This window comes from Xyrauchen texanus, chromosome 8 (genome assembly GCF_025860055.1).
Source record: "Xyrauchen texanus isolate HMW12.3.18 chromosome 8, RBS_HiC_50CHRs, whole genome shotgun sequence".
NCBI classification, from domain to species: domain Eukaryota; kingdom Metazoa; phylum Chordata; class Actinopteri; order Cypriniformes; family Catostomidae; genus Xyrauchen; species Xyrauchen texanus.
This window is the reverse complement of record NC_068283.1, coordinates 1,753,308-1,875,203: the sequence shown is the minus strand read 5'-3', so window position 1 is coordinate 1,875,203 and position 121,896 is coordinate 1,753,308. Positions and strand designations below refer to the sequence as shown.

Sequence of the window (121,896 nt, the reverse complement as noted above, 5' to 3'; positions counted from 1 at the left end):
AGAGGTCAATGGACTCTGGGAACTTGGGAGGTGAGACAGGAGAGTCAGAGTGTAAACAGGTGGTTTGACAAGTTAGGCCCCATTGAATAAGGGATCCGGTTGTCCAATCAAACTGTGGATTATGCAGTTGAAGCCAGGGGTGACCAAGAATGAGTGGAAATTCCGGGGACTGGATGAGATGAAAAGTCAGCTTCACTTGGTGATGATGGACTGAGAGAGAAAGAGGATCTGTGGCCCGGGTGACGCCTTCCACGCCTAGGGGTCTTCCATACAAGGCTGTAACTGCAATGGGTACAGGTAGGAGTCCAGATGGGATTCCATGTTTGCTGGCCCAGGTGGTATCCATGAAATTTCCACCTGCTCCCGAGTCCACAAAAGCCTGTAGAGGGTGACTGTGAGAGTTCCACTTGAGGGTAACGGGTAGAAAAAGACCAGAGTTAAACGATAGGGAGGTGAGGGCAGCTCCCGTTACAGTCCTCCCTGACCTGCATGGTGTCGAGCGTTTCCCTGTAGAACAGGACAAGTCACTCGGAAGTGGTCGGTTCCGCCGCAGTACAAGCAGCAGTGCTCCCGCATGCGTCGATCTCGTTCTCTTGGGGTGATCCGGGCTCGGCCTACCTGCATAGGCTCAGGAGGTTCTTGGTCAGAGGGAGAGTCAAGTATTGGGGTTTGATAGATGGGTCTAGCTGACCTGCGGTTGAGTGCCCTCTCTCGAAGACGATTATCCAGGCGAATGGAGAGCTCGATGAGGGTCTCAAGATTCACGGCTGGTTTTCGTGTAGCGAGCTCATCCAAGATATCATCTGAGAGCCCAGAAGAAAAGCTGGCCATCAGAGCCTCTTTGTTCCAACCACTTTCTGCAGCTATGGTACAGAACTGGATGGCGTACTCTGCCACACTACGTTGTCCCTGGTGCAGGGAGAGAAGACGTCTGGAGGACTCCCGACTGGTGAGGGGGGTGATGAAAAGTCCACCGAAACTCATCTGTGAAAGTCTGGAAACTAGCACAGCAGGGGCTCTGTGCCTCCCATACAGCAGTGGCCCAGTCCAGGGCAGTACCAGAGAGCAGAGTGATCACATAAGCAATCTTTGAGCGATCAGTGGGAAAACTGGAGGGTTGAAGATCAAAAGTTAAGGAACACTGTGTCAAGAAGCCTCTACATGCACTCGGGTTACCTGAGAATCGTTGGGGTGGAGGTAATTTCGGCTCAATGGCAGACATTGGCTGCTGGACATTGACTGACGGAGGAACAGGGGCAGAAGGAGCAGGCACTGCCAGCCTCTCAAAAACTTGCTTTAGAGCAGGGAGAATCTCAGCCAACAGCTCTGAATGTTTGGTCAGCAGTTCCTCTTGATTCACAATCTGCACACTAGCTTCAAGCCAGTTGGAGTACTCAGAAGTGCTGGTTGTCTCTGGATCCATGTTGACTTGGTTTTCCTGTCACGAGCCGGTCTCGAACCCGGGTCTCTGGTGAGAGAGTGGCACTGACTATCCACTGAGCCACAGAGCAGTAAGTTGGGCCCAGAAGGAAGACAAACACAGCACGTAAGATGAGCCAAAAAATTTAATAATAAAAAGTAATGTCCCAAAAGAGTCAACTTGGCACAAGGGGAAAAAACAGAATACAAATCTTCTCAAACCAATAAAGACAACTTGAAGAGGAGATATCCAAAACAAAGCTCTGTAAGTCCAGCAAGGGAAAAAACTTAGAATTCACTCCTCCTAGTTACAGGGCAGGCTGAGAGAGCAACACAAGGGACTGGTGGCTAGCACATTCGAAAACCAAGTGACAAACAAGGGAACTGAGGTAACTTAAATACATAGTACCAAACAAGACACAGGTGAAAACAATGATGATAAAAATGGCGGGAAAACAGGGCACAACAGAGAACTAGGGACATCTAGTGGGCAAAAATGGGAATTACAGGTAAATACATGACAGTATTAACTGCCGCCGGTGTCCTCTCTTCTCTAGCTTCTTCAAGACTTTCTGCCCTGTCACTATTCAAGAACTGAAATACTGTGATATTCTGCATATTTAATTTTATTCTGGAAAGACTGAAATGTATTCAGGTACGAGGGAACCGTCTGAACACCTTTAACCACTGATCAAACTTCACTTGTTTTTAAGTTAGGCAATGTTTGAACTGTGTCAAACATTAACACAATGTAGTTTGACATATATGTGGGGATATCTTGTTTACTTGCTACTATATGTCTAAAACAAGCTTTATAAATACCTTAGAAAGATTCAGTGTCAATACTGTTGGAAATGAACAGTGACTTGTTTAAAACGATGCCACCAATATTGACAAAAATATCTACAAAATTCTAAATATGGGGACAGAAAATGCCCATACAATGAGTTTTATTAATAATATCTGATATACTAACAATTGCATTGCGATCTTCTTTTGACTTTTCACTGAACTTTTTTTCCTCCTCTGAGATATTGCATTATATTAGTTTTGTACAGTATGTTAACTTAATAGCCAAAATACTGGGACATATGTGAATGAGAATAAACCTGAAATAGGAATGTGTTTCAGTCACAATGCACATAATGTAGTTGAGATGATTTAGAGACGTTTAGAATGTTACAAATGGCTATTTCTATTGAATTAAATTGAATCCTCTTGCAGAAGTGCAGGTCTTTGGCATTTAGAAGCGGCTAGTTTAGGACCTGTGAGGAGACTGTTTCTCAAACTAGAGACTGATTTACTTTCTTTTGTTGTGCATCTGGCCACATCCACTTCCCTCTATCCTGTTAGAGATATTTTTTTCAAAACAGTAATGCATGGAATAGAATAGCCTACATCTCTCTAAAACAACAGACTTTAGAAGAAATATAATTTCAGGAGAAATGTGTTTCTTTTTGTCTTTTTAAAACTAAAATTTGACTTGCAAGTGTAAAGTAACTTGAAAGAACTCAATACCTCTGCAAATGGGGAAAACCCCACTGTATTGTGATCTCCATATGGTGTGCAACCATTTTCAATTGTTCTAATAATAAGAACATTTTATTGAGAAGCAAATTAGCATGGGTAAAGAAAAAATGAATAAAACAATTATTTCAAACTGTAATAATAATTTGCAATTAAACATTTTGACTGATTTTGATTTTATTTTTTATCAATTTAATGCATCCTTGGTGAAAGGAAGGAATACATTTTTTCAAGAACAAAAATGTCTTTGTGTTCTAAAAATGGAAGCGTATGTATATATAATATAATTTTCATAAAGTAACTTCTAACTTAATTACTTGGGTAGTATTTTGGCAAACTACTTAATTACTCTTACTTGAGTCATAATATTTCTGAGTACTTCTACTTGATTTCTTCAGTAGCTGTACTTTTACATAAGTAAAAAAAATCAGGACCCTTTCCACCACTGCATAACAGGCTATAATACTGGGCTTGTTTTTGATGTTGCAGTTGCTTATTTGTCTTGGGAGATTTGGCAACACTGGCAGTAACCTCATGGATTATTCCATCGCCATGCAGCACACACACATCAGTGTCAGCAGTTCAGGATAAGAGTGTTCGTGTCATGTAAGATGTCAGCATATAACTAAACATGCAATATCTATCCATTATTTTATGATTGAAATGCTGTGCTGACCAACAATAATTTCGAGTGGTGCAAAATATTCACCATTTGGCTAAATTTGCAATTTTGAGTTAAAAATACATTGCATACAGTATGTGATTCATATGCCATTCATAATTTTGAATGTGAAACCATTAACGCAGCAGTTTTCAGCATATCAGGCTTAAGATAAAGATTGAATGTGTGTATATTGTAAAGGAATGAATGTTCAAGACATGGTTACGGTCTTGGTCCCAAACGGGATAAATCCGCCTCTGAAGGACACTTCTAATGGGGAATGATCGTGTCCGCCTTGTTGAAGGGTCGATCCAAACCGAAAGGCTCATAAATAGCTGCTTCAAAGGGCACTTCAAAAGGGGCGTTTCCTTAGGGTTCAACTGATGGACACTTCAATGCCAAGCGGACCGGAAACGGACCATACATTATAAATCTACAGGGTCATTGTAAATTAAACCAGCTGCACCTCTAAACACCCTCTAGTTCTATAAACAAACATCTGTGGTTTATAAAGGCTATATTTGATAAGAAAACATTTAAACCCCTGGCTGTCTGTTTGAAACTAACTTTTGTTTGTGTTATTTTCCTGTAAATTCGCTTGCTCTTTCATTCTAATAAAGGAGTTGAAATAAAAAAAATATACACATTGGCATTTTATTTATTTCATAATTTAACATATAGTGGTGTATATAAATACACTTGTACTTATACTTTTATATATAAAAAAAATATTTAAACATTAAGCTTACATTTCTTCAGTAAGCATTTCGTTTTGCATCCTGAAAATAGGTATTAGTAAGGCAAAATCATGTATAAAGTTTTCTGTTTAGGTGCAGGTGATGTTCATTAGAGTTGTGCGACAGCGGCTCCTTTGGCTTGATGACGCAAGTGCGTTCCGAATTACCGATATTTTTGAGCCCAACACTCTTCAATCCTCCGAAGCTCTCACACTGTGGAGGGCAAACCTCTGAAGGGATTAGGGCATTGGAATGAGCCCTTCGGAATGGAACGCATCCTCAGAGTTTGTGTGCGTTCACGTTGAACACAGAAATGCATTCTCAGCAGAGCGCCGAATCCACGAGTCACCATGGAAATAGACGCTCAGAAGAAATGCGCGCCATATTTCAGTGAAGCACATCATGAAGTTTGAATGACTGTAAACGAGCATTATTTTGTCTTCACTCGTACTAATGTTAGGGACTGCAACGGTTTAGGACTACTGAGAGTATACTGAATTAATGCGTCGTTTTTAAATTAATAACACTATAAAGTTTTTCCGTAGCTTACTACAAGTAAAAGGCAACATTACAAAGCTTAATGCAACATTAATATTACACCTCTTTCGCCAACATTAATGTTTAATAGGTCGACCGCTATGTTTTTTTGTTTATTATTATTATTATTATTATTATTATTATTTATTTTAATTAGTTTGCAGCAAAACAGTTCTCGTAGCTGCCGCTGTTTCTTATTGTTGTATAAATGTCTTTAATTGCTTCATAATTTACAGTTATCACTTGTACTGTGTAAATCATGTTTTAAGTCTTCATGATTTCATGCTGAACTCTTGAGAAGTGTAAATACATTTAAAACAATGTTTTGTGCACAGTTTAAATTAATTTAAATTCTTATTTTCATAATCATCAGGTTTCAACAGAGAGGTACACTACTGAAAATTCCGCTGAGTCTCGCGAGAAGTGAATCGCGTTCTCTCACACGATTGGTTGTGCGCTGCAAACGTCACTCATTCATGTGCGCGATGGCGTAATCTAATTTTAAAGTCAGGATTGAAGCCTAAATTGACAGAGAATTTTGATAAGCTTCATGGTACCATTTAAGACAGATTGGATTGGTTTGAATTTATCAACATGAAACCCTGAGTTATTTCAGTGACTTTCTGGAATTCTCCTCAGTGCTTCGTCACTCAGTAAATAATAGTAACATTAGCGAAATAGCACCCTCAGCTGACAAGTGTCATGTTATATCAATATAGTCCGTTTCAACCTATAGGCGCAAATTGATAAACAGAAATATTATTCTGATTGTCTGATCAAATTTTCTGCCAGACACCTCCTATTTTAAAATCCCGCCCTCGCATTATGTTTGCTGTTTACAGAGTTTAGTGACGTCACAGAGACTAGTGAGATGTTGATTACCACAAAAATTTATTTATACTCTTCCCTCCTTCTCTTATAAAAAATATAAAAAAATAATTTTTTAACAATGGAAGCCAAAAAGGTCAATTTTTGGAGGGTTTAAAACCAGAAAAGCAATGCTTATAATTTTATAAAAGCACTTACATTAACTCTTATGTTAAACTTTTGTATTATTTGAGCTGTAAAGTTGTTTAAATTGTCTTTTTAACAGTCATTCCAGTGGCCTATGTCCAGGGCCGTAGCAAGGTGCTCTGGACCCCCTGACTGGATATATACATTTTGAACAATTTATGAATACATTTATAACATTTTGCTTTGTGTTATATTACTCTGGAATTAGTTTTAAAAATTACCACAGCTGTGAGGGGGGTTTCGATTACATCTGCTGAGAGAATGACAGTAAATTAGCATCTTCTCCCATTTTACTATCGTAATCCACCTATTTTTCTCCTGTTCTGGAAAGTCATTCAAACATAATAGTGGATTTTATCTTTTGGTCTTGGAGCAAATGGGAAAGTGAAAATTATATTCGTTGTGATCTCCCATTCATTGCTGTCGAAGTTTACCCAGCAAACGTTTACTTCTGCGTTCCAAAACACAGAGCGTGAAAAAGGTCTATTGTGGTGCTACGAAATCAGAATAAGAATGGACTAACTCAGCGAGTGACCAATCGTAAGTCACTAAGTACTACAGGTGGACCATCAGCACTTTTGAGTATGGTTGGCTACCCGTGCTGAAAAACCCAAACCGAAGAGCACACCGGACTACGCTCAAGTGGAAATGCTATTTGAACCATTACTCACCGTGTTCAGAAATGGTCAGCCTGATGATGAAAAGGCGGCTAAGTGCTCCTATTTTAAAATGCACTCTCTGAGGTTGGGGGTGGCATTCTCCCATGAGGCCTTAAACTCTGAAGAGAGAAAGAAAGAACAAATAAGTCTTTATTAGTGCATACCATCTACTTATTTGTATTATTCGATAGTGTATTGAATAGATAGATTAAAATGGAGGGAACTTAAATGGAGGGAAGAAGGCCTGAAGGTGAACCACCTGTGCTTTGAAGGGTGTGGTTAGGACCTTGGGTACATAGCCTTTCCTGGGTTTGACAGTAGCTCTTGAAAGACCGGGGCCAAACTTCAGACAAGAATTGTCGACTGATAGTGCATACAGGTCACCTACCGGTTTTACTGAGGCCAGAGCCAGCAGTAGTGCGGTCTTAACAGAGAGCATGCCCAAATCAACAGAGTTCAAAGGCCCTGCGAGAGGTAGCATAATCCGCTCCTTCAGAGGGCCGGAGTTCATCTCGCACATAGCGTATTGGGAAACATGCGCTTCAGGGAGATTAAGGGGCTCACGGGGCATGTGTCGGCACAAGGTCCACCTCAAATTCGTCCTGCTCATCCTCGCGGCCCCTCCTTGTGTGAATCCTCGGGTAATGCAGAAGAGGTCACCCACCTCTTCTGCATTACCCGAAGGGCGCGCGATATTGAATCGTTGCTCAGAATGAGGGCGATTCGTGAGCGAAGCGACTTGAGACTCATGTCCTCACAGTGAGGACAGTCTGTCTCCATGAGAGCTGACTCTGCGTGGGCGAGGCCCAGACAGAAAACACAGCTCTCATGCTGGTCTGATGGCGGGAGGTGTCTCTCGCACAATGAACACTTACGGAACGACATCTTGAAAAAGACGTGAACATGTAACTGGCTCTTTTAGATATATAGGTATATATATATATTTATATTTAAATGATTTATATTTAGATCACACAAATTACAATTGCTTTTAAAGGATACTCTACACCTGCCAACGTGCTGTGGAGAATCAGGATGCTAAGGCCCGTTCACCAGAGAAGTGTCAAGTGGTGAGGCAGTGAGATGTTCGCCGGAGCACTGCAGGGGAGCAGAGAGTCTACTGTCATGAAGATTACAGCCTCTTGTATATCGACCAGTGGGAAATTCTCAGGGCCAGGAAAGCCTTCTCTGCTGTCCTAACATGCCAAATAAATTAAGATTTTTTTATTCTTCCATTCTCAATCACCTTTTGTATTTTTTTGTATGTATTTTTAATCGCTTTCCACTCCTAATTCATCTACAAACAAATAGAGACAAACTAAAAGTTTATCCAGTCAGAATTTATTCCTTGATGCTTACAAGCGTGACAGCGGTTTCACAAATCGCATGCCCGAAGCCTGAAGCATGAAGCAGAGCATAAGTCTGAACTCAACCCCTCAGGCCTTCAGAATTTCCACAGAATCCCTCAAAAGTGCAAATGAATGCACATATAATTTCAGATTGTCAGATTCATCAGCCAATCATATTTGTCCTTGGTGGGTGTGATCTTTAGGATTTGTCCCGGTCGATTCCTTCAAGCTGGCCTTGAGTGACGTAGTCAAGCGATGCACGTAATTTGAAAGCGAAGAGGCGAGATCTTGCTGACGAGTCGGCTTTCATCACTGACGCTATCGCTGTTGAGAAAGAGATCTTTATGGATTTAAAAACACAAGATGTTCTGCATGACCGTGTGATTGCTTAATTAATTAGACATGAAAGGAGGACTGATTTTCACTTCGAGTAAATTGGTAAGTGCTTTTTGCATTGTTATAGCAACATCAGGAGTTTTCTAAGTGTAAATTAGGCTGCTTGATCAGTGTCAGATCAAGTTTTGAAAAGTAGTGCTGCGTTCCATTCATCTCGGAAAGTTGGATTTTACAACATCCTACTAGGAAAAGTGCAATGGAATGCATCTTGAAGTTAGAATTACAACTTGTAGCCTTGTGCAGAAATTCTCAACTAGATATTCAAAGTAAGTGATAAACATTCACTTTATTAAGTAATATCAATAAATGAGTTTGTTTCCACATTACATGATATTAAAGCTTGTTTAACAAACACCTGCAGAAACAGGTGTATAAAACATTATAATCTCTTTTGATAATCAATAACCTGAAGCACAAATGCTAGCGCTGCAGCATTGTTTATCAGTTGGGTTGCTAGGAGACATCTCTAATAAGAGTCAAACCCCTGCTAAGCTAATAGGAGCGTTGCAGTTCTGAATATCAGGGAATGGAATGCATTTATTGTTGGAGATATCAAGTAGGAATATCCCATAGGTATTATTGGAATAGGTATTATAGACCTCCTTGGTAGATTCATATGAAACATTATGATTTTGAATGTCTGTTCGGGAGACATTCATTTCACAAAACAGTCATGCTACAGTTAAAATTAGGGTTGCTTGAGCATTATTTGTCGTTTCAAGTTCTGGCTTTCGTGCGTTGACATGTTTTTAAAATGTCAATTGGTATTATTAGTTAGCTGCGATATAGTGTATGATGAGCAAAGGGTCTTATTCATTGTGAAACTGTATTTTCTTAATGGCATGAATCGCACTGAAGGCCTAGACTTAAAATGCATGGCCCACCACTGATATCAAAGGCAAAGGGTAGAGGGCTTCTAGACAAGAGATGATTACTGTCTTGAAGGAAGAAATTGAGGAAACAGTGTCTGTGCACCTGTTTTAATAGCGGACAGTTATGCGCCCAAACAGACGGGGCTCAAACACCATATCTAATATTAGAATATTGGCATTATTGTACAGAGGTTTCAACTTGGCCGTGTAAGAAGGCACTCCCATATGTGTAGCTGCACAATATCAAGTGTACCAAGGCATAAGGGAACCGATTTCGCTTCTTTTTTTAAAAAGAAAAATCTAAATTAATTTTTGTGTAAGTCAGTATTATACCACAAATGCTGTTGATTGATCTTAACTTGTATTGAACCCAGGAATATTCCTCTAACCAATAACCACTTGCTGAATTGTGAAGAAACCATCAAATTGAACAACTTAAATACTAATGTTTATTTCAACGTTTATATTTTATATATATTCAAATGATTTTTACTCTACCTTGATTCACATCCTCGTCTGTAATTTTATTAATAATACAATTCATTATCATTTATTTGTCTGAATTTCCTGTTTGCAGTTGGAGTGTTTAGTGGCTGCAGTAATTATGCTTATACGTGAGGTGGCGCATGTTGCTTCGTGTCTGCAGATGTCGACCTACACAGTAGAGCGCTGAAGAAATGAAGCCATGTTTCCAACTTCCACGCCTCGGTTCAGGGGGTACTGACTACGCAGGCTGTGAAGATCTCGAGTGAAGTTACAAGCGGACGTTAAGATGAAAGAAGTGCTTGATATAATTATCAATGCAACATATAGATTGAACATCGTTGGTTTGGTAAACACAAATGAGCTCTCATTGTCAGCGGAGGCTGATTATATGATCAGACTGGATCAGGTGAGTATATCTGTCGACAAACAGCCTTATCTAACGCTACAATTATGAAAGCAATTAATTACATAAAGGAATTGGAACGAGCTTCAAATTATGGTCCTGTTTGTTGATTTTAGCGTTTTGAACACGTGGCCGTGCTCATGAACACGTGACAGCAATATGACTGATCTCAGCTTTTGTTTGAATGTACTTGTGTTGAAAGTATTGTTTTCAAATGCACTTAAGGCCTTCTCATGTTTAATTATGTAAACTCATTGATTTATTTTTATCCATTAGAATTACTGATGTTCACAGTGGAGTTCGTCAGTGACTAAAGGTACAAGACAATATCTATTTGTGTGTGTTTATCTGGAATGATGTTTTAAACGCGTTAGACTGCTGATCAGCAATGATGTCAACTCAAATCACTGACCAGACTGTTATTGAGCTATTTTAATTTACAATTTTGTGTTAAAGCCTTTTATTCACGTTGGATTTACTTATTTTAACAGGATTAAAAGGTGGATTTCAAAAGCCCTGAATGAATATCTTGAGGTTTGTATGCATCTATGCTTTGTTCACTGTTATGTCATTGGACCTTATTCATGAAACCCAAGCAGAACAAATTTCTGTTAATCATTCATAAATCCATTAAAACAAAGTGCTTACAACTAGTGAAGTCTGAGTCGAATCAATAATTGCAACTTCAATTTCAGGGTGTTTCATGTGTGGTGATGTTGTTGTTTTTATTGGGCAGATTAAATGTACATTGATAGAAGCATCTTTAATTAAACTGTGTGGATTGAACATGTAAGTGTTGATGTAATAAACAATAAAATGAACAAGTTGGATGTCTGTCGTTTGTGTTAGTATTACATGTATCAGCACTGTCTTTGAACCTGTGGAGCCCCTTCATGGCTCAATGGGCCAAGCAACCGTGCAAAAGTAAAAGCTTGTTATAACTGGAGCCTCTTGGACTTTCCCTCCAAAGTGCTATTTTAAAAGCAAACTACACTTTGATTTGAATTACCATTTATATCTGTGCAAATGCAAACTGGTCTGGAAGTAATATCTAGCACAATTATTTTGCAAAAGCTTTTTATCAATTTTCACACAATCATGTCACAAAAATTCAAATGATATATCACAAAGTGCAAATGAAATAATGATTGGCAGAGCGCACACAGAATATCAGTTATGTATGGCAATACCAATCATAAATGGTATAACAAAATAAAACGTTTTAAAAAATAGAGTATATGTAATTTTGATTTATAGACTTAAGAAAAGAATAATCAGAATACACATATATGAAATACATCCGAATGTCTATTATGATTCTGTCATTATGTTGGATGAATTTTCAACTAATGATATGGCCTGTTAAGTTTTATTTTATCAAACAGAAACTAGCAACATGACTTAAAAGAATGCAAGTGCAATTAATCAGCAACACATCAATACTTGATAAAACAAAATGTGCCAAATAAGGTGGACAAAAAGTTTTGCAATGATTTATACATTCAACAAGCTTCTCCACATAGTTGGAAATAGAATAGCACTTGATCAGAAATGCAATGTGGTTTCTAGATCAGTGTTTTTACACTGGTTTTCCTTCATGACCCACATGCATTTACATCGCATTTTAAATGGCAACCCAACACTACCAAAATTGTACATCGCACAAAAGTAAACAAAAATGTCCCCAAACACTGTAAAGTATTATTATTATGAACCGTGTATGCCTAAAAATTTGCCAAATCAAGTATTAACGAGACACCGTCATTTTATTCCCCTTTAAAAGTTGTTAAGCCTATTTATTTTGCCAATCAATGCATGATTATGATGTTAGTTGCATTTTATTTGCGTTTAGCACTGTTTTCCTCTGTGGACCTGCAAATCGTTTTTTGGGTCACAACTCACCAGTTGAGAACCACTAATCTAGCCAATTGCAGAGGAGCAATGAGTCTGGACACAAGCTCTTAAACCCAATCCACTAGAATTGGCTGCTTGAGTAGGGAACACTGAGGGATGGGGGTTATTGTCTGGTGTCCCTCTTGAACACAGTGAAATTGATCTAATTGCATAATTAGACACCACACCGAGGGCTCAGGCAGCAGTGACTGGAAGAGGATGATAGTACTAGCACGTCTGTGATGTCTAATAAACTACTAGAAGCATACGTCAATCAATGAAATCATACTAGGGTGCACATCTTGAAAATGCTTAAACTTTTGAAATTTCTATTAGAAAGATCAGATACTTCCCTAACTGGTGTTTGCAGCTTTCTATATGTCACAAGGATGCACACTATAAAAGTTAAGACCCTCTAAGGTGATCAGCAGGCACTCTGTCTAATAAACAATCAAGTCAGACCCTCAGATTGTAAATTGTATGTGTAGACCAAGCTATTAATTTCATTGTATTGAAGTATACACTTTACCAGTGACTATTTTTTTTTACCGTCACTCTTTAAAGCATCAATTTGACATATCTCCCCCCCTCCCCCTTTTTTTTTTAATCAGCAATGTTGTGACCACATTTCCTCCAGCTCCAGAGGGAATTGTCACATGGTTTTTATGGTTTAGATGACTTGCTTGAAAAATGGGTACCCAGAACCGAATGCCCAAGAGCAAAGATGGCACCAAGCTACTGAGATGAATGGGAATACTAATTAATAGCTCTCTCCAGCTATTGTAGACCTCTTGCATTGACTATCATGCATCTCCCAGAAATTTTGATAAGATGACATGAATCAAAAGAGGTAGCGTACACTACACCCAGAGACATATATGCCCATCTATGTTCTGTGCTGCCTCTTCATTAGTTTTTAAAGTCATCTCCTGTTTGCTTGTGGTTTGTAGTGAAATGTAATTCACCTCTTTGTCCTGTTTGAGGGTCAGTAGTGTTTCTGTCACCTATGACAACTCTTATGATCCTCTTGAACAGATCAGAGGCAAGCAAACAGTATAGTCCTTTCTTGTAGTTATGGATGTGTTCACATTTTTCACAGCTCTGTTTAATGGGCAACATGGCACTTGTTATTGTCAGCTCAGGTATTGTCTTGCTCTCGTGGGACTTTAGTGTTTTATCTTTTGTAGCAACAATTCTTCACATGTCATCGAGGGATTCCTCAGGGTCCAAGAGTTCCCCGTCTTTCAAGATGTTGGCATTGGAGCGTGTGTCCATGGTAGAGTGCATGATAGGCAGCCAGACGTCATCCATGTTTGGCATTACAAATATTTTCTGTGAAAGGCAATGGAAGCAACAAAATAGTGAATACAAAAGTAAAAACTTTGCCTTAAATCAGCAAACAAATAAGTAAAACATAATTGGCAAAGGAGCATTAAAATACTGAAATATTTAATGCCACCATGATGCAAAAAGAAGTTGCATTTTGGGTGTGTAATATAACTAATTTTTTTTGCTGTTAAAATACTTTCTCCTAGCTTAGTTTACTGTAATGTGCAGAGAAAACTGCACATTACGGAGCAAAGTTAAAAGTGTGAATTTGGGGCGGGACTTAATGAAAGCTATTTAAACAATCAGTATTTGAGCAATAATTTGGTGGTGCTCAATCACACTCCTCAGCTTTCATATTTCCAAAAAATGCAGTGGTCTGTAGTCTGCTTTAACCATGGTTACCTCATGTAGATGCGTTTATCTCAGGACATGTTTCAGATTTTTGTTCATAAAACAAGCTTCTTTGTAGAACTACTGGAAAGCCTTTAGTTACCAATGAAGTACTAGCTTACAAACAGCCCTAGGTTACCATTTCAAAAGTGTACGAACAAGTTAAAGTGATATTCAACTAACATGTTCAACAAACCTGGTATTACTTCCTAGCCATGGAATTAAAATTAATCAACACCTTTGAAAGGTTTACCAACCAATTAGAATCAAGAGGTCATCATGACCAACTATTGGGCGGTGCCAATATGATTCTGATTGCCACTGAACTGTTTTCTGGTTTTGGTCTCAATAAGAATCAATGTTAAAACTACTGAAATGAGTGATCCAGATGGAGAACAACAACCATTTTAAGTGTTAGTTGGAGTAAAATTAAGTTCAGACTCAACTTGTGCTGTTGTCTGTCATTACAACTCAAAGTAGTTAATGACATCAACATAACTGACCTTGGGTCATCTGCCATCTACCCACTCAGGTTAGGCACTTTTAAAAGATGGTCATCGTGACTGTAAAGTGTTGGCATTATAGAGCGGCATGTTTTTTAAAAGGCTATTTTTACAAATGTTAATGTAAACATCCCATAACCACTGAAGTCATATGCCGGTGCAAATGAAAATGCTGGAGACAAGAAAACGAAAACAGGCTTCCATTAGTAATTGTGGAAAAATTCTGCGTACAGGAAAAAGGTGGACAGGCAGACCAAACCAGTTTTGATTTGTGCTAATTTGCAACATGCCAGACACAAATTTGAAGGTGCTGACTTGACCGATTCAGAAAATATAAATAGCATTTATTAACATTTAAATGTAACTGCTGAGCTTCTCATGTACACCTACAAGCAATATTTTGCTCCAAACGGGTAAGTATGGTATTATTTGCAATAATTTGTAACATTTTCGAACACAATACCATTCAGAGTTTTTAAGCGTGACTTAAGTTTTCCAAAGTATTCAAATATTAGTGGACCACTGTATAATGCAATCAATCAAATATTATGCATTACACAGGTTTACCTGAAATTCCTGATTTAGTTTTTTCTCAATCCAGTCTGTGACATGAGCAAATGTGACCTCTCTCTCTCCCAGTTTGGGCCGAGCTTTCAGCTCCAGATGAGGAGGTATTCTGAAACCATACCTGAAAAACATGTTTATACTGAACTCTGATTTAAATGCATTTTAAAACCAAATCCTATCTTGATCTATGGCAGCACATGGACATAAAATGTGACTACACGTGTACTGAGTTGTGACCAGCAGATGGCGTGCGAACAATGTTGAGGATGCTTGTAGATAATTCTGCAGTTATTTCAACAGGTCACAAATACCATATCCTGTCAGTTGGAGGTGGTGGGATGTTGACAGCGAGAGTTCCTCGACACTCTTGCACCTCCACCGTGAGGAGCAGAGGAGTATTAGACACCTCCTCTATCTTCTTCTTTATGAACTCAGTCTCTGTGGCTTTCTGGAAATACTTGGACTTTGTGATTTTGTCCACAAAGCGCATGATTTTACTGGGTCGGTGACCTCCAAGATAACTGTGAAGAAGATACAAACCATAAACCAGTTATTCATGCAGTGTCATACTATCCAATAACTTTGACTCATACACTGGTTCAATTACAGAGCTCTGAATGTTAGGAACTGACTCTCACATGTCTCTGGAGATATTTGCATGGGAATTAATCCATTTAATACACATTTTTTCCCCCAGTTAATTGACCATGGGGGGTTTAGATTAACAAAAAGGGAAATGTTATGTAATTACATTTTTTTATAATTTTTTACTAAAAGGCAATTGTGTGGGGAAAGACTTAAATCAAATAAACCCTTTAATTATTATATGCACTAAATATGGTTGTTGTATCTTTATCGTGTAATTCTTACAAAACCCATCAAGAAAATGTCCTGACCCTTTACCTTTTTTATAGCTGACAACTCAAAATACTTCAACAACTGTTTTTAGACCCTCGAAACTGAAAACTACATTTAATCACAAATGTGACCAGTGGGATGAAAAGGAAATGGAAGGACATACAGATGAAGTTTACATACACATAGGTTGAAGTAATTAAAACCAATTTGTTAACCACTCCACAAAGTTTTGGCAATAATTTAGGACATCTACTTTGTGTATGACACAAGTAATTTTTCCAGCACTTGTTTACAGACAGATTGTTTCACTTTTAATTGACTATATCACAATTCCAGTGGGTCAGAAGTTTACACACACTAGTTAACTGTGCCTTTAAGCAGCTTGGAAAATTCCAGAAAAGTATGGCAATCCTTTAGACAATTAGCTTCTGATAGGAGGTGTACTGAATTGGATGTGTACCTGTGTATGTATTTTAAGGCCTACCTTCAAACTCAGTGCCTCTTTGCTTGACATCATGGGAAAATCAAAATAAATCAGCCAAGGGGGCCTAGGTAGCTCAGCATGTAAAGACACGTACTACCACACCAGGAGTCACAAGTTCAAATCCAGTGCGTACTGAGTGACTCCAGTCAGGATTCCTAAGCAACCAATTGGCCCGGTTAATAGGGTGGGTAGAGTCACATTGGGTTAACCTCCTCGTGATCGCTATAAAGTGGTTCTCGCTCTCGGTGGGGCACGTAGCACGTGGATGCTGCATAGAATTGCGTGAGCCTCCACACGCTATAGGTCTCCGCGGTAACGCTCTCAACCAGACATGTGATAAGATGCACGGATTGACTGAGCAACTGAGATTCATCTTCCGCCACCCAGATTGATGCTACGCCACCATGAGGACTTCGAGCGCATTGGGAATTGGACATGCCAAATTGGGGAGAAAATGGGAGAAATTCAAAAAAACAAAAAATCCTTGGGAGCAATTTATAAACGCCTGAAGGTACCACATTAATCTGTACAAACAACAGTACGCAAGCATAAACACCATGTGTCCACACAGCCATCATACCATTCAGGAAGGATAAGTCTCATAAAGATGAACATAGTTTGGAGTGAAAAGTGCAAATCAATCCCAGAACAACAGCAAAGGACCTTGTGAAGATGCTGGAGGAAACAGGTAGACAATATTTATATCCACTGTAAAACGAGTCCTATATCGACATAACCTGAAAGGCTGCTCAACAAAGAAGAAGCCACTGCTCCAAAACCACCATAATAAAGCCAGACTACAGTTTGCATGTGCACATGGGGACAAAGATCTTACTTTTTGGAGAAATTTCCTCTGGTTTGATGAAATTAAAATTACAAGTTTTGGCCATAATTAACTTTGTTATGTTTGGAGGAAAAGGGGTAAGGCTTGCAAGCTGAAGAACACCATCCCAACCATGAAGCATGGGGGTAGAAGTATCATGTTGTGGGGGTGCTTTGCTGCAGGAGGGACTGGTTCACTTCACAAAAGAGATGGCATCATGAGGAATGAAAATTATGTGGATGTTGAAGAAACATCTCAACACATCAGCCAGGAAGTTAAAGCTCATTAGCAAATGGGACAATGACCCCAAGCATACCTCCAAAGTTGTGGCAAAATGGCTTAAGGACAACAAAGTCAAGGTACTGGAGTGGCCATCAGAAAGCCCTGACCTCAATCCAATAGAACACTTGTGAAAAAGCATGTGCGAGCAAGGAGGCCTACAAACCTGACTCCGTTACACCAGTTCTGTCTGGAGGAATGGGCCAAAATTCCAGCAACTTATTGTGAGAAGCTTGTGGAAGGCTACCCAAAAAGTTTGACCCATATTAAATAATTTAAAGGCAATGCTACCAAATACTAACAAAGTGTATGTAAACTTCTGACCCACTGGGAATGTGATGAAAGAAATAAGTCATAAATCAGCTGAAATAAATCATTCACAATCTTAAAATAAAGTAGTGATCCTAACTGACCTAAGACAGGAAATGTTTTCTATGATTAAATGTCAGGAATTGTGAAAAACTGAGTTTAAATGTATTTTGCTAAAGTGTATGTAAACATCTGACTTAAGATGTAGGAAGTTTATCTGTCTCACCCCTCCACTCCTGGAATTTCAGGCACTTCTGCACTATCCTCCTCATCAGACGATCCCGCACTGGATGACTCCTCATCACTGTCGGCCAGGAAGTAAGTGCGTGGTCTGGGTCTGATACATGCACGCAAACAGACACATAAAGGGCTCAAGCAACATGTTTAAAACTGGCTTTCTGAATGCAAGAAGTATAATTGGATATAGAGGATGTTATTCTACAATCCTGCATATTCTATGCAAAACGCTCATAGTACACACACGGCCATGAACTCTTCCTATGCTAATAGACATTAAGAAAAAGTGTTTCTTGATTAAAAAAGGACAAGCAATTTTTTAACCCTAGTGAGATACCTACCTAGGCAATATTTTTAGATATCATATGCACATTACTAACCCAAACAGGCAGAAATAGAAGGCAACATCACAGAATGCATCGCAACAAGCACAGTGAAAATTTCATCCAATATGGTTGACAAAACTATATCGTAAACAGTATTTAAAAGAAAGTAGAGTGAAAAGTTGATTGTATTTCATTCATAGTGAAAAATATTGATAGAAAACTGTTCCATCTAAATAAACGAAGCATTTCATCTAAATATTTCTTATGCTTGTTAGCATATCAAGGTGTTAGCTTAGTAACATGCTAATGTCAAACTTTTAAACTTTCGTTTGAAAGTTAGTCACTTGAGTGTGTTAAAGTGTGTAACTTTTTCAATGTTAAAATACATTCTTTTATCCCAGCCCATTAAGTAAAGACAACTATAGAGCTATGAAAGCCATTCATAGGTTGATTGCCTCGAAAACTGTAAACACTGTTTCTTTGGCACTACACATTGAAAATACTAATACAGTGCTGTGAAAAGTATTTGCACCATCCTGATTTATTTTATTTTTATGTATATCTCATACTAAATTGTTAAAAAAAAATTCAAACAAAATCTAAAATAAAATAAAGGTCATCTGAGTAAACACAAAATACAGTTTTTAAATGATAATGTTATTTATTGAAGAAAAAAAGTTATCCAATATCAATTGGGCCTGTGTGAAAAAGTATTTGCCCTTAGTTATTAAATCCCCAAATCTGTAAAAACTGTATTCATAATGGGGTGCAACTGGACTAGACACACACAGACCTGATTACTGCCAGCCCTGTTCAATCACATCAACACCTAAATAGAAGTTTTTCAGCAGCATGAAGTTGGCTGAAAGGTCTAACCCAGTAGCACACTATGCCAATTTCATTCATAGTGGAAATTCCAGAAATAATTAGGAAAAAGGTGACTGTAATACATCGGTCTGGGACTCCAAAGAACCGCAGTGAGAGCCATTATCTCCAAACGGAGAAAAATTGGCACAGTAGTGAAGCTTCCCAAAAGTGACCGACCTTCCAAAATTGCTCCAAGAGCACAGTGACGACTCATCCAGGAAGTCACAAAAAAGCCAAGGACAACATCAAAGAAACTGCAGGCCTCTCTCGCATCAATAAAGTTCACTGTTCATGACTCCACTATCAGAAAGACGCTGGCCAAAAAAGCCATCCATGGAAGAGTGGCGAGGTGCAAACCCAGAAGAACATTAAGGCTTGTCTGAATTTTGCCAAAACACACCTTGATGATCATCAAAGCTTTTGGGAGAATGTTCTGTGGACTGATGAGTCGAAAGTGGAACTGTTTGGGGTCCCGTTACATCTGGCATAAATCAAACACAACATCATACCTACGGTCAAGCATGGTGGTGCTAGTGTGATGTTGTGGGGATGCTTTGCTGCTTCAGGCCAAGGGCAACTTGCAACAATTGAGGGAAACATGAATTCTGCTCTCTACCAGAAAATCCTAAAGAAGAACATCTGGTCATTATTTTGTGAGTTGAAGCTCAAGCGCTACTGGATTATGCAACAAGACGGAGTAATGGAGTAAGCCCACCTATGATTGGCTCAAAAGAAGCTAAATGAAAGTTTTGGAGTGACCTAGTCAAAGTCCTGTGTTGAACCTGATTGAGATGCTGTGGCAGGACCTTAAACGGTCACTTCATGCTCAAAAACCCTCCAATGTGGTTGAACTAAAACAGTTCTGCAAAGAAGAGTGCGCCAAAATCCACCACACCATTATGAAAGACTGTAGTCCAGTTATCAGAAGTGTTTGTTTGCAGTTACAACTAAAGGTGACACAACCAGCTATTACGTTTTATGGGACAGTAAATTTTTCACATGTGTGATATAGGTGTTGCATAACGTTTTCTGCTTTAATAAAGAAATAAATATATATATATATATTTGAAAACTGTATTTTGTGTTTACTCATGTTGCCTTTGTTTTATGTTGTATCTTTTTTGAAGATATAAAACAACTTAGTATGAAAAATATACAAAAATAGAAGAAATCAGAGAGGGGCAAACTATTTTTCAAGGCACTGTAGTTCTCAAATTATTAAAAAAAATAAAAAATAGTTTACTCAACATAAGCTTATTTTTTTCTTTTCTTACTAGTTTAACTTAAGTTAATGTTACTCTCTAAACCCTAAAGTTGTCATTAATAAAAAATTTTGAAGTGGTCCTAATTAAACAGTACTTGGAATGTCACATTTTGGAACCATAACTCAAATATATACGTTCTTTAACCATTGGCTTTGAGTAACTCAAAATTATCAAGTACTAAATTGCCGCTGTATGGAATACCCAAAAGCTCTTGCGCTTGAATAAATTATGTATGTTTGGTCAAAACAAGAGAACTTATGTCGAAAAATAATAATCATTTAAAAATGTTGCTACTACTGTTGTTGTTTTCTTGTAGCTGGTTGATAGTTAATGATGTTTTCAAAGAGCACTTTGATGGGAGAAAAATCATGGCAGCCATGCTGTAGGGTTGTTTCAAACAGACTTTCCAATAAAAATAAATGTTAAAAGTGAGTTTCGAATGAATCTTTTTTTATTCCCAAGTTCTCACAGTGGAGGGTAAATTCTTTGAAGGGAATAGGGCTCAAACGGACAGTTTCAAACATTCCATTTCAGTTAGGATGCTGCCTTAGAAGGTCGCTGACTATGTAGACAGTAAGGGAACTCACTAGGGTTTGAAACAGAGCTACACTGCCCTACAAAGGCAAATACAATAACTATCCCAACAGCGAAACTGCAAACAATGGTGTAATTTCTTTTTTTTCTTCTTCTTTTTTTTATGGTTCAGCCAAATGTGGATGTCACACTCCATTTTTTTCTGATGATGATGATTTTCAGATGATGTACTTCTTCAACCAAAACAATGTAGGGTGTACGTTGGACACTTAATGCACTCAACGGTTGTGGCTTTCCGTACATAGCTGGAGGGACCTGGCCCCGATGCTGGCCTGACAAAACATTTGTAATTAATGTTGAATGTGGCAACTAGAGAAACTTCTGTGAAAAAAGCACCCTGTCAATGCGAGTTAAATGCTTTACCATCATTCCACGCTGAGTGTGAATATGTCCATTATTTGAGATGTAAGGGTTGAACCAAGATGGCTAATGTGGAAAAGCTAGCAGCAACACATTGTGTGCATATGAAAAACATCACATCCGTCTGCTAAAAAAATATTTGCCTTTGCAGGGCAATATAGTGAACATATGGATTATGAGTGAAGGAGGACTGTGAAGCAACAGAGCATGTGTACTATAATGATATATTTCAGAAAGCCCTGATTCAACTCACCATTAAAAGTTCACATCCACAAAGACATGAGTCCAGAGAGAACAGCAGAAAGAGGAAATTATAAATACATCAAAAATAAAATAATAGATAATCTCAGCAGAAGAACACATCATCACACAGAGCTCATTGCTAAATCTTTCGAACAAGAGATCAAGAATAAATACATTTATTGGACTTCTGAAATGACATCCACACTCTTACCCTTCCTTGCCCTGTTCACCAAAACCTTCTCCCTCCTTTCCAAGCCTGGTCAGGTTCATCTTGGTTTCAAGGGTCATAAGAAAAGAACCATTATAGGAGATCTCCAAATCAAACCAAAGGCCTACAGAGGAAGGTATAAATTGGGTATTAATAGCAGAACTGTTTTAAGATAAGCATCATCAAACATGTGCCATTTCACTGTAGAATACAACATTATAAGGAATCCAAGCAAACCTTGAGATCAAGAGTTTGATGAACTTCATCATATTTTGTCTACCGCCTGTAATTTTTCACACCTGAATTTAAAAGCTTACCTTATATGCACACTGTAATCAAAATAATGGTATAATTCAATAATAAAAAAAGAAAAAATTTAATGTCCCATTAAGAATCAAATAATTCATCATTAATATTGTTGTTTAATTTATATAATAATTCATACTGGTTTACAATCTTACAAACATTCTTTTTTATAATTATTTTGGTTGTTTATCCTGTCTTTGAAAGCCTGTGATTCAGGCTCTGTTTGCTTTATGTCCCTGCCAAAGCATTAGTTCATTCCACTAGATGAAAGCAAGAACTAGAACAAATATTTCTATACACCTTCCATCACAATATACAGATCTGAAATGCAGGTGGCGCTCCAACGCTGCTGAGCAGTCGCCATGTGCTTGTCCATAGACATTAGTCTATTATACTGTATATATATCGTCTATTTTGTGATTCCACGTACTTTCCGTGCTGTTTCGTTAAATATCTCGGCATCTCGGTGTACTAGAAGCTTAATCTACATAGCGTTAGAAAGCTGAGATCCACGTCTTTGCCATGTTTTTTTAATCATCAGTTGTCGGGAACATATTTTGCTGATGATATGTTTATCATGCATTTTAATCTGGACTGCATATTTTATTCTGGACATCGGAGAAATAACATTGGATTATTTAATAAAGCAAGCTCACAGACAAGTAGAAAATGGCTAATTTGGAAGAAAACAGCCTAAAGTAAGAGCTGATATAGAGTTTGAGGCTACTTGGGGCTTACAGAAGCAGAATGAAACATTTGTCTTTGTTGATCTTACAGAGCTCTTATTTCACTTCGAGATTCTTTTGATAATCATTCAAACTGTGGTATTATGGCATATTTTAGAGTTTTCTGAAAGAAACTTTTGTATTCATATTTCTACATCATTCTCACAAGGTGGTGCTCAATTGCTAGATGGAGGTTTTCGGGTCTTATCTTGTTATTTTATGTAACATACTATTTTCTGTGAAACATTCAGATTCTAAGCTTTCAAATGGTACCACATAGTATAACTATATATGTTTCCAGGGACTTTTACATTTTAAGTGTAAACTTATTACACACTACTTGCCCACCCACCGGTGAGTCCACAGATTGTAAGGGGTTAAAAGAATAGTTAAGACAAGTGAGATGGCCTAAAACATGGCACAAAGTTGCTCTAAAGCTCCAAAAAGGGAAAAAAAAAAATCAACATATAAATATAATAAATGTATTCAATAAAACCTGTCTGCAATATACCAAGAAAAGTCAATACAATATCTCTGAGTAAGCAACAGACCAAAATTGAAGTCTAAAATGTACCTGTCTTCTGCTGTTCCTCTCAAATTGAATTCACGCATTCACATATAGATGCAACAAACCATGTTTGGCATCACTGACAAAGAACAGATGTGGTTCACACAGAGTATGAATATGCGGCAGCATCCTTCAGGATGATTTTCAATAAATAAACACTTCCGCTCCATCCGTTCCTCACACAAAGCTATCGTATGACTTCAGAAAACTTGGTACACAAATGATATTGCTACTGTTATAATACCTTTAATGTGCTTTTTTGTGGCATTTTTGGATCCCCATTCACTTTAATTGTAAGAAAAGAAACATGAACATCCTTCAAAATGCTTTCTTTTGTGCTTCAAAGAAGAAAATAATATTAAGTAATAGTTGGTTTTGGTGATGTGCCAGTCTGGTGGGATTCATGTTATTCACCATTGAAGACAAGCAATGCAATATTTTCATGATTTGCAAATAATACCCCAACAGCACACTGTCAGTAGTCTTCACTGGGTGTGATTGATTTAATTCATGCAGGAGACGCAACGAACCCCTGCAACTCTTGAAAGCCACGCAGTCACGACACACACTTCCTCCTGAGCGAGTGAAAGGTCAGTTCTTGAGAATGCTCTGCTCTGATTGGCTGATAGACACACTGATCCTCTGAGCTCAGCAGGTCTCCTACATGATGAGCGAATAGTTTAATGAACTGGCAGGAGTCAGGACATTCACCATCGCACACACACTGAAGGGGTGCGGATCCATCATTACAGGACATTACACAATACGCAAAGCATGTATATAACGTATTTAGCAGAATCCTTAACACTTGACTAAATGCGTTTAATAGCTTACAAGGATTTGAGCACTATTTTATTCTATATCTGTTCAAATAATTGTAAGCTTTTTATCATCTTTAAGTGAAAATAAAATAAATGTACATTTATTTAGGCTCGCGCCTCCACAGTGTTAAAGTCTGCTGTTTTAATCTTAATTAGTGTTAATGGACACTTTTATTTCCTTTTTCAAACATTCTTGCCCCTCTGAGTCATTTAGGTTTATGAAGGCTACACAATGGAGTTCTCAGGGTTTGACACATTATATTATTTAACAGTCATAACTATTATTTAACTCTGGTGTCAGTGAGTGTTGTTTAAATAAATGTTTATTTTCTAGTAAACCACATAGTTTGTCATTTGTCATTCATTTTAGTTAATATATGCTGTGGTAAATGAAATTGACATGGATTTTTCTTATTTGGCATGTGTACATAGATGTTTTAGGAAATGTATGGTCATGAAAATTCGCCTCAAAGTCATGGAAAATGATTGGTAAAAATGTGTATGACCCCTGATAATGGTTCACGTCTGTACACATCTGTCCTGCTAGCTTGCGTGTTAAAGTGCGAGTTATGCATATGCGTGTTGCAAAATGGATCGTTCTGTATTGACTGAATTTCTCCACCTCTCTCGAAAGGCTATGAAAGTCCTCATCCCCTTCACCTCCACTTACTTATGAGAGTGCCGGTTTTCCGCTTTGACCCTGATAAAAAGCAAATTACCGATCAAGGCTGCAGGTGGAGGACGATTTACGTTTATTCCTTTCTACCGTGCAGCCCTGCATCGATCACCTGTACGCATCAAAAAGCCAGACTCATTGTTCCCACTGATGTAGGGACGATGAAAATGAAGAGGCAAAATCGGCTATCGGATTTTATTCTTTTTCTTTTTTTGCTTAACGTAGGCCTATATGGAAGTGATTTTTATGCATTTGATTCTGTGACAAACCATAGCTGATGCCGTTTGATATCTGATGTCGACATTTTCAAAGTTGAATTAGCTTAAGTAGCCTAAAATCTCAAAAATAGCTCTTAATCAGTTGAGATAACATTAGTAGTTAATGAACATGTTTCCAGTTTAGTTATTTGACCATCGAGGGTTATCTGTTCAGTGATCAGAAAATAGAGCTGTCCATCGTGCTGACTTCGTTCTGTCTGATTTTGTTGGCTCTTTTGTACAGGGCTGTTGAGAATACTTCGTTTAGTTCTTTGACTGTGGAATATTCTGTTCAGAAGTCTAATTTTAACAGTTTCCCAATTGCTTGATTGTGGTAAAAATGTGTTGCAAATTGTGTGTTCACAATATATTTTACAAATATTTTTTCAAAACATTTCAATCTCAAAATGAAAAAAGAAAATGGAACGTTGATAGCTTAATAAAAAGAAAATGTAGAGTGGTGGTGGTGTAGTGGGTTAAAGCACATAACTGTTAATCAGAAGGTCGCTGGTTCGATCCCCACAGTCACCACCATTGTGTCCTTGAGCAAGGCACTTAACTCCAGGTTGCTCCCTGTAATAAGTACTCTGTAAGTCGCTTTGGATAAAAGCATCTGCCAAATGCATAAATGTAGTTTTGTAGTAGTAGCCTAGAAGTACCTATTATAATAGCCTAATTAGTGGTTGTGGAGGTGTTAGTGGGGTTGTTGGTGGGTGGGTGGGGGTGTCATGGCTGTCTTCAAGGTCTCTAGGGGGAGGCTCACTTTAACCCAATTTGAAAACCCCTGATCTAGAATATAAAGTTTATATTGTATGGAAATGTTAGCTACTTAGCAAGATAATTTAACATTGACAACTCACTTGACTGTCATGGTGTCCCGAGTGGTCTCGGCACTAACATTAGGATGATATCCAACATTCTCCATGATCTCAAACCATGGAGAGTTCTTCCTTTGGGCACTGCTTTGTCCATTGTGCATCATTGTGCAATTTTTTTTTTGGACATCAGACAAATATCTCGGCACCCAGAGGTGTACAATGTTATTGATAAAAAATTATTTGTATTCAATGGTATCGATCAAAGTTCCTCCACTTCAAGATATTAAAAGCTGTTTAACAAGTGCAATTGGCCTTGGCACGCACTAGCACGCCTTCATTAGGCCCGGCAGTGGAAATGCAACTAATGATGCTGTCTCCACTGGAAGCATCCGTTACAATAAACAGATGTCCCGTTCCATTTTGCTCTGCACGCGATGGCGCTGCTACACAAATTAAATGGTTTAGAACATTCGTGTCAACGCGCCCAGGGTAGACAGGGTGTTAGGGGTTTGTTCAAATCAATTACTCTGAATATGAGCAATGGTAATGTTTGGCTTTGCAAACAACACTTACAATCCAGAAACAAAAGGTCTTACCTCGGTGATCTACAGATGGTTTCGAGGAGCTGAGGATCTTGGGCATAGAAATGCCCATGTCAAGCTCGGTGAGGGTCAGCTCATTCATGAAGTATGGCAGCTGTAACAATCAACACAAAGTTACTGTTTTGCATGAAATACTCAGTAAGTCTGTCTGGTCTGGTCAGTATTGGATAGTTCTTACCCTGATCTTACTCAGCTTCTTCTGGATCTTCTTGGAAACCACATCTGCCCAGTATTTCTCTCCAAGGAAGTCCCAGAATATGCGACCCAAGAGTGCGTTGATCCAGGCCTCAGACTCTGCCTCTTGCACATGACAGGCTGGAAACTATGAGATACACAAAGAAAGTTCTTCAGAAAAAAGCATCCAAGACACTACAGTATAGAGGGCTAGCGCTGTAGTGTCAATGCTGTAGCCACCGCACACCTTAAACAATAAGAAAGAGACTAAGCTGGTATAAAGGTGTGTTCAAAGACATCTTGTTTACTTGCTAAAACCTTTTTTCTCAAACCAAACGATTTAATGAAGAGATTGAGTGTCATAAACCTCAGAAACGTCTGTCAATCTGGTCAAATCAAAAGGAATAATTCTTCTTTGGAGGAGCTCATTGTCACAGCTTGTACCTGGTAAGGCTGTTAAATTCAAATTTGAATTTGTCAAATTTAAAATAAAATTTCACATTTATAATTTTAGATGGCAATGACTTCATGACCAAATTAAAGATGAATTTGCTAGACGAATTGCAGATGAAAGGTCGGTTTACACCAAGATGGAAACAAATAAAAATATGGCTGCAAGGAGGTCAAGCAAATTATCGAGCTGCAAATGAGCTGCAAAATAAGTTTTGTGACATGTTTTTGGTTAGATGAACAGTGTTAGAAAAAGTAAACTTTCAATCATAAAATGAACTAAAAATAGCTACTACTTTTGTCAAGTAAGTGGCGCTGTTCTGAAACTGCTCAGATAGTATCTGGGCATGATGTTATCAGGCAGGAAAGCGTTCAAGAATTTTTGTATCTCCTGACCAGAAGGGGGCAGTGTGCAAAAACTCTGCGGGTAACCTCAGGGCCTAATGGTGATAACACGTACCAAGTTTTGTCCCAACCCCCCAAAGCGTTGCGGAGATACAGCCTCAAGTTCAATTTTGTGCATTCTTCGCCAAATTTGTTAAAGTGCCATTCGAAAACAGAATGGTTTGTCAAAATTCTGTGAATAATTTTTGTTGTGAGTACCTCTAGATGATGCAGGCCAATTTCTGTGCAAATCGCACAAACCGTCTAGGAGGAGTTCGAAAACATAAAAAAAATGGTGGACAGGAAGTTTGCTCGATCATGACATAATTGGTATCATTGTTCTCGGCATGAACCACAGAATCTATCAAGACTAGTCTCATGACAGTAGGCAAAAGAGTCAATAGTTATTAGCATTTTTAGAAATAGCATTATAATTTTAGACCACAAGGTGGTGCTGGCCCAAAACCTTTTGAGTCCCTTCAGAGCACGGTGCCAAAGACATTTATGAGTTTCATAAAGTTCGTTCATAAAATTCATCATTTTATGCCTGAATTCATAATGGCAGACATCCAAATTGGCAGACATTTTCATATCGCTAGACTCACTATACCACACTGAACCTTTTTTGTTTATATATATATATATATATATATATATATATATATATATATATATATATATATATATATATATATATATATATATATATATAATCTCGTGACCACTGGTTGGCACTGTTCTGAACTGAGCAGGCACCCTCATGGCAAATAATACGTTTGGTATGAATATGCTAAAGCACAGAAGTCATCAATATTTTAAATGTGCATTTAAGCATATGGCCCCCTGCCACAATAATACAGATTTTAATGTGAAAGAGTAGTGCAACCTAATGCATCAATTATCTTGATTCGATATGAATAAAAAGAGTTTCTCATATACCTTTCTCTATAAGAAGAGATCACAAACAAACAAGCCTTCCAAAATAGTGGGCTACATTCAGGGGGATCAGATGCAGAAAAATAAATAGAACTGAAGTGAACAGAACATGACCCGAAAAAGAAGAGAGATGACACAGAGATGCATGCATGTGTGTACTGTTTGCACACATGTACTTTATGTAGTAATGTGTAGGTCTTATTTAGTTCTGTGTAGTATCACATAGTTGTGTGTTTGTTTTTATGTTGTTTTATGTAGCTTCATGGTCCTGGAGGAACGTTGCTTTGTTTCCCTGTGTACTGTACTAATCGTAAATGGTTGAAATGACAATAAAAATTACATGACTTGACAGACTCGTAGAGTTGTTTTTGTTCATGCATTAATGAGAGAGAAGTTCCAGTTTTTAGTTTCAGTGCTATTTGTGATTAATATTTATTGTAACTTTTTTTTATCTGACTGTAAAGAACAGAGAGGATATTAAAAGACACATTATTTAATGAAAGTGGAGTGCGGGATCTCGTCTTTGATGGACGCATATGGACCGTTTTAATCTCAAGCACTTTTCAACAAAACAAGGAATTTGTCCAGGTATTCCAGTACTTCAATTTCAAAAAAAAAAAATTCTGGCACTTTGAGGAGTAAAATCGCGCAGGAGGAGTAAAATCAAGCGATGGAGAGATTATGTTTCATGGGTCATTTAATTTATAATCACCTGGACAGAAAAAATGTTTTAAATGTCGAAATATATAGATTTATAATAGCCTCGATATGATTAGTAATTTTTTTGTTCGCAATGTATCAGAATTCAATTTATCATCCCATCCCTAGCAACAATGTCAAATTCTGGGCTTTGGGATTTGATTACTTGACACAGGTGGGTTTAATTGCTATTAGGATCAGATTAAGGACTAGGTCCTTCATAAAATGGATATTGTAAATGTTGTGAACCTTCTTAACAGTTCCGGGACTGCTCCCAGCACTCTGCACAGGGCTTGTGACAGGGGTGCCTGTGGACTGGCTGACATATTTGGCCATGTAGATGTTGTATTCCAGAACTTTTTGTTTGACACTGGCACCAAGATCTTTCTGTCTGGGATGAGAATGGAGAACTTCATCGAGACTGCCACGACTGCTGCTGCGACTATGAGATAAACAACCTGTAGAGAGATTTTTGTGATACGTAAATCAGACATCACTTTAATACATTCTGATTGACATGCAGGGGGTGCAGTGGATGTAAATTTGAGGAAACTGCCCCAGTGACAAGCTGTTGAACCCCTATAGGTAAAATTATTACAAATGTATCTGACAGTGTAAAAGCATTTGTACATCATTACAATACATCTCTGCTAAGGTTTATTGTACATCTGCCTAATCACACTATAACTGAACGTGTGCCCTTCACATACAAGCTTCTTCTTAAGTTTAATCTTACTGGTAGGCCGGCCTGAAGGCTTCTTGGCATCAGACTTTAGTTTGGATGCAAACAGCATTCTTCTGAACCATTCCTCTTTATCTCTACCAGTCCTCCCAAACAGGTACAGCACCGGCTCTGTGTGCGCTCTCTTCGGTTCCTCACTCGTGCCAACCGCCTCAATCCTATCACCGGCAGCAGGGGTCTTCTCCTCCACTGCCTCGATCTTATCTCCCTGGGCTTTAGCCATGAAGTCATCCTGCTTGGCCAGCTCAATGCAGATGGGATATTTCTTATTCCACACCCGTTTCCTGGCCAAACCATGAGGCACCAGGTAGATCTGATTTATGTAAGCAGAATTGAAACATAACCCCAATTAGCATGTTTCATACTCTAGTCTGTTAATGCTCAGTTTAGTCCCCTCAAGCTCTGGGTTGGGGGTACTATTGGCATGCATTTCTGCCGATAACGGACAGTTCTCAGTAGCTATCAGCAGCGACTAATATGAACTATTTATTTTACAAGTAAAAAAGGTGAATAAACATCGAGAGATCTCCTACCTTACTGTTGGTGAGGTCATATATTTTCTGGCTGATGTAGGTTACATCAGGTTTGGTCTCATTTAAGGTTGCCCGGCGAGGGATGTTGCGGTTGGGTTTAGATAGGCGCAGGACGGAGCCCTCCAGGCGCACATACACAGAGTGGGTGAGGGTGGCATGATACGTCTCGGGGTCATAGCTGCAAATCTCATTCATCCAGCCCTGGGCAAACAAGAACACATATATATACACATACAGTTGAAATCAGACGTTTACCTTAGCCAAATACATTTAAACTCAGTTTTTCACAATTCCTGACATTTAATCGTAGAAAACATTCCCTGTCTTAGATCAGTTAGGATCACTACTTTATTTTAAGATTGTGAAATGTCAAAATAATAGTAGAAAGAATTATTAATTTCCGCTTTCATTTCTTTCATCACATTCCCAGTGGGTCAGAAGTTTACATACACATTGTTAGTATTTGGTAGCATTGCCTTTAAATTGTTTGACTTGGGTCAAATATAGGTAGCCTTTGTAATGGCCACTCCAATACCTTGACTTTGTTGTCCTTAAGCCATTTTGCCACAACTTTGGAGGTATTGTTCATTTGGAAGACCCATTTGCAACCAAGCTTTAACTTCCTGGCTGATGTCTTGAGATGTTGCTTCATTATATCTACATAATTTTCCTTCCTCGTGATGCCATCTATTTTGTGAAGTGCACCAGTCCTTCCTGCAGCAAAGCACCCCCACAACATGATGATGCCACCCCCATGCTTCACTGTTGGGGATGTTCTTCAGCTGCAAGCCTCACCCTTTTTCCTCCAAACATAACGATAGTAATTATGGCCAAACAGTTCAATGTTCGTTTCATCAGACCTGAAGGCATTTCTTCAAAAAGTAAGATCTTTGGCCCCATAAACACTTGCAAACTAGATTCTGGCTTTTTATGGTGGTTTTGGAGCAGTGGTTTCTTCTTTGTTGAGCAGCCTTTCAGGTTATGTTTTAGTGTGGATATAGATATTTGTCTACCCGTTTCCTCCAGCTTAAACCTAAGTGTATGTAAATTTCAGAAATTTACAGAACGTTTAGCACATCTACTTTGTGCATGACAAGAGTCATTTTTCCAACAATTGTTTACAGACAGATTGTGTTACATTTAATTGACTATATCACAATTCCAGTGGGTCAGAAGTTTACTTACACTAAGTTAAATGTGCCTTTAAGCAGCTTGGAGAAAAAACTGAAAATTATGTCAAGCCTTTAGACAAATAGCCAGTTAGCTTCTGATAGGAGGTGTACTGAATTGGGGGTGTACCTGTGGAAGTATTTTAAAGGCCTACCTTCAAACTCAGTGCATCTATGTTTGACATCATGAGAAAATCAAAAGAAATCAGCTAAGACCTCAGAATTTTTTTTGACTTCCACAAGTCTGGTTCATCCTTGGGAGCAATTTCCAATTGCCTTAAGGTACCATGTTCCACTGTACAAACAATAGTACGCAAGTATAAACACCATGAGACCACACAGCCATCATACCCAGAGGTGTAGTGGTAAAAAAGAGGTGGGTAAACTATAAATTCTGGTGGACCACGACGTGGTCACCCGGTAAGGTGGGCCACTGCCTACCGGTGTATGTGTATCCTGATGACATCGCTATAGGCTATCATTTGATGGTACTACCAAGGGTATCACTGGTTGTTCCCTCATCATAGGTCACACAATCACTATTCAATTCATACATTAATCTAAGTTCTTGTTAAAGAGACCCAAGAAGGAATATGGTTGAAATCTATAAAGTTTACTAAATGACAAAACAGAGAGAACAAAAATATTTAAGAGAGATAGAGAGGGAGGCTTATATCCAGGGCTTCCAATGCAATGCACTTGTACATAATGATTAGGGATTTGGGATTATTTTCATAATCGATTAATCTGTTGAATATTTTCTCGATTAACCAATTAGTTGTTTGGTCTATAATATGTCAGAACAATGTGGATCAGTGTTTCCCAATAGCTCAGGAGGATGACGTCCTCAAATGTCTCGTTTTGTCCACAACTCACAGAGGGGAGAAGACACTAGAACATATTCACATTTAACAAGCTGGAATCAAAGAATTTTTGCCCGCCACAATATCAACGCTGACCGCCACACATTGATTTTCGATTTATTTTTTACTTAGCCTATTTAAAATCGTATTTGATTGCAGAGAGCCGTAGCGCATTCGCGCAGCACTAGGCTACCTCTCGCTCGTCCCTCTCTCTCTCTCTCTCTCTCACCTGTACCTCTCGCGCTCTCTCTCCGTCATGGAACACCGCTGCATAAATCTGTCCAACACAGCACTGTCAGTTATTACTTATTAGCCAGCATGCAAGGAGCCTAGCTAATAAGGAGAGCTAAGTTATTGTTAGAATACAGCTGGATTTTTGAGGTCAGCACACTGTATATAGCTGGTAGTCAACATCGATGCACGCGCATGGGAAACACTGGCAGCAGCGCATTATGAAAGACTTCGTCTTAGGTTTAACAACCTATGAAACTAATAATGAACAATATGAAACTAAAATGACATAAGCTTAATTTAAAATGGCTTAGGAACTATCTATTTAGAGGTGGATAAACGCAATTTAGAGGTGGATAAACCCACTTTGGAGGTGGGTAAACGCTATTTCCGAATTTTGGGAGGTGCGTAAACGGCGTTTACGTGCGTTTAGCCTCCACTACATCCCTGATCATACCGCTCCGCATTCTGTCTACTAGAAAAAAGTGCAAATCAATCCCAAGGACATTGTGAAGATGCTGGAGGAAACAGGTAGACACGTATCTATATCCACAGTAAAACGAGTCCTATATCGATATAACCTGAAAGGCTGCTCAACAAAGAAGCCGACACTGCTCCAAAACCAACATAATAAAGCCAGACTACAGTTTGCAAGTGCACATGGGGACAAAGATCTTTTTGGAGAAATGTCTTCTGGTCTGATGAAACAAAAATTGAACTGATTGGCCATAATAACCATCTTAATGTGTGGAGGAAGATGGTTCAGAAGAACACCATCCCAACCATGAGGGTGGCAGCATCATGTTGTGGGGGTGTTTGCTGCAGGAGGAACTGGTGCACTTAACAAAATATAGGGCATAATGAGGAAGGAAATTTATGTGGATATATTGAAGCAACATATCAAAACATTCTGAGATGCTATTCTTCTCACCACATTTGTACAGAGTGGTTATCTGAGTTACCGTAGACGTTGTCAGTTCCAGTCTGGCCATTCTCTGTTGACCTCTCTCAACAACAAGGCGTTTCAATCCACAGAACTGAAGCTTACTGTACGTTTTCTGTTTTTGGCACCATTCTGAGTACATTTTAGAGACTGTTGTGTGAGAAAATCTGAGGAGATCAGCATTTTCAGATGCCAGATGGGCTGGTTTGAGTATTTCTGCTGATCTTCTGGTATTTTCACACACAACAGTCACTAGAATTTACTCAGAATGATGCAAAAAAGAAAGTGAGCAGCGGTTCTGTGGACAGAAATGGCTTGTTGATGAGAGAGGTCAACAGAACTGGTTCGCTCTGTACAATTTTGGTGAGAAGAATAGCATCTCAGAATGTTATTCTGAATCAGCCACAACATCCGAAACAGCGCCAACCCGCATCTCAGAATAGCGTTCAGTGATGATATTCTTCTCACCACAATTGTACAGTGTAGTTATTGGAGTTACCGTAGACTTTGTCAGTTTGAACCAGTCTGGCCATTCTCTGTTGACTTCTCTCATCAACAAGGCATTTACAGTATACACACATGGTAAATATACTGTACACACACACTCGTTTTTTAAAACGAATTCTAGTGTAATATAATCCATAGTACATTGTAATAAATGTACACCAAAAAAATGCTAGATTTATGCTGCTAAATAAGGGGGTGTGAAAAGTCAGTGAAAAGGGTCCGTTGAGTTGAACTTGAGCAGTTGGTGGTGCTATAGTGTTTCAATGGCAGACCACTAAATTGGTCCAGTGTCATTTCAGACCCTCCCCAATCAGTGCAACAACTTTCCTTTAGTGCTTGGCCTCCGAAAACCTGAGTGGACAAAAATACCCCTGAAGTGCACTGCTTGACCAAGACCAGTAATAAAGGTAGCACATACAGCAGGGCATAAATGAACAGATTAATCAAAGCACTGTAATATATACATGTATGATAGAGGACTTTCCTGGCTTTGTTGGAAGGACAGAGAGTCAAATGCACAAAGCCATACTGTAATATTACACCACTCAGGCACAATGATGATGCTCAGCATTACTGCCAGTAAATACACAGCTGCATCATACATTACGACGTATGATGCAGATTTAACCAGATGAACATAATTTCTCAAACATTTTAAGTGGAAATATGACTCATCTACAGTGGTTCAAAAAGAGCTTAATTTTTACGTGTTTGTTTGTGATCAAAGGCTCCACCACATTCAGACAGTCTGCTTTAAATCTTTTCTGAAAAATCCAATTCATATTTTGGGGATCTGTATTATGTTTCTATCCAGTGTCATAATCACACGCACTCTCATTTGTGTCCATAATTTGAGCAAAGAGAAACACTGGGTTCAAGTACACTGCTGCATGTATCTAAGAAAACTCCACGACAGCAACATTCGTCAGTATATTACATAAGTCAAACATTTAGGGTCTGGACTGTTCTAAAGTTCCTTAGGGACTTATGTTGTCAAGATTTAATTCTCTGAAGCTGTACAATTATTAATTTGGCCTTTGTGCTATTATTCTGCATTAAGTTTGGTTCATTTGGTACTTGTGCAAATGAGGAGAATATGAGGACACATTGTCAGTGGCAGGCACTATGTAAGGTGAGGTCACATTTACTTTTGCCAAATTAGACTTATGGCAAAATTCCGCAGACAAAATACAGTCAATGGGAGTCTTGAAAAACACAATTGCAGATTTTACCAGATGAACTTCTGGTGATGAAGATTTTCCGTACGTGAATTTCACATGGGGTTCGAGTTTGGTGAACTCACATTGTTCACCAAAAGGAGATGGTCTGGTTTGGCAGTGACCTCCGTGAGGAAATAATTTAAGCGAGAGTTTCTCTATAACTTCACTATCCCAGAGTCTGAAGTGTAGTATAAAAAGGCTGCTTGGCAAGTAGTTTTTGTGGGTTAGCCACAAGCTTAAAATCCATGCACGCCTTCTTTGCCTGTGGAATGTCACTGCAAAGGTAAACGTGACTGCACCTTTGATTGGTATGATCAAAAATCTCTCTACTGAAACATGTAAATGACAGAAGTATTTTTAATGCAGCTCTTAATGCTAGCCTTGCACAGTGGACCAGAATCATCTTTGGTAGCAGGGTGAGACCCACCTTGTAGATGGATGGTTCTTTGATATCTAGAGGAATCCTGTTCCATTGCTCTCTCCTGCTCCAGCTGCCATGACGGCCCCACGAAGATCTGCGACTTGCGGACAACCACACCATTAGTATCGCCAACATGAAACCTGCAGCCACTCCCATCAACACCCAACACACATAGCTAGGCAGTGGCAGCACAAAGTAACCGTACACTACAGATATAAGAAGAATCAGTCCATTGTGGGGTACCCCTGAAGGCTCATCTTCTTCCTCTTCCTCCTCCCCTCCTTCAGTTGGTTCCTCACTGCATCCTTCTGTACTTCCTCGTCGGACCTGGGACGAATGAGGCTCTACTCCATCCAGCTCTGTGTCAGTACAGAGCTCAAAGTCTTCGGTGTAGAGCTCGCAGAACTCTTCATCTTCCTGACGGGCAAGGGTCGACATGGAACACCTGTCCAAACCGAGAGAGGGAGACCTTTGCAGACGCAACTCAATGGTTCCCCCATCTAAAGGACTATCCACCTCTGGGTCTTCCTCTTCCTTGATGCAGTAGTTGTTGTTACTTTCTGAGTGGCCATTGAGAGCAGACAGGTTGGAAAGTTCAGAGGCACTGGAGGAAAGGTTTCTGGACCAGTAGGAAATCCCGGTTGTTGTAGAAGTGGAAGTGTTGACACCAGGATCCTCACCAATGATTTTGCTGAGCAGCTGAAGGGGATCAAACATGACCTCCGACAGGCGCCGCTTTGTGTCTTCAATACGTGCCTCCACCTCCTGAACCTTGAAAAAGGAGCGCGAGTCAGGTGAGGCAAGGGGGGATGAGGGAGCAGTTTTGGAGTCTCCACTGGCAGCTGGAATGCGAGGTTGGGTAAAAGGTTTGAAAAGGTGTAAGTTGAGTCGGGAATCTAGGGACCGATGAGTAGATGAAGCCTCTTTTTCTGGTCGGGCCGTGTCAGTGGAAAAAGACTTAACCAGTGTTTTCATCAAATGACGATGCCTCATTGCCTGGGGGGCAACTGCAACAGCATCCCGAGATTCTACCTCAGTAGAAAGGGACTTGACCAGGCTCAACAAAGGTTTTGAGGGTAGGGCAGAAGCCTTGGCTGGGGATGAGCTGGAAGAGGCTGAATGGGTAGAAGGTATAAGGGGAGTTGACTTTTGTTCTGAGGGCCATGAGGAGCTAACAGGAATAGAAGTGGATGAAGGGTTCTGGATTGCCAGGGCAGAGCTATGGGTCTGGATGAATGAGGGGGACGACACCCCTGTATCCATATCTGCCACCAACCCTTCCAAGAGAAGCTCCTCGCTGGCCTCCTGAGCTGTGACTACACTCTGATCTTCAGTTTCCAGACTGGATGGGGTAACAGCCAGCCTGTAGAGCTCATTTTCCTCTTCCTCTTCCTCATTTCCTTTGGCAGAAAAGTGTATGGTAATGGTATCTCGGGAGAGCGAGCGCTGCACCTGTAGCTTTGGGGCAGTGGAGGGCCGAGAAGAAGGGGAAGAAGATGGTCTTAGAGTGTCTTCATGGCCACCACCCTGACTGGTCATGGCACCACTCAAAAGAGTCCACAACCTGTGGGTACAAAGAGGATACAAGTTACATACAAAACTTATACAATGGCTCAGCTGGTGACAAGCTTAAATTACATTTTAAAACTACATGCAAATACATGCAGGTTTTGGTTGGCTACAAGTTAGGTTTTCTGTAACAAAAGACTAGCTTTGCCCATCTAAAATCAATTAAGGTCATCTTAACTATTTAAGGTGGTCCAAACTGCTCTAAGACACTTTTCAGCAGAAAAGTATCAATAAGTGCTGTAATCTAATGATTTTCCTACAGGTACAAACAACTGTTGCAGGCTGTTAATCAAAGCTGGTCTTGTGTGGGCCAAACACAGCTCCAGTGTTTTTGTCCTCAAACATCTATGTGGAGCAGCCATGTACACATGGAGGCTCTCATTTAGCCTGTTATGGTCAGCTATGGCATTATTTCTTCAACAAACTCTGCTCCATGCCAGGGGAAAAGATAAATGCATTTAATTAAAAAATGTAATTAATCTGAGGCTTTTGAATTGCTATTAAAAGAATAATAATGCAGCTTCTACACAAAAACACACTTAAATAATCACATCTCAATATCCCGCTGTCATGGTTGGCCACACAAAAGTAATGCTTTGCAATTATTTAGACTTCTTCCCAGCATCAAAGTACCATGACAATTAATCACGCCATAATCCCACAAATTACACATGGCGTTGGCAATTTGAGTTCATTTTCAAAATCCATCTATTCATATCTTTGACCTGGCTGACACTGTATTAAGAATATATAATAAACACAGTCTTTTAAGAGATACATTGGGAAGAGTGGCAAGTATTCTGACAGCAGGGGAAAGATAGGGGAAGCAAAAGAGAATGCTGTAAAGAGATGTCACATCAAGAGTTTTCCTGAACTAAGAGACAGTGTGCTCAACTAGGGCACATAGCCAGAAGCAGTTCTAATTTTCATGATCCTGTTTATTTAAAATTAACTCAATGCATTCTCTTTATATATTTGGAACATTAGGCATAAGGGTATGTCTATAATACATGTTCCGATATACTGTATATTCCTTGTGGCCTAGGTGATGATAGCCCAAAATAAGGATGCACCCATACTACTCTGTAGTATTCATATCGGCTGATACTGGATGATAATAGTTGTACTTGGTATCGTTCTAATCGTTTAATGTTTCAGACACAAACTTACCAGTAGTATATGATTTTAGTTTTTCAAATCTTCATTGACCTACACTGCAACTTTCAAAAAGGTTAATGCCTAAATTAAAATTGATATAGCATGAATTATGTATCAAATGTGTTCATTTATTTGTCACTTATGACACTCATGTCAGACCCCCTCGCCCCTTGTGTGTGTGTGTGACGCAAGTTAACGAGTCCGACAGGCAGACGAGTAGGAAAGGAGATGCGCAAGCGAATTTGAGATTCTCCATCCGGTTGCATTTTTTTCTCAATACCGTAGATAAGCAAATGTACATGGTATGATAACCGTCAATTTTCAAACCGTGGTATACCGCTGCAACCCTATACTCAAGACATGTTTTCCACATATAAATCACATTAAAACTGATTTACCGATATTGGATTGGGCTGATTCGACAATGTGTTGAATCAAAGCCAGTTAATCTGCCAATATTATTATATATTTTTTTCATTGGTAGCCTATATTAAATGTTCTTAGAATTTCCTTCCTGTGATGGGGAGGGAACTTTAGAGGCAATTTCACTTTGAAATACACGGGGAACTCTTATTTTGAAATGTTTGCGCTTCTGCTTCAAGCTGCTCATTAAAACAAATAAAAGATAGAAAATGTGCACTCCTACAATAATCTACAACATATTACAATATAACAAATAAAAGTAAACTGTCACAATTCATCAAATTAGATTTCATCACACTAAATCATCATCAACAGTTGATCTTTAGTGATAGCTTGTCATAAATGTCTGATATGGCTGAATGATTGTGAACTGTTCTGCAAAAGCGCACAAGCCGGGTGCTTGGAGAAAATACAACAGTCATGTTTTCACTTTGAAGGACGCAGCACATGCATTTAAATAATTAAATCCTATTCCTATTTGATAATGACATAAGCTCATATCACAATTCATGTCTGTCCGCCCCCAAATTAAAAACCTCTTTAAATAAAAATTCAAACTTTTGTTGTATCATTTAAGATATTTAAGACTTTTTATGACCTTACATTTTTGAAAACTGAATTTAAGACATTTTAAGACTTTTTAAGGATCTGCGAGAACTCTGTGTGCACTTTAGTTCCTCTGTCTGTAAAACTGACTTATTGAAACTAAAGTGTCGATTTAATGATGCACAGCTGCTAAGGCAACTTAAACTTAAATGCCATTTATTGACAAATTTTTTATTCCCTCTAACCTAACAAACTGAAAAATATGTGATGCAAGAACTGAATATCATGGTAAATAGAAGAATGATGTGAAACAGGATTTCGTCAAAATATGTGGACTATTCCCTGCATGCCCTGAAAGAGAGGTTGAGAGAGAGAGAGAAAGAGAGAGAGACAGAGGTCTTTTATCAGCGTTAGAGCTATGATTTGCAGTATTGGCATAGATTCAGCACTCTCATTCAATTATTGCGAACATGCTGTGCCAATCTCAGCAATATAAGACCAGTGCTCAGACTCCAGACTCACTGTCACACTGACATGACGGAGCAAAAAAACCTGATTTTAAGATTACTGTAATTCCTTGCATTAAAAAAAGAGATGCAGGAATAAGGCTCTAGTGGATCAGACAACAGAAACCCAAACACTACCCCTAAGAGAAAACCTAAAATCATTTTCTAAATGTCCCCAAAGATAAGTTTTCAGATTTAGATCACTTCTGGAGACAAATTTGACAATAATGACAAACGCTTCTTAAATGGAGTCACATCTCTAAACCTCAGCACTGTAGAAAAATGCCAACCAAGACTTTGAAATGCATCAATAATGCAATGCCACAATACCAGCAATGATCCAGGCAGTCTTAAAGTCAACGTGAAATGGCATTTGCAATCTATTTATTTCCCAGTGAATATTCTGCAAGAAAAATGGTAGGGTCAGACTTTACCCGGATTTTGTCCATTGGAAATGGACTTGATGGTAAAAAGTGGGTATGCCATACATCTCAGCCAGACCTGAATGTGAGTTTGCAGTGGATTGCAGAGCACAAGTCCATTCCTGAAACAGCTGCATGATTTTTGTACCGTCCAGGACATTTTCAACAGTAGTGTACTGCAAATCTTGGGGGTCCACCGTGAACCAAACGACAGAGCCCCGCCCACAAATGGTGACATTATGCACAATCTCTATGTATTCAAATGGTAACACTACTTTTATTATCTATTTTATTTCATTAATTGTACTATTTTATTTGTTATTTGCCAATATTACTGTTACTTAATTACATTAGCGTTAACCAGCATGAAATGACTGCATTAACTGCCAAGATTTTAGACAAAACATGGCTAAATAGCGTTTTCCGCAATTGGTTAACATTAATCAATAGCCCGTGCAGCCTTGTAGTTGATGTCAGCCAACGGGTCATTTCAGAGGTGGAGCAAATTAATCAATGTTAATGAAAGATTACAAATATTTTTCACAAGAAATAACTGATGAACAATAAGACCAAATCCATTTTGATTTCATGCAGACTTTAAATGATCAACTAGTTCAGGGTTCAGTCACATCATAATATTATAACCCTACAGGCAGAGGAAATTCAGATCTAACTGGACTGAACTAGTTGCTTAAAGACATTCAGAGAAATTAGCTCAGAAGGGAGCATCCCATCTCATCAGACAATGAATAAAAATAGATACATATAAAAACATGAATCACAGAACACACACTGATCATCCAAAATGTGAATGGAATGTAACAAACAAGATACCACACAACAGAAAACACCAAGCTAAATGCATCAATCAAGTCAGTTCCTCACCAAGTGATAAAGGTGTAGAAAACATTCTGTGCTTCTCCAGCATTTCAAGCTCATTCAGCTACCATTTCAGCCAGGTGTTACTGTAGGTGCCTGAACATCCAACAGTACTGAAACTGATTCCAATATTTCCTGCTCGTCCAGTTAGCCCAGAGAGAGCTACCTGCACAGGAAATGAGAAAGACTCTTCATCCATGAGACATGCACAGAGACACCTCACACATGAAATAATAACAAAAACTGGATTCAGCTCATGTCACATATTTGTCATCCGTAAGGTGGATCCACACATGATAATTGGTTGTCATGCCAACATATGCCAACCTGACTGAAAGAAGGCAGACGACGATGGAATGAAATGATATGTCACGGGTGAGCAGTTATCCAAACATTACATGATGTCTGCACAGGAGTGGGCAATATGAGCAAAATCTTATATCATGATATAACACATTTTATATCATGATAACAATATATATCACGATATAGCTAAATAATAATTATTATTATTAAATCTATAAAAATTGGTTTATATATTAAATAAACATATTGTAATGCCTATTTTAAAAAATCCTGTCATTGAACTAAATACTTTATAAATTAAATCTACTTCCTCTTAACAAACGGAGTAAAAAACACAAAAACAAACATTTAATAGGCATTCAAAAGGTGGTAATCAACATTACCACAATGCAAAATTCCACATTGACTAGTATTATTATTATTATAAAACACTTCATCAGGCTCTAAATGGTTTGATTCATCTCTACAAAGAATGTTTGAATATCTGAAAGCGAAGCTGGTTTTGTTTTCTAATATCTAACATCATTGGAACTGAATTTTATTAAGGGTGATGTGTAGGTTAAAAAAAGCTGCATGACAGATGACACAATTGTTGGCGCATGACACATTGTTTAAGCTGTTTTCCTCATCAGTGTTGATTAGAATGTCAGGCTCTCTCGCCATTTGACTTCCTCCATAGTGTTTTAAGGTAAACCCCCCCAAAAAAGAAACTTAGTACAAGTCAAATGGGTCACGCAATTTTTGAAGTTTGTGCCGTGAAAGAGAGAAACCGTGTTGACTAGCGTAAGTGTCTGTGGAGCCCAATCTGTAAGCCTGCTGGACTCGCATGTACATTCATGTTTCAGAGATAACGTGCAAAAATCACATGAAACACAGATGTGTGTCTTATGAGAATCAAATTCAGAACGTGAGATTAATGGCTGATCGTGCCTAGACTAAAGCCCTGTAGGAATTTTACAGTCCTGTTAGACTGTTGCTTGTCAGACTGTACAATATGAACACATTGATATCGCCATGGCACATTTTGCGACATTATGTCAGACTGTACATCGTAGCTGACAGTGGTCCCATTTGTCCCAATCAGTGAACGTGACTCACGTTACAGGAGCGTTGCGGAACAGAAGCGAAACAGCGAGATTTGCCCGCCCAAGAGAAGCATTTTTCTGAAAGTCAGGACATCAGCATTTCCGTTGCTCAAATACCACTCCATCACGAGCATAGGCTAACATATAAAAAGAAAGATGGATTTTGTCAAATAAGCCTATAATAGACAGCCTGATCATAAATACAAAAAATGACAGATGCTGAGAATGAACGTGAGTGCGGGAGGAAGCCTACAGTAATAATAAGCTACCAAAAACAAATATTCATTGTGGAAATAAAAAGACTTGTGGCCTGAAAAATTACTTCAACGTTCACATTGGAAAAAACAAAAAAGGTGAGTTATAGTCATGGTTGGAGAGATTACTTTGCATTTTATTGTCATTTGTTTCAATTAATATTTAGTCCTTTCAGATGGAAAACATTTCTACACATAAATGATGTGATCCAAAGTGCATTTGAACAGCGGTGAAACACTTTCTTATGATGCGTTACATTCATACGAGCAGACAGAGAAGTAAGTTTGAAGTAAGTTTGGAGCAGAAGAAATAAAAATAAACCTTGTGTAAATTGTCAGCTTTATGCTAAGCTAAAATGCTATTTCTAGATATTATACATGCACATGTTACCAGACACGATCATATTTTTTATCAAGAAAATTCACGTTGGATCATAATTTCTTTTTTCTATATTAGGGCAAAAATCATATTTTTCATAAAAGTTTTGTAATATTTTCCTGTAAAAATATCAATAAATCCTTAAAACAAGATCAGTTTGATTGATCTTGTTTGAGAAACTAACAAAGCATGAGATATTTATGTTTTTCAGAGAATGTATTTTTAACGTGTGTATTTTGTCTGACTGTACTGAGTTTTTATAGACAAAACAAGTGAAAAAATCTACCAGTGCTGAAGAAGTAATCCAAAGTATTTAGAATACATTACCTTGAGTAATCTAAAGGAATACGTAACAAATTACATTTTACAGCATGTTTTCTGTAATCTGTAGTGGAATATATTTCAAAAGTAACCCTCACAACCCTGTTTGTAGTACGTCATTCTCCTCTTTTAGATTAGTAACGTATCGGCAATGCAACATTTTGAATATTCATACAGGCTGACAATATATTGCACTTGCAAATTCCCTATGGATAATGCACAAACATAATATATATTTCTATAATTGTATCCAACTGTATCTGCTGATTTGGATTAAAACATCCCATAAATACTTACCAATATAAATAGTTCAAACTTTCTATTTTATTTTATTTATTTATAAATAAAATTGGTGTGATGTGAATCTTAACTAAAGAAGTTTACAGACATTTAAAGTAAATTTATTAAAAGTAAAATAGTAATTAAAATAACATTATAGAAAAAGAAAATGCATGATAAACGTAAAGAAAAAAAATGAGAAAATACAATAATTTATTTATTTTCGCTTTGTAAGCTCTGTATTTATTTAATTTAGAGACTAATGCTTTCATATTGCTGTTACACTTTTCTCCAAGTATTTTCTGCTTATTTATTTATTAAAATAAAAAGAAGAAAAAACATTGAAAGAGCTTGAGTAGAGTGATAACTGGGCACAAATGTTGCTATGGTGGTGCAAACGTGGAGCAGGTTTCATTCCAAGTGAATTGGGGTGCAAGAGAGGACAGGACTTTCTCATCTGGCTGTAGTAACAGCAGTCACACTATACGCTACAATGCTAAATTGTTGAACCTGCCAAAACTTCAATCGGAGACTGAAGATCATCGCAAAGGCTATTAATCGGCCGGTAGTGAACATGTCACAATGAATGCTGTAAGATTGCTACGACGAAATAAATCCATTAAGATTCCCGAAATTTGTATCAGACGGCAAACACGTGGCCAAAATCGTACAGTGTGCACCGGGCTTTAGGGCAGCACGCACAACATTACACACACTCTATGATAGTGCAGCCACTGAAGGGTGAGTTATTGCTAATTCTAAGCATTCGCAAATTTAAACTTTCAGACATGCTGTCATTTAGGGCCCATATTCACAAAGATTTTTATGTGACCATAAAAAAAAGTTTTTGCTTAAAACCTATTCACAAAACTGCTAAGAGTACATTTTTACAAAGGAATAGGGGGAAGACTAAATGTAAGATTAAAGGCGGAGTTGACCTGTTGTTATTGATGACGTCACATTCTGTGAGTGCGCTTTCTTAAAAATCACCCAAACTGATTGGTAAGCAAGCCTATCTACAACATTTGTTATGTTATGTTACAATATACAGTGTTATATTATTCTAATGGAAAGGTTTAAATAGAATATCATGTTTGAAATGAAACACATCTAAAAATAAATGTCAAGTACCACTCCTTTATGATGCGAGAGTCATGTTTGAATGTTCTTGATTGATTAGTGCAATGATACCAGTGTGCGTTCCATCTACTGAATTTCGCAACTACACCAGGTAGCCCAGTGAATGCCGCTTTATTTCTCTGCAGCGAGTACACATCCACAGGAAAACATAAGAATTGACAGATGATGAGGGGTCTGGAGAGGGCATTTATAGTTTGATGGAAGATTCTGCTGACGAATGACTGAGAAACTCCAAATTCATCTGTACTACTCAATTGCATTTTGCATGTAACCAGCAGAGCACCAGCAGAGCTCACAGAATGCACTACATAATATGCTGGTTTGGGAACCTGCGAAATAAGCAATAGGCCTGGGGGAATTCAAACATTGTTTTAGTGAAACAAACCTTATAACTTAAAAAATGTAAAAGTTGAAAAAATTGTGTTTTTCAGGGTCGGTTGTGTCACGCAGATCCAGTTTAAACTGAAAAGCAGGAATTTGCACGTATGCGAGTTTCCGTGCCAATGCACATAGTATGTTTCATCACTTGTAGAAGCATGTTTGATTACTTGTTTACAGTAAATAAAGGTCATTTAGAACTGAAACAATGTTAAGGCATTATTTGAAGATGTTTAATGGCATATGTGCTAACAGAGAAATATTTGACTGATTACAAATGATAAGGAAGGTCTGGTAGACCTGATTATCAAACAGTCATTGTAAACCAGTACAAAATAAACAGAGATTTTATATACTAAAACACAACAATACAAATCACATAATTGCAGATGTGTACGTTACTAATCATTTGATAATTTAATAAATGTCAACATATAGCCTAGTATAGATTTAACCCAGAGGGGCACCTCAGCCCATGTGGGCAAAGTGGCAGTTGCTTAGGCCATTGTAACCACCCCACTGTGTACGTGACTGGAAACAAGTACACCACAGAGAAATTTCATGTCGGAGCAGGATTTAAGCAAGCGTTTTATTCAATTTTTTTACACCGGTGAGCGGCATTTGAGCGGAGCGTTTGCTTCAGCACTGAGCAGTTGAACGGAGCGCACGTGCATGGAGTGGATTATTGAGCGGAGTGTCACACTACTTCGCTCACATGTTCTGGTTTCCAGAGATTGCAGTGTTGTAAAAAAACTTTATTTCAAATCACTAATTGAGTTTACAATAATAAAACACCCTCGCGATTCAGGCGATACCTTTATTCATACAATATACGTATCTATATATACACGTATCTATATATACACGTATATATATATATATATATATTCAGGGTTTCCGTTGTCCGGTAATTACCGGACATTGACCGGTAAAAAAATTAAATGTCCGACAAAATTAAATCTCTCCGGTCAAATTGTCCGATTAAAATTGCCTAATAATCCCGTCCCCCTAACACAATCTGAATTTGAGAATAAGCCTAAAATGTATAAAGCAAAAATACACCGATCTCTTGCTATGTTATAAAGGAACAGGCTCTATCGTTTGAAAGTTATGAAACAACATCGCATGCTGCATTTCAAATAAAGCGCACGCCTAAAACGGCTGCAATATCTAAACAACGAACGATTGAGTGAGACGTTTCAAATATGGCCAGGCCCAGGCAGACTAGCTTTAAAAGCTTTTTTCAGAGGCCAGACGATGGTGAATCAGGAACATCTCATTATAGATAGATCAGTGCTTCTAATCCGCGCATTCGTGCAGTTTTTTTCTCTATCATCAAAACTGAATAGCCTATGTTCATCAGTGCATGGTTACAGTCTATATCAAGCAGGGACACGTTTGTGTGCATTTTATTTTGTGATTTCACCGGAATTAATAGAGAGTCTCCGCAACGGCGATAGATTTAAACGCGCGTCCTAGTGAAGATTGCGCAACTCGCGCAGCGCGTCGTCCATGCAACTGATAGCAGCGGACACGAGCGCTCAGCTTGATTTCAAAAACAACAGATTTTAGCGCTAGATCTCTTATTTAATAACGGACTAAATGAATGATCTGCTAGTTAACTGGAGATGTTTTATTTATTTGTATTAGGTACATCCGTGCCTCAATGTTTCAAAAAGTGAATGTGTGTGAAACCACAGTAAAAAACAATTGGCGTTGATTGACGCCAATCGGACGTTCATGTTTTTTTTTCGTCTATTTGAAAGTTAAGCTAATAATAATATGTTGCATTCTATACGGCCTGATTATGTCATTTTTTAAGTTACATAGACTGCCTCCAGTTTTCCTCAACTTGACTAATTAAGAGGCGATATATTTGACCGGCATATCATCAAAATGTCCGTAAAACGAAACCTCTGCCGGCCACTTTGACCGGCACCATTTTTTTCTAGCGGAAACTCGGATATATATATATATCACTCACCTAAAGGATTATTAGGAACACCATACTAATACTGTGTTTGACCCCCTTTTGCCTTCAGAACTGCCTTAATTCTACGTGGCATTGATTCAACAATGTGCTGAAAGCATTCTTTAGAAATGTTGGCCCATATTGATAGGATAGCATCTTGCAGTTGATGGAGATTTGTGGGATGCACATCCAGGGCATGAAGCTCCCATTCCACCACATCCCAAAGATGCTCTATTGGGTTGAGATCTGGTGACTGTGGGGGCCATTTTAGTACAGTGAACTCATTGTCATGTTCAAGAAACCAATTTGAAATGATTCGAGCTTTGTGACATGGTGCATTATTCTGCTGGAAGTAGCCATCAGAGGATGGGTACATGGTGGCCATAAAGGGATGGACATGGTCAGAAACAATGCTCAGGTAGGCCGTGGCATTTAAACGATGCCCAATTGGCACCAAGGGGCCTAAAGTGTGCCAAGAAAACATCTCCCACACCATTACACCACCACCACCAGCCTGCACAGTGGTAGCAAGGCATGATGGATCCATGTTCCCATTCTGTTTACGCCAAATTCCGACTCTACCATCTGAATGTCTCAACAGAAATCGAGACTCATCAGACCAGGCAACATTTTTCCAGTCTTCAACTGTCCAATTTTGGTGAGCGCTTGCAAATTGTAGCCACTTTTTCCTATTTGTAGTGGAGATGAGTGGTACCCGGTGGGGTCTTCTGCTGTTGTAGCCCATCCGCCTCAAGGTTGTGCGTATTGTGGCTTCACAAATGCTTTGCTGCATACCTCGGTTGTAACGAGTGGTTATTTCAGGCAAAGTTGCTCTTCTATCAGCTTGAATCAGTCGGCCCATTCTCCTCTGACATCAACAAGGCATTTTCGCCCACAGGACTGCCGCATACTGGACGTTTTTCCCTTTTCACACCATTCTTTGTAAACCCTAGAAATGGTTGTGCGTGAAAATCCCAGTAACTGAGCAGATTGTGAAATACTCAGACTGGCCCGTCTGGCACAAACAACCATGCCACGCTCAAAATTGCTTAAATCACCTTTCTTTCCCATTCTGACATTCAGTTTGGAGTTCAGGAGATTGTCTTGACCAGGACCACACCCCTAAATGCATTGAAGCAACTGCCATGTGATTGGTTGATTAGATAATTGCATTAATGAGAAATTGAACAGGTGTTGCTAATAATCCTTTAGGTGAGTGTGTATATATATATATATATAGGTGAAACTCGAAAAATTAGAATATCGTGCAAAAGTTCATTAATTTCAGTAATTCAACTTAAAAGGTGAAACTAATATATTATATAGACTCATTACAAGCAAAGTAAGATATTTCAAGGCTTTATTTGATATAATTTTGATGATTATGGCTTACAGCTTATGAAAACCCCAAATTCAGAATCTCCGAAAATTAGAATATTACATGAAATCAATAAAAAAAAGGATTTTAAATACAGAAATGTCGGCCCTCTGAAAAGTATAATCATGCATATGTACTCAGTACTTGGTTTGGGCCCCTTTTGCATTAATTACTGCCTCAATGCAGCATGGCATGGATGCTATCAGCCTGTGGCACTGCTGAGGTGTTATGGAAGACCAAGATGCTTCAATAGCAGCCTTCAGCTCTTCTGCATTGTTTGGTCTCATGTCTCTCATCTTTCTCTTGGCAATGCCCCATAGAGAATCTATGGGGTTTAGGTCAGGCGAGTTTGCTGGCCAATCAAGCACAGTAATACCATGGTCATTGAACCAGGTTTTGGTACTTTTGGCAGTGTGGGCAGGTGCCAAGTCCTGCTGGAAAATGAAGTCAGCATCTCCATAAAGCTTGTCTGCTGAAGGAAGCATGAAGTGCTCTAAAATGTCCCGGTAGACGGCTGCGTTGACTCTGGACTTAATAAAGCACAGTGGACCAACACCAGCTGATGACATGGCTCCCCAAACCAACACAGACTGTGGAAACTTCACACTGGACTTCAAGCATCTTGGATTGTGTGCCTCTCCATTCTTCCTCCAGACTCTGGGACCTTGCTTTCCAAATGAGATGCAAAATTTGCTCTCATCAGAAAAGAGGACTTTGGACCACTGAGCAACAGACCAGTTCTTTTTTCTTTAGCCCAGGTAAGACATTTGACATTTGAAGCCCATGTCCAGGACCCGTCTGTGTGTGGTGGCTCTTGATGCAGTAACTCCAGCCTCAGTCCACTCCTTGTGAAGCTCCCCACACATTTGAATGGCCTTTTCCTGACAATCCTCTCCAGGCTACGGTCATCCCTGCTGCTTGTGCACCTTTTTCTTCCACACTTTTCCCTTCCATTTAACTTTCTATTAATGTGCTTTGATACAGCACTTTGAGAACATCCAACTTCTTTTGCAATTACCTTTTGAGGCTTTCCCTCCTTGTGGAGGGTGTCAATGATGGTTTTCTGCACAACTGTCAGGTCAGCAGTCTTCCCCATGATTGTGAATTCAACTGAACCAGACTGAGAGACCATTTAAAGGCTCAGGAACCCTTTGCAGGTGTTTAGCTGATTAGAGTGTGACACTTTGAGCCTACAATACTGAACCTTTTCACAATATTCTAATTTTCTGAGACTCTGAATTTGGGGTTTTCATAAGCTGTAAGCCATAATCATCAAAATTATATCAAATAAAGGCTTGAAATATCTTACTTTGCTTGTAATGAGTCTATATAATATATTAGTTTCACCTTTTAAGTTGAATTACTGAAATTAATGAACTTTTGCACGAGATTCTAATTTTTCGAGTTTCACCTGTATATATATATCCGAGTTTCCGCTAGAAAAAAATGGTGCCGGAGGTTTCGTTTTACGGACATTTTGATGATATGCCGGTCAAATATATCGCCTCTTAATTAGTCAAGTTGAGGAAAACTGGAGGCAGTCTATGTAACTTAAAAAATGACATAATCAGGCCGTATAGAATGCAACATATTATTATTAGCTTAACTTTCAAATAGACGAAAAAAAAAACATGAACGTCCGATTGGCGTCAATCAACGCCAATTGTTTTTTACTGTGGTTTCACACACATTCACTTTTTGAAACATTGAGGCACGGATGTACCTAATACAAATAAATAAAACATCTCCAGTTAACTAGCAGATCATTCATTTAGTCCGTTATTAAATAAGAGATCTAGCGCTAAAATCTGTTGTTTTTGAAATCAAGCTGAGCGCTCGTGTCCGCTGCTATCAGTTGCATGGACGACGCGCTGCGCGAGTTGCGCAATCTTCACTAGGACGCGCGTTTCAATCTATCGCCGTTGCGGAGACTCTCTATTAATTCCGGTGAAATCACAAAATAAAATGCACACAAACGTGTCCCTGCTTGATAAAGACTGTAACCATGCACTGATGAACATAGGCTATTCAGTTTTGATGATAGAGAAAAAAAACTGCACGAATGCGCGGATTAGAAGCACTGATCTATCTATAATGAGATGTTCCTGATTCACCATCGTCTGGCCTCTGAAAAAAGCTTTTAAAGCTAGTCTGCCTGGGCCTGGCCATATTTGAAACGTCTCACTCAATCGTTCGTTGTTTAGATATTGCAGCCGTTTTAGGCGTGCGCTTTATTTGAAATGCAGCATGCGATGTTGTTTCGTAACTTTCAAACGATAGAGCCTGTTCCTTTATAACATAGCAAGAGATCGGTGTATTTTTGCTTTATACATTTTAGGCTTATTCTCAAATTCAGATTGTGTTAGGGGACGGGATTATTAGGCAATTTTAATCGGACAATTTGACCGGAGAGATTTAATTTTGTCGGACATTTAATTTTTTTACCGGTCAATGTCCGGTAATTACCGGACAACGGAAACCCTGATATATATATATATATATATATATAGGACTATATATATATATATATATATATATATATATATATATATAGGACTATATATATATATATATATATATATATATATATATATATATATATATATATATATATATATATATATATATATATTGAGTGCATTGACTCGATTGTAATGTGGACTGACAAGAGTAGCCATGCTTCGGATCACCTGTGATTAATTCTTAGAGATTTAGGAGTCCTTAGGAAGACTTCTAAGTTGTTGTGGGTTTATGAGCTTCTTTTAGCTTTAAAATGCATCAATATTATTCTTTGATTAAAATGTACGATTTTTAAGAGTTGCTCCTAAATTTCACGGTTAGAAGCTACTACCTTAAGATTTTTTGTGAATACTGGCCCAGATGAATATGCTGGTTTCTTTTAAAAATGTGTACTAATTACATATGTATAAACACAGTATTAAAGTACCCATTTTCAACAGTCATTACGGTAGCAATTCTGACTCGCTGTACAGTTAGACATGGAAAGGACAAAGATACTGCTATAATCTCATCACACAACTGATGTGCTGATGTAACTTGAGTCGTGACAGTCAGACAGTTTGAGCAATTGTGCATGCTCTCAGTTTTACTCAAATCAGATCCTTTAAATCTCTCAGCAGTCAATCATGCCAGAGCTATTTTGTGAGAACCCCAATTTAAATCAGATATATACTGTATGTTTGTCACAATACCACTCATAACAGCAATAACAATAATTTAACCTTCAATGACAGCACCACGTCTTAACCCAGTTGCTTAATAACTAGTGATCTGCATTGTAACAAAATGCCAACGATGGTAAATAAATCATAGATACTAATGGTCTCTCACTGGAGCAGTTTTGGAGCATGTAAGGGAAATATTTAACTTATTTTTGAACGTATCTGCTGTGTGTAATGCTCTCATGGTGTTTACAGATTGCCACTATGTCACAATGATCTTTAATAGTCACAACAGAACTATTTATTACTGTTTTCAACTCAAATAAATGTTAGCATTTCACAATTCATATAAATTAAATGAAAGTTTACAGTGTGGGGCACAAACATATAACTGTAGCATATGACTTGTAAAAGTGAGGCAGGGGGCACTTTAAAAATAAACATCAGTGATCATATAGGTCTCAAATTTCCTGATTGGTGCACCACTATCTAAGACCCAGTACCAGACACCAAACCAAACGCTCAAAGAGCCAGACCAAGTCTAGATCTCTGAAAAACCCAGACAGACACTAGACACACAAAGACCCAGACCAGTACTATACTCCCTAGGACCCTACCAAGACATGACCCCTAAGACCCTAACCAATACTATACCCTCAATGACCCAGACCAATATCAGACACCCCAAGACCCAGACCATTACCAAACATCCAAAGACCCAGACAGATGTCGAATCCCCTAAGAACCTGAATAATACTAGACCCTCAGAGACCAAGAGCAATACACAAACCTAAATGACCCCGACCAAATCTAGAGCCCCAAAGACCCAGACCACTATCAGACACTATCAGATCAAGTGAATGCTGACCAGAACTCAGAAAGGACATAAACGCAATCCATATGACTCCAGTGGTTAAATCCATGTCTTCAGAAGCAATATGACAGGTGTGGGTGAGAAACAGATCAATATATCAAATTCAGCAATCTATTGGTTGGGGCTGGTCAAAAGTGGAGATTTGTAGTAAAAAAGGACTTAAATATTCATCTTCTGAGGTGCGGAACACACAGACGGAATCACAGAATTCAGCCATGAAAACAGATTATTTTTTTTTATTATTATTTGCACAATGGCACAGAATTTGACATTTTTGGGATACAATAAATGTATGAATGCATAATTAATCATGTTAAAATCGTGACATATCCCAGCACATCGATTAAACCACAAAAGGCTGAGATTTAATTAAAGAAATATACAGTCTGCAAGTTTGCAACACGTGTACTATATGAAATATAGCATATAAATAAATCGCAGCCATCTGCATTTTAATAAGCACAATAAGCCATATAGCGAACTGCTTTGGAGGTGAGAAGCTTTCGTCAAAAACACACAAATTAAAGAGCTTCATTCTGTATCTGTTAAAATAAAAGCTCAATTAAAATAGACGTCCAAAATGTAAGAAAATGCTACAAAACTATATTGCCCCGCTATAGAAAAATTTAATATTCAAAATAGTACTAGTAATAATAATAAATAATAATAATCATACATCAATAATAATTACATTATATTTAAGCAATATCTCACAAGGAAGTGTGCTGTTGTACTTCATCAATGCTTTCATGAATAGATTTATAGTGAAAAATTACATTTTGGTCTGTTTCTCACCAAAAACTATCATTTCAGAAGACATGGATTAAACCAAAACATTTTTGAGCTTAAAGTTTAATTTGACCAAATTTGACATGATGTAATTCGTTTTTCTTAGGACCACAAATTGGTTTAAATTGAATTGAAAATGTTTTTTTTTTTACATGAGTTATACATACAACATTACTCAAATAGTGGGCAGAAATCATTCATACAAAGTATTTTCCAAATCATATTTTATTAATTACTTTTGGCTTAAGTAAAAGGGCAATATAAAATCCAATTATTTGTTTATACTTTATATTATTTTGAAAATTGTATTTAGTTATATATACACGTATAGAGTACTGTATTTAGTACATTATTTAGTCCAGTTATTTGGCAATACCACAGATACTATTTTTCTCACAAATTATAAATGGGTCTATCACTGACTTTTTATTTACTTTTTGTAATAGTTGGAAGAGGGTCCCTCATCAGGAATCATTATTTTGGGGGGTCCATGGAATCAAAATGTTTGAAAACCACATCATATCTCCATCAAAATACTTTTAGTTTTTTTTATCCACAAACGAAAGACAGTCATACAAGTTTAAGAAGGCATAAGGATGAGATAATTTTTTATTTAATTAATTTATTACTATTTTAAATTACTTTTTTTTTTACATTTGTTTCTTACTCTTTAATCTTAGCAGTAATCAAATCTCTACATTTTATCTACAGTATATTTAAGGAACAAGGATTGCAACACTTACTGAAGAATGACCCTTATAACAGTCAATCAAATACTCCAGCACAGAGCTGCACCTGAAGAGTGTGTGTGAGCGTGAGCTGTACTGTTGTTGTTCAGTACTCTCAGCTGAGATCCGAGAGCTTCTGTAAGACATAGCTCAGCAGATGTGAAGACAGTAAATGATCACTATCTGCTCGTCTCACATCAGTCCATCTTGTGCTCAAGAGTCATTGACAGCAGCAGTGATTTATCACCCATTGCTGGACTCAGATTAGTGAAGAGATGCTAAGCACCTGACAGCCTGCAGCCTAGCAACCGCTCAGTAAGACCTGAGCCACACCAAATGTCTGATGCATCTTTCTGACAGGCCTAAATCTGAGAACCGTAACTCAAACCTGCATGTGAAATTGTTGTATGATGAGAGACGTAGTCACAGGCCCCTGATCACACCAGCCAAAGAAGATTATGAACAGTTAAACACAAAGTTTAGTATATTGATGATTTATAGAGATATTTCTGATTTTATGGCAATGACATGAATAAGTAGTTATGATTATACTGTAAATATGAATATTTAGCATATTTTGCATTTTACTTGTGCGAGCAACAATTCAGTTCGCATAGCACAGGTTTACTTAAAATGCATTTGTAGTCCTAAAAATTTAATGAGACAGTTGGTTTTCAGACCGTGGCTGTCACGGTTTCTTAGATTGTAGCTTTCATCTGTTTATTTCTTGTGCGGAATATGAAGTGGATACATAAATAGACATTTGTATTGAAAGCTTAGAATCTGAACTTTTCACAGTACTCCATCACTTTTGCATTTATGTTAAAAGTACACTCAGCTGAGGACATGTGAGGTGTCTATTTCTCAAACTAGAGTCTCTGATGTACTTCTCCTCTTGTTTAGTTGTACATCTGGTCTTCCACATCTCTTTCTGTCCTTGTTAGAGTCAGTTGTTCTTTGTCTTTGAAAACTGTAGTTACACCTTTGTATGAGATCTTCAGTTTTTTTGGCAATTTCAAGCATTGTAAAGCCTTCATTCCTCAAAACAATGATTGATGATGAGTTTCTAGAGAAAGTGTTTTTTAGTCATTTTTGACCTAATATTGATCTTAAGATATGCCAGTCTATTGCATACTGTGACAACTCAAGAACAAACACAAAGACAATGTTCAGCTTCATTTAATGCACCAAATATCTTTCAGCTGTGTTTGATATAATGCTGATATAAAGTGATTTTCTAGAACCAAATGATCAATTTAGCATGATTACTCAAGGATAAGGTGTTGGAGTGATGCTGCTGTCTAGATTTGATCAAAAATGACTTTTTTCAAATAGTGATGTTCTGTTTTAAACATCAGTAATGTCCTGAATATACTTTGTGATCAGATATCGATGTATTCTAAATGCAATCCAGACATCATATCTCCATTCACAAATCGATGTCACACAAACCCCGCCCCTATCATTATGTCCACTCCTCTCTCCAAGGGCTAATGGCATACTAATATTTGCTGGCTATTTCTCCTATTTGTAAGTGTTCTTCTGTTGTCATCTTGGAAATTTTGTGAAATATTTGTATCTCTTGTACACCTGTGGAAATGCTGACCGACAATAAATTGAACATCGAACTTACAACACTTGAATACCATAGTGTACTTTGTTTGCAATGCAGTCAGGAATTGTGAGCATCAGCATGTAAGCTTGCTTTGATATCTTGTAGTTTGATAGCGTAGGCTCTTATTTAATGAATAGTCCAATATTATTAACTGTTTGACCAAAGACAAAATAATGACTCTATTTATGTGTCTTAAGTTCTTGGCTTGTGTAAGCATCAACATTATGCATTGCATATTGATGATGACATTGCATGATTAGGGGTGAAATGGTATGATAACCTTCACGGATTTAAGGTGCCTTGCTAAAATTATTAACGGTTTAATATTTAGTTATGATATACCGTATTTTACAGAAATAAAGTCGCAGCTGAATAGAAATCACACCTGGTCAAAATCACAGAGTTGTCCAGAGAAAAAACAAACAAAGAGATAATTCTGTATCACTAAGACAGTCAGAGGTTAACTGCGGCAGGCACTAGGACCTGGGATCAGCCGCCTTAGTCCCAACTTCCCTTCAGTCGTTATCAAGATTAAATTACCTCAAGATATACGCATCTGTATGCTTTATAACTATGTGTATACAAACAACTTTTAGAGTAAAACAATAAGCCTGTTGTATTCCATTCATTCATTAACATTAGCTGTCTATCTGTGGATATTTCTCATATTTGAACCCTCTATGCTGTGCATTAAATGTTCTTGGCTTAATGTTTTGACTAGGAGTGAGATGAAACGTAGAGTTTGTTAGGAAAATAATGTTATGATGGACAGAATATTGAAATTAAAACGCTTCTACCATCTCTTTGACTTTGTTTTCACATGTTTGAGCATAAGCATGTGTTTTGATGTGCATGCATTTGAACAGCCAACATTAATTACGTATAAATTATGTAAGTCGCAGGACCTTTCATAATGTAGTGCCTGCTCCGACCCACTCACGCTCTTCTCACTCACTTCACCCTCCCACGGACTAAACACATGGGCTGAAATATGTGCCACCAGAAACTGAATTTGAACCATTTATATTTGAATTTGAATGGCTAAACTTGAATAATTGCATTGAAAAACTGAATTTGAATCACATAATTTGAAATTGTATTGTTTAATTAAAATTGAATTTATTCAAAAACTGAATCTGAATTGTATCATTTGAAATTGAATTTATTCGTTTGGAACTGAAGTCCAATAAAATTTGATCCTCACTGAAAATTAAACTCTCTATATATCTTCACATTCACTTCTCACAATTCAGATACAGTTCTCAAATTCAGTTTCAAGTTACTGATACAGACATCCGGGTAGTTGGAGGATGAAGGAAGAGCAATCGAGCGCAGATCGATAGATAGCGTTCATTGGCGCACAGGACTCCTCTTGGGCCAATCAGCACCAATGTTTTGGAGCACAGTACGTTACCCGCCATGAAACTATGGAATTACGATTGTGTCAATAATAATGAATGTAACTTTATAAAACTGAACGTAACTTTCTGAAAAAGTTACGTTCAGTTTTATAAACTATCAAAAATATTCCATTACAAAAGAAGAAAAACACAATTAAAATGAAAAAAATGAACTCAGTCGCACGAATTTAACAGGCTCTTCAAATATGCTTCATTTTTTGTTAATGTTTTTCAAAGATTCATTTTCGCAAATCGTGGATTCTGAATACATTGCCACAGATTTCGCTTACGCTTCACAGTTTTTCGTTTGCTGTTTTGAGACAAACCTCTCGTGGGGGTGGGCTTAACAGTGATCTACTCTGATTGGATAGTGAGCTTTTGATGGACAGGTGCTCTCTGACCCGGATGTACAGACGTCACTCAGTGGCGCGCATATTGGAAAGCTCTCGCGGTGATTTGTAGTTATGCAATACGTCGTGCTTTGTTGTATTACTTACTAACAATATGTAAATAATATTTGACCTATAATTATATAATTTAATATTATATGAGACCTGCGATCGTCTAATAATCGTTTTTTATCAGTCTGTAAAGATGAGCTCTCAGGAGAGACACGGAGCGGCATCATCTTCCTCCTCCTCTTGTCCTTCAAGGCAGCTTGAAGTAAGTTCGTGTTACTGAAGTAACCAATAACATCGATAAACTTTTATTCATGTAACGTTACAGTGTGCAACAGTTCTGGCTTTATTTTGCAAATTTATTGTTGTATTGTAAATGCATGCTAAATAAAATGTTGCTGTTTTGTCATTGTCATGACTGCAAAACTGAAACCTGGCCATATCTTGGTCCACTGTTTGACTCTGCCCCGACTGCTGAACGGACTGCTGCTGACCCTGCCTTGTGCTGGTATTCCCGAGCGACTGGTTAAGAATTTCAAGGTTGTTATGTACAGCTGCAGCATCTGCACCAAGATTTCTGCCTTGCTGTAGAATAAAGACCAGTTTGATATCTGCACTGTCTACATTGACACGTCCTTGAATATAATAACTGTGCAAAAGAGCAAACAATCAAACTACATAACATCATGACATGACATCAGTGCATTGCAAACTTGTGAATGACAATAAAAAATTATTAAAAAATATATAAAAATATGATATTTTATATGTGTTTATCAAAACATTGTGAATAAATATAATACAATATATGCAATATTCCACCACTGTGTTGAAATTTAGAGTGTTTTCTGTAAAATTAGACAATTTCTATCCATTTACTCCAATGTATGTGGGCAGGACGCTCTTTTAAATTCAGATATGCCTAATTCTCTAAAAAATTCAAAATATCCTGCAGAGCTGAAGTGGTTAAACAATAAATTTGCAAAATAAAGCCAGAACAGTTGCACACTGTAACGTTACATGAATAAAACTTTTATCGATGTTATTGGTTACTTCAGTAACGCGAACTTACTTCAAGCTGCCTTGAAGGACAAGAGGAGGAGGAGTGGAGCATTGTTTAATAAGCAAGGTCTTTTATTCAGATATTCAGAATTTCTTTCTGAATACCAAATACCAGTAACCCCAAAAGAATTTGCTACAGTAATGGGTGCTATTCCCTCTGGTTTATGTATGCTTTTTAAAAACCGTAATTACTTCACCCCAGTATCTACTGCATCCTTTCCTAAACCTTGTGATACTTCTGTTGGTCAAATCTGTTTTTCAGAGTCGAAAGCTAAAAACTATAAGATCTTTATTTCTTAAGGATTTGATTTCTGTTCCACCTGTTATTTCCTTTTGGAATAATTTGTTTGGTAACCTTAATTGGAAAACAATCTGGTCTTTACAGCAGAAATTCATTCTCACAAATAAAGTGAAAGAAATTTCCTTTAAGTTGATACACAGGTTCTATCCTGTTAAGAAATGTATACAAAGATTTAAATCTGACATTGAGCTAACATGCTCTTTTTGTGTGAATTCTGATGAAACAGTGGTTCATTTATTTTGGTCGTGTCATTACACTCAGAAGCTCTGGAATGATATTGATGTTTTTATCAAGTGTAAGATTTTGCCAGGCTTCTCAATACATATGAGAAACATTATATTTGGGTATTTTGATTCAGACCCCAGAAACGAAAATGTCTGTTTTGTTATTAATTTAATTATTTTCTTAAGCAAATTCTATATTCACAAATGCAAATTTTTAAACCGTAAACCTATCTTCTCTGTCTTCTTAAAAGAAATAGAAAATTATCTAAATTTGATTTCAGTATCTACTAATAAGAAAGCCATAAGGACTGTTAGAATCTGCACTGCATTTGATCTCTTCATGTGAACATTTTTGTGTGATGTAATGCCCTACCTCTTCTTTTATTGTTATATACATTATTATTATTATTATTATAATTTTTTTCTATTTATTTTTGTCTTCTTTATTGTTTTGGTTGATATTATGTGATGTACGTATGCTTTCTCTTTTGTATGTTCCTGTTCTTTGCATTAAAAAAAATAATTTAAAAAAATAAATAAAAAAACAAGAGGAGGAGGAAGATGATGCCGCTCCGTGTCTCTCCTGAGAGCTCATCTTTACAGACTGATCGAAGACGATTATTAGACGATCGAAGGTCTCATATAATATTAAATTATATAATTATAGGTCAAATATTATTTACATATTGTTAGTAAGTAACACAACAAAGCACGACGTATTGCATAACTACAAATCACCGCGAGAGCTTTCCAATAATGGCGCCACTGAGTGACGTCTGTACATCCGTGTCAGAGAGCACCTGTCCATCAAAAGCTCACTATCCAATCAGAGTAGATCACTGTTAAGCCCACCCCCACGAGAGGTTTGTCTCAAAACAGCAAACGAAAAACTGTGAAGCGTAAGCAAAATCTGTGGCAATGTATTCAGAATCCACGATTTGCGAAAACGAATCTTTGAAAAACATTAACAAAAACTGAAGCATATTTGAAGAGCCTGTTAAATTCGTGCGACTGAGTTCATTTTTTTTCATTTTAATTGTGTTTTTCTTCTTTTGTAATGGAATATTTTTGATAGTTTCTGAAAAAGTTACGTTCAGTTTTATAAAGTTACATTCATTATTATTGACACAATCGTAATTCCATAGTTTCATGGTGGGTAACGTACTGTGCTCCAAAACATTGGTGCTGATTGGCCCAAGAGGAGTCCTGTGCGCCAATGAACGCTATCTATCGATCTGCGCTCGATTGCTCTTCCTTCATCCTCCAACTACCCGGATGTCTGTATCAGTAACTTGAAATTGAATTTGAGAACTGAATCTGAATTGTGAGAAGTGAATGTGAAGATATATAGAGAGTTTAATTTTCAGTGAGGATCAAATTTTATTGGACTTCAGTTCCAAACGAATAAATTCAATTTCAAATGATACAATTCAGATTCAGTTTTTGAATAAATTCAATTTTAATTAAACAATACAATTTCAAATTATGTGATTCAAATTCAGTTTTTCAATGCAATTATTCAAGTTTAGCCATTCAAATTCAAATATAAATGGTTCAAATTCAGTTTCTGGTGGCACATATTTCAGCCCATATAAACACCTGCCGTTTTTATGTTCACCAACCACGTACACAAAATTGACAAGTTCAAACTAAATTGTTGAACAAACCCATGTGCAAAAAAACAGTGCAACCCAATTTTACAAAATTCTAAAATAATGAACTTTAACAGAAAAAAATATCCAAAAAGTTAAAAATTATATATATTTTTTTTTAAACTTAAAGGCAACATGAAATATTGACAGGAAATTTGTCTTGGCACACTAGATCTGCTATGCTGTTGCTGCTGCTGCAGAACAAGTATGGAGATTTGCTACTGCAAGAAAGCACACAGACAAACTGAGTTAAGCATGCTGCAGCACAAACAGACATACAAACGCCCAACCAAGCAGGGAAGCTGAACAAAATGCACGACACATGTGCACAAACATCTTTCCCTTAGACTTGTGTACTGCTCCTAAGAACCATGTGCACCGGTGTATGTTAGATAGGTGTGCCTTGGCCACTGTTCATGCTAATGAACTAAATCTCTATGGGTGCCTGGGCCTGCTTGGCCGAATGGCTTAAAGGGAGAGTTCACCCAGAATTGAAAATTCTCTCATGATTTATTCACCCTTATGCCATATCAGATGCATATGACTTTCTTCTGCAGAACACAAATGAAGATTTTTAGAATAATTTTTCAGCTCTGTGGGTCCATACAATGCAGGTGAATGGGTGCCAAAATTTTAAAGATTCAAAATCCACATAAAGGGAAGCTAACGTAATCCATGTGACTCCAGTGGTTAAATCAATGCGCTCAGAAACTATATGATAGGTTTGAGTGAGAAACAGGTCAACATCGAAGCCATTTTTATCATTTATTCTTCTCCCTGCCCTTGGCCATGACACATGATCAGTGCAAGCTGATTCGCTTAACAGGGCTTCAGACAGCGACTAAATGGTCAAATATTGTGACCGTTGTCCCCACAGGTATGACAACATTTTGTTATAGGTTGCAGTGGTGTGACTACAGAATTGGACAGCTCTCCACCGCTCTCTCTCCATTTACGTGCTGGCATTTTCTGTTAAGCAATATCAAATGGCACATGTGTGGCACAAAAGCAGAACAAAAACAGAACTATCTGCTACCCGGATCAATGGACAGAGCGGCGCGTTTACTTGCAGAATCAAAAATCATTACAGCGCTGCGAGAACCATTGAGAATCACAGAATTATCTGATGTAAACTGTTGGTGAGTAAACTAGATTAAAACCGCAAGGTCTGAAAAAACAGCACTGATGCTGAGAAAACACTGTGACATGTACAGACAGAAATTAGCAGACGTTTCAGAAGTCACCACTATTAAAAAATTACAATGAATTAACTATTGTAACTAACTGTAACTTTAACTATAGTATTTTAGGCAGACAAATATTGATAATGTATATTATACTACTACTATAGCTCTATTAGATTTATACTGCTACACTGCCTGGCCAAAAAAAAAAACAAAGTCGCTGTTTGGATTTAAAGAAGCATATACTTAAGAGCCTATGATTGGATTGTTATTGCAGTGATTAAAATGTTTCATCTGGCAACAATTCTTTTAACCCTTACTGATGTAGTGTGTAGCTTCTCATTTCTAAAACAACCATGTCAAAAGACATATCCCGTGTTGTGGCAAAGACGTTACTGTGTTTCAGAAGGGGCAAATTAATAGCCTGCATCAAGCAAAGAGATTGCTGAAATAACTATATAGTGGTGAACCGTCAGCTTCACAAAAGTGAAAAAAAATCTTGAATGATCGTGATCAGAGATCACTAAAATGCTGGAAGTCACATCGTAAAAAAAATTAATATAAGAGTATTTTCACACGCACAATGTGAAGAGAACTTACAGAATAGTGACTAAACAACTGTGTGACCATAAAAAAGTAACTTGCATAGTGATGCATAGTGCCCACCGTACAAGCCTCTGCAGGAGGTGTTATGATCTGGGGATGCTTTAATTGATCAGGTTATGTGGCAATAAAATGATGTCAGCTGACTACCTGAATGTACTGAATGACCAGGTTATCCCATCAATGGATTTTTTTCCCCTGGCATATTCCAAGAATGACAATGCCAAGATTCATCTGGCTCAAATTGTGAAAGAGTAGTTCAGTCATTTTCACACATGGAGTCCTGACCTCAACCCCACTGAAAGTCTTTGGGATATGCTGATAAGACTTTACTGAGTGGTTCGACTCTCTCGTCATCAATAAAGATCTCGGCCAAAAATTAATGCAACTATGGAGTGGTGGTGGCGTAGTGGGCTAAAGCACATAACTGTTAATCAGAAGGTCACTGGTTCGATCCCCACGGCCACCACCATTGTGTCCTTGAGCAAGGCACTTAACTCCAGGTTGTTCCCTGTAATAAGTGCACTGTAAGTCGCTTTGGATAAAAGCATCTGCCAAAATGCATAAATGTAAATTAACGCAACTCTGTTGATAAATGTTGTGACATTGCAGAAGTTTGTCGAAACAATGCGACCATAAATGCACGCCATATTACATTATGGGGCTTTTTTTTGAAATATTTATACCATGAAAACACAAGTTACAACTATGGTAGTTTATAAATGATTATTATTTGTTTTACATTTGCCTTTTATAGATATATACAGTAGTTATAGAAAACCTTCCAATTGTTAATATCAGTAAATTTACATCTGCATACAAACTCAAAATCAATGCCTTACTGTCAAATTAGCATTTCAGTGGGGCAAAATATGTAATAATATTGGTAATTGCACTTATTTTTGTTATATGAAAATAATATCACTTTTATTCATAGTTTCTGTCTTTCATTTTATGGGCCACATTCCACCCCATTATTAATGGAGGATGAGAAAGAACAGCAGTAATTACAGATACAGAGACAGCGTGTGAGTTCAGTGTCTCACAAGTTGTGCTCCATATAATGAGCTCATTGTGTGTCTGGAGGGCTTAGTTAACTGTTTGAGGGGTTTCTACTAAAGATAGCTTGATGTTGATTAATTCAAACTTCCTGTTTCAGTAGATGTGTCAATACTGGAAAGCCATTTTATTGGGTCTTAAATGTCTATATAAAGCATCTGTTACATGCTGCTGATTTCCAAATCATTTCGCTATTCACCACATAGAATAACTTACCAAATCTTTCAACTCTTGGTCATTTCATGTTCCCTCAAATTTTTGTTCTTGATGAGCAAAACCATTTCCACCAAAAAGTGCGGCATGGCGCGTCGCAGAACCAATTTGAATTCAGCAAAGATTTCTCTGGAGCAAATATCTATTAAAACCCTTGCTGATTAAAATCATATTAAATTGCCCAACATTCTAAACAGTATCGTCAAGATGAACAGGAAAAAATGCTGTGCCATGTACAGACATAAATAAGATGGCTTTATAGGGGCCTGAGTAGCTCATCAAGTAAAGATGCTGACTACCACACCTGGAGCAGTCGCAAGTTTGAATCCACGGCTTGCTGAGTGACTGAAGCCAGGTCTCCTAAGCATCCAAATTGGCCCAGTTGCTAGGGTGGGTAGAGTCACATCGGGTTAACCTCCTTGTGGTCGCCATAATGTGGTTCTCGCTCTAGGTGGGGTGCATAGTGAGTTGTGTGGATGCCGCGGAGAATAGAGTGAAGTCTCCACATGCTCTAGGTCTCCGCAGTAACGAGCTCAACAAGCCATTGGGAATTGGGCATTCCAAATTTGGGAGAAATGGAAGAATATACAGTATATATATATATATATATATATATATATATATATATATATATATATATATATATATATATATATATATATATATTTTTATAAGATTACAATACATTATCACCTTTAAAAAACAAATTTACCATGTAGCCTATTTCCTATAGTAACACTAACTGTATTAACTATGGTACTTTAGGCAGAAATATATTCATAATATCATCTAGTCTACAATAGGGGAGTGAGGGTATTTCATTCATTTTTGTTACAACATTTAGCAGTTTCGTTTTTTTTTTTCAGATTACAATTTTTATTGGTTGATTCTTAAACATAATACAGAACATATCAAAATATACATGCACAGAGTCAACCATTATCCCCCTTAACTGTCAAAGGGCTCCAGACTAAAAAAAAATTCCTTAAGAGCCATTGGCTCCTAAACTGAAACATTAAGGAGCCAAATGGCTGTTTTTAGTTGCCAAATCACATATTTCTCGATTTAGATTGCTGTTCAGAAACAAAATAGAAAGCCAAAGAAAAGGAAGTCAGCTGATAACCCATTCATCGAAGGTTTAATAAACAATATATATTAGTAATATAAAGTACACACACACACACACACACACACACACACACACACACACACACATACATACAACTGTGCAAAGTTTAGGCACTTGTGAAAAATATTGCATAGTGAGGATGTCTTCAAAAATAGTGACATAAATAGTTTTCATTTATCAATTAACATCATACAAAGTCCAGTAAACATAAAAAAGCTAAATCAATATTTGGTGTGACCACCTTTGCATTTAAAACCGCACCAATTCTCCTAGATACACCTGGACACAGTTTTTCTTGGTGGTTGGCAGATAGGATGTTCCAAGCTTCTTGGAGAATTCACCACTGTTCTTTTATTTATTTAGGCTGTCTCAATTGATTCTGTAACTTCATGTAATCTCAGACTGACACGATATTCAGTGGGGGCCATGGCATCTGCTCCCTGTTCTTCTATTGTAATCTTTTCTATTTGCAAAAGTACTGTTTTGGAGTCTAACATTTGTATTTCTTATTGACACACTAAAGCTGAAGATATAAATAACCATCTTAAGACAAATGCTTTTGTGAAACATCTTATGTGCCCAAGACTTTTGCACAGTACTGTAGTTGAGAAGATAAGTTTGCATTCCCTTTTGTCACAAATCTTCACCCACTTTCATAATTTATACAAATATAATTGATAAACTATTTATTTTATCTTAATTTAGTACTGCTCTTCAGAATCTACATTACAGATATATATATACACACACACACACACACACACACACACACACACACACACACACACACACACACACACACACACACACACACACACACACTTTAATTTAAAGATCTGGTTCAAATTAGACATTTGTTTACTACTCTCTTGCGAGTTTGTTGTTGTGTGCTGTGCATCGAGCTTGTCAGAAACAGAACAAGAGTGTTCTAAAAATATATTCAATAACTCACAAGAAGATTTCTGATGAAACCGCATAGGAACGCATAAAAGCTGACTGTTGCCAGTGGTGACTAATTTAAAAATTATTGTTGCAATCAATTATTTTTGGTTGCATTTGCAGCCATTTTAATCGCAGTCTGGAGCCCTGCCCCATAAATTCCATATCCCCTTACCGATCCCCAACCCCCAACAAACATTCCCTTGGTCCAAGCCTGAGTATACACATAAAAACGAAGAGAAAAAAAAAATGTTTCTCTTCACATGGCCCTCACCGAGAGGCTTCCAGAAAGGCCCATTTCTTACCATATGCATCTTATTTGCCAAGCTGTTTGTATAACATCTTTTCAAATGCCCAATTCGGTGAACCATTCTTGAAATGAAGGAGCACCAATATTGACTTCCATTTTTGGTCTGCCAATCATTACACTAGTTTGGACCCACATTTTTATATTTGACACCAACTTCAATAACCGCCCCATCATCCAATATACAGTACATAGTCCAGGGCAGAATTACATTTGAGAATCTAAAACCTCACAGATAAAATTCTGGACTCTTATCCACAATTCTTGAATCAAAACACAGAACCACAGAGCATGTACCAGGTCTCCATCCTCCAACAGACATAGGCAGCAGATAGGTGTGTCTTTTACACCAAGCCTAAACAATCTAGAGGGAGTCCAATACAAACGATGCAAAATCTTAAACTGAATAAGGCATACCCTTGCATCCCTAGACATAGTTTTAATTTTTTTTTTATTCTTTCCCACTCCCCATCCTCCAATACCAAGTTTACCAATCTCATAACCTCTTAAGAGCTGTTAAGGCCCCATCACCAAGACTCTGGAAAGGGTCATGAAGCTTTAGTGTATTATTCCTCATTGATACAAAGGCTCTGAGCACCATACAGAGTGTCTGCAGCTTTAGGGAGTTGTATACTACTTCCAAAAATAGTACAAAGTAAATGGCACAACTGTAAATACCTGAAAAATTGAGACCTAGTAATCACAAATTGCTGTTATATTTTCAAATGATCTCAAAGCTTTGTTTTCATAAAGGTCACTAAGTGTAGCATCACCCCTCTCCATCCATTCTTTCCAGCAAAAGGGTGACTTGTTAATATCCAATTTGGGGTTCACCCATAAGCTTGAAAAAAACATTTAGGCAAGTATCAGAACATACAGAAAACCTTTGTCCATTCTGAATGTGTGACATAATGGGATCCAATTTTACTTCCCTAGGCAATTTTTTATAGAGTGACTTAATCCATAGTGTTCTCAAACCCGCAAATTTCCAAAACCTTAAAAAGATAGTACCACTCCACCCCATCAACCGCAAATTTCCAAAACCTTAAAAAGATAGTACTATTCCACCCCATCAAATGCCTTATTGGCGTCAAGTGAGATGGCAGCAATCAGGGTCTGATCATTCGCTACTGGCCACATAATATTTATAAAACGTCTAATATTATCAGAAATATGACCATGAGTAAACCTCACTTTTATATATATATATATATATATATATATATATATATATATATATATATATATATATATATATATATATATATATATATGTAGAAGAGATTTAATAACTCTGCTTAATCAATTAGCTTGATTACTAATTTTAGACAATCTTTTTACATCTAACTGGATCAGGGAAATTGGATAATAACTTTTACATTCATTTGGGTCCTTATCTTTAAGAATGAGACTGATAAGGGCTTGTGTCATGGTTGGCAGTAGCTCACTTTTCTTTAATGACTTCTGAAATAAGTGGAGCCAATTCTGTGACATAGATCTAAAAAAAGCAAAACCATCTGGCTACGGTGCCTTACATATTTGCAAGGCTTTAATTACCTCAACAAGGTCATCCAAAGTAATATCAGAGTCAAGAAAGTATTTTTGATCATTCGTCAATTTAGGATGTTCTAATGGCTCTACGAAGTTGCTACGATGTTGAAGTATGTAATCCAGTCCCATATTGACTGCATCATCCACAAACCTGTTTGTTCAAATGGCAAACTACAGGGGATCCAGGAAGGGTTCAGTGATGTCCTTCAGGTGGGCCAACACCAGTCTCTCAAATGGCTTCATGACCTCAGACGTCAGAACCATAGGCGGAAATCGCGGGGGGGGGGTTGTCCATCTGAGGGTTGTCCCCCCCTAAAATATAATTAAAATATGTGTATTGTAAATAAAATAATTATATATTCTTAAAATAATTGTTTAAGAAATAAAATAATACAAATCCTAACGGGGCAACAACAAAAAAAAACCTTGGTGTCCCCTTCAAAAATTGCTCTTGAGAATTGTTGTTTATTGTACCCCTCAACATTTTGATGAAATTTTCGCCCCTGGTCAGACCAACAGTCCTGTAGTCATTAAGTCCTGTGATTTTAGGTTTGTTTGGACGTGATGATTGTGGTGCATTTGAAACAGTAGGGAACTTCACAATGCTCCAGCGATCGGTTGAAAAATTGTGTGAAGATGGTGGCCTGCTGGTCAGCACAAAAATTTTGACAAGTGGGTGAAACACCATCTGGGCCCTGTGCTTTTCTTGTCTTCTGTTTCTGGAAGAACTGGCACACATCCTCTTCACAGATCTTAAGTACAGGTTGAGTAGCAGGAGAGGGGAGGAGGGTGGTTGCAGGAGGTATAAATGTTTGTGTGCTGTGAAGGTTGGAGTGGTTGTGGGACTGTGCTTTTCAAATCTACAGTTAAAACACATTCAGGTCATCAGCCTGTTGTTGATTCCCTACAGTGTTGGGGGATGGTGCCTTGTAGTTGGTAAAGTCTTTCAGGCCTCTCCACACTGATGCAGGGTTGTTAGCTGAAAACAGTTTTTCTTCAGATTTTTAGAATAGCTTATTTTACCCACTTTAATCTCCTTTGTAAGTCTGTTTTTGGCCTGACTGTACAATATTTATCCCCACTTCTGTAAGCATACTCTTTGACCTGACGAAGCTGCCTGCTTTTTGTTGTCCATGGTTTGTTGGTGTATGTTAAATAAGTCCTAGTAGGAATGCACATATCCTCACAGAAACTGATACATGATGTCACAGTATCTGTGAGCTCATCAAGGTCTGTGGCTGCAGCCTCAAAAACACTCCAATAAGTGTCTAGGGACAGCTTTGTTGTGTACCAATGATCCAGTGTATTTCTGTCTCTGGTGGGGCATGTAATGTGCTGTCTGTATTTGGGCAGTTCACGTGTGAGATTTGCCTTGATAGAATCTCCAAGAATATCAATAAATGAGTCCGGGCATTGTTGCACCATGTCTGTAATGTGATTAGCCAGCTGTTGCAAAGCTGCGCTCACACACATATGTGGAGGAATATTAAAAACGTACAAAAATACACAAGGAAAACACCCATGTCGAGTAGAAACGCTTAAAGTTTATGAATCGTGCCTCTAAATTAGGACAGCACATCTTCTTCAGCATAGTTACATCTGTACACCAACATTCGTTGATGTAAAACACATTCCACCACCTTGTTTTTCCCATAAACTCCGCTCTGAATAGCTGGAAGCCGATAGATGTAATGCACTGTCCAGAATGGCTTCACTCAGCCAGGAGTCCTTATTTTTGTGGGTGAGGAGAAGTAATTTGTCCGATTTGTTTGGAAGAGAGTATAGATTCACAAAATGGATGCTTGGTTCATGGTTAGAGAGCCGTGCTGTCTGAGCTTGACCAGTGCACTGGCTCGCTTCCGACGTTTGTGTCTTTTAAAGCGCTTGTACAAATGTCCAACAGAATGTCTGAATAATCAAAAACTGGTTAAAGATTGTCTGGTGTGTGCTGCCGAATATTCAGCAGCTTGTCTCTGTTAAAAGTGATTGGAAATAAATTACTAAACACAGGACAAACAAACAAAAACCGCAAAATAACTGGAGAGCTCCATACCAAGGCAGCCATTCGCGGCACCATCTTAGAAAGAATAATGTCTCTAAATGATCTTTGATCTGTTTGAGACAATTAAATTGTAAGTGCTTATCAATGTGATGACTCCCCTGCTCTTACTCAAGCCAGACTACAAAACACATGCCCATCCCATGCTCTGCCAAGTTTTTCAGCTTCCTGTGCAGAAAGGTACGTTTCTTGAAGGAACACTATATAAAACATTTTACACTTAAGAAAAGATATAACCTTCCTTCTTTTATAGGGTGCACACACACATTAACATTCCATGTGGAGAGAAACATTTTACCTATATTAAAGTGTGACATGTTGACATGCAAAGAAAAATTGTGTACCCAAGACTAAATTATAAAGACCACAATTCAACATGTGTGTAACCATAAAGTCCTTACTAACCCACAGAACAAAAATAAATTAGCTTTAACTTCACACAAAATATTCCCAACTGGTGTACATCCCCCAGAAATCCATGAGACCCTCCACCACACCACTGCTACAAGATTACTTCAGTCTGGTGTTTTTTTTTTACATGCACCATACAACTGAACTGGACAAGTTTTCAATCAAATAGGCCCAAGTAAATAACAACATCAAACCCACAAAATGAACAAATAAACTAAAACTAATGAAGGCAAATAAAGTAGATTGAGAGAGACAAACAGTGGGAAGCCAACCGAATAACAAACCCTCTCAATCTGCATCAGCGAAATGCTCAATGTGTAGTCCATACCACTGATTCAGTGCAGGCAAAGCCACCCACTCACGCCATTGATTTAATGAAGGCCATAGCTTCTCATGGGCATGTGAAAGTCTTACGTCCGTCCTTGGCATCAATTCTCAGTTTAGTCGGGAAAAGCAAAGATCATATCCTGTGCGTGAAGTAACTTCTTATACTCTTTGAATCTTTCTCGTTTTACTTGTGTAACAATGGCAAAGTCTGGAAAAACCATAATGTTGTAATTCTCCCAGCACAACTGGCCTTTATTCCTCGCCGCACATAAAACGTCTGTCTGCCGACAGCAAAACATTGTCAGAATGGATCAGGGTCTGTCACCCGCTCTGGGAAGCCGATCGAGAGCTCTATGCACGCTCTCTATTTCCAGATGACGGCCCGCTGTGTAACAAATTCGGAATAAGCCCATCCAGGAACATGACCATATCTTGACCTTCCTTTCTCTCAGGGAAACAAACATTATTAGGTCTGCTTTTATTTTTTATATCCTAAAATTTTTCCCCACACCTGACCCATATCAGTTTTGGTGGCTGGTGGGCTAGTCTGCAGCTCTTTTCCAGCTGCTTTCAGAGACTTGATTAGCTTTTCAGCCTCGTCCATTCTTGTGATCAGGGGTAAAGTTTCTCTTCCTTAGATGTGGTCGCTCAATGTCGGGCGAGATTTTGCTTAAAGCTGCATAAATGTTTGCAATATTTTGACCTACATCCTAAAGTGAGCTGTCATTCCCAACCGGACCCCCGCCATCTTACTCTTGAGAGGCGTCAGACGTGTGTGACCATAAATTTCCAGGACGACGATTTTGAATTCTTTGACATCCTACGCTCCCTGCGCAGTTTATCAATCAAAGAAATGTTGCTTGAAAGAATAACTGTAGCAAAGTGTAGCAGAGAACGCCACTAGGCTGCTTCCACTCGCATAGCGTCATGTGACTCCCAAGAAGTTTCTAAATTTTTATATTTGGTGTTTTTAAATGTGTTTAGGATACCGTTTTTCATTACAAAAATGTCATAATTTGTTTTTAAAAAATCATGTCAAATCTACCCATGGTAGTGTCGATCCATGAGGTTACCATGGTCTTGTTATTAATACCACCATTTAAACAAGGAAAACTGTAAATAGTCAATTGTCATAGAATATAGAATATAGGGGTTTAAAGCCTGGACCTTTGTGTATTATGTAAAAAGTTAGCTTTCCTTCTGTGTAAAATCTGTTCTCTTCTAATGTGCTCTGATTGTAGGAAAATATAGGCCTTACTGGATTTGTTTGCTTTCAGAAACTCCAAGAGAAGACTGAACTTCAATGAAAAAGATGAAAGGAATTCCAACTCAATTCCACTATCAGAATAATTTATCCCTATATAATTTAGGTGTTAACTTTGTACCTTTAATGATGTTATAGATAACATTCCTGCATCATAACTCGAAATCAGTCCCTTTCTGTCGAATGCTCATTTTAGTGGGACAAAATATGCAGTATTATTGGTAATTGCACAAATTGTTTTAATTATAATAATAATAATAACTTTGCTTTTATTATTCTTTACTGTCTTTATATTTTTCATTTTATAGGCCCCAAAAGTAACAACTTTTTGCAAGGGAACACAAACTATTGCAATGTGTTTTACATTACCTCGCAAGGGAACGTAAACCTCATTCCAATATGAGGAACGCAAACCTTTTTGTGAGTGAACGTAAACTAATAGGGTTGCCAGCTGTAGGCTGTTACCGGTTTTACGTGGTAAAAGGGTCAACACCGGTGTGAAATTTTATTCTGGGTAAAAGGGGGAAACATAATGAATGGATCTTCCTATATATAAATACATTAGCCTAATGAATAGAATAGCCTTAAAGAATAGTTGCATAATGAAGAGTTTGCGACCCATGATAAATTAACCTAAATAAAGCACTGAAAGCCAGATGTTATTTACCAACATATCAGATTACACAGGTAGCAAAGTACATGCACTGACAGAAGACGTTTAATTGCAGGTAGCAAATATAATGTGCATGGTGGGTAACATCTTGGATTCGGAATGACACAAGAAATGCTGTTAGACACACAGACACGTGCTTGAAGTAACACACTTTATTATATTTTTAAGAACAGATGACACTAAAGCTGTCTATGCACATGTCTGATGTTCAGAGGCATGCAGTCTCGTGGAACATGCTTGTGTAAAGGGTTCGCACTCTTCCTTTGTTTCAGTCTTCTGAAAACAATTTGCAAGAATAGTATCATCTACGACAATGCTGCAAATGACCTCCAGCTATCTCAGCTCAGGAGCTGCTCCGAGTTCAGTTCGCTTTATTTCCACAGAGTAGTTCATTGTGATAGCAATTCTGCAGGGTCACTTTATATATAGCCTATACACCTGTGATTAAATAATAAAATAATTCATTCATTCATGAAATAATACAAAAACACATTCACCTCAAACCATGATTTATATTTGAGTGATTATTATCATCATTATAATTATTATGTGTTCATTTATAATTGTTTTTGGCTCTTAATTATTATTTGCAATTTTCCACCTGTTTATTGTTATGGAAATTTGGTTATATAGGATTTATTTACATTTTTTTACCACTTTGTTACTTTAATTGTTTTTTCTTTATTTCATTTAAAGTGCAATTTGAATTTAGAAATGTCTTTTATTTAAAAAACTAAAAACTTAAACCAATCAATACAATTTTCAATGCAAAATCACTAAAGCAAGAATATTCACCGATCCCTCAGCCCAGGGGTTGACAATGTAATTGGATATTGAGGGAACAAAACAAATTTATTCACACACATTGAAAGTCATTACCCTTCTGAAGCAGCTAAACTGATTCCTGAGATGAAAGGTAATAAAACACCAACATTAAACCCACAACAACCCACAATAAGTGATGTATTTGCCCGGACAATGAAATGCCCAACACATAGCCCATTATGAGAATGCACAAAAGAAGTAGGTTTGTTGCCAAACAGATGTTTCTCTTCACAACACAACACACATTTTAATTGCACATTTAATTCAGTTCCATTTAGAATTTTTTGTTAAAATTAATACAAATAAAGTTCAAAGTTTGAAATCAAGCTGCCTTGTGTTATTGTGTAGGCTATTGTTTAACGCAAACTACCCCATAGTACCACTTAGCATCCAACCAGAGGTAATACCGGTGTTAGTCGGTGCGACACCGCACCAGTGTGAAAATTATGATATAATTTCAAGTCTACAAACAATAGCGAGGGAATGGATAACTTCTTTCAAGAGAATGCAAACTTTTGCGAGGTAACAGAAACTATTGTGAGGTAGCACAAAACGTATTACAAGACAATGCAAAACATTACAAGAAAATGCTAACTTTTGTGAGGTAATGCAAACTGTTGCAAGGGAACACAATACTTAAGAGAGAATGCAAACTTTTGCAAAGGTAACGCAAACTATTCTGAGGTAGCGCAAACTATTACAAAGGAATGCATAACTTATTATAAAAGCAAACAAACTTTTGAGAAGTTATGCAGACTATTGGGAGGGAACGCAAAACTTATTATCAGAGATTGCGAACTTTTTCAAGGTACTGCACACTATTGCGAGGGAACGCAAATTATTGTGAGGTAGCATATAACTTATTGTGAGGTAGCATAAAACTTACTGTGAGGTAGCATAAAACTTATTGTGAGGGAACGCAAAGCATTACGAGAGAATGCAAACTTTTGCAAAGTAACTCAAACTATTACAAGGTGGTCCAAAACGTATCTTATCAGACAACGCAAACTTTTGCAAGATAATGCAGACTATTGGGAGGGAACACAAAACTTATTATCAGAGATTGCGAACTTTTTCAAGGTATTGCACACTATTGCGAGGGAACGAAAATTATTGTGAGGTAGCATATAACTTATTGAGAGGGAACGCAAAACATTATAAGAGAATGCAAACTTTTTCAAAGTAATGCAAACTTCTGCAAGGTAGCGCAAACTATTGTGAGGTAACATAAACTTGTGAGGGAACGCAAACCATTTCGAGGGAACAAAAACATATTACGAGAGAATGGAAAATTTTGCAAGGTAGAGCAAACTATTGCGAAGGAATGCATAACTTATTACGAGAAAGCAAACTTTTGTGAGGTAACGCAAAACTTATAACGAGTGAATGCACACTACTGCAAGAGAACACAAAACTTTTTGTGAAGGAACACAAAACTGTTGTGTGGGAGCAACATCATAATGGCACGCACACAGCTTAGAGGGAACATTGGTCATATTCAGCTAACAAAGAAAACCCAGTTCCTTTGATTGGCATCCACACAAGAATACCAGAAAGGGGCATGTAAGGGAAATGGTGTAACTATCAATAAAGCACTGTTTACATGGTGCTAACTAAATCAGTAACACCAGAAATTCATCTGCCAAGAAAAGTAGCCATACCGCTAAAATAACTTTACAGATCAAACAACACACACTTTTTGTACAGAAGAATTAATATAAGCACTTTAACAAAGGTATGAGCTTCAGATGTCTGCTTTAAACCCTTCAATGCACTTGCCCTATAGACTTCCATGAATGTGCATTATAGTAAACACATTTTTCATTTGTTTATACCGACTGAGCTGAACTTTTGTATTTGTGGTAATTGACAGCATGTCACAAATCTTGTACATAGACATTAATTTGAAAATAACCTGGAGCTTCCTTTAACTGTACAGCACTCTGTCCTGGCCTGTATTCAGATTCATGTGTGCACACGATCCAGCTCAAGTGAGTCATGTGAACAACACACAGTTGCTGCTGAGTCACACAAAGGCAGAGTTCACGCACAGGATTTCACACACATTTACACACAAACAGAAAGACGGACACAGAGAATATGTGCCATATTATGGTTCATTAAAGGCTCTCTCTTCTGCATTGGCCTGCATCCTCACTGAAGGGGTTTTATGTCTATAAAACCATAAATCTCCTGCCAATGTAATGAATTGAGGGGAAATAAAAAACAAACAGAAAGAGGAACAGAAAAGGAAATGTCACAAGGAAAATCCTTTCACACTGCTTGGTTTTAGAAATGCATTGAGTATTTTTTATTTAGGGTTCGGCCCTTTGACACACTGTCAGAGTACAGTCTTATGTACAGTCACATAAGGCTAGGCAATATGTAAGAAATACTTTCACAATATTTCTATAAAAAAATGTGTGATATCTGATTTCATTGTCAACTGCCTTGCCCCCACTGTGGAGCCTGTTATGTAATCTTATTACTACATAACACAAGTAATAGGCATAAGTAAATCAAATAAATATGATTAATAAATTATATATATACACACACACACACAACAACTAATTCAAACAATATATGGAACGGTTGAACAGGCATCAAATTCTTTCCCCTCATGACTCTTGCAGTCCTCAAGTTCTTGCGTGTGTCTGAGACAAGCAGTCGGAACAGGTTTTCAAATGGTCAGGTTAGTTATACTCCATTCCACAATGCTCAATTGACAGCATTTGTGGCATAATACTGATTACCACAAAACTTTGTTTTGACTTGTGCCTCCATTTCTTTAAAAAAACTAACTAAAATCTGTGTTCCAGTGAGGCACTTACAGTGGAAGTCAATGGGGCAATTTTTGGATGGTTTAAAAAGGCAGAAATGTGAAGCTTATAATTTTATAAAAGCACTAACATTAATTCTTCTGTTAAAACTCATGTATTACTTGAGCTGTAAAGTTGATTAAAAAGTAATTTTTACAGTCATTTTAGGGTTAGTTGACATTACATCATCATGGCAACGAAGTTGTAAAATTGGCCATAACTTTTCACAGAAAAGATTAGTAAGTAGGGTTGGGTAAAAATATTGCTTTTCTGATTCTCATTTGAAGCATCTCAATATTGATTCTTCAATCCCAAGATCGATCTTTCACCCCGTGCTCAACCCTTTACTACAATGAGAGGAAATCAAATCGAGAGCTTGTGAATCAGAATCGAATTGAATCGGGAAATCTGTATCAATACCCAATAACCCAAGTGTGTTTTTTTTTAAATCACACAAATAATGTTTACATTCACATTGTCTATGTCTTCTTGTGGCTAAATTTTGAAACTGTGAGTATTTTAATGTTCAAAAATTGGCCCCAATTCACTTCCATTGTAAGTCTCACTGGAACCCAGATTTTAGTTTTTTAAAGAAAAGGACGGGCAAGTCAAAATTAACTTTCATGATAAACAATATTATGCTACAAATGCTGTCGACTGAGCTTAACTTGTATCAAGTTAGCCAATAACAGTTCAAATATAGCTAGGATAGAAGAAAAAGGCCTATGAGAAATGCAAACCTAATGTATTGTCCTAAAACATGACATCCACTCACAGAATAAAAGATGAAGTTGATGAATCAGAAGGGTAAAAAAATGAAGTGGAAAAAATAGCCATACTTTGCCTACAACAGCCATTTACTAGTTAGACCGTACATTATTTTAACATGTCATCGTGGGCCTCAGGCGATTAATCCATGAACTCGAAAGGCCTGCTCAACTGGAACAGAAGTTGAGGACATGCATAAAGCAACTTGTAAACCAGTAGAACCAGTAGATCTGGCATTCTTGCACCACCACTCTTTGCTTGTCTTGTGAGAGGGCATGCACAGTCTAATGTAAAATGAAACTTTGTATACCTCCACTCCAGATATCCACCTTTTAAATAATTGCATTACTTATTATAATTCAAAAAGTAATATGACAGTAATTTCAGCATAGCATTTGTTAAAATATAAAGCAAAACTTAAATGTGTAAAGACACAACTTCCAGTGCCATCTAGTAGCAACAATAGCCTACCATTTAGTCTTACACATCCCTATCCCTTAATGTTTTTAACGTTTGGGCATCATTTTCATGAGTATCTAAAAATGTAAGTGCTTGATCAGGGGCACATTATTGTACAAGCTTACACGGGCTGAATCTCAGGGTCCCAAAACAGGGCTCCATTAGCGGTATACTCCACCCTTTTCTTCCCCGTTGTCAATCTCAGGAGGAGCGCATATAAATGTGTGCAGTGGGAGACACTGATATAAATATAAACACGGATACGGTGCACAACCACCTGCCGGACGACTGGCAGTGGTCCCGCGGAACGGTGAGCCCATGGGCCCCAATGTAACTTATTGTGCCACTGTGCACAATAACAATTGGGATACTGTTCTACTATATATTTGCCAACTTCCCAACTCCATGGTTTGTCATTACGATATATATTGTTGCTTTCTGATTACATCGTACTATCGCACAGCCCTATTTGAAAAACATGACTTCAGAGCACAGCGTCATGAATGCGGGCATAGTTCAAAATCATAGCACTTACGTCGAGACCTCAGCCGCAGTCTCAACCTGCAACCGTATCGGTGTACGCCGTCATCAACCTGTAGACCACACAGACACACAACACATTACTATTGCAAAAGCATGCTAAACAAAATACTGTGCTTTAAATTTGGTATAGGTTTGTTGATACTCCATCACATGTCATGTTGTGGGCAAAACAAACAGTTGTGCATTACATTACATGATTTACTCTCATAATGAAAATGAAGGGCTGTTAAAGACCTCGTGAAATGGTTTGAGTCTCATCCTTTACTGTCAGTGCTCTCAGTTCAACACAGGCTGTTTATTGTGATGGCAGGTTAAAGCGTACAGGTCATTGACAGCACACACACACATACAGGCAAACACTCATGCAACTTTAATGAGTTCAGTGTGTATGCAGCACCCACACTGACATACACACTTCTGCAGAAATGAAAATGACTGCATATACAAGTGTACTTCAGTATGTGAGAGAGACAGAGAGAGAGAGCATTTCAACAAATATGAAGCACCAGTAGAGACCAAATATTAATCTTTGTTCGTTTTCATGTAAGAGACAATTTCTAGCCAACACGATCACACAGGAAGTCGGCATGTAGTTTCCAAGAGATCCGGTACACTAGGATTGGCCACATTATGCCGACAAGTGGCAAGCGGCATCTGCTCCAGTGTATTTATCTTCCCCTGTGGTGTGACCGGGTGCACAGTGTAAGACCCGGGTTTGAATCCCATGTTGAAACCAGGAAGAAATCGTGTTCATATAATCAGCGATGAGAACGATTTTGGAGATTGCATTTTTACCTCTAACATTACATTTGTACTCCACTGATGGTTAGGTTTGGGGTTTGTGTTATAAAGTTTACATTCATCTTCATTGTATTACAGCCTGTACAGCATAAAATAACTTGCTTCAAAACTCACTTTTGGTGCCCCTCTGTGGTCATTACACATGGAAAATGGACCTCAAACATGCACATTAGGTCTGGGCGATAGGACGATGTAAATGGATATAGACAAATTCTTACAAATATCCAGATACTGATTGTGACACTCATTAAAAGATGATTATCATGGATCTGGGAAGTCAGCAAAAATAATATATTAAACAGTAGCCAAGGGTGTGAAACTAGCACCCCCATCCGCATAATGTGACGAGGCTGAATCCAGTTCGTAAGCTTGTCCAAATTTCATGCGCGGATAATTTTGCTCATCTACCCACAACAGGTGGGCGACCTGTAAGACATTTTTAGAAACACACTTTATTATATTTTTAAGAACAGACAAAAGAAAAGCTGTCAATGCTTGTATCTGATTCACTATTAGTTCAGAGGCCTGCAGCACGAGCCCATCTCGTAAAGTGTTATCACTCTGTCTCTGTTTCTTTTGTCTGAAAACTATTTTCAAGAATAATGTCGTCTACGAGAATGCTGCAAATGAACTCTGATCATCTCAGGAGGTGCTGTGAGTTTAGTTCACTTCATTTCCACACGGTTAGCATGCATTATGAACAATAATCTGCAGGTTCAGTAATATATATCTTTAAAGAAGACGATGAAAGTGATTAGATCATAAAATAATACAAGGCACGTTCGCTTTGAACCTTAAATTAGTTCCATTTTAATTTCTTTAGGCAGCATTATCTTTATTACAAAAACACAAATTCGATAAGAACACATATTTGGCAGCATTATTTTTGGAACAAGTATATTGTAATTGGCGTAAACTTGTGTGATGGCAAATGGAGCCATTGGAGATTTGGGGAGGTGGTTATATAAGATTTTTGATCACTATCGTTATTTTAACTTCTTTGTTGTTTAAAGTGCCATTTGAATTTAGAAATGAATTTAAGTTTTTCATGTTTCAATAAATTATATTTTTAAACCAAAATCAATAAAGCAAAAATACTTACAACCCTAGTATCTCTCTGACTAAACTCACACAAGTAACCTTTTTCAAATGTAAGCCATGTCTTCAATGAAGGTCATTCAGAGTATCTTTACTGACACAAAATGATTTGCTTATTTGAATTGTAAAAAGAATGATTAAATAACTGCAGAAACGGGTCATTTACATCTCACCAACTATCCTCTAAATCTGTTTGCAATGCAAAAGAGATCTATTCTATTTTTAGAGCAGCGAGAATCACAATCCCCATGATTTCCCAATGCAACCGAGACTGAACACAAACACAAATTCCCTTAGTCCTGTACAGAAAATAACAGAGTATTCAGTCAATACATTTGACATTATAAGATTTAAATTATTATATTACTTTGTGTTTTAGGACATTCATATTTTAAGTACTTGGGCTATTTACATTTTTGAGATCCTTTTCCTGATCTGCCCCTTACAAACATTTACCATAATACTGTAACCATACACTGTGGTTTCTGCCCAACTACCATAGTTTCTAGAGTTATTTTAACTGTGGTCTCCTTCAAAAATTGTAAGAGGCTTTCACAATATTTCTGATGGCTATTAACAAGTTACTACAGAACGAGGGTATTTTGGCAGAAATTATTGTTACTATGGTGAAAATCTGACAGTCTGGTTTAGATGAAAATGAGATTTTGTTGTAATCCATAATGTAAGTATATGTAGACTCTAGGGCCGTTGTCATGTCATGCGTTAAGTTTTTAAGCTTAAAGCATTTTTTTACTCCTCTTTCCATTTGAATATATTGTTATTCCTATCTGACCATGAAAGTAGACTTTGCTGGTTGCAATTATCCATTTATCTATTTAACATGTTTTGGGACATGCTAGGATGCAAGGTGACTAAGAAAATCAGGCAAACATTTGGTTTAAACATTAAACACTGGATGGTTGGACACCTACCCATGGCATAAACATGGTAGCAAATAGTCCTTCTAGAGTTTTGTTAGCTGTCATACAGTCAGAAAGCTTAGGTAAGTTAACAAGACAAATAATGAATGATTTAATTGGTAAAGTCCGAGATAGATAGATAACAGTAGCTTTAATCCAAAACCATGATTATAAATGTGTATAGCCAATTTGTTTGTTAGCATGTGTGTGCTTCCTACCAGAGTTAGGAAAAGATAGTATTTCCAGCAGCTGTGTTACAACTGATACATGTGCAAGCATTAGAAGCATTTGAAACAATCTCAGAGTATAAAATGTGTCCGTTTATTTCACTAAAGTTTTTTTAAACTGTGGGCCTAATATCTAATTTAGCAGAATTCAAATTAGTGTTCTATAAGTTATGTTGTAATAAATCCCCTCCTTGTCTTCACGTTCTAATTATGTGAAATATAAACAATGATTGTTGGTTTTTGACAAGCATTTTATTGGTAAACAGATAAAGGCAACTAGTGTGAAAAAACCGGCATGTTTATTCTCGCCAGTATGTGCGCTTAATAGCAAAGGGTGCAACAGCTGTTAGTACCCTGGCAAACCTTGAAATAAATTCTTCTTCCCTAAAGTGTTTCATGGCGACAATTAGCCACTAGTACCATATGCATACTATGTTTTTGGACACAGCGCCTTGCTAATATCATTTTGGACATGGTACCTTGAAATGTCATGTGAAGACCATGGTGTCTGTCTGAATATAATTATCATTCAGTAGCATGACACATATCAGACAGCCATCGTATTCATATCTGATAACAACATCACTGCACCACCGTACTTTTCTCTAGAGGTAAACATCAGCTCTCTGTCAATCATCCGCGACTGCATCAGTGTAAAGACGCAGTTCGAGATTATACAATTAAACACAAGCAGACAGGGCAGATTTCAGCGCGGTTGCTATGATACTCGTCTGTCTGACTGGAGACAGTCATGCGGCTCATAGCAACCACACATAAATGATGATGATGGGCGTGAGCACGATCTTACCAGTACACATCTTCATCAAGCTGTCATTCCTCTCAAACTACACACACAGCGTCCTGTCAAACAAATGCCGTGGACATCTCATTATGTCTGTTTACGAGCCACTGACAAGGAAGCGAGCGGAGGAGGAAATGTGAAAATAACCCATACAGACCAGAGCAACTCACTCTGATCTGCGCGACTGAGAGGTGCACGTCCAGGGCACATCTCCATTCACGCGCTCTGTGATTGATTAAAATGTCTGGTACAATGGGCGTGTGTTTGTGTTTTGGTGACCTAGGCAAAAGGGCGGGACGAGGCGCCCCCTGCAGGATGAAACATGACTTTGATCAGATTGGACTCATTATATTATATTATATTATATTACATTATAATAATAATAGATATAAGGATACAAATCTATACTTATAATAAATATATTATTTAATAATATAATATCTATCATATAAATATTATATTAATTATACATTTAATCATGCAATAAAAATAGACATTAATTTAAATATTTAAAATAAATTAAAGCTTAATCCTTTGATTTAAAACAAATAAAAAAAAGTATTTTGAAAGAGTTGCACCTCTGGCCACTGCAATAATGGTAAATATTCCAGATATTCCACAATCTTCCTCAGTATTCCACTTTCATATTGAATTAATGTTGTTATTTAAAATAATAATAATATAATAATTATACACGTGTTTGCTCAACTAAGGGCACTTTTATGTTCCAGAGTTGAGGTTTTTTATTTACAAACAATATTTATATATTATATAAATGTATTAATTATATTACAATATATATTACATTGCACTATACTATTGTCATGAAAGAACAAACATATATATATATATACGTAACAGTATATAAATATTAGTAGATATACATCTATATGTATATCTACTAATGTCTCAAACAGCATATTTCAGCAAGATTTGCGTATGTATGTAGGCCTATGTGCGTAGGCTATTTGTCCATACAGTATAGGTATGTATTTTGTCAAAATAAAACAAATTATTGCAATATAGTTAATATCGAAAGCTAATATCGTTATTTAAGTATCCATCAATTTGCTTTCTCAGACAATGAGTTATATGAACGGATTTGGTCAAATAGTCTCAATGCATGTAGGTTCATTTGGAATGGAGGCGCTCCATCTAGTGGCCACTTATAAAATGATGTTCAAAGTTTGTGCCGCTGAAAGACACTTTACCAAACAGACTAAAAAAGTTGGAATTAATCGAGCAAAAATAACATTGACAAGAGTTAATCACCATAGACAATTAAAATATAGCTTTGTAATTATTTAGTCCAGGGATCTGACATGAGTGGATGGTAGTAGAGGAACACACTGCATATAATTCAGAAGTTTATTCTTTCACTAAACATCTGTGACAGTTACTTTAACACCATATTATAGGAAAGTACTGATATCATATGAATGCAGCAAGCTATGTTCATTTCAGTGCTTTATACCATTACTTACATCGGTGTTTAATCGCAATGTAAATTACTAATACATATATGAGCATGAAATACACTAATTTCGGTTCTTTTGTGACCAGAAGGGCAAAAATAATGTTACTGTACATTATGAGATGAAATCAAACTTTGAAGACATAATCAAGCCCGTAACTTCAAGAACATGGAGGTAAAATTTAGTTCACTATCACTTTATCCCTTGTGCTGAAATCAAATGAATCTCATCCTCTGTCACCATAGATAGATCTTATTTCAGTTTTCATTAAGGATCAGAGGAAAGAGACCAAACAAACCTGCTATCATTTTCTCGCATGGAAAGAGGGCGAGAGAGCGAGTTAATAATGGATGTGTTGTCGTGATGAAGATCACAGCCACACACTGAGAGCAGAACTACTGATCACCTCCTCTCGTCCTAATAGCAGAGCTTAATAAAGCGTGTCCTTCAGTCAAACTGCATCAGCAGAAACGTCTCTGCCAGCTGATGACTCAAAACCTTTGCTATGCTTTGCTCACCTTTATTTACCTGCTTTCAACTCAAACACTGATATGCGTTTAAGTGTGTGTGTGTGTGTGTGTGTGTGTGTGCATCCCTCTAATCTCAAACAGTCCATTTACGCCAACGAGAGGGGGGGTCATCATAGATTCATCCACATTGAAGGAACAATCTCCAGCCTCTAGTGAAACTATCTAAAAAAATAAATAATAATTTATATAATATATTAATATTTGTAATATGTGTATATAAAAAAAGTCCCGTTCAGTTTCCACGGACAGTCAAATGAATGTTCAGTAAGCCGGCCCACTCAACTGCTAAATGACCCAATCTCTCCAATGTCCTGCAAGAAATACTCCAAATACTAGCATCTATTCTCAATTTGGCTGGGAATATCAGTTTCTTGCATTCCTTGAATCGATCACGTCTCTCTCTTGTCGAATTCGCAAAGTCTGGGAAAAAGAAAATGCTGTGTTTTTTCCAAAAAAGCCTTCCTTTACTCCTCGCCTCATGTAAAACACAAGATCTTTATCGGATGATCTCAGACATTTGGCCAGAATTGATCGGGAACCCTGTGATTTCCAGCTTATGGCCTGTTATGTCAAGCAGATTCGGAAGGAGCCCAACCAGTAATTTCACCATATCCGGACCATCTTCGGCCTCAGAAATTTTGACAATACGTACGTTATTCCACCGGCTACAGTTCTCCATGTCCTCCAACTTCTCCCAGACACGCTCCAAATCCACCTTTGTCGCTAGCGGATTAGCAGATATTTCCCTCTCCGATGACTCCAGGTAATCAATCTGTTTCTCGACATCCCCCACTCTTGTCATCACCTCAGAGACCTTTGCCTCCATGGCAGACCTCCTCGAACAGTTATGGAACAGAGTGTATCGAATCTCACGGTTTATATCATTAAAAGTGTTAAAACTAGCAAAGTGCGCAGAGCTCGCTGTTCGCACATCCGATCCTTGCATGCCGTCACGTGACTCCCCACTAATCACTTTCTTAAGTATACACCAAGAATATATATATATATATATATATATATATATATATATATATATATACAGTATATATAATATATTAATATAATATATATATTATATATTAATATAATATATATATATATTTTTTATTGCATTATGTTAATGAGAATGAGACTTTTTCCACATTATGGTAATAAAATTAGATTTTTCGCTGTACGGTAATGAAAATGGGCCTTGTCCACATTACAGTCATTAGAATGAGATGTTTTTACATTGCAATAATGAGAATGAGACTTTGTCTTTTTCAAAACTTTTTGCATTATGGTAATGAAAATTCGATATTTTTACATTACATTTATGACAACGAGATTTTTTTTGGACATTATGGTAAAGAGATAAGACTTTCTGCATTACATCAATGGTCCAAAATATTTAGGACAGGTTTCTTGAGATTCACCCATAAAGTTTTAACAACTTTTGTTTATGATGCAAAGCTTATCAGTGCACTGATGTCACAGGTGCTTCCTGTATGGCCATGCCATCAGCTGGCCACTCAACACCGCCAGCCTTGCAAAATACACAAGCGCTTCAGAGCTCAAGGTTTTTAAACAAGGCTTGTCTTTGTTGTGTGTAAACTTTTGATCTTAAATAAGAGCACAGGGGTGGCCGATGTGCACTGCAAGAGAGAAAGAGAAAGCTTGCTTTCATAATGAATGTCAGCTCTGATAACAAAGCACCATTTGCATATCATAATCCAAATCTCTCACGCTCTGATCAGGTGTGCTGTGAAGGAATATTTTTCTTGGTTGCCTTTGAAAGTCTTTGATGTTCACAGCAAGAATGAATATGAAAGAAACTGCACATCGATGAGGTCACATTCTTTCTAACTCTCTCTTTCTCTCGTTCTCTTCCTCGTGTTTTCCAGGTGACAGGAAAATGTGCAGCATGTATAACACTATTGTATAGTGATTAAAGCTTTATGATGTCTGTGCTAAATTAACTGGAATAATAAATACAGTATAAGCATGTTTTTCTCACTAATATTAAACAATGACTTTCATGCCAGTTACCTGGCAACATGTGGCAAAGTGATTTATTATTCACCAAAAGCACTAATTTGTGGGGTGTAACTATTCACTCATTTTCTCCATGCATCTATTTTTAATCCTGCCGATATACTTTGTTTGCATCGATCTTGAAAATTGTTAGTCAATAATAAATTAAAAATGCTAAATATCGAAAAACTCACTATTTGACAAAACAGTATACAATATTTTTAAATATATACATTTTTAATTAGTTACATGTGTGATTTAATGGAGACATGTCGTTCTCTAGCACGCTTCAGAGAAGACGAATTCCAAATGGTGTTTTTGTGCCTTGAAGAGCACTGCAGGAAGAAGACAGCACATGAAGGCTTGTTCCAAACGAAAATGGGCAGCTCAAGCCCTCCACAGAGGGCCCTTCCACAAGGCCATTAGCGAAGGGTACATACGATGGTCACTTCGAGGAAGTAATTTGACCATTTATGATCATGTGAGCCTTGGTGGTGTGTCCTTGGTATATATTTTAAAGCAAGGTTGTCGATCAGAACATATTACATGTTCAAAGACTCGGGCAAGCACTACAGCCATTTTATAATAGATACTTCGCCTCAGCAGTTTACAGTCATTCATCCTCAAATATAAGATAGTAGACAGCCTGAAGTCGCGGGCTGAGTGACTCCAGCCAGGTCTCCTTAGCAACCAAATTGGACCAGTTGCTAGGGAGGGTAGAATCACATGGGGTAACCTCCTCATAGTTGCTATAATGTAGTTCTCACTCTTGGTGGGGTGTGTGGTGAGTTGTACATGGATGCCACGGAGAATAGCATGAAGCCTCCACATGCACTATGTCTCCGCTGTAACACACTCAACAAGCCACGTAATAAGATGTGCGGTTTGACACTCTCAGATGCGGAAGCAACTGAGATTTGTCCTCCGCCACCCGCATTGAGTCACTACGCACCACGAGGACTTAGAGCGCATTGGGAATTGGGCATTCCAAATTGGGGAGAAAAAGGGGAGAATATCAGGGTTAATTTTTTCCTATAGGCTAGTCTAAACCATGTGGTTTATTATTATTGACTTATTATTAAGACCTCTCATGCTCCAAATAACTTTCGGCAGGAAATGTTCATTCATGTATTTTATACACATGTATGTACAGATATATTACTGTTATTATTATCATTAAAACAGCAACAGTAAGCCATTTGAAATAACACTGTAGAGCGGAGGAGGACAGGGCAAGGCTGGAACAATGCACGCCCGGTCCCCAATCAGCCTGATGGGGGCACGCGAGGTGGCCGGTGACAACAGTTCGAGAGAGAGAGAGAATGACAGGCAGCTGCTCTGTGTGTTTAAGTTTGTGTGTTTTTAGTTCAGTTTTTCATTAAACTATTATTTATATTGCCAAGCCGGTTCTCGCCTCCTCCTTTCCATTGAAATGCTTTACACAGGTGCCAAAACCCAGGAAGGAGGAGGGATGCCCGTCGTGGAGTCCTCGACACTGCCTAGGGGAGTGCCGCTGCCATCCGCCGGGGGACGGAGTAGCCCGACTGACTGGACACGGGTAACGGCCGCCGTCGCAAGGTGAGTGGGGACTGGACTCCTCGACTGCCTGGAGTGATGGAGTGCCAGGGGCGGAGGAGTGCCCTGCCGTCCCCCAGAAATTCGGAGGGGTCGAAAGAAGACTGCCGTCCACGAGGGGAGGAGGGAAGCGACTCCCTGACCACCTGGAGCGGTAGGGCCACTGCCAGGGGTGAATTAGTGTCCCCACAAGTCGCCGGGAACGCGGAGGGGCATTCTATCGACCGGGGGTTGTAGGTCTGAATCCGGTCCGCCTGGGGAGGAGCGGCTGCTGTCCGCCTGAGAGGGTGGAGGAGTGATCGAGGACCATGCGATGGTGCATCAGAGAACTGGCGAGTGAGGTTTTTTCTCCTCTCTCTCTCTCTGTCGCTCTATGTTGGCCTTTGTCCCTCGCCTATTTTGTTTTTGTTGTTGTTTTGCCCTCCTGTCTTGTGCAAGGCAGGGATGACCCGACGGCAGTCGGGGCAGCAATAAATAAGAGAATCCTGTTGTTAGAACTGCTGCTGCATTGTCATTGTAACATTTCAGTTGAAGATAAAGTGGAAGTGATGTCTTTCATTATTCCCTTCATTATGGATGTTCCAAACGACCATACATGAGACACGAGTGCCCTGCTCCCTTCAGAGTTCCCACCGCAAGGATTCAGCCCTTCAGAGGTAGTAGGGCATAGGGATACTCACTTCCATTTGGAATTCGCTCTCAGTTCCATCCACAGACCTTATTCACGCTAGCGCCATCTTTGATATTTAATGGGAATGACAATGAGGCTGTGAGGGATAGACTTGCCATCTCTTCAATGGCATGAACGGTAAGCTGTATAAAGCTCCTAGACAGGAATGCCAACTCTGATGCATTTGGCATGAGACACACACTTTCAGGCTCTGTCTCATGTTCCCACTCTACCCTGGGCTTACCATTTCGCTGGGCCCCTACCAGTCGTCAGACATGTGTTATTCAGTCATCAGACACGTATTTAGGCAATTCGTTTTTCCATAACAAATAAACCGATCACGGAGGCTATGCTGTTCCCTGTGGTCATCGACAAGCCTGTCCAGTTCACTGTGGTCATCGAGTCTGTCCAGTTCCCTGAGGCTCCATCCTGGCCTGTCCCACAGTCTTCCCTTAATATTTCAAAATAAGGTTTTATTTGATTTCCCATAGCATTTTGAAGTAAAAATTTCAAATTCAAAAGGTTCCAAATATATAATGTATACAAGAAATGTAGTTTAGTAATTCTGTTAATTTGTAATTAATTGCAATTATGTAACCAACCAAATTTGAGCATGTACCTTTACTCTTTTTGAAACCAGTAAAAAAAAAAAAAAAAAAAAGCTTTGTGTAATAGTGTATGGATGTTTTGAAATTGTGAATGGCAGGATAATTGGCATAAATGAGAACAATTTAAGAAAAAAAAAAACATAATTATTTGCCTTGTAGGGTTTGATTAGGTCTTGTTGTGGTGTTAGAAATTAAAGTACTGTAGGTCTACTTGTATCAAATATGCACATTATTTGTCCAGGGTCACAGTTAGTTACCAAGGGGGCCCCGGGACTTGAGCATTTTGCCTATGTATTAATCTGCAATATCAAAATCTCACTCCAACCAGGTATCCAAAGTCAGCAGCATGTCAACAACTCATGTTGTCTGGAGTTCTTTGTATACTGAATGTTCTTGGCCAGATATTTTATCAATGTTTCTCTGCGGAAAGATCCAAAAACACATTCAACTGCAGTACAGCCCACTGAAGAGACTGTTAAGCCGCCTTGTCTCTGACATTCATGTATGACTGTCGAATTTCCAACATAAACAATCATATATATCTTCCCTGTTGAAATACATTTTCTGTGGAGTACAGGAAAGAGAAGTACAGCACTGTTCCAGATGCCCTTTCAAAAGCTCCTGTGGATGACCTTAATACTCCTGTCTTCACCTTTTCCACTCTGTTGTCCTGGGAACAGGAGAAGAGAGAAGATTTGCCTTTTTCTGACAATTTCATCTGGATAGCTCAGCAGGCAGACTCAGCCCTATTACCAACAGATAGCAGAATCAGGGGAAATTATCGTCAACTCTATGACTACATTTACCCACTGTTGTCAGTAAAGTCTGAAATGAAAAAATATTCTTCTCAGCACATTTTTGGTTAAAAATGGTCCTGTTTCTATGCCAAACATACTGGTTGTTCCACACAATACATCTATGAGGTGAAAAGTTATGCTTGAAAGCCAACTTCCATGATTCCAATGCTTGCTTGTGGATATTGGCTAGTTTGATGGGCAATTTGTTATATTTAAAATTACAACCCAATAAAAATTATAATCCTCCTCAACTGTCAAATATTACATTTCGAATGAATAACCAAGGAGTATTACCACCTAACAGTCATTGTTTAACCCAACTGATTTTAAACATCTGGTTAAGGGTTGTGAAATCTATAGAGTTATAGCCTCCTTCAGAATAGTTTCTAATATTTGTCTACATTTTTATAAGAGAGTTGATGGAAGCAACTGTTTTGGACAACATATAATGATCAGGCAGGATAAACCATTCTTGAAACCCCTTAACCTCTTAACCAGCACCCCTATTTTTGAGAATTTTCGGAAAATGACATACCCAAATACAAATGTCTGTAACTCCTAAACCATATGCTCCACATTCATAACTCTGATATTTTTTTAAACTAGACACTTGAAACTTTGTTACCCAAGAGTCATATTAATTCAAAAGTAGCATAGGAACAGAGTAAAACAAGGTCAAATTTACATGAAAGTGACTCACGATTTCTATGAATGAAATTCATTTAGGGAAAAATGTATCAGACTTTTATGTTAAAGGCCTGAAAACACCATAAAGATAAAACTGAATGTCTGACCATGTTCTGATTCAAATTTGAAGATGATACTCCCAAAAATGTAGTTTCTGTAAGCTTTTATTCAGGGAAAGTCTAGGCGTCCTTTCCAAAAGGCCATTTGGAGACTGTAATCTCATATCTTGCTAGTCTTCTCCACTGTAATTTTATAATCAAAACCATCTTCACCTGACTTCTTGTAATCCTTTCCTTCCATTTTTGTTATATTATATGCATCATAAATATAATGTGTGTGTGATATAAATATTATGTCTTTATGTATAATATACAGCTATCACCTAGCTACTCGTGTAGCCTCGTGTCTTTGCTAGTCATTTTATAATCAAAAACATGATATGAACAGAAAAACTGCCAATACTTCATAAACATAAAAACTCAAGACGATGTGTTTCAACTTAGCGATCTAATACGGGATCGAGTCCATGGAGAAACATCTCGTGTTACCAGCTTCAGCCCGGCCCTAATGACCGCAGGTTCTGACCCGTGTGCAAAGTTTCAAGCGTTTTTGAGCATGTTAAGAGCCCCAAAAGTGCCCGTAAGTCGTAAAAAAAAAAAAAAAATAATAATAATAATAATAATAATAATAATAATAATAATAATAATGCGCTGTCGTAAAATGACGAAGAGCCATGCAGTGGACGCACTTGTATTAGACCTATGTATTAGACAGATCTTCTGAGGTAAACTAAGCAAACTGTCAATCACTTCATTCGTGTTTTAGTTGGTTACTACTCCCATCCATCAAAATTTTGCTGACAAGACATTGGGTGGCTTTTATCCAGTCAAAAACCGAGGTGCGAGAGTGACAGGTCCCATGAGCCTGTTGTTGCGCTCCCTTCATATTTTGGTCATTACAGAGCCTCTGATTGAAGGAGAGAAACAGGGAATGGCTCATTTTATCGGAAACAGTCCAAACTACGGGGAGAGATGGTTTTTGAACATTGGAATACAAATTAGAATCGATATTTCATTGAAAGTGAACATGATGGATTACTCTAACTGGAAGCGCTCATGAAAACTGAGGAGGATATTTAGTTTTTTCCCTATTTTTTTGTTGTTTTGGATTAAAAAGTGGGATGCATTTTGAAGAGTAGGCCCTTACATTGAAATGTATGCTGGTGTTTCTTGGATTCGATCCGAACTGATCTGAACCATAGGAGATGAAAGATAAGTATTGCCGTTCATTTTGTTCATATTTACAGGGTCGGTCTGTCAGCATTTTATTGAACCCTTTCCTCTCTGGTGTATTGATTGCAAAAACAAGTTCAGAACGTGATTCTTGAGTGTTTTAGCTTTCAAATGATGCATAGTTTATGATAGTTGATTGAATATTTGTTATAAAACAAAGGTAATAAAATTATAAACACCCCCCCAGGGCCCGCCGGCGCCCCCCTGCTGCCATTCGGTAGCAGTATTCAACCCTGTATGGTAAGGTCCCTTTGAAGCCATCCATTGAAGGTAGTCTTTGAGCAAAGTTGTCATCCAATCTGTCACGGGCCAACTTGTTGATTGTGATCCCAAGATATTTCACTGATTGTTTGACTGTCACTCCACAAATAGAAAGATTGTTAGAGTAAAGAGCTGTTAATATCTCACTCTTGTTCCTGTTAATACTTTAGCTTCTAAAGAAAAGTTTTCCACCCCATCCAGAACCTGAACCTGGTTTTCATCTTTATAAAAAAAAATACATGTGTCATCTGCCAGCTGACTGATTAACAGAATATTCTCACCAATTTGTATTCCCTCAGCATTAACACATATTACTGTATAAAGATTCAATAATTCTGCCGCAATCAAAAACAAAAACGGGGAAATCAGACAACCTTGTTGTAGACCTCTACCAGTGGCAGACCATACATTAAAAGTCTAGGCATTCAGTGTGATTTATGCCATTAAGAAAACACAGTTTCAAAATGAATAAGACACACTATGCCTTTAGGCATCATACATTGTCACAGCTAACTAAAAATACCAAATTACATTTTAAAAACACGTCAACGCACGAAAGCCAGAACTTGAAATGACACTAAATGCTCAAACAAGCCTAATTTTAACTGCAGCATGACTGTTTTATTAAATGAATGTCAAAAATCACAACTTTTCATATGACTCTACCAAGGAGGTTTTTTTGGAAAAAACTATCTAATAATATTTGTGATTTAAATGTTGCTTGCAATAAATTCCGTTTCGTCAGGGTACACGGTTATGCTGCGTTCCATTCAAGTTGGATGTGGGATATTCCTACTTGATATCTCTGACCATAAATGCATTCCATTCCCCGATATTCAGAACTGCAACACTCCCGTTAGCTTAGCAGGGGTTTGACTCTTATTAGAGATCAATCAATCAATATTTATTTATAAAGCACATTTAAAAACAACCATGGTTGACCAAAGTGCTGTACAAGGTAAAATGGTTATTACAAGAAAATAAAAACATGCAAAGTAGATAAAAAATAAAAATAAGATAAAACAGGTCACAATATTTAAAGAGTATCGAAAGCCAAGAGATGTCTCCTAGCAACCCAACTGATAAACAATGCTGCAGCGCTAGCATTTGTGCTTCAGGTGATCGATTATCAAAAGAGATTATAATGTTTTATACACCTGTTTCTGCAGGTGTTTGTTAAACAAGCTTTAATATCATGTAATGTGGAAACAAACTCATTTATTGACATTACTTAATAAAGTGAATGTTTATCACTTACTTTGAATATCTCCCTGAGTTTCGACATGTTTGTGTGACATCATGCCCCTGCATCTCGGCAAAATCGTAGTTGAGAATTTCTGCACAAGGCTACAAGTTGTAATTCTAACTTCAAGATGCATTCCATTGCACTTTTCCTAGTAGGATGTTGTAAAATCCAACTTTCTGAGATTTTAAAACTTGATCTGACACTGATCAAGCAGCCTAATTTACACTTAGAAAACTCCTGATGTTGCTATAACAATGCAAAAAGCACATACCAATTTACTTGAAGTGAAAATCAGTCCTCCTTTCCTGTTTAATACAGTTTTTTTTATTGGTTTGGTGCAATTTTCACAAGCAAGTGGTACATTTTCAAAACTTTAAACTGATCACACTTGTAACACCGCTAGTCATTCTTTCAAAACCTGATCCCATACTTTCATTCTAGTTGCACATATTTTCATTCCACATGATCATTTTTTCAAAACACAAGATCATCATGATATGTAATGAGAACATTTGGTTTAATCACCTAAACACAACAGTATTTATCTTTCAACTAAATACTTTTAACAAACAGTTCATTCAGTAGCAAACAATACAAGGTACAGGTTTCAAATCACCCTTGAATCAATTGCTGAATTAATTTTACTTTACTGTAAAACTGTATACACAGCCATCACAATGGATGTTACACTTACGTTCAAACAAACTGGCAAAAGCCATATAAAAAAAAAATGTGTTTATACAACATGATCAAAGAACACATCAAAAGTGCTTTACAGTTTTTACAACAATACTGTGGTTGCACTGTGAGGGAAAAAACACAACTGTAAATGGAGATCTGAAATACAGAAAATATTAATTAACATCAAGCCGGTCTTCCACATTTGGCCATAAATTTTCATCAACATCACAGTGAATGTCCTCGTTGTTCAGGCACCATGGGAAAAACCTTCTGGCATGACGAATCCAGGCTTGACATTGCTCTGCAGTTATATCATAGCAAGCTTCATCCATGGCTGGAAGAAGGGTGACATGCTCATGGGGATGGCGATCATACATCTGCCACATCAGAATTCCTCAATTGGGTTGAGGAAAGGGGCGTATGGGGGAAGGTAGGGGGTCATGAACCGAGGATGCGCCTGAAACCATTCCCGAACATGCCCTGCATGGTGGAAACTGACATTGTCCCACACAATAACATAGAGGACATCTTCACCCTGACAGGCCTGCTCAAGCTTATTTAGAAAATATATCAGGTATTCAGTGTTGTATGATCCAAGTACTGGTCTACGGCCTACCACACCATCTTCAGATATAGCCGCACACATTGAGATGTTTCCCCCACGTTGTAAGTGCACTTCGATGGTTGCCCTTTGGCCAAAAAGGTTACGTCCATGGCGTCTGGTTTTTGCCAGATTGAAACCCGCCTCATCAACAAATATATACTAGCATCCAGCTCCATCACCCTCTAAAATATTAATTTGGTTGGCTCTTTTACAAATAATTGTTGACATTGTTTGTCTGTAGTACATTACTCGGGTTACTTAGCTGTAACCCCTGTTCCCTGATAAAAGCGGAACTAGATGCTGCGCTGATTTAGCGCTTTGGGAACATCTTTAGGAGTGACCAGCTGTGAATATTTGTGCAACACGTCAATGAAATTGACTAGAATTTATAGCCTCTGCTGGTGACATCATAGGATGCACCTGTAGCAGGGCTATACATAGATGTGTCACAGGTGCATCGTCAGGTATTTTGTCTGAAGAGCAGTCCTGGGGCATCCTCAGTGTGGCAATGAAGAGCAGCTTCTTGTTCCACTTTTATCAGGGAACAGGGGTTACCTTTAAGTAACCTAGACGTTCCCTATCAAAGCTACACTTTGATGCTGCGCTGATTTAGCGCTTTGGGAATGAGAATATCCACGGCGCCGCACTGTGGATGTCTGGATCGCTTACAATTGTGTAGTTGTGCTCACGAGGGCACGAGAGGTCTCAGACATGATCTTGTGATGTAAACTCAAAGACATAAGAGCCTGGAGTGGCATGAACATCCAAACTATAGAATCTTATGGATGTATGCGGAGAGGACCAGCCCACCGCATTACAAACATGTTGCAGAGGGACACTTCTGGCCAAAGATTTAGAGGAGGCGACCCCCTCTGGTAGAGTGAGCCTTGATACCTACTGGCGAAGCTTGACCGCACGCCTCGTAGGCCAGGGCAATAGCATCCCTCACCCAGTGTGACATAGTTGCTTGGTGGCAGCCGCCCCTTTGTTACGGCCCCCATGACAAACGAATAGTTGCCCTGACTTACTCCACTGGCTAGTGCAGTGGACATAAGTGTGAAGGGCACGGACTGGACACAGAAGTCTTTCTGGCTCCGGCTCCGGATGTACGGTCGAGAAAGGAACCTTAGGCAGGCAGTCAGGATGAGGGTGCAATATTGCTTTAGCCATTCCTGGGGAAAAATCTAAGCAGGATGGCAAGAAAGACAGAGCCTGCAGATCCCCAATTCTTTTTAGAGAAGATAAGAAAAACAATCTTGAGAGTCAGAAGTTTCGCTGAGTCAGACGCTTACTCTAGAGGTTCCATGAAGGGATCCTGGTCCTAGCAGGAGGTCTCAAACGCATGGCTTCATGAACGAAACAAGCAAGCGAGCAGGGGATGTTTCCCCAATGGTATCCCATCAATCAAGGCGTGGCAAGCTGATAGAGTGTCCACATAAACCCTGAGAGTGGCAGGGCATGTGCCTGCTGATAATTTTTCCTGCAGAAAGTGAACTGAAGCAATCTGGCAGTTAACTGGATCTGCATTATGTGCACTGCACCATCTTTCAAAGACACCCCATTTATTGGCATAACTTCTTCTAGTAGAGGGAGCCCTAGCACTTAGAATGGTCTCGATAACTTCAGGTGAAAGCCCAGTGTCCCTCAGTTGGTACCCTTCAGGGGCCAAACATGAAGGTTTGGGCCGGGGATGAAATATTGTCCCATGTGCCTGAGACAGATGGTCCCTCCTGTCCGGAATCGCCCAAGGCGAGCCGTCGAGGATAGACATTATCTCCGAGAACCATACCCTGTTAGGCCAACGTGGCGCTATCATTAAGAGGCAGCAACCTTGCTGGTGAACTCTGGTCAAGACCCCGGGAGCAGAGAAACTGGAGGAAACGCATACAGGCGCATTCTGGGCCATGTATGTGCCATCGCATCCAAACCCAGGGGGTTGGGTGACTCAGAGGAAGTAGAGGGGACATTGTGCAGTCTGTTGGGAGGCGAAGAGGTCCACTTCTGCTCTGAAAATCTCAACCAGATTTGTTCCACTACCTCGGGGTGGAGTTTCCACTCCCCCGTCGGTATTTCCTGTCTGGACAGTAAATCTGCTCACTATTCAGGCATCCAGGGATATAAGCTACTCTGATTAACAGGAGCTTGCACTGGGCCCAAAGGAGAATCTGCCATGAATGCTGGTGTGAACATAGACCTCCTTGATGATTTATGTAAAAGGCTACCACTTTGTTGTCCACCCACGCCAAGACATGGCAGCCTCTGGAGGAAGTATTTCAGGGCCAGAAATATAGCCTTCAACTCAAGACAGTTGATGTAAAAATTTAGCTGACGACCCTCCCATTCCCCTGTCGTTAGCAACCTGCGACGGCAAGATGCACTTAGAGTGGGACCCAAAGTGAGGAACCAGGGTCTGAACGACATAGAAAGGGTACGTAGCACGTGGCGTGTAACCCTTATCAGCCTTAGGGGACTGGTCCTTGGATGAAATCCCCTGACTTTGATCCACAACTGAAACGGTTGTGACATAGTCAAAAGGCCCAAGGGGATCAACGAGGATGCAGTTGCCATGAGACCTAGGAATCATTGATACTGACGAACAGTACAACATTGGCCTAGCCTGAGAGACAATTGTGCCAGCATTGTGATCGAATTCCATACGATCCCCAGATAGGTAGTTTTCTGAGTGGGAGAGAGGACGCTTTTCTTGGCGTTGAGCCTCAACCCCAGAGAAACCAGATGAGCTGGGACGATATTCCTAGATATTCCTGTGCTGTAATGCCAGTTCTTGTGACTGTGCTAGTATCAGCCAGTTGTCTATATAATTTAGAATGCGGATGCCCCGGAGTCGCAAAGGAGCCAATGCTGCATCCATGCACTTCATGAATGTATGGGGTGATAAGGCTAGACCTAATGGAAGAACCCAATATTGGAAAGCTTCGCCCCCGAAAGCGAACCTCAGGAACTTCCTGTGTTGTGGCAGACTTTCTATATGAAAGTGCGCGTCCATGAGATCGAACGTGACAAATCGCGATGTCGGATTGAGACACCACTGTCTTGACGGTTAGCAACTTGATCTTGAACGTCCTCTGAGCGATTCAAGCCTCGAAGGTCTAAAATCGGACGCAACCCTCCATCCTTCATGGGGACCAGGAAGTATCACTGTAGTAACCTGACTCTCTCTGGAAGGGGAACATGTTCTATGGCCCCTTTATCCAAGAGATTTGCAGTTCTTCCCACAGTAGACATGCTTGTTCCAGTTTCACGGTAGTGGGAACCACGCTGTTGAAATGCGGAGGACGGTGAACAAATTGAATTCTGTAGCCTTTTTCTACTGTTCTTAGGGCCCTCATAGAAACACCTGACAGTAGTTTCCACGCTGCCAGGTTCTCTGAGATGGGTTTTGCCCTTTTTTTAATTCTGACACTTCCTGTTGAGGGGATGTCGAGTGTCCCGTGTCCTGAGCTATGGCAGGAAGCAACGGAACACCCAAAATTTAGCTGGAAACCGCTAACTCCCGAAACAGCAGAGGTGGCGGGAATGGAGCAGTTTCGTGGGGGTATCGGGAGGGTATATGTGGATGTTTTACATGACCCGTCCCAAGGTGGGGCTACCCCCACGGCTGGGCGCAAGACCATCAGGGCTTTTTCTTCTAACGTGATTCGCCATGCTCTGTTTTTGAGCCTACCTCCTAGAAGGATCGGGGCAGGGCTGGGTGGCCGGCGGCCCCTCCCCCTGAGTGCGGCGAGGGAGGAATTGCCTGAAGGCTTCCTCATGGCTTTTCGCCTCCTAGAACCTGGTGATAACCGTGTTCATGGCGTCACCAAATAGGCCAGAAAGTAAAACCGGGGCATCAAGGAGGAACACTCTGTCCCTGTCTTTGATGCCCAAAAGCTTTTTGGAGAGAGTGGGTCTCTTAAGAGATGATGCTGAGCCAGGCGAGAGATAACCCCCAATAAGTGTCTCTTCTACCGGTGGCATCGCGGAACACCCCCATGCCTCAGCACCCACGATAGTCGAATATGTCGACGTCGAAGGCACAAAGACATGGGAAGTATAAGGATTCCTCCATGAACGAGAAAGCTTGTTATGAGGTCATCGAAGAAAGGAAGGGACTGATATAGCGTTCCCTTCCCTTCCTTTTCTTTTTTTTTTTTGCCACCAGATAGAAATCTGTCTTCTAGTTTGGAGCTTTTGGGGGTCTGTTGTTTGCGTGGCCAGTCTAACTGTAGTCTGACCACAGCCCGAGTAACCACCTCAAGTAATTCCTCAGCCACTTTATTATTATGTGTGGAATGTTCAGAGGTGGGTAGCTCAAAGTCTGCAGACTCAAGAGATTCAGCATCCCTCTCATGAACCGAAGAGGCACCGAAGCACGCTTCAGGCTCACGAGAAGGACCAGCTGGATCTGGGGAGAGAGCGAGCGATAGAGACGGACCCGTCTCTCGCTCTTCAGCCAGATCCATGCGAGAGCCCCACGATGAAAGGCTGGCTCTTGGAAGTAAGCAAGACGAGTGCAAAGCACTTTGACTGTAAACAGATCACAATGCTCGCACCCTCCCTGTCCCAACGCAAGAGCAGCACGCTCTTCCCCCAAACACACAAAACAAAACTGGTGTGTGTCCGTTTCAGCCATAGAGCGTAAACACGGGAACACACACTGCTTGCTTTGCTTCACACTCATTCTTGGAAAGGAGAAAAGGTTTTCTGCGCACTGCCTAACAAATTCTTATTCCTAACAGAGGAAAAGAAAGTTCTGACAGCTTGAAAAGCACAACACACACAGAGTGGTCTGAAGACAAAAGACCTGACGATGCACCTGTGACGCATCTATTTATAGCCCTGCTATCGGTGCATCCTATTATGTCACCAGCAGAGGCTATAAATTCTAGTCAATTTCATTGACTTGTTGCACACATATTCACAGCTGGTCACTCCAAAAGACATTCCCAATGCGCTAAATCAGCGCAGCATCAAAGTGTAGCTTTTTGATAGGGAACTGAACATACAGTACACCGATTTAGTGTTGTATCTGAACATAATCTGAATGCAATTGTTTCACCGGGGCATTGTTTCTCTCAAAAGGCACCAGGTAAATTTGTTTCATAGAAACTTGGTGCTTCTTCAAAAGGCGAGCAATGGTTGAAATCTAATTGATGCCACATTGGAAAAGGTGTCATTGCTCTCCTCGATAGCCTGCTTGATTTCAGACAGCCGTATGTCATTCCTTGCCCAGACCATTTCCACCACAGCCAACTCCTGCTGGTCAGTCAAAACATGTGGGCGACCACCACCAGGTTGTCACCTGTTAATTCTGAGAATATGCTGTCAATATTTTAATTCTATAAATGACATAAAACTGTGCCAATTACATGTTGTTCTTCTATACAGTAATGCCATTTTCAGTATTATATCGTAAAAGTATAGTGAATAGTTACTGTAGCATACTTACCGGTTTTCTTGGCGAAAAGTTCTGATGATAGAGCTGACAGTTGACCTTTGTAAGTTTGGCTGAACCTACCTGGCAGCCTCTGCTATGGTAAGGCATCTGTTAAACACATGGTCAACAATGATGGCCCGGACTTAATTTGGGATGACAGTACGCTGTCTTCTGCCTACATTTCTCTGAAGACCACCTCTTTTTTGAGGAGCACCACCACCTCTTTGTCTAGGCCCATGGCCACCTCTTTGTTGAGGAGCACCACCACCTCTTTGTCTAGACCCATGGCCACCTCTCTGTTGAGGAACAGCACCATCTTTTTGTCTAGGCCCATGGCCACCTCTCTGTTGAGGAACAGCACCACCTCTTTGATGCAGGTTTCCTCTATCTATAAGTCTATCCTGCTCCATGTTTGAACAATGCAAATTCTCACACACAGTTCTACATATATGGTTTTTAACTGTGATCATATGGTGAAATTAATTAGTAATATTTGTGAACATTATAATTGGTCTTTCTTGACTGAAAGCTCTTACAGCAATTTGTAATTTACAAATTATAAGACAACAATCAGACCAGTTGAAAATCTTAATAAATATAATTTAATAATATTAATAAATGATTCATTGATTAACCATTAACATCAGTTGAATTAAAGGGCACCTATTATGGAATTTTGAAAATTACCTTTCATGTAGTGTGTAACATAGATTTAAGTGAACAAAAACATCCTGCAAAGTTTTATATATGAAAGTTCATAAAAAAAGTTATTGTCTCTCAAAAGTAGGAGTCGACTCTGAGTCAATTTAATGAATCGTTTTTCCAATGAGTCATTTTCCTTTTCGTTGTGACGTCAAGACGAAAAATTATCAAATTGGCCGCGCTCACTCATTGTGGCGCAAGAGACACCAGGGAAAACTTGAAAACATCATGTCGACAACAAGACGCTGTGTTCTGAAGTGTATATCAAAAGCGACCTTTTTTCACTGCCCAGGGACGAGCATGTGAAGAATCAGTGGCTAGAGTTTATATTTACAACTATACCACACAAGTATAGCCCGAACCTTGTGCTGTGTTAGCGTCATTTTAATGACGATTGCTTTACGAACATGAATGCTTTCAAGTGTGGATTCGCGAGCCGTTTGATACTGAAGGAAGGTTCAGTAAAAAGTTTATTTGGATCAGCTTCCTCCTCCGAATCACAACCTGTAAGTATTATTAATAATTGTTGCTTTTATGTGTTTTTTAGCATGCTTAATAAGTATTTGTGTGTGTTGTGTAAGTTACGCTCAGAGCAGCTTCTACGTCTCCAATGTCAATTTTTTTTAAATATGTGAAATGTTTGTCGATGTTATTGGAGTTGTCATAAAGAATAGAGCAATAACTTGTAGTAATGCAGTGCTTTATCAATATGTTTATGCGTTGGGCTAACGCAAACAATAACTGATTGGGTGTTTACCACCGAACTTTGGGCTATGATCGCTAACATAAATCAACTAAAATTCCTTCTCTGATTTTGATTTTTTTACTACAAAGCGGTGATGGGCGTTCCGTTTCCGACAATCTCTGCACAGAGTATACCAATCACAACTGACTGGGTCATCTGACCAATCACCGCAGATACGCAAAGGAGGGGTTTGGAAAAATGAGTCGTTGAACGAATCATTTGGGAGTCGGTGAGCAAATCAGGTAAACATAAATGCATATTATAAGACAACAAAAGTGTTTTTTGTCATTGCATGCATGTAAAACTGTTGTTGGGGACTCCCAAAACAATATTAGGAACATTTTAAATGCCATAATAGGTGCCCTTTAAATGATAGACAAATGTATTAAACTGAAGGATAAAAGAAGCAAATCAAAAGATTGATATTGATAAGATTATGAAAGGCAGTTACTGTGAATGAATAGTTGATATAGATGAAACACATAAAGTGTTTGTTTTTGTGTTTTGTACTAACACAAAAAAGTTTATTTTTGATGATCTGTTGTGAGATTAGTACTAAAAGTTTAGAAAATTTCACTTGCTTGTGAAAATTGCATTAAACCAATAAAAAAAACTGTAAATTAAGCAATCACACGGTCATGCAGAATTTCTTGTGTTTTTAAATCCATAAAGATCTCTTTCTCAACAGCGATAGTGGCAGTGATGATGATGATCTTGCACTCTTCGCTTTCAAATGATCTCACGTAAAGCTTGATTGCGTCACTCAAGGCCAGCTAGAAGGCCTGGACTGGGACATATCTTAAAGATCACACCCACCAAGAACAACTAAATCAATCTGACTGGCTGATGAATCTGACAATCTGACTTTAGTAGATCATTCATTTGCACTGGGATTCTGTGGAAATTCTGAAGGCCTGAGGGGATGGACTCACACGCTGCTTCGTCTAAGGAGCATGGCTTCGGGCATTGGTAAAAATACAAACGCAAAAAGGTGATTGAGAATGAAAGGATGAAAAATATTGATTTATTTGGCATGTTAGGCCAGCAGAGAAGGCTTTGCTTGCCCTGAGAAATCGCCACTGCTAAGAACAACACATTTTGAAGTTCATTCTGCAAGGGCAACACTGCTGTTTATACCTTTGTATATAGTTCAAACCATATTTGTACATTTTAATCCAAATCAAAATTTAGTGTGATAGGACATACATTTTCAATATAAAGAGTATCTTTTTTTGGTTGGGATAAGAGAGTGATAAGTCCTTGTTTCATAGTTTCTGATAATTTGCCAGTTCTTAAGCAATCTTTAAAGACAGAAAAAATCAATCTCTTACATCCTTCCAGAAAGTCCTATAAAATTCAAAAGGCAAGCCATCGGGGCCAGGACTTTTGTTGAAAGGGGTTTTGGATAAGATATTATCTAATTCCTCTAATGATAAAGGACTTTCACAACATTTTATCTTTGAGTAGATATTTTTGGAATAAAGGGATCAAATCTGTGTCATGAACTCCAGTTCCACAATCCACCCCGCTTCTTCCAGTTCCCAGACTCGTTCCCAATCACCCGAATATTAGTTCTGTTTCATTCCTACTGACCGCCAGAGGCAGTATTAAACACTACTGGATTATCGCAGCACCAGCCAGATAGGTCGAGAGAATATACCAACAAAGTCACATAGTGTCGTATGCTGAGCCCTGGGGGTTATAAACCACAGCCGCTCAGCACTCTGCCTCTTTCGCTTTCTCGCCTGGTTGAGATAGGTCGTTTTACCTAAGTAATATATTGCGCTGTCAAGTGCAGCTTACAAGAGCAGCGAGATATCATCCTCACAAGCTGTGTCAGCGCGCATCTATGCCACTTCAACGGATTTGAAGTGTTTTTAGCCGCATTTTGGTGAGTTTTCATTCCTTTTCATCGGTAACACTCTGTGCCTCTCGGTGCTATCCGGTGGCTGGTGTTTTCCGCGCTATAACTTAACGGTTGACATTTTCATCATTTATTCTGTTGTTCTGAACTTTTTTCCTCGAACTTATGTGATAGTCTGCACCCCTTGGTTCAATCCATCGGCCATTTTAGACATTTATTTATCTTTTTCGTGAGATATTCTTGACATTACCTGTTTGTTCACCCGCAGGAATTATATAATTATTATTTTCCTGTATTCTGTTTCGTTACGATCATTCTGCTTGAATTAAACCTTACGGTTCTATCCAAAGGTGTTATTAGCGAGTAACTATGTCTCACAGCTCGATTGACACTGGTTTCCCACTGACTTGTAAGCTGTGCCCTAATAATCTCCTCCCGGATGACGGTCATGACATCTGCCCATCATGTTTGGGTGTTCAACATCTGAGAGAGGCTCTCACGGACCCGTGTCTGCACTGCAGTCTTTTACCTATGTTGGAACGGCGGCTCAGTCTTGCTGAGTTAGACCCCAATTCAACAGTGAAACTCGGGCAGTTGGATGTAGCCCCTTCTTGCACTCAGAAGCGCAAGAAGGGGCTACATTCTGGGGCAGCCGGCGCTCCACTCCCATCTAAGAGGAGGGCCACATCGCGAAGTGATGAACATCCGTGCGTGGAGGAAAATTCACTCTCTAAGACGGTTTCTGTACTTTCTTCAGAGATGGCGGAGCTGAAACGCCTGCTTCACTCGCTTCAGCCTGTAACATCTGCTACACCTGTGACTATGACACAGGAGGATGAGAATGTTCTGAATCGTGGAACTGGGGAAGAGTCACTTGATTCCCCTCGTTTTTCACATCATTCTGACTTGGATGTGCTTTCTACGATTGCTTCTGTCTCTTTTTTTCATGATCATGGGAATGCTGTGAAAGTTGCGGCGCAACCATCACCTCAGGATGTTTTCGCTGGTTTTCCAGCAACGGAGGGGTCGAGTGGGGAGTTAGTTCAGTCATCTGGACAGGCCCAGCCCTCTTCTGATGATACTTTGGCTGTGCTTCGAATGGCTCTTACTCGTCTAGGACTTGATGAGTCACCTGTCCAATCTGCCCAAACCAATGTCTTTTTCAGGTAGGCCACAGCTGCGACTTCTTTTGCCATGCCACCATGTAAAGATTTTGTGGCCGAGTTTTCAAATGCCCTCACTGGTTCTGGTCTGCCTAAACGGCGCTCAAAGATTGCTCAGACGTTAGCATCTATAGCTGAAGCAGATTCCATCGGGGTGAGTCGTACTCCAGAAATAGAGCAGCCTGTTGCAGCTTTGGTGGTGTCTCCTGATGAGGCTGTATGAGGGAATGTGCGATGTCCCAGTGTGCAATTTGGTCACACAGATTCATTACTGAAAAGGTATACGAGTCTGTTGCTTACATAACTTGTGCAGAAAACACAATCTGTGAGTTACTACTTGCTGCTACCAGTACGCTAGAACAAGCAAATGTTGATCCCTCAATTTCACAGTTTCTGCAAACGGCTCTTTTGGCAATGGGCCGCGTAACCCACGAACTGGGTAGTCTTGCAGCCACGCTTCTGGCAGCCCGCCGCCAAGTGTGGCTTGCTCAAGCACGGCTACCTGAGGACTGCAAGAAAACCTTGAGAGATCTTCCATTCGTTCCCGGGCATCTTTTGGTCCTAATGTTCCGGAACTGTTGGAAAAGAGGGTAAAGCTGTCTGAGGCCACTCGTCAACTGACGCAGGTACAGCGCAACCCTACCTTTAGGATGCCAGCAGTTCTGACCCGACATCGCTATGCCACACCGGAGCCATATTTCCGCCAGCACGCTACACCTCAGTCACAGCCCCCTCAAAGGCCTCAGGCTACTGAGAATGCTAGAGTTTTTCGGCCACCTCATCGACATTTCCCAGGAGGACCCCGTCAGCGCCCCCCCCCCCGCGACCACTAAAAGTCACACCCATAAAGCCTGAGACACTCAGGCCGGCGGTCGATCGTTTTTCAGTAGAACAGATAGAGTACTGGAGGACCAACACAGCAGACCCTTGGGTTTTGGCGACTCTGAGCAGGGGATATACTCTACAGTTTCGACGCCGGCATCCCAGATTTTCAAGAATCGTTCCTACGGTTGTCAAAAATGCAGTTTGTTCAATGGCCTTCTCTCTGGAAATTCGTTCACTGTTACAGAAGGGAGCCATAGAAAAAGTTAATCCCCTAGTTCAGGAAGAGGGGTTCTATTCTACATATTTCCTTGTTCCGAAGAAGGACGGTGGTTTCCACCCAATTCTCGATTTGGGGCATCTGAATTTGTTCCTGAAGGTCCTTCCTTTTCGAATGCTGTGCACAGCCGACGTTCTTCGGTCTGTGGCAGCAGACGATTGGTTTGTAAGTGTCGACCTGAAAGATGCATACTTTCACATCCCAATTGCTGTTCATCACAGGAAGTTTCCTGGTTTTAGTTTCCTGAAGCCTCCGTTGGAGGCTTTTTTCTGCATGGTGTGAGAAGCAAGGGCTCGATCCTGCAACATGTGACATTCCGAGCATCTTAAGTTTTCTTCAACATTTACTGGAGGAGGACAAAGCGGCTTCCACGTTGAAAGTGTATGTCGCTGCTATTTCTGCATATCATGTTCCAATTGGTGGATCTTCTCTTGGATCTCACAGTCTTGTCTGCAGTTTTCTGAAGGGTGCACGCCATCTTAAGCCTGCTCGGAATCCTCACTTTCCCATGTGGGATTTGACACTCGTGCTTGCATTCCTTTGCTCATCCCAGTTTGAGCCCTTGCAAAGCATTGACGTGAAATGTTTAACCTTGAAGACTACCTTTTTGTTGGCTATTGCTTCTGTGAAACGAGTCAGTGAGTTGCACGCACTGTCTGTTAGCGAATTGTGCTTGCGTTGGTTGCCGGATGACTCCAGGGTGGTCCTACGACCCAATCATTCTTTTCTTCCAAAAGTCCTTCTTCCTCAGTTCATTAACCAGCACATTGAACTGGCCTCTTTTCAGACTTCTTCAGGGTCTGATTCAAGTGCTCAACTTTTGTGTCCTGTTCGTGCCTTGAAGTGTTATTTGGACACTACTGCTCAATTTAGACAGTCAGACCAGTTATTTGTCTGCTATGGTGGTGTGAAGAAAGGTGCTCCAGTGTCGAAGCAGAGGATGTCAAACTGGATGGTGAAAACTATTATACTGGCTTACAATGCAGCAAGGCAACCATTGCCCCTGGGGCAAACTTGCCATTCCACTAGGGCCATCTCATCTTCATGGGCTGTTTTTAGAGGAGTTTCGTTGGCGGACATCTGCACTGCCGCTACCTGGGCTTCCCCATGCACGTTTGCCAGGTTTTATAAGGTCAACGTTGCTGCTCATCATGCCGTGAGTTCTGCAGTTCTTCAGGAGCGGCCTTAATTTTTCAACAGGTCAGTGGCATTCCTCATGACTATGTTGGTATGGGTCATCCAGTAGTGTTTAATACTGCCTCTGGCGGTCAGTAGGAATGAAACAAAAACAAAAACAGTGCAGGTGAAATGTTAGTTACAAATGTAACTGTGGTTCTGTGAATTCCGGATGACCGCCAGAGTTCTTGTAATGCGCGAGAAAGGCGTACTGAGGCAGAGTGCTGAGCGGCTGTGGTTTATAACCCCCAGGGCTCAGCATACGTCACTATGTGACTTCGTTGGTATATATCTGGCTGGCGCTGCGATAATCCAGTAGTGTTTAATACTGCCTCTGGCGGTCATCCGGAATTCACAGAACCACAGTTACATGTGTAACTAACGTTTCACCTGCACTGTTTTTGTTCTCTATTTATACCCTGCCTGTTCACTTTAGTTTTGTTGGTTATTGCTTGTAAGTCACTCTGCTTTGCTAACTCCAGTGTTTCGCTTAAACTACCTTGTGGCAGCGGGGGCATGGTCAAGCGCCCGTCCGGGAGAGAAAAGCGGTAAGGGCGCTCACACCTGAGCTAAATGATGACTAACACCTGTCTCTGATTGCAGTAACATGAGGAGCGCGGCATAAAAAGGGCAGGAGCGACGGAGCACAGGAGGGAAAAAGAGCAAAGACTGTCTCTGCATACCCTTTAAAGAAAAGATTAAAAAAAGACTTACCCTTTAAGTTGACGCTGGTTTCCTTGTTTTGTGTTACATTGGTGCAGAAACCCGGGACCATTTTTTTTTCTTTATGATGGAACAAGGTCAGCCCCATAGAGTCCTCCCAGCTGGCGGAAATCCTCCAGTCCCTCGCTAATCTCCATCAAGGCCACCAACAATCCCTGCTTGAGCTCCGGCAGGATCAAGATCGGCGGTTCTTCGAGATCATGCGGGCTCAGGCAGAGGACCGACTCGCTATCTGGAGCCTCCTCAGCCAGGAGGCTGCGTCAGCCCCAGCCGCGACCCCGGACACCCATGCTACGCTGCCCCCGCCCATGTTACAGAAGATGGGGGTGGCAGATGATCCTGAGGCCTTCCTCGACCTGTTTGAGAGGACGGCTGAAATCTGGGGCTGGCCGCCCGAACAGTGGGCAGCCCGTCTAATTCCTCTCCTGTCCGGGAAGCACAGCTCGCGGCACAACAACTGCCAGCGACGAACCTCCTGGCTTACTCTGACCTGAAGAGGGCCATTCTGCAGCGGGTTGGTCGGAGCCCGGAAGAGAATCGCCAGCTCTTCCGAAGCATGAAGCTGGAGAAGTCCGACCGCCCGTTTGTGTTTGTTCAACGGCTCCGGGGCGCTTGTCGGCGGTGGCTGCTCGCTGGGGACCGCGGCGTCAAGGAGTCATCGATCAGGTGGTACTGGAGCAATTTACGCAAAGACTGCCCAGGAGGACGGCGGAATGGGTCCAGTGCCACCGCCCGGCGTCGCTGGAGGCAGCTGTTCAGCTCGTGGAGGACCACCTGGCGGCGATGCCGAGGGCAGATGAGCCCTCCCCTTTCTCTCTCTCCCTTCCCCTGTGTCTTCCCCTGTTTCCCCCTGTTCCCTCTCGCTCTGCTCTCTCCCAGGGCCCGTTCCTGCCCCCGCAGGCGTGGAGGATACATCAGGCCAACTTCCCGGCCGTGGGAGAACCCGCCTAACCCTTCCCCGTCCTTCAGCCGCTCTCCTCCTCAGGTGGTGGTGCCCGCCAGCACGGGTGCGGCCGTGGCGCCTGGGCCGGTCTGTTGGAGGTGCGGAGACCCGGACCACTTCGGGATCAGTGTCCGCTGATGGAGGTGGGGACGATGGTGCTGGGTCTCCGATGTCCCGCAGGCTGCCCCGGTTGGGCTGGAGCGTACCGGGTCCCGGTAAGGATCCAGGGGGTACATACCAAGCATTGATGGATACCGGCTGTAATCAGACCACCATCCACCAGCGCTTGGTTCAACCCGAGGCTTTGGGCACAGCTAAGCGGGTGAGGGCGAGGTGTGTGCATGGGGATATTCACAAGTACCCCATGGTGACTTTAGCAATCAAATTCGGGGAGAAAAACATAGTGTGGAGGCAGCGGTTAGTTCCGCCTCACCCATCCGCTAATCTTGGGTACTGATTGGCGAATTTTAGAAATGTATTAGAGGGAGTTTGTGCGGATGGGTCCTGCATGAAAGTGAAGAGGTGTGTGATGTGCGATGTTTTGGCAGGGAGGCGGGCGGGGCCGATCCTCGGCTGCTCCAGTGGCGAGGGAAGGGGCGAGGGGTCACCCCTCCTCTCAGGGAGTTCCCTGAGGGGACTTCCCTTGGAGCAGTCGCGGGATGAAACCCTTAAGCACGCCTTTGACCAAGTGAGAGTAATCGATGGTCAACAACTCCGGCCGGGTGTCGCCATTTCATATCCGTATTTTCCGCTTATTAAAGATCGGTTATATAGAGTGACGCAGGATGCTCAAACAAAGGAGGAAGTGACACAATTGTTGATCCCACGGAGCCGCCGGGAAATGGTTTTCCAGGCGGCTCACTATAATCCTATGGCCGGTCACCTAGGGGAGCGGAAAACACTTTTCCGTCTAATAGCCCGTTTCTATTGGCGGGCATTGGCGGCGACGTCCGCAGGTGGTGTCGCGGCGTGCGCGAATGTCAGCTGGTAAACCCACCGGCCACCCCAAAAGCGCCTTTGCGCCCCTTCCGTTGATCGAGGTTCCCTTCGAGAGAATTGGAATGGACCTCGTCGGGCCATTAGAACGGGCGTCATGCGGACATCGCTTTGTGTTAGTCCTGGTGGATTACGCAACGCGATATCCGGAAGCAGTGCCTCTGAGCAACATCTCAGCACGCAGTGTTGCGGGGCACTCTTCAAGATAATCTCCGGGTGGGGGTTCGAAGAAATCCTCACCGACCAAGGCACTACGTTTATGTCACGAACACTTCGCGAACTTTACGAATTATTGGGCGTTAAGTCGATTCAGCACTAGTGTGTACCATCCGCGAGACGGATGGGCTGGTGGAAACGATTTAATAAAACACTCAAAAATATGATTCAGTAAATTGCGTGCACGAAGACGCTAGGAATTGGGATAAGTGGCTAGACCCCTGTTATTCGCAGTACGAGAGGTCCCGCAAGCCTCCACGGGATTTTCCCCATTTGAGCTGCTGTACGGACGGCGCCCACGCGGGGTCCTCGGCGTCATCCGTGAAACTTGGGAGGAGGGACCTTCTAGTGCCAAAAATGAAATTCAATACGTTCTTGATCTTCGAGCAAAACTCCACACACTGGGGCAATTAACACAGGAGAATTTGCTCCAGGCTCAAGAACGCCAACGCCGGCTGTATGACAGGGGTGCTCAGCTACGGAATTTGCACCGGAGATAAAGTGCTTGTATTACTCCCAACATCGAGCTCTAAATTACTCGCCAAGTGGCAAGGACCCTTTGAGGTCACCACGGCCAGTAGGGGACCTCGATTATGAAGTTAAGCGTACCGATAGAGGCGTGGCGTCAAATATATCACCTCAACCTCCTGAAATTGTGGAGGGAAGAGGCGGCCTCTGTGAAGTTGGCAACGGTAGTTCGGAGAGGGCGGAGCTCGGACCGGAGGTAAACAAAGCCTGCGATCCTAACACCCGGTTCCTTGTGGAGACCACCTCTCACCACGCCAACTTCGCAGAGGTTTCCGAACTACAAAAGGAGTTTGCAGGCGTGTTCTCTCCTCTACCGGGCCGTACAGACATCATACAACACCACATCGAGACCGAGCCGGGCGTAGTGGTGCGTTGCCGCCCTTATCGCTTGCCCGAGCATAAAAAGAAAATAGTTCGGAAGAATTGGACGCGATGCTGGACATGGGAGTAATAGAAGAATCTCACAGCGATTGGTCCAGCCCGGTCAGTCCTTGTTCCCAAGAGCGACGGGTCTGTACGTTTCTGTGTGGATTATAGAAAAGTCAATCGCGGTGTCTAAATTTGACGCGTACCCAATGCCCGTGTTGATGAACTGCTCGATCGGTTAGGTTCTGCTCGGTTTTATTCGACCTTGGATCTAACGAAGGGTTATTGGCAGATCCCCTTGACACCAATATCCCGTGAAAAAGCGGCCTTCACCACGCCGTTCGGATTACACCAATTACGTGGCGCTTCCTTTCGGTTTGTTCGGGCACCAGCCGCGTTTCAGCGCCTCATGGATAGGATCCTCAGACCGCATACTGCTTACGCCGCTGCTTATCTAGATGATATCATCATTTATAGCAATGATTGGCAGCGGCACTTGCAACATCTGAGGGCCGTCCTGAGATCGCTGCGGCGGCGAGGCTCACGGCAAACCCGGAAAAGTCTTGCGGTTGAGCGTGTGGAGGTACGGTATCTGGGGTTCCACTTGGGTCATGGCCAGGTGCGACCCCAAATTGACAAGACCGCGGCGATTGCGACTTGCCCTAGACCCAAGACCAAAAAGGAGGTGAGGCAGTTCCTGGGGCTGGCTGGCTATTACAGGCGGTTTGTACCTAATTATTCGGATGTCACCAGCCCGCTGACTGACCTTACTAAAAAGGGGCTCCAGATCCGGTCCAGTGGTCAGAGCAGTGCCAACAGGCGTTTACAGAGATTAAAGCTGCACTTTGTGGGGGCGCTTTTGCATGCACCTGACTTCTCTCTCCCTTTTGTTTTGCAGGCGGACGCTTCAGACAGAGGGTTGGGCGCCGTGCTCTCGCAGTTGGTGGAGGGAGAGGACGCCCGGTGCTGTACATTAGCCGGAAGCTCTCCTTGAGGGAGACTAAGTACAGCACCGTAGAGAAGGAGTGTTTGGCCATCAAGTGGGCGGTCCTCACCCTCCGATACTACCTGCTGGGGCGGGCCTTCACCCTCTGCTCGGATCACGCCCCACTGCAGTGGCTCCACCGCATGAAGGATACTGAGCGCCCGGATCACCCGTTGGTATCTGGCCCTCCAGCCTTTTAAGTTCAAGGTGGTCCACAGACCGGGGTGCAGATGGCTGCCGCTGACTTCCTCTCCAGAAATGGGGAGTGGTAGGCAGGCGGATGACGCCCGGCCTGAGTCGGGCGGTGGGGGTATGTGGCAGCGGGGTGTGGTCAAGCGCCGTCCGGGAGAAAAGCGGTAAGGGCTCACACCTGAGCTAAATGATGACTAACACCTGTCTCTGATTGCAGTAACATGAGGAGAGCGGCATAAAAAGGGCAGGAGCGACGGAGCACAGGAGGGAAAAAGAAGCAAAGACTGTCTCTGCATACCCTTTAAAGAAAAGATTAAAAAAAGACTTACCCTTTAAGTTGACGCTGGTTTCCTTGTTCTGTGTTACATACCTGTTTGTTCGTTCTCGTGTTTTGTTTTCTTGTCAACTGATCTCCTGTCTTTGACATTGCTTTCATCTCTACTACGCTCCTCTGGATTTGCCAGTCTGTAATTAAACCTGTTTTCTGCAACTGAATCCATCTCGTCCAGCCTCCTTACAATCTGTTGAAAAAGATTTTGCACCAATCAAAACTGAAAGATGAAGCATAGAGGTTTTTATAAAAATTGGAAATATATGAGTATATAATTTTACTGTCAGAAGTAAGATTGCTATTTAAAAAAAAAAATTCAAGTAAAAAAAAATTACTTGAATTTTTTTTCACCATCTTCCAGCCGTTTGGCTCCTCTCACTTTTTCAGTATATAGTGTAAAGATTCTCTTGCAATCAAATTTTTTCCTTTTCATTAAAGTAAGTAGAGGATTTCTGAGAAAGATATTTATTTCACTCAGGATGTCTTTATTGAATGGTGTTTTATTTGTAGACATTTCTTGACCAAGCTTCAGACAGTGACTTGTTCCTCGTCCTCCCTGACCTCACTGGGGAAAATGCGTACTTGCACAGCCCCTGGGGCCAGCTGTGTGACAGCGCGTCTATCCGGAGGGGATTCTCCGCTAGGGAGTACCAGAGAGGGCAATGGGATGTCTCTTGGGAGGCAAACAGGTCTACCTGTGCTTTGCTGAACTGCTCCCAAATCAGCTGGACTGCCTGGGGGTGGAGCCTCCACTCTCTGCTGAGCATGCCCTGTACCTGGTCCCTGTGGGCACACAGTGACTCTTGAGAGTGGGCTAGGATGAGCCAGTCATCGAGGTAACTGAGTATGCGGATGTCCACTTCCCTTAGCGGGGCAAGGACTGCCTCTGCGACATTCGTGAAAATGCGAGGGGACAGGGACAGGCCGAAGGGGAGGACCTTGTACTGATACGCCTGGCCGTCAAACGTGATCCGTAGGAAGGTTCGGTGTCGAGGCAAGATAGAGACGTGGAAGTACGCGTCATTCAGGTCTACCGCTATGAACTAATCCTGATGCCGGACTCATGTTAGTATGTGACTTTGAACGAGCATCTTGAATGGGAGTTTGTGCAAGGCCCGGTTGAAAAAGTCCAGGATCGGTCGTAAGCGCCGAAGTAAGGCATCTTTGAGTAAAAGGGCCGCAATCTCCGTATTTAGGGTGTTCGCCGTGCACCGAGGTAAAGCGCATGCCGGCAAAAGGGGGCAGAGGCCTGGCAAACTGGATGAGTCGGATGGTCCTGGCCATGCGTCCAAGCTCCGTACGTGGTGCACTCGTGGGACGATCGTTTTTGACGTACCTGCCGGGGCTCCGCAGCGGGGCACCCGGCAGGGGGCTGGTTAATGACTGAGGAGGAGGTCCCATGTAGGCATCCTCTAGACTCTTCAAAACCGGCCGGCCAGGGGGGCAGCAGTCGTGGGTCTGGAGGCGAGGGGTCTGCGTCCGGGGTGCCAGGACTGCCGGAGTGTGGTACCGGGTTGCCGTGAGAATGGCATTTGCGGTCCAGATGACATAGGGATGAGGAAATCGCTCTTTTATTGAGAATATTGGTACCACAGCCCGAAGGGGGTGTGGCGAAGGAAATAAGGTTTGTAAATAAGGATTCTACACCCGGCCCTCCACCGGGGGACGGAGTGGTCTGTTTACCAGCTCTGGAGCAAACGTCTTGTTCCCTGGGTCATCCATCTCAGGAGTGCTTGGGAGCCTTCCGGGTCGACCGAAGACATCCGAGAGAAGCATGCGCTTCCTGCGGGCCGCTCGATGCTGGGGCTGAGAGCTGGGCCCAGGTTGAGGCAGAGCTGCCTGGCATTTGGAAGCCTCAGGGGGATGCCCTCAGCAAGCAGATGAAGCATGGCCCCGCTGGAACGGCGGTGGACATGATGTGGGAAATGGCCTTCGTCTGTTTTTTAACCACCTAAAACTGCTGGGTGAAGTTGTTGATGGTGTCACCGAATAGGCCGAGCTGGGAGACGGGGGCGTTGAGAAAGCGGGCTTTGTCTACCTCCCACATCTCGACCAGGTTCAGCCACAGGTGACGTTTCTGGACCACGAGTGTGGTCATTGCCTGCCCGAGTGTGCTCTGTGGCCTTCGGGGCTCGGAGGGCGAGGTCGGACGCAGAGCACAGTTCCTGCGACACGTCGGGGTCAGGACTACTCAAGTGCAGATCTTTAAGTGTCTTGGCCTGGTGAACTTGCAGGAGGGCCATGGCATGCAGGGCGGAGGCGGCCTGTCTGGTGAATTCGTCAACCAGCTCAGCGGGTCAGTAAACAGACTGGCCATGAGGCGAGCCGCTCAACGGAAGTCAACAAGCATGCTGGGGGGCAGTTGGTTCATGGGATTTACCTGGTGAAACCGAGCCCACTGCCATCCCCAAATTGCCTCCATCGCCAGCCGGGTCGTCCTTAATCCTGTATGAAGAGGGAACTACGCGGGGGGTGGCTGGAGTGGCATTCCTTTTTAGGAAGGAAAGCTGCGACCGCAACGTTGCCATGATTAAGTTCTCGCAGTGAGAACATGAACCATCCACAAACGTTATCTCAGTGTGATCGCGGCCCAGACACACGAGGCAGCATCTATGACCATCAGGAGCGGAGAGATATCAACCACATCCAGGAACTACACAGGGTCGGAAGGGCATCTTTAAAAAGACGCGTCCTGAAAATGACGTTCAACGCCTGATGTGTGTGCTCTTTTATGAAAATACTCTCTTTTAGAAGCGCTGTCGAAACGCCCTGGGGCAAAGCTGCACTGCCGCGCAGAGAAGGAGAAAGCCACTGATATGTGCCGTAGATCCAACAGCAAATGCTCTACAGAGGTGAGTGGAACAGAAGTGATCTCAGCTCGCTGATCACACAACCGCTCGGCTCCGAAGAAGAAATCTGAATGAACAGATGTACGATTCCCTCCTTTTATACAAGTATATCTCCGGGGGAGGGACATACTAATTCTGTCTGCCAAATTCTCATTGGCCTTTTCTCAAGTTCAGAGGTAACTGAGGCCTTCAAGAAAGTCCCCTAGTGTCGCTTCATTCGACACAACGTCGAGTGTTCGAATGAACAGATGTACGATTCCCTCCTTTTATACACGTATATCTCCGGGGGAGGGACATGCTAATTCTGTCTGCCAAATTCTCACTGGCATTTTCTCAAGTTCAGAGGTAACCGAGGCCTTCAAAAAGTCCCCTAGTGTCGCTTCATTCGACACAACGTCAAGTGAGCGACAGACGGGGAACAATATATTAACACTACAGAGCATTTATTTGACAATACATCAGAGAATCGAGAACACAGCATCCAGGGCAAGTAGTTACAGATTTTTTTTTTCAGTTGTATATAGTAAGCTCATTTTGCAATTACTTAAAAAAAAAAAAAGTATAGTAATCACAACCTTCAGTAGTACAGTGAATATACTTTTAACTGTAACTATAATCAGTAGTCAAGCTGCAAAACCCCAAAGAACAAAGAACACTCTAAATGAAAAACACATTACAGTATACTCAAAAATGTTGTTCAACTGCAAAATAAGTCAATGAGAGATTTATTCTGCCTCAGCATCACGTTTTCACATCATTAGAAACAAGTGTGAACGAGTCGTTGTGTGTAAACGATGACAACCATGTTTACCATTTTCAATACAAGTGCATCACAGTGCAAATTGTTAGTGAGAATGTGTTTAGAGCTTTGCAAAAAGAGTGATTGATTCGACAAACGGGTTTAGGCCACTGAGCATTTGTTTCAGAGAATGGGGTTTAGTGTTTTAGCAATTCAGAAGAACAGTCAGTGTAATCTGTAGGAGGGACTACAGTTAGATTACTGTACATTCATATGACCTTAAAAAATTACTAATTTTGCATTAAATAACAAAATATCAATCAGCAAGCTCTGAACTTTATAGATCATCGTTTTATTGGTTAATTATTTATTTAAAACCTAACAAACTTCCTTTGGTGTAATGTTTGCCTGAAAAGTGTGCTTGTTCAATATTATTTACAGTTATATAGATGACACTTGCATTGTGAGACTTGAGGTGAATGGGTGTGAATGTGAGAGATGAAAGAGGTGAGACAGACAGAGTAGAGAGTAGAAGGCTCTGTTTGTGGCTGTCTGGAGTTTACTTCTTCCACAGGCAAACTTCCTCTTAGTTTCAGTTGTGCCTTTAATTGACAAGCACAATGGCAAACTCGCAGTGTGTGAGCACAGTGTGGGTGTGCATTGGAGGGGTCAAATAGAGTATGCAGTCAGAGTGTGGGGTCTTCTGTCAAAGACCACCCTCATTCATGCATTTCCCAGCATGCAGGAGGAAAACAGTCCAGCTCGCAGTTCAAACACAGTTTGGATGCTGGTCAACACATCATGAGATGCTGTCTATTGCTGTATCTAAATGAGCTGATGTCTTGACAGGTATTCAGGCAGCTATAGAGAGATAGAGAGAGAGAGATACACATTCCAATGTTTTGGGATGGACCCAAGTGGAATGAAAGACATAAGAAAAATTCAATTGGTATTGACTCTGCTTCCTAAAGCTTCTGTTCTGGCTAGCTTCATAGTCTTTATAGTAGTCGTTTATAGTAGTCTGAACCTCAGAAGGCACACCCACAGTCCGTTCACCCATGTATATTACACACACAAATGGCACAGGCTGATGAAATGAGATACATCCATCTGCAGCCCTGCAGAACAAGTAGTTTCAGGGCAGCAGAAGCATGGATTGGAAAAGTGTTAAGTAGAGAGGTTTGCAGGCAAACTTTAACAAGTTTAACAAATATTCATGGGTTCTGAGTATTTCTTTCTTTTTAAATACCCTAGATCTCAATCTCTGAGCGAAGAACGAAAAAGAACTTTGCCTTGAGTGTATCCGAGCCGTCAGGCTGATGGGGAAAAAGTAATCTTTACAAGCTTGCAGGCTGTATTAATGAGCACTTCATGGGTGTGGCTTCAATGAGGTTCATGGCATCAAATCAGTCAAATATATTAAGGCAATGAAAAATACAATCCCAGAACGTTCTGCGACAAGCTCAATGAAAATTTTCATTCAAGATGGTGTAAAGTCAGCAGAAATGTTGATTCTAAATATAATAATATCAGTAAAAATAGTAAAATCTGACAGGATTTTTTTTTTTTATGTACTGGAATCAACTGTCAACATTAGTTGAGTGTTTTTCATTAACACTATTTTGTTTGGCATGAATGCAGTGTGGACTTTCTGTCTATGCAGAGCATTTCAGTCACTAATGAGGTTCAATTTCTGTTAGGATGCTGACTATGTAGACAGTAGACAACAAGGCAGCTTTTTCGAACAGAGCTTTAGTATCAAGCAAGCGGGATATACCCCTGCATATTCTACTTAGTTCTCAGATCTCCCTAATGGTGCATTCCAGACAACTTGGATCTCAGAATTTTCCCACCTCCCACTTCAAAATAATGACTGGAACACTGCTTGAATTAGGACATGTGAAGTCATACCTGTGAAGTTGGGGTAGATCAATCAACCTTGACATCAGCGAGAAGCGCCATTTGACATCATTTCCAAGATGTTGGCGATCATAGAGCTGAGCAAGAAATGTATGAACATGCAAGATGTAAGAATGCAAGCATTTGTGTTCATGACATTTATGTTTTTGACATAACCAAATGTTCTTGTTGAGTCATGGTGCCATCTTGTAGTGTGTACATGTAACCATGATGTGTGTGCTTGACAGAAAGGTATTGTGGCTGGGAGTGGGACATTTCTTCTCAGCTTTTCCCACCTATGACATTATTTGTAACGTGGAATAAATCTCACATAACATACAGTGAACAGTGTTTGGTTGCTTAACATATTAGCCAGACGGAAGAGCAAGAAAACTGCATTTTAGTGTGGATGAGGGGCGTAAACATGTCAAAAATGATGCGTTCTAAAACGAAAACATTTTACAGTTGACATGACCTAAATGAGTGGTTCTAGGCAAATATAAGGTAATTGAGAGCACACTTTAAGTTGATAGCTAGGCAAGAGAACTGATATGTTAGTGCACCATGATGACTGCAGTCTTCTGTACATTTAGTCAGTACTTCATCCCTCCAGTGTTGATTCCCACATGCAGGAGTCAGTGTTCAGTAAACCAGCTAACAATCACTGAAGCAGCCAAAAGCCACTTGTGGAGTGGAGGATGTAAAAGCTGTTTTCAATAGCTGCTCTCCCACTGAAGTGGGATTAGATTGCACATTGCAAGTTCCCATGGAACAAATGGAGAGTGAAGGGGTTTCTGGGTTACGACGATCCCACCCCTCACCCCCAGAGCGGCATGAGTTTGACTAGCTCAGCCTCTAGAGAAAGCTGAATGCTCAGCATGGCTGCTCCACATGAAATGAGCGGCCCAACACACAGCAGCTATTCACTAGCAAATTCTGTCTGTCTCTCATTTACCTTCTCTTTTCTCCAACACTTTTTTAGTACAGCTCTGCGAGAGAGAGAGAGAGAGAGAGAGAGAGAGAGAGAGACAGGAACAACGACTGGAAAATAGCTAATTTGGAATTAATTACACAGTAAATCTGAAAAAAAGATACATTTGTGCAAAAAGTGTAGAATATAAAATTTTGTTAATTTAAAATAAAGCGTGTTTTTCATTACTTAAGATAAATGTTAAAGGGATAGTTCACCCAAAAATGAAAATTCTCTCATCATTAACTTTTTTTTAGAAGAATTTCTCAGCTGTTGCAAGTGAAGAGGTGCCAATATTTTGATAATCCAAAAATCATATTAGTCAGCATAAAAGTAATCCATACCACTCCAGTGGTTAAATCCATGTCTTCTGAAGTGATATCATAGTTGTGGGTGTGAAACAGATAAATATTTAAGACATTTTTATTATTATAAATTCTCCTCCCTGCTCAGTCAATTTCCAAATTAACTTTCACTTTCACATTCTTCTTCTTGCATTTTTGATTATTCACATTCTTCATGCATTTCGCCCCCTACTGGCAGGAAGAAGAATTTCAAGCAAAAAATATTGATCTTTTTCTCAACCACACCTATCATATCACTTTAGATATGGATTAAACCACTGGAGTCTTATAGATTACTTTTACGCTGCCTTTATGTACTTTATGGACCTCATGAGTACTGGTCACCATTTACTTTATTATGGATTATATGGACCTACAGAGCTGAAATATTCATCTAATTATCTTCATTTGTGTTCTGCAGATGAAAGAAAGTCAGACACATCTGAAATGACATGTGTGCAAATGACAACAGAATAAAAAATTTTGGGGAACTATGCCTTTAAAGTGCTGCCAACTGCTCACTGAAATTTGGAACAGAGCAATAATGTCACTGATGCTTTGCCAATGTAAAAGTTTGTTTTCTTTCTTTACCCGGCCACTAAAGCTTCTTAAATCTTGAATCAAAGACAGAATTTTAGACACCCTCTTACCGTTCACTTTTCCCTTTCAGTTCTGCTCTGATCAAAACGTTCTTATTCAAGGATTAAAATAATGATGATAAAACAAAAACAGTCATATCGGCACACAATCATATGATGAAAAGAAAGGAATTAAGGAAGGGGCGTGGATTATGTTTGAATATACATCTTATATCAGCGTAAGGTAATCGCTCTCAGAGCTATCTCTGCCTTTGAAGACTTTGTTCTGATCTGACAAGCAGATGAGAGATGTTTTGTATCAAACGTCTCCCGCTTTGAATCATTATTCACACTGAGAGCAAATAAAGTGAGTGGATGAAGATGAGAAAAGAAAAGATAGGTTATAGATGGAAAGAAAGTGTACATTAACCTAGAGAGTCAACAAGTTGCCAGGGGGTCTTTGAAACAACTCTTGATTGACAACTCTTAAGTTAGGTGATCATTTCAAGAGTTCAATCAACAAGTGCGATTGATTCATTAAAACTTGGGTTGCAGAGCAGCGGCACCCCTGAGGATCCCAAAGGAGACGCCAGGGGGTTTGAGCTGATATACCAGGGTTTTTTGACCAGTATCTCATTAATCCTTCAGAGGCGAGTTGAGATTTGGGTCTAAAACTCATGTCTGCCGCAGGGCCCATGCATCGGACCGCTTGCCTTTTGACCGGCACTTGAAAGCATTGGGATGAAAAGAGAACTAGTTGAAGCCAAATTCTAATGTTCATCTGTGCAGTTGATGTGGAACCTTTAAAGGACGTTGAGGAACGTTTAAGAACATGTTCCATGTTGTATATTAAACTCTCCTACAATATTTTTTTGATGATGATCTGAAATATAATATTCCATGTGTCTCAGAGGAGACTGGGATGATTAGTTGGCGATTGGAGGTCTGCTTACTATCTGGATCTTATCATCGAATCAGAGGGGAAGCTGCATTAACCCTTGTGTTGCGTTTGTTTTGTGCTTACACATTTTGCATTCCCGGTCAAAAATGACTGGCCCACTAAGTTTAGCCATATATCTCTCATATTGTATATATCCACCTTTTTCACAGGCATCAAAATTACCCATTATGCTTGCTTGTTCTTCCTTTGCGGATGCTACAGACTTCTGCTTTGCAGCTTATTCCCATTACCAAGCAATTAAATATTACTAACAACAGTCAAAAACGAGTGAACAGTCTGTGTGTACTTAACGTAAACCCCTTTCTCACTAAAGGCCTTGTGTGGACATTCGGTTTCGATGGCAATCCCTGAATACGTAAGTACACAATCACACCTTTACATGGCTCAAGTTACGAGCTACTGGGCTCTAGCGATCTGCATGTGCCCTATATGTGAGTATGTGTGAAAGAGAGAGAGACAGACATATAGCACGCAGAGCGAGAGAGAGAGAGAGAGAGAGAGAGAGAGATTTCACATACAGTATATGATACGCTAGATTTAATTAAATATTTTGTTGAGCAGTCCAATATGAAAATCGCAGACATTTAGGGAATCTAGAAATCTCGACTGGTTTCAGGTTCGAAAATAATAGGTTATATTTAAAAATCATCAGATTTGTGGGCCTGGGTAGCTCAGCAGGAAAAGAAACTGACTACCACACATGGAGTTGCAAGTTGAAGTGTGTGTGTGTGTGTGTGTGTGTGTGTGTGTGTGTGTGTGTGTTCGTTCTGGTGCACTATGGCTGCTGTCGCATCATCCAGGTGGATGCTGCACACTGGTGGTGGTTGAGGAGATTCCCCCTATACTATGTAAAGTGCTATGTAAGTTGTTGTTGGTGTGCTAAGTGACTCCAGTCATTATTCCTAAGCAACCAATTGGCCTGGTTGCTAGGGTGGGTGCAACAACTAAGCAGAAGGGTGGAGCATTCAGGAGGTGCCGCCCAGAAAAAAGGAGGATAATCACAAGATTTTGCATTTGATCTTTTTATCAGCTTCTTTAGTAATTATGACTCGATGTTTTGTACTCCTTTTTTGAACATATTTAAAAATATATATATATTTTATTGATAAAAGTATTAATTGAACTGAGCTCACACCGGGCCAATGGGGGGCAATCCCTGCGGAAAACAAATAATATATAATAATAATTACATAAATGAATAACCACTTACTTGGTCTAAATAAAATAGGTGTCATTTTAATGTTTAGAATCTGGACTTTACAATGCATATAGATGATCCTATCAATTATTCAATAATATTTTTTAATTTGCTGACAAATAAGAACTGTTTCGTCCTCATCATGTGCAAATTTGTTATCATAACAATTATATTGAGAGTTGGTAAAACCATAAAAAAGATGAGATAGCCATGTGTTATACAGTATATCGTTTAAAAGGTCTCAATTAGTAGAATGCAATGTGCACATTTGTTTCACTCAAAAACTGCAAAACTGCATTGAGGATTAGTGAATGAAGTTCCCACTGACACAGAAATATAATAAACAGGAGTGGCTTTTTGTTCCCTGATCTAGTTAGAAGTAAACATATTGACAAATATTAAGTAAAGTAAGTAAATAAGTATACATATAGACCAGGTGTGGTTTATTCGGGATCTTCTGATAACATTAGGCGTTTTATCAATATCATGTGGTCAGTGGTGAATGATCAGTCTCCGGTCTCTGCCATCTCACTTGACGCCGAAAAGGTGTTCAATATGGTAGAATGGGATATCTTTTTCAGGTTTCGGAAATATATGGGTTTGGCA

General features: G+C 39.7%; 1 protein-coding gene and 1 non-coding gene across 5 annotated transcripts; one reads left to right on the top strand and one right to left on the bottom strand.

The window, feature by feature from the left end:
* Positions 1-10,369: 10,369 nt before the first annotated feature.
* On the bottom strand, positions 10,370-81,993 carry LOC127647464 (testis-expressed protein 2-like). Of its 4 annotated transcripts, XM_052131722.1 has the most exons (14): positions 81,851-81,985; positions 77,989-78,046; positions 41,150-41,309; positions 35,647-37,204; positions 30,287-30,487; positions 29,748-30,066; positions 29,261-29,469; positions 26,547-26,690; positions 26,363-26,462; positions 21,599-21,719; positions 17,722-17,832; positions 15,054-15,263; positions 14,743-14,863; positions 10,370-13,285 (listed from the first exon to the last, which is right to left on the bottom strand). In XM_052131722.1, exons 4-14 carry the CDS (start codon positions 37,177-37,179, stop codon positions 13,151-13,153), a joined length of 3,204 nt encoding a protein of 1,067 aa, XP_051987682.1. In that variant the 5' UTR covers positions 37,180-37,204; positions 41,150-41,309; positions 77,989-78,046; positions 81,851-81,985; the 3' UTR covers positions 10,370-13,150. The 4 variants fall into 4 exon arrangements, with proteins under 4 accessions (XP_051987682.1, XP_051987681.1, XP_051987684.1 ...); XM_052131721.1 differs by lacking the exon at positions 41,150-41,309; XM_052131724.1 differs by lacking the exon at positions 41,150-41,309 and having other exon boundaries at positions 17,722-17,826.
* LOC127648491 (small nucleolar RNA SNORA50) lies at positions 10,922-11,056 on the top strand. Its single transcript, XR_007971172.1, has one exon. It is a non-coding gene; the product is annotated as a small nucleolar RNA SNORA50 (small nucleolar RNA).
* Positions 81,994-121,896: the final 39,903 nt, after the last annotated feature.

Bases quoted from the DNA above. Each gene is read 5' to 3' on its own strand.
- LOC127647464 (XM_052131723.1), bottom strand. From the start codon at position 37,179: ATGACCAGTCAGGGTGGTGGCCATGAAGACACTCTAAGACCATCTTCT. The intron at 29,470-29,747 runs GTAAGATTAAAC...ATCTCTCTACAG, and splicing joins GCCTTCAGGCCGGCCTACCA to GTTGTTTATCTCATAGTCGC. The intron at 13,286-14,742 runs GTAAACCTGTGT...TGCCTTTCACAG, and splicing joins AACTAAATCAGGAATTTCAG to AAAATATTTGTAATGCCAAA.